This window comes from Pecten maximus, chromosome 8 (genome assembly GCF_902652985.1).
Source record: "Pecten maximus chromosome 8, xPecMax1.1, whole genome shotgun sequence".
NCBI classification, from domain to species: Eukaryota; Metazoa; Mollusca; class Bivalvia; order Pectinida; family Pectinidae; genus Pecten; species Pecten maximus.
Genome location: NC_047022.1, coordinates 36,750,037 through 36,861,858, shown reverse-complemented (window position 1 = coordinate 36,861,858; position 111,822 = coordinate 36,750,037). Strand labels below are relative to the sequence as shown.

General features: G+C 36.8%; 1 protein-coding gene and 1 long non-coding RNA gene across 3 annotated transcripts; both read right to left on the bottom strand.

Moving 5' to 3' along the window:
• Positions 1 to 17,459: 17,459 nt before the first annotated feature.
• Positions 17,460 to 18,221, bottom strand: LOC117333391. Its single transcript, XR_004533888.1, has 2 exons — positions 17,961 to 18,221; positions 17,460 to 17,888 (listed from the first exon to the last, which is right to left on the bottom strand). It is a non-coding gene; the product is annotated as an uncharacterized LOC117333391 (long non-coding RNA).
• A 2,906-nt stretch (positions 18,222 to 21,127) lies between these two features.
• LOC117333390 (atrial natriuretic peptide receptor 2-like) lies at positions 21,128 to 73,278 on the bottom strand. 2 transcript variants are annotated; one of them, XM_033892664.1, is made up of 23 exons: positions 73,157 to 73,278; positions 70,467 to 72,236; positions 49,047 to 49,229; positions 47,697 to 47,858; positions 39,343 to 39,593; positions 38,548 to 38,683; positions 38,100 to 38,309; positions 31,217 to 31,301; positions 29,919 to 30,069; positions 29,588 to 29,668; positions 29,077 to 29,154; positions 27,935 to 28,039; positions 27,233 to 27,304; positions 26,768 to 26,933; positions 26,260 to 26,412; positions 25,788 to 25,965; positions 25,303 to 25,443; positions 24,873 to 24,996; positions 24,707 to 24,775; positions 24,254 to 24,527; positions 22,772 to 22,866; positions 22,595 to 22,671; positions 21,128 to 21,643 (listed from the first exon to the last, which is right to left on the bottom strand). In XM_033892664.1, exons 2-23 carry the CDS (start codon positions 70,741 to 70,743, stop codon positions 21,310 to 21,312), a joined length of 3,402 nt encoding a protein of 1,133 aa, XP_033748555.1. In that variant the 5' UTR covers positions 70,744 to 72,236; positions 73,157 to 73,278; the 3' UTR covers positions 21,128 to 21,309. The 2 variants fall into 2 exon arrangements, with proteins under 2 accessions (XP_033748555.1, XP_033748554.1); XM_033892663.1 differs by having other exon boundaries at positions 73,011 to 73,265.
• Between the last annotated feature and the right edge of the window lie 38,544 nt (positions 73,279 to 111,822).

Here is a 111,822-nt window from a genome sequence, read left to right as displayed (position 1 = left end):
TTGCAGCAAATGCACCTTGGTTCCTAATAAGTAAATCCGCAAACTTTTGTTTGTCTTCCTCTTTCATTAGAGTGCTACAGGTATCCGTATATACCTCCTGGAGATGTGTTGGTATATTCTCGTCATGATCTCCGCTGTGATTAACTGTGTTAACCTGTCTAAGCTTTCTGTTTCTAAGATCCGCTGACCATTCTTCAGGAATATTTGGAAGTCTGCTTCCTTTCGTCGTTTTTTCCTGGCAATGGTGTGTACTAAACACTTGAGATTCCCTGTTCATTTCGTCTTTTAACGTGTCCGGAATTTCCTCAAACTTCTCGACTGGCTGCAATTCCCCCCAGTGGATATCCCTTTTTCAATTTAATTGGAGACATCCCTGTGTTGACTACACGAACAGGTACAGTATGTTTAAATGGATCCACCATGGCTCTTGCTATGATAAAACCTCGATTGTCCTCCACTGTCGGTTCCACCAACGAAAAACGTGTGTCTATGATTTCCGGATTGACTGGTTGGCCTGACAGATATATCTCAGAATTAGCAGGTATAGTTATTGTCTCCTGTAAGGTTAGCCTAGCTATCTTATCCAAAGTTCTTGTCACATGACATTCCAACCAAGTACCCTCGATTTGTAAACCTCTTCTAGTGTTAATGGTTATATCAAGTTCATCAATAATGTCACATCCCAAAAGTAAGCAATCTCTAATAGGTGCAACGTAAACAAGCCAAGTTATGATTTTATCTGCTATCTTCATATTCAAGTCAATAACTCCCTCGGTTTTCATTTTCTTTCCAGCTTCCGCCACCACCAATCCACGATCTGCTTGTCGGAGAGCCGGACATTGTTCCACTGGAATCTGCTTATATAACTTTTCACTGATGACGGTGACCTCAGCTCCTGTATCCACCACTGCTTGTACTTCCTGACCTTCTACCATAACTGGCGCCTTGATAGTCACTGCTCTTACCCGGTTGATCTCAATCTCAATCATTGATGATTCTTCTTCCGGTTTAGCATCCGATATCCCAGCCGTTTGCTCAAGATCATCATGGTCCATGGTCCTCATAAGTTCTACAGTCTCCGTAGAATACTCCATTCCTGAGTTCATACGTTCTCCCGAATCAGCGCAACAATAAACATTTTCCACACCAGAATGACCTTCGGTTGTTGTATTTTCCTCTGATAAAACAACAGTGTTCTGTATCTCCTGGGCTGTTCCTTGGTCAACAGCTACAGCCCCTACATGTTTAAATGATTCTTGGCAAGTTGTCTAGAACCAGGTAAGTTTGAAGCTGTCTGTTGTTGACCACCGACGTTTCGATGAGAGTTTGATCCCTGTTTTCCATCACTCTTTTGCTGACGTGGAACTGGACAATCCCGGCTGAAATGACCTTCATTATTGCAGTTGAAACATTTCAGATTCCTTTTACTAGACGGTCGCTGTGCCTGTGACTGTGATGTGTACGACTGACTACTTCGATTGGGCTTCTTTTCTTCCAGTACCTCTTTGATGTCACTGACAACAGAAACTTTTAATTCTCTGCCAAATTGTTGCAGTCGTTCTTCTGTAACGAATCTTTTCTGATTAACCCGTCTAAGATCCGGTGTTTCTGTGTCCGTGTCTTGTTCAAAATCAGATACTGTAACATGTCTTACCACATTTTTCCGTTTCACCAATCCATTCTTACATGAGGTATGCCAATTTACCAAGTTTATTGCCTCTTCAATAGTTTGTGGTTTTTTCGTTAACACGTCGTAGGCGACACTCTGATCTGACAAACCATTAAGCATGTGTTCTATGCAAATGTCCCGAAATAATTGTGAGTTTTCAAGACCTGGATAAACTTGGTAAATCCCACCGCTGCCACCAGTATTATGAATGTAGTTTATACTCCGATGACTTATATAAGAAATCACGGCAGAGTTGAATAGAATGCAATTAAGATATTTATTACTTTGGCAAGCAAGTTATATCAATTACAAAGGTACAATATATACATAATGAAATATTGCGTCAAGCTTACAAGTTCCAAAACGTAGAATTAAATAGTAATGAGTCGTACTTCGTACGGATTCTAACCTATGAAAAATAGCGATGATATACCAGAAAAACCTATGAATATTAATATCCTAATAGCTGTATAATCGTTAGCTAACCTAACAATACCATTTATACAATTACTACCTAACCTACAATAATATTTAGTGCCGGTACCTCAGTAGATACCGTATGGCTAGTTGCCACTTAGGACTCACCTTCTCCAGTCTCCGTTCTAATTCCAACTGACTTTAGTCGTTCCCAAACTATGACGTCATATATCTTAAACCGGAAGTGACAAACTATCAAAACAGAACGAATAGGCTTACGATAAGCAGACAAGACGTCTTAATATAACGCGATGCTAATAGCTATAACATCTACACAAGGACTATGACTGAATACGTCTGTAAACAGAACGATAATAATGACTTTGGTACAAGATTAAATAACAACGGTCGCTTTGGGAAACTAAGTCGCGGTAAGTAACAGTATGTGGTTTCGCGGAAAAACGTAGTCAATATCAAGTTCTTCCCGCGACGGGGCTCAATATAGATTCACAACACTGAACTACTGTCACTGTCGTCAGACTCTGATGCAGATGACGAGGATTCATACCTTGTCCTATAATGATGGTAGTTCACATGTCTTCTTCCCTTACCTTCGGACATAGACCTCTTATATCTGCTCCTTGAACTATGTCCAAAAGAACTCCCCTTTTCCATCTCTTTACTTTTATTTTCACACGGCACTTTTTCATCAAACAAAGTTATTAAAGACGGCGTGGAGGTCTCAACTGGCTTGTAGAGATCTGATGCTGGTGAGGAGGGAGACTTTGGTAAGTACACACTGTCTGCTGTTACTGTACCAGGGGAAGAATCGAGAAACAAAATTATCAGCAACAAATTGACGAATTCTTTCATTCAAATAAAGTCTCAAAACTCAGTGCACGCATCCTTAATATCACCCTGTTGTTGACAAAGTTTCGTCTGCTTTGACCTAATTAACCTGGCTAAGTGCCCGGTATAAATAAACGTATATCTAGTCTACTCAGTACATGACGTATACAGCAACAATGTTAATCACAGCGTTAATAAAATACAGATGATTCGAAATGATTTTTAATTTTTGTATGCACAATGATTTGTTAATCTGGCGGTTTTCTCTCCGCGCTCCAAATGATCCTCGTCGCCAATGTAAGATTTCAACAGACTTTATTTACAATAACAGGTTAACAACAATTAAACAAGTATACACTTAACATAGAAAGGGTCACACAGATCGCTGTTGTAGCCGTCCCCGCTCACAAAGACCCGGAGAGGCCACCAAACGCTCCAATTCGACGGAAGTTTATGACGGGGGGGGAATTACCACGTCCTGCTGGTTCATAGCTTGGGTCGAAGAGAGCGAATCGCATCTCCCGCCACAGGAAAGTCCACACAGGGGGAGGTAACTCTTTCGAGATTCCCAACAACATAAACGTTTCTTAATATAAATGACCTTTACATCGGTTACATGAGTCATGTGAGAAAGAAACAAGAATATTCTTAGATGTTATAAGGGAAAATGGGCAAATAGTTAAAAAGTCTCGCACAAGTAATTCAGCCAACCAGCTGGTGTTGCACTTGAACCAAGTCCCTGAAGAAAATGTGTTTCTTGGGTTTGTAGCTATTTCTTGAGTAAATAACACATGCAATGGGTACTTTCTATATACGAGAATAAAGAGTAGGGTCTTGAGATTTTAAAAATCCAAAACCTACACTACTGGTATTCATTGGAAGATGTAGGATTCCAGGTGTAAAAAGGCGGGAATTCACCAGGTGGGGGTTACACTGTAAATATCGGGGTTACTGTCTTCCAAGTACTGGTGATCTCTTATATGCTATTAAACCTATCCAATAACATCATTTTTCTGGCAGGGAAATCTTCAAACTTTAATTTGATATACATTTCACAACATATGAACTTCAAATGAGATATTGAGGGATTGAGTCATTGGTAATACATGTAACATACAGTGAACTAATTAGTTGTGTGAATCCTAAGTTCAAAAAGACTCCTCATTTGCTTGTAGGTTCCTGCTAATTTCCTCATATAAATGACCTTGTCACGAAGACAAATAGTAAAACATTCCTTTACTAATCTTCTGATTCTCCAGAATACTTATCTTTGACCAGTACTTATCTGCTAGTTATCCTCACATCAATGACCTTGACCTGTTCTCAAAGTCACCGGGGTCAGATGTGTAAAAACGTCAACGATCTTATTTTCAAGTTCCAGAAGACCAATATGCCTGTTTTGCAAGCAGGCAACAAGGATTGCGTATTACCATACATATGACCTTGACCTATTTTCAAGGTCATCATTGAATATAAGATGTATTTGACCACGTACACTACGTATTCTCCATATATATGTACACAGGATCAACAACATGCTTTACATTGATACTTGTAATGGGTTACATGTTACCAGCAGGTTTTAGGTGCTGTGGAACACTGCAGCCTATAGCTTCGCTCCCCAACTTTCATTAGAAACTTTTGGGGAATCACAATATATCGCTTAATCCCGATGAGTTCAGGATGGGACAGGAAATAATTTTCCCCCAAAAAATGCTAACAACGCACAAGACAATCTATCTTCCTCCGCGATGTATTTGTTTGTTATTTACTATAAGTGTAACCAGGTGAACTTGTTATGCAATGTCACCAGCGCGCGCGTATTTTGCACGGGCTGTGAGAGATAAGTGTGTACAAGTGTGTATGTGAGGAACGCATGCGCGAGAACGTCGGTACCCGGTTCACAAACCCTTCCCCTTCACTCCACAGCTGACCATTGCACCGGCAACATACAGCTTAGCCCTGGTAAGTCACATATTTAAGTATATACGTACATGTATTCTTATTTATTCGTAAGTTCATTCTCATTGTAAATGTGAATCATAATAATATACTGTACGTAATACTGCATGTATATTGTTTTGCAGGCTTTATGCTTGGGCAATAAATATTCTGAACCTTAAAACGCCTGGAGTTTTACATTACACTACCCAGGGTTTACAAAATGGCGCCCATGTAGGGACCCAAGCCAGTTTGAGGAGCCAGGAGCGGCCAGTTTCTTGATGTGGACAGTTGCAAGTTGACCATGCTACCTTCCGCCGTGTGGGTGGCGCATGCTCAGATGTGACCAACCAACATTTCCGGTATTCAGGGGATTCCCCAGTATACATGAACAATTAACAGCTGTGAGCGGTTAATATACACATCGCCGTTTGCTACTGTTTAGTGTCATCGTCCAGACGTGGATGAGAGAGAGCTGCAAAACATCTTGTTAGCGTTTGTATAGGCTGGCAATGACGTGGGTTGTTGGCTCACAAACCGGAAGTGCCAGAGTTGGCTATATATAGCGACGATCGTGTTTACATTCTGCACACGTGTGTGCTAGACATTCCATATCTTTGGACAATTTACACCAAACATCTTATTATAAAAATATCTTTGGACGATTTATTGGATTTATTGGACTTTTCCATTGTGTTCTGTGGATTGATAACATTTCTTGATAATATTGGGAAAAAAAAATGAAATTCTCAAGCTATACTTTGTAACTTTATCATCTAGAAACTACTGTAGGGGCTGATTGCAATGTCTGTTAATAATTTCTGTTGTATTTGTTGTATTTTTTTTACATTTACCAGGGCTCCCAAGTCACGCCTCATGACATGATCACCATCATCATCATCTTCATCATCACCTGCAGCCTCATATGAATCACTTTATCCTTTACCCTGCACCCCAGCCTTTAGTAAGGTAAGACCTGTGTGTATATTTGCAGTGTAAGTGTGCTAGAGGATTGTATGGGTATATATCAGAACAGGTGGTGACATTGTATACCAGATTTACCTGGTCATTGGCGTCTAGGTTATTTTTGTGTCTATGTGGTTATATTGTTGTATTATACATGTAATTACATTGTCCTACATATATTTCACTCATTTTTTATGTAACCGATGAGTGTTAGCAAATTGCAGAAATTTGTAGAAAAACCCATTTCCGAGTCTCCTGTCTCTTTGTTGAGGAAACCCGTCTTGTTCACCAGTAGCAAAGGTTTTTCTCTGAGGAGAAATGTGGATCTCCTTTCCAAACTTGGTTTTGAGATAGAGTTTTATTGCAGAGCTGGTGCGAAGTTCGATTCTTCCTATCGCTATTTAGCTCAGCTGCTACCAAATTTAGTTAAATCACACGGCCAGCTGGTGCTGTACATATGGTTGGGAACCTGTGATCTCACTACCAAACTTGGTCGCTTTATATCATTAACTTATGGTTCCCAGGTAGAATGCTCCCAGTATGTGCGCAAACAAGTGGATGCGTACGTGAGCTTAGTTGGGAGATATCCAACAGTCCAGTTAATATTTCTGGAAATCCCTCCATATTCAATCCAGTTATGGAATGAATTTAAAGGACATTCCGCTCCAGCTGATTTTATACTTCAGGACCAGAATTTGATACAACATATAGACATTTTGAATAGTTATCTCCGGGAGGTCAATGCCAGGTCTGGGGTTTTATACTTGAATTTTAGAAGGGACCTTCTGTCATATAAGAGAACGGGTCGCCCCCCTACCATTAATTTTGCCCTATATAAGGATGGTATTCATCCGGATGTTCTGCTTGCCCGGGTCTGGATGAAGAGGTTGATACAGAAAATCTTGTTTGATTGTACGTTGTAGATGATATATATGCTTATTCAGTTTACACTGTACGGTAGGGCTTACCCCAACCACAGTCGCTGCTGAATTTATCTAATAATGTTTTGTGTCATATCTTCAATTGTATTTTTGATTATATATATATATCAACCTTTTCGTTCATCCCCTAGCTTGTGGTTCACATTGTTGCTATTTCTATTGTTGAAAAATGGCTGATGGTACAAAAACAGGGGCAGAGGAGACCTTAGTGAAGGCTAAGGATCAGCTTAAAGGGGAGGATGGTTCTATCATAGGTGAGGACGCCCTTATTAAGGCCTTGCATGCTCTGGGCAAATACCACATAGAGCCCATGACATCCCTCATAGATAGTAAAGACAGACTTCCAAAGTCTGAAGATAGTACCACCCCCATACCCCCTGCTAGACGTAGAGCTAGTTCAAGGGGAGACAACTCCGATGATGGAGTAGGTATGCCTGCATACTCCCCTTTACCTAAACTCCCTCAGTTCTCTGGGGATGAACTTAAGGGGGATGTCTTCTACATGGAGTGGAGACATGATATTAACTCATTGATTGGTGACCCTGAAGTGTCAGCTAGTAGATTGGTACAAGCCTTACGCCGTTCATTACGAGGTACTGCCAAAAAAAGTATTTTTTCTTTGGGAGATAGGGCTACTCCGGCAGAAATATTGAAAAAACTTGATACACTCTTTGGTGACATATCTACCCATGGTATGATTATGCAAGAATTTTTCAACTGTAGTCAAAAACCAAATGAGTCAGTTACCATGTTTGGCTGCCGTTTAGAGTCCTTGTTGTTATTAGCCATTGAGACTTTAACCGAGGAGCAACTGTTACATGTTCACCAAGTGCTCGGAAATTGGAAACATGCATTTTCCTCAGGTCCTTTTGACTTAGGACATACGGACTTAATCAAACATAGAATTGATCTCCTCGACGATAGACCATTTAAACAGCCCTATCGTAAAATACCTCCAGGTATACATGAGGAAGTCCGTCAACATGTCAAGGATATGCTTGATGCAGGTGTCATCAGAGAGTCCAATAGCCCTTATTCCTCAAATGTCGTCTTGATAAGGAAAAAGGATGGCTCTCTTAGGTTTTGCATAGATTACCGTATGCTTAACTCAAGAACCCGCAAAGATGCATACATGCTCCCGCGTTTTGATGATACTGTTGATACCTTAATTGGGTCAAGGTATTTCAGTAAACTTGATTTACGTTCTGGGTATTGGCAGGTGGAAGTTCTAGAGTCAGACCGTGAGAAAACTGCGTTTTCTGTAGGAAACCTAGGCTTCTATGAAACTAACCGCATGGGTTTTGGTTTGACCTGCGCCCCAGCTACATTTCAACGTCTCATGGAGAAATGTATGGGAGATATGCATCTCAGGGAATGTCTTATTTTTCTTGATGACATCCTCATTTTTTCCAAGACTTTTGACGAGCACATCAGTCGACTCATACATACCTGGAGGTATTTTACGATAGGGCTGTTTAAATGGTCTATCGTCGAGGAGATTAATTCTATGTTTGATTAAGTCCGTATGTCCTAAGTCAAAAGGACTTGAGGAAAATGCATGTTTCCAATTTCCGAGCACTTGGTGAACACGTAACAGTTGCTCCTCGGTTAAAGTTTCAGTGTCAATAACAACATTAAGCCACTCAGGCAGTGCTTGCTGATCAACCTGATCCGAATTTGCCTGCATGCGCGAAGCAAAATCATCGACCACTTCAGCCTGAGACGCACTACAAATAATTGATCTAGGCTCAATGGTTAAAGTTTTCCCTGTAGTGTTACAAATCTTAACAGGAACCTTAACACTAGACACTTGACCTTTGACCTTGATGACCCGAGGACATACCGTGTAAGAACGACGCGACTGATTACGGTTCTCAGTGACTAAGTCAGTAATATTAGTATCGAGACCACGGGCTATCCCGTTGACAACTACAGTGGCATATGGTGCCACCTTTACAGGTTTCTTACTAGTACAGTGTACACTGTAGACGGTACTTATACTATCTATCGCCATACTCCACTCAGGCAAGATAGGGGTATCACTGGACAGCAGCTCTTTAGCAAATCTTATAATATTTGTACCCACAATAACTGGACAAACTTCATTATGTGTAGTATCAGGCACCACTAACATCAGAACATCAATGTTTAAAGATTGTAAAAATGGTAAGTTGACTATACACTCAATGTAGCCTAGATAGGGTAATGTTGATCCATTAGCAACAGTCACCTGCAAATCCAATGTATCTAAACTATGGATTTCTGGTTTATCCTTAAGTGAGTCATAGCTTGACTTTGCTATGGTTGATATTTGTGACCCACTATCAATAAGAGCATTGAATGTTCGACCTTGGACTAATATAGTCCCGACATTTGACTGTCCCAACAATCTACTTAACACATCCGGATCATGGCCTTGAACTTCGACCCCTGTCTGGCCAATTCCAGAAGCCGTTATTAGTTTGGGGTTTTCTTGTCAGACTTATCTGAAGTAGACTTTTGACCACATTTCCCCTGACCTTTACCTCTGTAATTACCACGGCCTTGACTTCTACCACGACCTCGACCTTGACCTTGACCTTGACCGCGGGAGGAATCAAGTTTCTTTAAAATCTGTTCAAACTTATTATCGACCTTGGACGACAGTCTTTCTTCAAGAGTCTTAAGTTTCTCATCAAAAACTTTTTCCAAACTATGACTTTCTGCTACCTGCACATCACTATCACAAGTGATTGCATTGTGTTGAGCTTTCTTACCTAAGGTAGCAGTGGAAGAGCTAATATTTATCTCCTTATCAACTGCCCTTATCTTACCTAACAGCTCATCAAAGTCCAGGATGCGATCATACATGTGCCTTGTTTGACTTTTTAATTTCTCACTATGGAGCGAAGTCCAGAATTTGTGGCGAAGAAGATCATTTTTAGCTGCTGGGTCCAGTGACTTGTTCTCAATGGCTAATAACAACAAAGAAAGCGTCAACTGACAGGCGGGGGTGCCACCCAAACATTAAGTAATGGGGTGAATACCCGGTGGAATCGTTCTTGGTGGCATTATAGGCTTGGACCAGTGGTGAGACGTACGACTTCCAGTCAGCCTTCTGGTCCTCCTCAAGAGTACCAAGCATTCCCAACAGTGTACGGTTAAACCGTTCTACTTGACCATTTCCCATCGGGTGATAAGGAGTGGTACGTGATTTGGTAACTCTGGCGAGTCTACAAAGTTCTTTGATAACCTTGCTCTCAAAGTTACGACCCTGGTCACTATGCAGACGCTCAGGGAAACTGTAAAAGGCTATGAAGTGCTCATATAAAGCCTTAGCTGTGACATGTGCTGTCTGGTTCCGACAGGGCACAGCCTGAGCATATCTGGTGAAGTGATCTGTAATGACCAGAATATTCTCGTACCCACACTTAGACCTTTCTAAACCGAGAAAATCTATGCAGACTATCTCTAATGGTCGGGTACTTTGAATTGGAACTAATTTGGCTCGGGGTTTGACTGATGTTTTCCGTCTTTGACAACGACCACAGGTCTCCACTCTTTCATTTACATCCTTCTCAAGACTAGGCCAGTAAAACCGTTGCCTTACCAACCAAAGCGTTTTCTCCTTACCCTGATGACCCACATCATCATGGACCCCCTTGAGGGCCAAGGTATGGTACTTCTTTGGCAGAACAAGCTGGTTTGTCTCTTGACCTTCGAGAGAAACGGTTCGATCTAAAACACCGTTAAGTAAACGAAATCTCTTCCATGATCTCAAAAGTTTTTGTACATACGGGGATTCATCCCATTACTTAATGTTTGGGTGGCACCCCCGCCTGTCAGTTGACGCTTTCTTTGGTACAGAACCAAGGGAAGTGGGTGCAGCTGAACCAACCTCATATGTCAGCAAGCTTAAAGATAGGATGGAATATGCCTACAAAGCTGCGCAAGCGGAAGCCTCTAAAAGTGCTGACCGCAATAAGGGCCGCTATGACCGGTCCATACATGAAACTCGGCTAGAGATTGGAGACCGTGTCCTTGTGCGGAAGGTTGGTCTCCAGGGCAAACACAAACTGGCTGATAAATGGGAACAGGAACCCTATCTGGTTGTCAATATACCAAATAGTGATATTCCGGTATACGAGGTGAAGCCTGAGTCGGGAAAAGGGGCCAGACGGACCCTTCACCGGAACATGCTGCTGCCTTTTAACGCTATACCCGTAGATGTTCCCAGGAGGGTGGATCGTTGCAAAGCGAAACCATCTAAGCCATGCCCAACTCAGACATATGAGAGCGAGGTAACATCATCTGCTGAAGAAACAGACAGCAGTGATGATGTAGCACCAATTCCACCTCCGCGTCCAAAGAGGCGGTTAAGGAACCAACAGAGTCCAGAACCTGTGGACCATATCCACGAGTTTATTGACCTGGACGATACCCAGATCACGGTGAGTGATGATGCTCCAAGTGATACGGACTTGGAGGTACCTGTTGCTGATACATCTGCACAGGAAGACAACCTGCTTGATCCGGAGGGAGCAAGCAGGGATGATTTATCCTCACCCATTACCGTGAGGCGTTCCGCCAGGAGCCACAGACCTCCGACACGGTATGGCTACTGGGCTTATGCTCAACAGGCAAGGTGGTCTGGATATAAGGAAACGTCAGTATGAGACCCTTATACGTATTGGTAATAACTATTTTATCCATTGTTTTATTACATTCATTGTTTTACTCCGTTTCCTAGCCAGTGTAGCTGGTAAGGTAGGGCTCTCCTCAACCGCCAGTATGGGCTTGGGAACCGGTTTGACACAGGATCATGTGATATTTACTTTTCCCTGTGAACATTTTAATACCAACTCTTTGTTTTTTTAATTTTACACTATGTATGCGTGACCATTTGGACATTTAGACCTAGGTGTTGACCTCCAAATCCCACAGTACCTACTAACACTTGTGAAAGTGGCAGTATGATATATTGTGGTGTTGGGAGGGTGTAGCTACAGCTATAGTCTGGGGTGCTCAAGGTCAAGAGGGATTCCGAACTCCCTAAAGGTGCCTGTGGAATGATTGGTTCATTTTGTTATATGTACCGTGCTATACCAGCTATAGTCACTGGAGCTAGCCCAGTAACAGGTTTCCCACCTTTTATTGCCTTTTTCTTCATAGAAATAAAGGGATAGGAGTACCTGGGAAATGACAGGAGCCATTTCATCAAAGGGGGGGGATATGTAACCAGGTGAACTTGTTATGCAATGTCACCAGCGCGCGCGTATTTTGCACGGGCTGTGAGAGATAAGTGTGTACAAGTGTGTATGTGAGGAACGCATGCGCGAGAACGTCGGTACCCGGTTCACAAACCCTTCCCCTTCACTCCACAGCTGACCATTGCACCGGCAACATACAGCTTAGCCCTGGTAAGTCACATATTTAAGTATATACGTACATGTATTCTTATTTATTCGTAAGTTCATTCTCATTGTAAATGTGAATCATAATAATATACTGTACGTAATACTGCATGTATATTGTTTTGCAGGCTTTATGCTTGGGCAATAAATATTCTGAACCTTAAAACGCCTGGAGTTTTACATTACACTACCCAGGGTTTACATAAGTAATGTAGTTCACGCTTTTATATGTTGGAGACATCTGCTTAAGAAAAATGTTAAAATCTTACTCAATGACCTGATTATTCCGGACTCTTTTCTGTCCAAATAACATTTTATTGCGCTTGCTGCCTGGTTTGTGCGAGGGGAGGTAACTCGTATACACTCTAGTTGATGTGACATTATGATCTCGAGCTCTTGGGTTGATATAAAACGGCCCTTAACTGTCCAATCGGCAATCGATAAGTGAAATTGTTTCTGCATTTGATTCTTAAATGAAAGTAGAATTCTTCCGATTGGTTCTGACGTCATTTTCAAGAAATAGGCTTGGTTGTTAGCTTGTCTCCGTAACAGATTCCGATAACAATAGAGGTTGCATGTTTTAAATCAGTTGATAGTGAAATGCCTGTTCTATGTATATAACATGAACGTGCGATTCAACAAGTGACCGGAACAATACATCTCAGAGACAAGTTTCTTTTTAAGAAAGTTATCAAATATCTAATCATGATACAGACCAAGTAATATATGGAGAGAAGAAATCAGTAAATTGAGTACAATTTAAAAACTTAAGAACCAAAATATACTGAGAGAGTAATTCACAGGAATCTTACATAGGGAAAATTGCGATGTGGGTTATCAAGAAACATTACGGACATCACAGATTAATCGATGTAAGAATTAAAACTTAATAATCATACTATGCCAATTCAAGTGACGTTTTAAAGTAATTATTTACCGTTCAGCAGAACTTTAATGCAACCACAGCCTTTCTAAGGTAGCAGTGTACAGTAAAAATGCCCAAGTCTGAAAAATATGGCACATGTTTAGATATGTGAACATTGCCAATTAATCCCTACATATTACTCTTAATAAAGTATATATATTTGTAATCTTTACAACATTTGCAATTTTAATATACAGCTATGAAGGATAAGTAAACTTATTTTTTCTGTAATTTTTAGAGCTGTGAATACCATGGTAACAGATTAAAAAGTGCTCAAAAATTGCAAAATATTATGATATTTGACCAAAAATGACACAATTCTCTACACAATTTTTTTCCTGAAACCTATTTAAAATTGAATATCTCTATCCTAAAGACAGAATTAATCTTGTTTCGACATATGTTGTAAATTAAGTTTTCCTGCTATCTTACCTTTTCTGTGAGCTTCCATTTTTCGCTGTAGGCAAAACTAAATTTCCTGTGTAAACACACTTTCGGAAAATCCGGAAGTTTAAAATCCGGAACCAATTTATTAATTTTTGTTTTAACAAATGTGAAGCCTGTATGCACTATTTCACACTGAATATACCAATTATAGTGTACATTTATTTTTTTCATATTTGTATGCATATCATAATACAGGAGTTATTTACTTAACAAAAAAAAAATCGCCCATGGCCAGGCTGTCCTACTGTAGTGTGATACCTAAACTAATTAAAATCCCTTGAAATGACACGGATTAACCATCAATTATTTATTTTTTTTATTTCAATACCATAATCTGACTCGGACAATGCATATATATAATATATACAATAACATTATTATTCACCTCTACAAGAGTAAATATCGCCTCTTTTAGAAGTATTTTATAACAATCACTAACATGTTGCGGTAAGCATGAAAATTGTAATTTTGCAATTATTCCTTCTAACTAGCCATGTGAGCGATTCAGGCCCAATGGGCCTCCTGTCTATAGAGACTTTCTCAACCCATGTGCGACAGACATTGGAGTGGAAATTTATACTCTTGAACTCTTGGAAGTTATTATTAGTATTTGTCTTGTCTAAAATGCGGTCAACCACTATTTGACCTTGCATAATGACATTGAATAGTTTACAGTGCATAAATGTACAAACTTGCATAAAACAGGACTCTGTATGCAGGTACGCTACGAGATGTAACGACCTATCTGTGTATGTGTAATGGTTTTCATAAGGCATCGTTTAATGTGTAGACGTCATACAGGTGAGGGTCACATGGTGAGGGTCAGGGTCACATGGTGAGGGTCACAAGTCGCACTCACTGAGAGCACAATAAACAAAAGATTCAAATTAACATCGATTTCAAGATCGGGTAGGAACAGGTTTTCGTGGAAGAAAATGTGTAACCATTTCCAGCAAATTTCAATCGATTTTAATTAACATTTTACAATTCAATTTTGTACAATTAGCCTATCACAATCTAGACTGATACCTAGGAAGAAATTGCCAGGATACAGTTATTTCTGTTAAATTGCATCATAGTAGGAATTTATAGGCCTGTAAAATATCAATGTTTTGACTGGATTTGCTGTTTAGATGTCCTTTAATTTAAGTCTAGAGAATGAGGTAAATAAAAACATTTTGTCATAATTTCGGCGGTACTTAATCAGTTGATTTTTATTATAGATATGTCGTGTTTAGCTTATAACAGCTGAATGTTGGTACGGGTCTCGTCTAGGGTTAATAATTCCCTGAATCGAATTTCAGTCGGGTCATTGCATTTTCCGTCTTTTTCCACACCAGATGACAAGTTCTCTATCAGCTGTTCCATTCACTTTCCACACCAGATGACACGTTCTCTATCAGCTGTTCCATTCAAAGTATGTGCTCTCCGCTGAATCATGGTGTACAGGATTGAAGACCACAGAAGAGTTTCTGTCTATTGTCAATCGTTATATTTTCACAACAGCCATGTTTTACCTAATGAACGAATTCCCATCTGACCAATGGAAAGACGAGCAGTGCGTTATATCGAAAAGTACTCAGGGAAACCTCAATTTTTGACAAATGTTGGAAGATTCCTGAACATAAAAGTTTGGTTGTTCCAACTAGAAATTCTCCAAGAAACAGCAGATGACGAGTATATGCACTACATCAGAGCGAGCAACTTGTCAGAAACCTACCTACGGTTTGAGGTATACACGTCGGGTGATCTGTCGGATGAAGTAAGGAGCCAAGTATTTGGTGGATAACGTTCGGCAGAGGCCTTCAGTAAACAGAGAGACAAACTGAGTAGTTCGTGGACATTGTGCATGAAGGTCTACTCACACTGTCCACAGGTTTGGTTTGGTTTTTTTTTTTTTTAACGTCCTATTAACAGCCAGTGTCATTTAAGGACGTGCCAGGTTTTGGAGGTAGAGGAAAGCCGGAGTACCCGGAGAAAAACCACCGCCCTACGGTCAGTACCTGGCAACTACCCCACGTAGGTTTCGAACTCGCAACCCAGAGGTGGAGGGCTAGTGTTAAAGTGTCGGGACACCTTAACCACTCGGCCAGCGCGGCCCCTTAACTGTCCACATGTACTTGCGGACAGGAGTGCGATTTAAAATGGTAAGTAAGAAGAGAAGAAAGAAATCATTTTATAACATATAAACAATCATTAGCTTATTGTCAGGTATATAACAATAACAAATCACGTAGTGACCTTAACAAATCATTCTATGTAAAACACAGACTACTATGGCAAGCCGTTTGGGTTTTTACCTATTGAAATGAAAATATCTCTATTTAATTAAAGATATCTCTATTTAAAATGAAGATATCTCTATTTAATTAGAGATATCTGTAATTTAAATAAAGACATCTCTATTTAAATAAAGATATGTCTAAATTAAACACAGATATCTGTATTTCTACTGAAAATAGAAATATCTTCTTTTAAATTACAGATATCTCTATTTCAAATTCTTTAATTTTTGTCCAATTAAAGATATCTTTATTCAAAATAGAGATATCTCCATTTGAATTAAAGATATCCCTATTTTAAATAGAGATAGCTTTAATTTTGTTTAAATAGATATGTCTTCATTTTAAATACAGATATCTCTAATTCAAATACAGTCATCTCTATTCTAAATAAAGATATCTTTAATTGGACAAGAATTAAAGATATCTCTATTTAAAATAAAGATATCTCTATTTAAATTAAAGATATCTCTATTTGAATTAAAGATATCTTTAATTTTTATATTAATAATGATATCTTTATTTTGAATACAGATATCTGTATTTAATAGGTAAAAACCCAAACGGCTTGCCATAGACTACACGTTGATTTCGTTTAGAGAGCTCTCTAATGGAATATATCATACATCATCGCGTTGTTGTAGTTGTTGTTGTTGTTGTTGTTGTCGTCACTGCCTAGATTTGGGGAATCATGCATTTATATCCAATACATTGAATTATAGAAAATCAACATTCATGACACGATGAACATCACAACATTGTAGTTTTGTACAAATGTAACGAAAGACTATTACAAAGAGTCTTTTTCTAAATAAGTCGAGATATGACTTCCAAAATATAATGTTTGAAGGGACAGTTTAGCTAAACTATGCTTATCAAGAATAACAACCCTATTGTAATATTATAATCTTTATTATCGGTATAATAAATGATTGATGTCTATAAAAGGAATGCCAAACAATAAAAAATGAAAGACGACCTCGTGTGTAAAGGTTAAACATTTCTTTTTCACGCACATACATCCAAGATATCAGTCAGCTGCAATATTTTTGTTATAAAAAAACAAGGTATAGCACTTGTTATTCTTCCTACTGGAAGTGTTGGCACTGTTCTACTGGTGTAGATAGTCCATTATGGAAACCTATCGGAAATGTGGCCGCCATTAGAATATTTGGTGATTAGCTGGACACTATTTCAGCCTAGGGTATTTAATAAACTCAGGGCGGTTTGGTTTGTTTTTTGTTTAACGTCCTATTAACAGCCAGGGTCATTTAAGGCCCCAACTCAGGGCGGTATTCTCGTTCTAGTAATTTACATTTACAGTTTAATGCTATATTTTAAGGTAACATATTACATAGCAGTGACGATTTGATTTAAATGGAACGATCCTATTGCATAGTCTGGGGATTATTAATATATGTTTACTACTGCCAGCGTATGTAAATATGCTTACTTACCAAAATGAAAAACAGTTATACAGTATTACCACGTCTTGAATATGCGTAATAAACTTAAGCGAGGCAATGCTTATGTAGAGTAGAAGATATTTTCTTCGACTCAACACCATAAATTTTGAAAATATTAGTAAGTTTTACTGTAGCTATACATTTCGTTGAGATGTTGTTTATATATATATATAGATATATATCTTTTAGCTAATGTGTTTTACATACGTTTACGTTTTTACATTTGTAAAGGATTGGTATGGTGAGTATTTACTGGATTCTAACGAACCTTTAGTTCAGTGTTACACAGCTGACACGTTAGAAACATACGAGTATAATCGTCATTTGTTTAATAAGTCAACACACCCATGAGGTTTTAGTTGAAAGACACGCGTTTAATGTGTTAAAATTGTCGATGGCAAACATATTTTACTCCAATGAGTTATAATTACCAGTTAATACTCCCCTCCACTCTCCCCTCCACTTAGTTATAATCACCAGTTAATACTCCCCTCCACTTAGTTATAATTACCAGTTAATACTCCCCTCCACTTAGTTACAATTACCAGTTAATACTCCCCTACACTTAGTTATAATTACCAGTTAATACTCCCTCCCCCCTACTTAGTTATAATTACCAGTTAATACTCCCCTCCACTTAGTTATAATTACCAGTTAATACTACCCTACACTTAGTTATAATTACCAGTTAATACTCCCCCCTACTTAGTTATAATAACCAGTTAATACTCCCCTCCACTTAGTTATAATAACCAGTTAATACTCCCCTCCACTAAGTTATAATTACCAGTTAATACTCCCCTTCACTTAGTTATAATTACCAGTTAATACTCCCCTCCACTTAGTTATAATAACCAGTTAATACTCCCCTACACCTAGTTATAATTACCAGTTATTACTCCCCTCCACTTAGTTATGATAACCAGTTAATACTCCCCCCCCCCTACTTAGTTACAATTACCAGTTAATACTCTCCTCCACTTAGTTATAATTACCAGTTAATACTCCCCTCAACTAAGTTATAATAGCCAGTTAATACTACCCTCCACTTAGTTATAATTACCAGTTAATACTACCCTCCACTTAGTTATAATTACCAGTTAATACTACCCTCCACTTAGTTATAATTACCAGTTAATACTCCCCTGCACTTAGTTATAATAACCAGTTAATACTCCCCTCCACTAAGTTATAATTACCAGTTAATACTCCCCTCCACTTAGTTATAATTACCAGTTAATACTCCCCTCCACTAAGTTATAATAGCCAGTTAATACTACCCTCCACTTAGTTATAATTACCAGTTAATACTACCCTCCACTTAGTTATAATTACCAGTTAATACTCCCCTCCACTAAGTTATAATAGCCAGTTAATACTACCCTCCACTTAGTTATAATTACCAGTTAATACTACCCTCCACTTAGTTATAATTACCAGTTAATACTACCCTCCACTTAGTTATAATTACCAGTTAATACTCCCCTCCACTTAGTTATAATAACCAGTTAATACTCCCCTCCACTAAGTTATAATTACCAGTTAATACTCCCCTCCACTTAGTTATAATTACCAGTTAATACTCCCCTCCACTAAGTTATAATAGCCAGTTAATACTACCCTCCACTTAGTTATAATTACCAGTTAATACTCCCCTCCACTTAGTTATAATTACCAGTTAATACTCCCCTCCACTAAGTTATAATTACCAGTTAATACTCCACTCCACTAAGTTATAACTACCAGTTAATACTCCCCTCGACTTAGTTATACTTACCAGTTAATACTACCCTCCACTAAGTTATAATAGCCAGTTAATACTACCCTCCACTAAGTTATAATTACCAGTTAATACTCCCCTCCACTTAGTTTATAATTACCAGTTAATACTCCCCTCCACTAAGTTATAATAGCCAGTTAATACTACCCTCCACTTAGTTATAATTACCAGTTAATACTACCCTCCACTTAGTTATAATTACCAGTTAATACTACCCTCCACTTAGTTATAATTACCAGTTAATACTCCCCTGCACTTAGTTATAATAACCAGTTAATACTCCCCTCCACTAAGTTATAATTACCAGTTAATACTCCCCTCCACTTAGTTATAATTACCAGTTAATACTCCCCTCCACTAAGTTATAATAGCCAGTTAATACTACCCTCCACTTAGTTATAATTACCAGTTAATACTACCCTCCACTTAGTTATAATTACCAGTTAATACTCCCCTCCACTAAGTTATAATAGCCAGTTAATACTACCCTCCACTTAGTTATAATTACCAGTTAATACTACCCTCCACTTAGTTATAATTACCAGTTAATACTACCCTCCACTTAGTTATAATTACCAGTTAATACTCCCCTCCACTTAGTTATAATAACCAGTTAATACTCCCCTCCACTAAGTTATAATTACCAGTTAATACTCCCCTCCACTTAGTTATAATTACCAGTTAATACTCCCCTCCACTAAGTTATAATAGCCAGTTAATACTACCCTCCACTTAGTTATAATTACCAGTTAATACTCCCCTCCACTTAGTTATAATTACCAGTTAATACTCCCCTCCACTAAGTTATAATTACCAGTTAATACTCCACTCCACTAAGTTATAACTACCAGTTAATACTCCCCTCGACTTAGTTATACTTACCAGTTAATACTACCCTCCACTAAGTTATAATAGCCAGTTAATACTACCCTCCACTAAGTTATAATTACCAGTTAATACTCCCCTCCACTTAGTTTATAATTACCAGTTAATACTCCCCTCCACTAAGTTATAATAGCCAGTTAATACTACCCTCCACTTAGTTATAATTACCAGTTAATACTCCCCTCCACTTAGTTATAATTACCAGTTAATACTCCCCTCCACTTAGTTATAATTACCAGTTAATACTCCCCTGCACTTAGTTATAATTACCAGTTAATACTCCCCTGCACTTAGTTATAATTACCAGTTAATACTCCCCTCCACTTAGTTATAATTACCAGTTAATACTCCCCTCGACTTAGTTATAATTACCAGTTAATACTCCCCTCCACTTAGTTATAATTACCAGTTAATACTACCCTTCACTTAGTTATAATTACCAGTTAATACTCCCCCCCCCCCCCCCCTACTTAGTTATAATTACCAATTACCAGTTAATACTCCCCTCTACTGATTATCCACGAATTTGCGTGGCCTAAAGAGCTATTCGGAGAATGAAGTGACTTTTTTGTATCAACGTGAGTTCCTGTCACAATATCAGGTGTGTTGTAAGGATATGACCTAATTTATTAGAAATAATGACAAAATAGGAAGTAGGACTGACTCTCTCTCTTTCTCTCTCTCTCATTTTCGTAATGTGTTTTTATAGACATGCATACACACAAATTGAAGTTTTTTGGAAGCAGCAGATTTCCTTAAAACTATTTACACGAATCTTTCTGAATTAATCACATAATGTGTCGCGAAGCTATCCATAGGAATGACGAAGACTGTTATGATTCACAGTGTTATTGTACCATCCACAGTAAAGTAGAATCCGGACATCACTATCTGCAGTGTGTCAATATCACGACATAGAAGCTGTAGTGGGACTCACACAATCGAAGTAAAAACTCTTTGTACAGTAAACACCTTACTGAAGGATCACAACAGAAGATGTTGATCATTTTATAATATAAATTGCAAACAATGAAAAACTTAGAGTTATAAGTACCAAGATTGTCGCATTTGGTATAAAACGTGTACATGTAGCTACCGAAATAACCTTGGTAGCGGCAGGCGAATTTGATTGGTCACGTGCTATGTACAAAGGAAGACAAGGGTCGTTGTATAAAGTATATACTTTAAGTATTTACATATTTACAGTCACTATGATTGCAACAAATTGTTTTGTAAAATTTGCATAAATGATTTTGATTTTCAACCTCCTTATGAAATCTCAATTTTCGGTATATCAAACGCCATTTTCCTTGTCCTCGGAGCTTGTGCACAATCAGGAAATAATGTATCAGGGAGATTTAGGAGGCATGCTTTCCTTTTTACACGTCATTTCCGGTGAGGATGGCGACAGTGTAGAGTCTGTTGAAAGTAGAGTGTCATTGCTTGGACGGCGTTCTCGTAAACTATCGCACGACAATGCAAGGTCTCGAACTGTCACCTCTGATGGCGACCTATTTGACATTACGTCGTGACTTAGTGACGACAGAAAGCTAATCGCAATGGACGTCTTTCTGAATGCTCGTCCGTACATACTGTCGCTGTGTTCTCCAGCAGAAATATGGGATTCCGTGGGGGACACTGCCCGCCCAGTCGCCAGGGCATCCTGGTATTTACTTTGCAGTCTGTAAGTAAATTATGAAATCCGGATTAAAGTTTAAACTCTTAACAATGTGTTTGTGTATACTCATGTTAGCATTGCTTGAAAAAGTTGATTTGCAACTAATTAGATAAAACAGTTTCAGATAATTCTAATCATTGATGTTTGGGACTCGGATACAGAGTATTTTAGTCCTGGACACAGGTGTTTTCTGTGAGAGTCACTAAAATATCAACATCACCTCTTAGTTTTGGGACTCAACAAAATTTGGAAAATATGCTACAAAACTACTGTTAAGTGTTGACGGTAGGTGACATATAAAGTTCTGACGGTAGGTGACATATAAAGTGTTGACGGTAGGTGACATATAAAGTGTTGACGGTAGGTGACATATAAAGTGTTGACGGTAGGTGACATATAAAGTGTTGACAGTAGGTGACATATAAAGTACTGACGGTAGGTGACATATAAAGTGTTGACGGTAGGTGACATATAAAGTGTTGACGGTAGGTGACATATAAAGTGCTGACGGTAGGTGACATATAAAGTGCTGACGGTAGGTGACATATAAAGTGTTGACGGTAGGTGACATATAAAGTGTTGACGGTAGGTGACATATAAAGTGTTGACGGTAGGTGACATATAAAGTGTTGACGGTAGGTGACATATAAAGTGTTGACAGTAGGTGACATATAAAGTACTGACGGTAGGTGACATATAAAGTGTTGACGGTAGGTGACATATAAAGTGTTGACGGTAGGTGACATATAAAGTGCTGACGGTAGGTGACATATAAAGTTCTGACGGTAGGTGACATATAAAGTGTTGACGGTAGGTGACATATAAAGTGTTGACGGTAGGTGACATATAAAGTGTTGACGGTAGGTGACATATAAAGTGCTGACGCTAGGTGACATATAAAGTAGATACAACACCGTCACCAACCAATAGAGTATTAATGAGAGGGTGTACTCACTCCAACATTTCCTGGGGGAGGGGCCTATTGTACCGCCTTTTCCCTATCAACCAGTACGTCTTCTGTAAGCCTTTCCCCTGTAATAACAACATTACATCGCGTTATCAGTATAATTGATACAATTTAAATCGTTAATTTTAGCTGGTTAAAGTGGCTGTTGATTATTTTTACACTGACCTTGACCTCGATGATTCCACGCTCTATGGTGATGAAGCCCCACTTGAGATCTTCCAGAACTGTGTTCATGGACGAGCTTACGTGGATATGCAAGGCTGAAAGGAAATATTTAAAGGTTTGACGACTGTCTCAACGTTTACTTTAAAATACTACTACTGACAAGTAGTGACCAACTTTTATACAGGATGTACCTGATTAGCCATAGACTTCCTTACTTACAGCCCGTGCCTTATTTTTGTCTTTAAATCAATCTTGTACCGACAACTCTGTTGTCTTTAGGCTCCTCATTTTCGAACCTTTACCTTACCATTGGCTTTATTTTACTGACAAGCAGTGCCAAATATCTGTGACCATTAAACCCCGTTTCCTACTATTGTTTGTTGATAAATTACTTCCGCATGATACTATCTGCTATAAATGAACATAAAAAAATCATTATTCCTTTGTTAGCTCACCGGTTACGAGTAACCGTGAGCTAATGCTGTACCCCCGGCGTCGGCGTCCCACCCCACTTTAAAGTTTTTGGGGCAAGTTTTTGGAAAGCTTGAAAGTTCAAAAGTATACACTCCACAACCTTCTAATTTGCTTTATACAAATATGTACATTCATTACAGGTCTATGAGGGATGTTATGACAAGATCATTCAGAAATGATTTTTCAGCATTTTACCGTTGTGGACTTAACGTTTTTGGCACCATAACTCACTTTTAAGTTTTTGGGGTAAGTCCAAAAGTATACACCTCACACCCTTCTAATTTGGTTTATACATTCATTAGAGGTCTTTTTACGCATTTTACCATTTTGTGGACTTAACTTTATTTGCACCAAAACTCACTTTAAAGATTTTTGGATAAGTTTTGGAAAGCTTGTAAGTCCACACCCTTCTAATTTGGTTTATACATCCATTAGAGGTCTAGGAGCGATATTATGTGACGTACAATATCAAAATGACATGCTTATACATACATAAAAAATTAGTGTATAATATGATTGCTGCCGCCGATGGGCTTCGCAATCATTGATTGCACTTGTTTAACTTTATCATTGGGTCTCCTACTACCCCAGACATTGGCCAGTGGCATTCCCACATTGACGTTTATTACATATCATGGAAATTAAATAAGGACATCATCGTTCCAGATAACTGACACGTCACATTTGTTCGCTTTGATTAAACTGGTATGTCGTCTTAAAAGGGTTATTTTTCAGGTCATTGTTCTCACGATTTTCATGGATAGAAGAGCATGCGAAAAGTGGACACATAAAAGAGCGAAAAGTGGACATATAAAAGAAAAAACAGATATTGGAGTACATTGTATATCAAACCAGTTTTATACATCCCGCCAATAATCTATCATTTCTGAAAGTTATAATCATCATCGAAAAAACAGAGAGAAATAAGTGCAATACATAGGGATCATCTATTTTCAATCTCTCTAGGCCGAAATGAACGATTGTAGATGTTCAGAACTATTTTCCTACCTTTGCCTGTTGACTCCATCCTAGATGCCATATTCACGGTATCCCCGAAGAGACAGTACCTGGGCATGATGGAACCCACAACCCCCGCCGCACACCCGCCCGTGTGTAATCCTATCCGCAATTGTAGTTTTCCGTCCGGTATGTGCCGGATCCGGAAGTTAGTCACCGCACTCAACAAATCGAGCGCCATGTTGGCAATCTCGCCAGCGTGACGTTTGCCGTTTTTTCTAGGAAGGCCGCTTACGCACATGTACGCGTCTCCGATTGTTTCCACCTGTAAAACAAGTGTAACTAACTACAGCTTGTATTCAACAAATGTTTTTTCTTAGCATAGCAGTGATGTTTAGAATCGTGTTATTTAATTATCATCAGTTTTCTATTATAATACAAAATTAATTTGAATCAAGAAAAGAGATAAAATTGTCCAAATTGAATATTTTTTATGAAACATACCTTATAAACGTCATGCATTGCAATGATTCCATCAAACGTCGTGTACAGATCATTGAGGAGGTCGACAACCTAGAAACAATAACAGGCTCTAGATATAGGTATCCTCTGACAGGAGTGAGCAAACATCGCTTTACAACTGATATTCATGATATAATGAACATGTTACCTGTAGCGGTTCACTGGTACTTGCAATGGTGGTGAAACCGACAATGTCCGAGAAAAAGATGGACACGTCATCAAAGGTCTCCGGACGGACAGACTCTCCTCTCTTCAACTGCTCAGCTACCATTCTGTAACATGCAACACATAGACAGGATACTCTCCATATTGTTAATATTCCTACAGGATATTCATCTTTTGACTTCAAGATAACGGCCTAAAATGACGATTTCGTAAGCGTATATACTTCTAGATACTAGAACTATAACGGATATACACAATGTAATGATATCGGTGATTGAACAAAGCTTTCAGACTGCAATGACATTGAGTGATGAAATACAATATATTAGGACTGATTTCAATCCATTGATCTGACTAGTGTTTGAAAACCTTTAGTTCCAGTCCGGATCTTACTTATACCTATAAATACGTACGGCGGCAGCATGTTGTATAGAAGTTTATCCGTCTTCTGTTTCTCCTGAGCCAGTTCCTCAGTCCGACTGGTGACCAGTTCCTCCAGGTTGTTACTGTACGCCTCTAACAGGTGGATCATGTTGTCCATGATGTTCATCTTCCTGTATTTAAACCACAGCATCAATACACAGAACCGCGACTTTATGTCATTAAACACAACCTTCAGCGATAAAGACTAACGGCTAGAATCTAGACTTACCAGTAAAGTGTGTGTTTCCTACATTTATCACCACTCGTGAAATTAAAGTGTTGAATGTCCCATGTGAGTGTACTTATTAGAATTGTTTGATAAAACAAGGGTTACTGATATAAATTTTATATAGTTGTTTCTATACTTCATCCGCAATACATGCTGTTTTGATTATGATCTCATCTAAATTGGACGTAATCACGTGACATGGATATTTACTGATTATGATTACACACACGTAAGTGTGGTACATACTTCCCCCCATTTAGATCGATGAGCCTCTTTCTGACATGCTGGAAGTCCGGTCTGCTTTCCGGATGTTCATGCCAGCAGAACGTCATCAGACTCACGGCTTTGTCCGGAAGGTTGCTATCCTCGGGGATATTCGGACGATACGGAGGCGTCTCGTTATACCGAACTCGGTTTACAATCTCTGAAATAATAAAGTGTTCCAATTAATTTTCGAAATCTGTTTATTTTTCTCTTTAGACAAAGCCTTTTGGTTCCTAATATTTGAATCTATCCGACTGATAAAGTACTTATTTTTTCTACAGCTTCAATATGCATTATTGTGGAATACTGAATAAAATATTATTTAAACCAAACACGGTCAAAATCTAGACTCAATATCGGTACAGAAATTCTGCCATAAACAGAGACCCATTCTGACACCTATGTGGAAACTACATTACAACGAAGGATTAGAGAATCTTATACAATACCCCACCTTTTGTCTTGGAGGCCCGATTGTAGTAGTACGGCGCCACCCTGAGGAAAACCTCCTGTAGTATAATACCGTAGCTAAAAATATCTCCTTTCTGGGAACCTTTTGATGGTCGCTTCTGTAGCCGTAACAACTCGGGTGATGTCCACAACAATTCTGTAACAACAATACCACACACAATATACACATATTCATTCTCTAATTGGTTTCAATAACGGCAATGTGTGATAGAATTGAAAAGACAACTTCTGATATTTGCATTTGGCTCCAATCACCAACTGAACACCCCTAACAGGACGATGCAGCTTGAACAATCACTCGGCATATACGGTATCTGTTAGAAGTCCATGTTTTCATACGCTATTCATATTTTTATGCATTCCTTTTAATTATATCTTCGAACTAAATCAAGTGGCCTGCCTCAGTTTGTATATGAAAACACACTGAAAAGATGTATTCACCAATAACAGGTTTGTGTAATAATAGTTATAATGACGAGTGAAGGACTTACTACTATAGTACTCGGAATCGCCCTCCTCCTGTTCAGGTTCCTCAGGCTGGGTGGTGATGGCACCAAAGTCTGTAATCTTCAGCACCCACCGACTGTCAATCACACAGTTGGTCGACTTTAAATTGCCGTGCGACCTCAGTGGACTCTTGTGCAGAAACTCCATTCCCTTAATGTGAATAATCACATATTAGAAGAAAGACTAAATTGATCAGAATCTCTGTCTAGGACATTTCGAGACGTTGATTTGGAGTTATCAACAATCTAGCCATCAGGTTGATTGAGTTATTAGAGAGCATATTGGCGTGACGCCTTCTTCATAAACTCATATAATTGACTTCTAATTACAAAATATCTACTTAGATTGGTCGTACTACTACAGCTTATAAATGTAGACAAGTATCGTTACTTTTGTTTGTGGAGGAGTATGAATGTGTCTGTTATTTGGACTCTGAGAAAATGCATTACCTTTGCTAAATCTAAAGCAAATGACATTTTGAACATCCAGTCGACTTTAATGTCGTCGTTTTCCAAGACATCCTGGAAACACATACAGTTGAACATCATAACATAAAGCAATTTTCATAATTAACAGTTTAAAATTAGTACAAAGTATATCAAAATAAACAATGTACAAAATATATCAAAATTAAATAATGTTCAAAATATACCAAAATGAACAACGTTCAAAATATACCAAAATAAGCAATGTACAAAACATATAACTTGAACATATTAAAAAGCAAACAATATAATCTTAAACAATGTGCAATATAATATAATGTAACGGGAAAATGTAAAAGGAATATTAAACAAAATTATACAGAGTAAAACAATGTAAAAATTATGTTGATGATAATATATATAGTAAGAAATTTACCAGACTGTATCAGTATATACAGCTACATTGTATGTATTGTATGAGTAAAACACCGCACACCGTCAATGTAAAGTATCATCTAAAACTTAGTCGGCCATCATGTCGTATCAATCAATAACAGATTAAAATAAAAATGTACAAGTGAACTGATAGGGTCATACCTCAGTATAAATAAAAACATATATGTCTGACGAGATATAAATCAGATATATGAATGGTACACGTCTACTCATCATAAAGATTTAAGGCCGATGTCAACATGATGTGCGGATTGATCAGGACGACCTTACCTGGAGACTGCCCTTGGAGCAGTAACGTGTCAGTATATAGGTATTCTGTGCCTCCAGACTAGCGCCAACAAACGTGTTAAGGTTGTCGTGTTGTAACTCTCGTAACTGTTGGACATCAAAGATTTAACATTATACATATTAACATTATACATATTAACATTATACATATTATATGCATTCCATAATGATTGAAATCAGAACGGTCACCTGGTACGGTAATACAAATGTAGTTGGAAAGGAGATGCCCAGGTATTATGCCAATTGAAAGGACATGTTACTAACACAATACCCAATACAATTGTATTAAATTCTAATAGATATATGGACAATCCAGGTTTCGATATAGATTTCTAGACTGCTTTCATATACACAACTGAAATCAATTTTTTTATGATTTATTTTAACTGTTTTATAACGCCCGGATGTCTATATAATAATGTCATTGTTGTTACTTCCCAGAATTGACAGTAATTAGTATATTTACTCACTGCTTTACTGCCTGTAATTGACAGTAATTAGTATAGTACTTACCGTTTTACCCCCTGTAATTGACAGTAATTAGTATATTTACATACTGCTTTACTGCCTGTAATTGACAGTAATTAGTATAGTACTTACCGTTTTACCCCCTGTAATTGACAGTAATTAGTATAGTACTTACCGTTTTACCCCCTGTAATTGACAGTAATTAGTATAGTACTTACCGTTTTACCCCCTGGTATTGACAGTAATTAGTATAGTACTTACCGTTTTACCCCCTGGAATTGACAGTAATTAGTATAGTACTTACCGTTTTACTGCCTGGAATTGACAGTAATTAGTATATTTACTCACCGTTTTACTGCCTGTAATTGACAGTAATAAGTATATTTACTCACCGTTTTACTGCCTGGAATGGACAGTAATTAGTATATTTACTCACCGTTTTACTGCCTGTAATTGACAGTAATTAGTATATTTACTTACCGTTTTACTGCCTGTAATTGACAGTAATTAGTATATTTACTCACCGTTTTACTGCCTGTAATTGACAGTAATTAGTATATTTACTCACCGTTTTACCCCCTGTAATTGACAGTAATTAGTATATTTACTTACCGTTTTACTGCCTGGAATTGACAGTAATTAGTATATTTACTCACCGTTTTCAGATCACGTAAAACATCTCGTGTTAATCGTATAGATCTTCGTTGTATGTTTTTAACCGCTACAACTGATCCCTATAAATAGTAAATAGGACTACACGTGAATAAACATAAAACTTTAATACAGTAATGTACGTCATTATATACATAAGTATTGCTTTATTTCGATCGATATAAAACTTTAACACGTCATTATATACATAAGTATGGCTATATTCTCTTATTGTGTTCTACGTATATCATCAATAGCCAGAGTAAATAATATTTAAATGGTCACGGTTTTGATAACAAATAATACATACATGTATAGGAAACTAGATACTTTATTCTAATATTAATATGTCTACATGCAATCGTTAATTTCTAATAGCTTCTTCGTCACATTCTATTTAAATATTGAAAGTTAAATAAATCACTGCAATCAACTTTTGATAGTTACTTTATTTTGAGGATTTTGACAGTAGAGTGTAAATGACTAATGATTGTAGTGTTCCACGTGTTTACTCACCTTGTAGTTTCCTATCGGTGCATATAGAAGGTTCTTATCTAAACTACAAGACGATCCAAACCCCAAAGTGCCTCTTGTTTCCTGTAAATGTATATCCACTTCATAAAATAGAGGATACGTACAATTTAACAAATTCTTATCCAGTTTATAGAACACACGGGCAAAATATGAACTAGTATAAATAAGCATGGAGACTCTCAAAAACCTACGTGGAGAAGAAGTCAAGACGTTCCGTGAGGGTAACCGTCTTCTTATACTAAAATGGAAACAATCAAACCGTCTGATAACGTGTTATACACAAGGATGTCATTCTCAAATTATGATTTCTTACCATTCGTACGAGTTTCCTCTTTTGCTGGACTTCCGGTTCGCCATTAGACTGGGTAGTAGTTCCATTGCCAGGTCGGGCCTTGCGCATTTTCACTTCATTCTCGTTCACTTTCCATAACATTCCCATTAGTTCCTTTTCGAACCTCTTTTTCCTAACAGAGAAGACGACTATTAATCTAGTATTATTCCTTTTCGAACCTCTTTTTCCTTACAGGGAAGATGACTTTTAATTTAGTTTTATTCCTTTTCGAACCTCTTTTTCCTTACAGGGAAGATGACTTTTAATTTAGTTTTATCCCTTTTCGAACCTGTTTTTCCTTACAGAAAAAAACGACTATTAATTTAGTATTATTACCACGCTATCGCCCTATCGTTAGACGATAGGAGACATTTTGTAATGACACTGAATACACTTAATACCAAACTCTCGGAGACAATGGTGTTATCATACGGTAAACCATAATAAAGATAAGTTTCGTATTAAAAACGACAACATTTTTTTGCACTTCCCGGAATGTGTAGCTATAACCAGTATATATCCGTTGATGTCAGAATCGATTAGGATCTGGTGATGTACCGGTATAGACATATGATGCAGTAACACTGTATACATTAAGGGAAATGGAGAGGATTGAAATAATCTCATAAAGTTCGAAACCCGACACTATGTTGCTATCAAAATGTCAGTATTCCAGTTCATAGTGAGAATAACGTAACAAACTGCTGCGTGTAATAAATGTTCTTTACTGAACAACAAACGATTGTATTAATGGTATTGGCAAAACGTTAAAATTGCATATAGAAATATTAGGTTCCGTGCATCTGCAGAAAGAAAATGCAGCTCAGTAAAGTGTATTTCTGTACAGATACTTCTGTAGTCCGTGTTGCAATCTAGTTGTAGATGTATCTCTACAGGGAAGCATAATACAAAGATTTAGATAAAGGTGCCCTAACAAAACGCATTAGCAAATGTAATAAGAATGATATTCAAAACATATGTGATTGGTATTTATTGAACATGCGAGTGATATATTGTAACATAAATAATTTACTTTAATAGACATACATACTCTGTAGTTAGATAAATAAATATGAATACTTAAAACATTGCTATAAACATAAATAATCTATTGTTACAGATATAAACAATCTATTGTTCTATACAGTATATATATGATATATTGTTATATACATAAATAATCTATTGTTATTGACATACATGGTACGAATACCATCTTTTCCACGATATCATTAATACTGCGATATCCCAAAATGTCCTGGATAATTCGAAAGACATACCTATAAAGGACGAAAAGGACCAGTATCGCTCCTATAACGAGAACTGTTCCGGTACACGCACCTGCCACGATAGCTGCCGTATTATCTGATGAAAAAGTAAAATATGATAAAGTATTGTGTCATGCTTCGGTGTTGTTCATATTTTGTTTGAATGCACGTGATAGAACATTAACCGGATGTAGTCTATAACGATGTAGTTTTACTATACATCCGAAACATAGAATCGCTTAAAACAGTAAGTAGAAACAGACATCAGTAGCATACTGATTCAGGTGTAGTGCCGATGTACACATAGCATTGCTCATATCATAGTTTATATACATTGTCTCTGTAGTAAATAATGTGGGTGTGCCAATTCATCAACGTACTAATCTGGTAACATTTCATAACGCGCTAAAATAAGACCATGCCAAAATAAGTACGTTTGCAGTAACTCTATCTTCAGAACCATTCCCTTCACCAGTATAGAAGGGCTCATTTTTTGAGAAAAAAAGTCTCTGCATGGAAGTTTGAATGTGTAACTAAGGGAGTTCTATCACAGTTAACACAGAGTACAATCAACATACAATACTACACACTACTGGCACTTCATTACATATACTGTATTGTGTCGTTCGAGCACAATAAAACAATTCAGGAGAATAAATAGGAATGTAAACACTGATGGGTATTCCTATTTAAAAACTGCCTTCACCGGTAACACTGAGCTGCAGAGAAATCTCTCCGAAACACACTACACATGCTATACATTAAACAATGGTCTGCACGCTAGAAAACAATGTCTACAGGTTACGTACCTTGCATGTCGTGTGTGAATGTTTGTTTATTGCATCATGATCGACACGAGCCTGCCATCAGAATTAATTCATTAATGAATTAAATGTTTGTGACATAATATGATACATTGCAAAATCGTAACGTATCCCGGATGCTGTATGTATCTTCTATACAATGAGCCGGACTCAAATGAATCGACCAATGAAAACTATTTGACATACTGTGACCTATCATGAATATGCTAAGTTGTAAAGAGATACCGTACTTTACCTAGGGGAGTAGTCGAACTTTATAAGGACAGCCAACAACAGGACATAACTGCTAACCAATAATTAGGACGTTTTATATGACAACATCTTCTCAGATTAGGTGAAATAGAAACAAGAATACACATTGTTGTTTGGTACAGTACCAGTTATAAATAGGTCTCAGATGACTGTCAGTGTTCATGTCCTCAATGGCGATCATTAACATCTGTCTTAAAAAAGACGAGGTCATCGTGACTGGTGGACAACATTCGTCTCTGAAGTAGACGGGGCCAACCTGATACTTGGACAATATTTGTCTCCTAAATGGACGGGGTCATCTAGACAGGTGGACAACATTCGTCTCTAAAATGGACGGGTCATCCTGACAGGTGGACAACATCTGTCTCTAAAATGAACGGGTCATCCTGACAGATGGACAACATTCGTCTCTAAAATGGACGGGTCATTCTGATAGGAGGACAACATCTGTCTCTAAAATGGACGGGTCATCCTGACAGATGGACAACATTCGTCTCTAAAATGAACGGGTCATTCTGATAGGTGGACAACATCTGTTTCTAAAATGGACGGGTCATCCTGACAGATGGACAACATTCGTCTCTAAAATGGACGGGTAATCTAGACAGGTGGACAACATTCGTCTCTTAAATGGACGGGTCATCCTGACAGGTGGACAACATCTGTCTCTAAAAAAGACGGTCATCCTGACAGATGGACAACATTCGTCTCTAAAATGGACGGGTCATCCTGACAGATTGACAACATTCGTTTCTAAAATAGACGGGGTCAACCTATCAGGCGGACAACATTCGTCTCTCAAATAGGCATATTTGTCGATATCGGACAATGGTCACTTTGCTCTACACATCCTATGTTGTCACAATGATCTTTACAGTACAATAATGATCACTCTGATCTATGCGGGAAAGTGGTCACAATGATCTATGCGGGAGAGTGGTCACTCTGATCTATACGGGAAAGTGGTCACAATGATCTCAACGAGAGAGTGGTCACTCTGATCTCTACGGTAGAGTGGTCACTCTGATCTATACGGGAAAGTGGTCACTCTGATAAATACGGGAGAGTGGTCACTCTGACCTATACGGGAAAGTGGTCACTCTGATAAATACGGGAGAGTGGTCACTCTGACCTATACGGGAAAGTGGCCACAATGATATTAACGGGAGAGTGGTCACTCTGATCTATACGGTAGAGTGGTCACTCTGGTGGGTGATCGACATACATGTACTGGCTTTCACTGAATAGAGACCATTGTCACTGGAGAGAGGTCATTGTCACTGGAGAGAGGTCATTGTCACTGGAGAGAGGCCATTGTCACTGGAGAGAGGTCATTGTCACTGGAGAGGGGCCATTGTCACTGGAGAGAGACCATTGTCACTGGAGAGAGGCCATTGTCACTGGAGAGAGACCATTGTCACTGAAGAGAGGCCACTGTCACTGGAGAGAGGCCACTGTCACTGGAGAGAGGCCATTGTCACTGGTGATTCAATTACGTTACGAGGACAGACAAACTTAGTAAGTGTGCCCAATTTTGTCTGTGTTAGTGTAGTCGAGAGGTGGTCATAACGCAGTTGTACTTTTGTCGCATTTTTACAGATTTTGTATCACAACTTTGTCCTTATAATTTTTTATTTGAATGCTGATGTTGTAAAGTAATATCAAACACAGCAACACTAATTCGACTAAAATCTAAAACATGTATTTGTTACAGTTAAAACACAGCTATGCTTAATGTAAACCAAGAATCATATCTGTGTTGAATATTGATGTAGTCTTGCATTCCATACTGGGTATCCAACTCAATCTGGAACCTTCAAACTGAGAATCATATTTTACGAACTATGTAACTATTTTATACTAAACGGACAATATGAGACGGCATTGTTTCTGTGGTAGGTGTAGCCATGCTACGTTTTAGAGTGATTATTTTAGTAGGCTTGGAGTACCGTTAGTTATCGGTACAAACGACCCAGGCTACACTATAACAATGTATATCATTAACTTACACGTGCACGTGCTTTGTACAGTATTACTTCCTTTCCATTGAAGTAATTAGATCTTTGGTTTTAACAATAGAAGTAATTGGGTGCCACACCATACACTATTGACAATACAAAAAGATTAACCTTTTGCTTAGACTGAAATTAATTACCATCCATATCTCACCGGCAGGATAACAATCGTGTTGCCCTAGATGGAAATAAATCCATACACAGGATTGTGTTGTATAATCATTCCTTTGCCTCATTTGTCTGGTGCGTTTTCCAGATATCATCATCGGTTTGTAAATGTAGCTTTATGTTTTATATTAAGTTAATGTAAGGTGCTCCTTAAACAGTCTTAGTAGTTTTATCGTCGCGGCCCCGGTTCTTACTTTGAGAACTTGACATAACATTAATTTGGGAAGGATTTAATGTGCCATTAATCTAGTACTATTAAAATGCACACCTTTATGGATTACCTGGTCCTTGTTATTATCAAATGTTCCAATTGTTCTCTAACGGTCTGTGTCAGCCTTTTCTTTTCTTTGTCTCTTGATTAATCGATTTTGAGTTGGCATGGTATTTTTGTTTCTAACATCTGTATCCTAGTACCGTTTATATCAATCACAGTTTTTTTTATATACATCACGTCTCGCCAGTGTCGAGTGTAATATGACAATACATATTAAACTCGATACTGGCGAGACGTGATGTATCATCATCAACCTGTCCTGTTAGATACTCCATTACTCCTGGTCACGGACCACGAACACCGACGCGTGCAAAGACTTCTATATTAAGGGAACAAAATATCACAAATGATAGTAAAACAATCATATTACAGCTATCAATAATTAACTATTTGGTGCTAATGAGGATGACACAGTCACACCATGGAATACTTATATGGTATTGTAGATTTAAGAATGGTCAATTCTTACCCAATATGCACTAATCTAACTGATCGTTAGGAAAACAACGAAGAATACCGAAATAACAACGAAACCAGGGTTCTTACTCAAAAACAACAGAGAACACCGACATAATAACGAAACTATAATTCAACCTCAAAACAAACAGAGACTACGGGCATTATAACGAAACCATAATTCAAATTCAAAAACAGCAGAGAATGCTGACATCATAAACCGTTATTCTAACTAAATAAACAACAGGGAATTCCGACATTATCAAGAAACCGTGGTTCTTACTCAAAAGCAACAGAGAACACCGCCATAATAACAAAACTATAATTGTATTAAAAACAACAGAGAGTACCGCAATAATAACGAAACCATAATTCTAACTAAAAAAAACCCAGAGAACATCAACATAATAACAAAACTATAATTCTAAGTAAAAAAACCCAACAGAGAATAGAGACATGACATAATCATAGCTTTCCATTGAGGCTACTGAAACATGGGCAATAAGACCAGCTGTACCGGAAGTGTAAGTGTCCTCATTTTATCGACGACACCCACCATAGAAATTGATATAATGTTATTACCATTCGGAAGAAGTTATGGCTGAGAATCAAGTATATCATTGCACAGCCTGCCTCCAAACAACTTAGTTCGATGATGGTGAACAAAGAGAGCTCCTCGGACATATCGTAGGACGTCTGAATTTGGTTTGAACCACAGCGATTTGTTTTACCGGGGAATCAATATTGCAAATATGCCGGTAAATATTTAATCGGTAACATTATCATCGCCCTTTAGAAGCACTACGCTGAATTTTCATTGCAATGTTTAATTATATTATATCTATACAAACTTATTTGGGTACGCCAAACCATCATTGCGATGATCTGTTTAATGGAAATACGAAAAATATTGAAAATGCCAAGTGAGCACTTTTGTAGTGTACTTCGTGAGTCATTCCCGATTTGATGATCTGCCTCGTTTATAGCACACATAATGTCCATTGATCATGTCCGGTAAGTTGGACAATTCACCGAATAAATTCTGAATTGCTATGGAATCTTCATGCATACTATGTAGCGTGTTGACTGTACACAATGAACCTAGAGCTGGTTCTGTAGTTAGGCCCAAACCAATATCGAATTCTAACATTTGAATTAAATTGATATTGACTTCGATAAGATCTTTCCGATGCGACTAAAGCCCAAATTATATCATCACCCTGAACAGAAAAGGAATTCTATCAGTCCAAAAAGCCACCACCAGTCAAATTGTCATCAACGTCTGACGATGCACGACCTAAACTTAATTCAATTTTAAGTACCGCCATAACTAACGCTCAACGCGTACTCTGCACCAAACCTCATACATGGACGTAGTCATAATTTTTGTTTGGAGACGTCTTCCAGACATTAAGTTCATACCAGTGTCATTTTCATTTCCAAAATATGTCTATATAGGTCTTACACAAATGTGCAATAGGTAAAATCGATGTTAACGTCCTTAACATAATCAACAGTACTTACACATCTGAGAACTACATTGTCCATTAACACTTCAGAAATAATAACGGCAAATCATTAACATCTCATAATTGGCACAAGATAGCATTGTTAATCACCAATAAGCTGGTCACACTATCCACACAATGGAGATCAGCACAGGCTAGGTATCTAGCTCGCAGGGTGTCTATCCTGGAGACAGACAAGTAGACCAATACCTCTGGTATAGTTTACGGGAATGATCTAATACAGAACTACAGTATCTGTAATGAAGTTGTGAATGAATTAAGTACAGAGCTACAGTATCTGTAATGAAGTTGTGAATGAATTAAGTCCAAATTATATATATCTATGTGGTGATCTCTAGTGTATGAAAACCACCAGGAAATGATTGAATATTTAGTGGGAAATCATTACTCAGACTAAAGAGAAGTTCAGGTTGTCTTTCGATAATATAAAGATGGTAATGGAATAGAAGTGACCACGTATCTTCAGCAAATGGTCGCTTACACAGGCCGAGTTGTCATTAAGATGGAATAGGATTAATTCGACATCAACTTACTAGCTTAATCTATAAAATGATCGCAAAATGAATCAACCTTGATATCGTCGAAATACAGCAAGTAGGATGTAAGAACTGTCCCCATTGCATGTACGTAAGAAGCTTTATTCTTCTTTATGTCTCCCTTGACACTACCTCACTTTTGGCCTTTAGTTGAGCGTTCACTCCTGTGGAAAAGGCTTTAGATTCATTTACCTTGCCAAGACATACCAGAGACTACAAAACTCATGTTAAGCGCTCAGCATTTTTAGGAGTGTGATGACTGGTTTGCCCGTTGTCTGTATAATGTGACCGGGTGGAGTGTCCTGATGGGTGTCATTGATAGTGTGTTTCAATGAGGTAGCACTATAAAGTCATCATAAATTCCGCGCTATCACAAGGCGATAAACTCGAACATACCTCCCAAAACACACACATTTGTACATTGACCATATGCATGCATTTTGCTCGGGCAGGCCGTCCCTAAATGATCAAAGCTGTTGAAAGGACAATACTAAACCAAAATAAACTAATGGGCGTTATATTATATCGATGTACATGTATGTGAGGTGAACTTGCATTTTTATAAAGTCAAAGGGTTCACAGATAGCAACAACGATTCGGCATTGGTTTGAAGTGACAGGTTTGGTTGCGGAGTGACAGGTTTGGTTGCGGAGCGACAGGTTTGGTTGTAGAGTGACAGGTTGGGGGGAGAAAGTGATAAATGACGGGATTACAATGCGCTGGTGACATTGTATGCCAAGTACACCCCGTACCATTGAAGTTGTAGTGTAGAGTTTGTGTGCATTTTTACTTGAATAGTTTACTGTATTTAAAAAAATGTAATTGAATATAAAGCTTTTACCTGAATCGTCACAGCTGGACTCCGGGGTACACGTCTCTGGAAGCGTATCTTTGGGTTGGTGTCCTTTTGGCCATGTAATACTTCCGAACGATTTAAATATCCCTGCTTCCACAGACGCCACAGTTTCGTACTTTTTATTTTCATAATGGTATATCGCAAACGCTCGCACTGCCTGTCCCTTATTCAATATTTCAAAATATCCCGATTTGCCTATGTAAGAGATATTTCATAACAGCATAAAGAAGAAGAAAACACAATAATAGTTTTGATTTTATCGACATGCTATTTAATTGATAGCAACGCAATAGCTTGCTGAATTATTAAGGAAACTGAATGTTTGTGTGAAAAGAGAAGCTACTGCACACAAATTTTTTTCTTTGCCAATTAATTATTTTGTCCTTTTTGTCTTTAATATACTTTAATAGATTGTAAGTATATCTGAACTCACCAGCATAAGGGGGCATGCTTTTAATGCTATTAACAATATCTAGTCCTGTCGCGTTCGGCTTTGATTGTCTTGTTGAATTGTAATATTTAGCAAACATCACTGTGGCGTCATAAAGATACAACACGAAGTCATCTATCTGCAATAATGTTCAGTCAGAAAAAGTTAGCAAAACCAATTCAGGAGCAATTACTTTCTGCGATCGTGATAATTGCAAATTTAATTATATAAGATTAGTGTATTTCACCATCAATATGTCTTATAATTATTCTTGGTCCTTTGTTTTACGTTATTTTGTTTACAACATTTGGATTGGTAAAATTTTGAAATCAAAACAAAAAATAACATATTGTAGGTTCATATAATATTATAATCAAACAACAGAATGATACATTAACGTAATCCTTTTGATACTCAACACCATTTTCCCAAACGGAGAAATCCATAAAATTATATAGCGAAATAAAACTCAATATGACGTCACAATTCGATAAATGACGAAGCACTTTTATACTTTCAAAAGTAGAAATATCATTAATGACAGTTAGAGATAAAAACGAGCTATCGCTATCCACAAAGGAATGTATCATGATATGCTTACCAACACCTTGTCAATTTAGTCAAAAAAATAAAAATGATGAAAATACATCATTATAATTAGTAATTATATAGTAATTAGCAGTCATAGTAATTAAACAATATTGTTATTTACGTGTTAATTTAACTTGGCTTAAAATATTCTACAAATAAAATTGAAATACATGCGATACTGATGACCGGAGTGATCTGAATGCGTACCGTATGATTTGCCGTTGTTCCGAACCTGTTAACCTCTGTCGGTTTGATCATTGTGTATGGACCGAAGTGGAGGACTGATTTCATCATCTTCTCCATCTGTTCTTTATGTGTATTGTTGGTAATAGCCGGGTGATTGATCAGAGGGTTAAACTTACAGTAGATAAACATGTAATCACCACTGGTCATACCCCTCTCCTGGGCCACTAGTAGGACATCCAAAAGGAACTCACTCGGTACACACAGGATGATAACTACAACATAAATGTATACCATTGGGTTAATATAAAGTATCTATCCTACCATAAAACTAATGTAAACATAAAACAGTTCATCAGAGACACTAAAACCAAAACGTGATAAATCAACAGGATATTGAGGAGATACCAAAGTAAGCCGAAGACAATACCGCGGACCTAGTGGACAGAAACTGACAGAGAGGCAACCAAAGGAAGTAAAAAGATACCAAGGAAAATACAACAGCAGCAGAGAAGGAGACATCGACATAAGGAGAGACAACAGGAACAGAGGAGGAGACATCGACATAAGGAGAGACAAGATCAGGAACAGAGGAGGAGACATCGACATCAGGAGAGACAACAGGAACAGAGGAGGAAACATCGACATAAGGGGAGACAACAACAGGAACAGAGGAGGAGGCATCAACATAAGGAGAGACAACAACAGGAACAGAAGAGGAGATATCGACATAAGGAGAGACAACAGGACCAGAGGAGGAGACATCGACATAAGGAGAGACAACAGGAACAGAGGAGGAGGCATCAACATAAGGAGAGACAACAACAGGAACAAAGGAGGAGACATCGACATCAGGAGAGACAACAGGAACAGAAGAGGAGACATCGACATAAGGAGAGACAACAGGAACAGAGGAGGAGGCATCAACATAAGGAGAGACAAGATCAGGAACAGAGGAGGAGACATCGACATAAGGAGAGACAACAACAGGAACAGAGGAGGAGACATCGACAAAAGGAGAGACAAGATCAGGAACAGAGGAGGAGACATCGACATAAGGAGAGACAACAACAGGAACAGAGGAGGACACATCGACAAAGAGACAACAGCAGGAACAGAGGAGGAGACATCGACATAAGGAGAGACATCAACAGTAACAGAGGAGGAGACATCGACATAAGGAGAGACAACAACAGGAACAGAGGAGGAGACATCGACATAAGGAGAGACAACAACAGGAACAGAGGAGGACACATCGACATAAGGAGACACAACAGGAACAGAGGAGGACACATCGACAAAGAGACAACAGCAGGAACAGAGGAGGAGACATCGACATAAGGAGAGACAACAACAGGAACAGAGGAGGAGACATCGACATAAGGAGAGACAACAACAGGAACAGAGGAGGAGACATCGACATAAGGAGAGACAACAACAGGAACAGAGGAGGAGACATCGACATAAGGAGACACAACAGGAACAGAGGAGGACACATCGACATAAGGGGAGACAAAAACAGGAACAGAGGAGGAGACATCGACATAAGGGGAAACAAAAACAGGAACAGAGGAAGAAACATCGACATTAGGAGAGACAAGAATAGGAACAGAGGAGGAGACATCGACATAAGGAGAGACAACAACAGGAACAGAGGAGGAGACATCGACATAAGGAGAGACAAGAATAGGAACAGAGGAGGAGACATCGACAAAGGAGAGACAAGAATAGGAACAGGGGAGGAGACATCGACAAAGGAGAGACAACAACAGGAACAGAGGAGGACACATCGACATAAGGAGACACAACAGGAACAGAGGAGGAGACATCGACATAAGGAGAGACAACAGGAACAGAGGAGGGGACATCGACATAAGGAGAGACAACAGGAACAGAGGAGGACACATCGACATAAGGGGAGACAAAAACAGGAACAGAGGAGGAGACATCGACATAAGGAGAGACAAAAACAGGAACAGAGGAGGAGACATCGACATAAGGAGAGACAAAAACAGGAACAGAGGAGGAGACATCGACATAAGGGGAGACAAAAACAGGAACAGAGGAGGAGACATCGACATAAGGAGAGACAACAACAGGAACAGAGGAGGACACATCGACATAAGGAGACACAACAGGAACAGAGGAGGACACATCGATATAAGGGGAGACAAAAACAGAAACAGAGGAGGAGACATCGACATAAGGGGAGACAAAAACAGGAACAGAGGAGGAAACATCGACATTAGGAGAGACAAGAATAGGAACAGAGGAGGAGACATCGACAAAGGAGAGACAACAACAGGAACAGAGGAGGAGACATCGACATAAGGAGAGACAAGAATAGGAACAGAGGAGGAGACATCGACATAAGGAGAGACAAAAACAGGAACAGAGGAGGAGACATCGACATAAGGGGAGACAACAACGGGAACAGAGGAGGAGACATCGACATAAGGAGAGACAACAACAGGAACAGAGGAGGACACATCGACAAAGAGACAACAGCAGGAACAGAGGAGGAGACATCGACATAAGGAGAGACATCAACAGTAACAGAGGAGGAGACATCGACATAAGGAGAGACAACAACAGGAACAGAGGAGGAGACATCGACATAAGGAGAGACAACAACAGGAACAGAGGAGGACACATCGACATAAGGAGACACAACAGGAACAGAGGAGGACACATCGACAAAGAGACAACAGCAGGAACAGAGGAGGAGACATCGACATAAGGAGAGACAACAACAGGAACAGAGGAGGAGACATCGACATAAGGAGAGACAACAACAGGAACAGAGGAGGAGACATCGACATAAGGAGAGACAACAACAGGAACAGAGGAGGACACATCGACATAAGGAGACACAACAGGAACAGAGGAGGACACATCGACATAAGGGGAGACAAAAACAGGAACAGAGGAGGAGACATCGACATAAGGGGAGACAAAAACAGGAACAGAGGAGGAAACATCGACATTAGGAGAGACAAGAATAGGAACAGAGGAGGAGACATCGACATAAGGAGAGACAAGAATAGGAACAGAGGAGGAGACATCGACAAAGGAGAGACAACAACAGGAACAGAGGAGGAGACATCGACATAAGGAGAGACAAGAATAGGAACAGAGGAGGAGACATCGACATAAGGGGAGACAAAAACAGGAACAGAGGAGGAAACATCGACATTAGGAGAGACAAGAATAGGAACAGAGGAGGAGACATCGACATAAGGAGAGACAACAACAGGAACAGAGGAGGAGACATCGACATAAGGAGAGACAAGAATAGGAACAGAGGAGGAGACATCGACAAAGGAGAGACAAGAATAGGAACAGGGGAGGAGACATCGACAAAGGAGAGACAACAACAGGAACAGAGGAGGACACCTCGACATAAGGAGACACAACAGGAACAGAGGAGGAGACATCGACATAAGGAGAGACAACAGGAACAGAGGAGGGGACATCGACATAAGGAGAGACAACAGGAACAGAGGAGGACACATCGACATAAGGGGAGACAAAAACAGGAACAGAGGAGGAGACATCGACATAAGGAGAGACAAAAACAGGAACAGAGGAGGAGACATCGACATAAGGAGAGACAAAAACAGGAACAGAGGAGGAGACATCGACATAAGGGGAGACAAAAACAGGAACAGAGGAGGAGACATCGACATAAGGAGAGACAACAACAGGAACAGAGGAGGACACATCGACATAAGGAGACACAACAGGAACAGAGGAGGACACATCGACATAAGGGGAGACAAAAACAGAAACAGAGGAGGAGACATCGACATAAGGGGAGACAAAAACAGGAACAGAGGAGGAGACATCGACATAAGGAGAGACAACAACAGGAACAGAGGAGGACACATCGACATAAGGAGACACAACAGGAACAGAGGAGGACACATCGACATAAGGGGAGACAAAAACAGAAACAGAGGAGGAGACATCGACATAAGGGGAGACAAAAACAGGAACAGAGGAGGACACATCGACATAAGGGGAGACAAAAACAGGAACAGAGGAGGAAACATCGACATTAGGAGAGACAAGAATAGGAACAGAGGAGGACACATCGACATAAGGAGACACAACAGGAACAGAGGAGGAAACATCGACATTAGGAGAGACAAGAATAGGAACAGAGGAGGAGACATCGACATAAGGAGAGACAAGAATAGGAACAGAGGAGGAGACATCGACAAAGGAGAGACAACAACAGGAACAGAGGAGGAGACATCGACATAAGGAGAGACAAGAATAGGAACAGAGGAGGAGACATCGACATAAGGAGAGACAAAAACAGGAACAGAGGAGGAGACATCGACATAAGGGGAGACAACAACGGGAACAGAGGAGGAGACATCGACATAAGGAGAGACAACAACAGGAACAGAGGAGGACACATCGACAAAGAGACAACAGCAGGAACAGAGGAGGACACATCGACATAAGGAGAGACATCAACAGGAACAGAGGAGGAGACATCGACATAAGGAGAGACAACAACAGGAACAGAGGAGGAGACATCGACATAAGGAGAGACAACAACAGGAACAGAGGAGGACACATCGACATAAGGAGACACAACAGGAACAGAGGAGGACACATCGACAAAGAGACAACAGCAGGAACAGAGGAGGAGACATCGACATAAGGAGAGACATCAACAGGAACAGAGGAGGAGACATCGACATAAGGAGAGACAACAACAGGAACAGAGGAGGAGTCATCGACATAAGGAGAGACAACAACAGGAACAGAGGAGGACACATCGACATAAGGAGACACAACAGGAACAGAGGAGGACACATCGACATAAGGGGAGACAAGAATAGGAACAGAGGAGGAGACATCGACATAAGGAGAGACAAGAATAGGAACATAGGAGGAGACATCGACATAAGGAGAGACAAAAACAGGAACAGAGGAGGAGACATCGACATAAGGAGAGACAAAAACAGGAACAGAGGAGGAGACATCGACATAAGGGGAGACAAAAACAGGAACAGAGGAGGAGACATCGACATAAGGAGAGACAACAACAGGAACAGAGGAGGACACATCGACATAAGGAGACACAACAGGAACAGAGGAGGACACATCGACATAAGGGGAGACAAAAACAGAAACAGAGGAGGAGACATCGACATAAGGGGAGACAAAAACAGGAACAGAGGAGGACACATCGACATAAGGGGAGACAAAAACAGGAACAGAGGAGGAAACATCGACATTAGGAGAGACAAGAATAGGAACAGAGGAGGACACATCGACATAAGGAGACACAACAGGAACAGAGGAGGAAACATCGACATTAGGAGAGAAAAGAATAGGAACAGAGGAGGAGACATCGACATAAGGAGAGACAAGAATAGGAACAGAGGAGGAGACATCGACAAAGGAGAGACAACAACAGGAACAGAGGAGGAGACATCGACATAAGGAGAGACAAGAATAGGAACAGAGGAGGAGACATCGACATAAGGAGAGACAAAAACAGGAACAGAGGAGGAGACATCGACATAAGGGGAGACAACAACGGGAACAGAGGAGGAGACATCGACATAAGGAGAGACAACAACAGGAACAGAGGAGGACACATCGACAAAGAGACAACAGCAGGAACAGAGGAGGACACATCGCCATAAGGAGAGACATCAACAGGAACAGAGGAGGAGACATCGACATAAGGAGAGACAACAACAGGAACAGAGGAGGAGACATCGACATAAGGAGAGACAACAACAGGAACAGAGGAGGACACATCGACATAAGGAGACACAACAGGAACAGAGGAGGACACATCGACAAAGAGACAACAGCAGGAACAGAGGAGGAGACATCGACATAAGGAGAGAAATCAACAGGAACAGAGGAGGAGACATCGACATAAGGAGAGACAACAACAGGAACAGAGGAGGAGTCATCGACAGAAGGAGAGACAACAACAGGAACAGAGGAGGACACATCGACATAAGGAGACACAACAGGAACAGAGGAGGACACATCGACATAAGGGGAGACAAGAATAGGAACAGAGGAGGAGACATCGACATAAGGAGAGACAAGAATAGGAACAGAGGAGGAGACATCGACAAAGGAGAGACAACAACAGGAACAGAGGAGGAGACATCGACATAAGGAGAGACAAGAATAGGAACAGAGGAGGAGACATCGACATAAGGGGAGACAAAAACAGGAACAGAGGAGGAAACATCGACATTAGGAGAGACAAGAATAGGAACAGAGGAGGAGACATCGACATAAGGAGAGACAACAACAGGAACAGAGGAGGAGACATCGACATAAGGAGAGACAAGAATAGGAACAGAGGAGGAGACATCGACAAAGGAGAGACAAGAATAGGAACAGGGGAGGAGACATCGACAAAGGAGAGACAACAACAGGAACAGAGGAGGACACATCGACATAAGGAGACACAACAGGAACAGAGGAGGAGACATCGACATAAGGAGAGACAACAGGAACAGAGGAGGGGACATCGACATAAGGAGAGACAACAGGAACAGAGGAGGACACATCGACATAAGGGGAGACAAAAACAGGAACAGAGGAGGAGACATCGACATAAGGAGAGACAAAAACAGGAACAGAGGAGGAGACATCGACATAAGGAGAGACAAAAAACGGAACAGAGGAGGAGACATCGACATAAGGGGAGACAAAAACAGGAACAGAGGAGGGGACATCGACATAAGGAGACACAACAGGAACAGAGGAGGAGACATCGACATAAGGGGAGACAAAAACAGGAACAGAGGAGGACACATCGACATAAGGGGAGACAAAAACAGGAACAGAGGAGGAGACATCGACATAAGGAGAGACAAAAACAGGAACAGAGGAGGGGACATCGACATAAGGTGATACAAAAACAGGAACAGAGGAGGAGACATCGACATAAGGAGAGACAACAACAGGAACAGAGGAGGACACATCGACATAAGGAGACACAACAGGAACAGAGGAGGAGACATCGACATAAGGGGAGACAAAAACAGGAACAGAGGAGGAGACATCGACATAAGGGGAGACAAAAACAGGAACAGAGGAGGAAACATCGATATTAGGAGAGACAAGAATAGGAACAGAGGAGGACACATCGACATAAGGAGACACAACAGGAACAGAGGAGGACACATCGACATAAGGGGAGACAAAAACAGGAACAGAGGAGGACACATCGACATAAGGAGACACAACAGGAACAGAGGAGGACACATCGACATAAGGGGAGACAAAAACAGGAACAGAGGAGGAGACATCGACATAAGGGGAGACAAAAACAGGAACAGAGGAGGAAACATCGACATTAGGAGAGACAAGAATAGGAACAGAGGAGGAGACATCGACATAAGGAGAGACAAGAATAGGAACAGAGGAGGAGACATCGACAAAGGAGAGACAACAACAGGAACAGAGGAGGAGACATCGACATAAGGAGAGACAAGAATAGGAACAGAGGAGGAGACATCGACAAAGGAGAGACAAGAATAGGAACAGGGGAGGAGACATCGACAAAGGAGAGACAACAACAGTAACAGAGGAGGAGACATCGACAAAGGAGAGACAACAACAGGAACAGAAGAGACATCGACATAAGGAGAGACAAAAAGGGGAACAGAGATGGAGACATCGACATAAGGAGAGACAAATACAGGAACAGAGGAGGAGACATCGACATAAGGGGAGACAAAAACAGGAACAGAGTAGGAGACATCGACAAAGAGACAACAGCAGGAACAGAGGAGGAGCCATCGACATAAAGAGAGACAACAACAGCAGCAGAGGAGGAGACATCGACATAAGGAGAGACAACAACAGGAACAGAGGAGGAGACATCGACACAAGGAGAGACAACAGGAACAGAGGAGGAGGCATCAACATAAGGAGAGACAAGAATAGGAACAGAGGAGGGGACATCGACATAAGGAGAGACAAAAACAGGAACAGAGGAGGAGACATCGACACAAGGAGAGACAACAGGAACAGAGGAGGAGGCATCAACATAAGGAGAGACAAGAAAAGGAACAGGGGAGGAGATATCGACATAAGGAGAGACAACAACAGGAAAAGATAAGGCAAAGTGAAAAAAGGGAACTGAGTAAATCTTAAAACTCAAGACGACTATGTGAACTGAAGAGATATCAAAACTAAAGACGACCGCAACTGAAAGACAAGAGTGAGAGCGGCAGTTACTGAGATGAACCAACACCACAAATAAATCATTTCCATAAATTATAAGACAAGTTACACAAATTCATCAATATATCACCATTACCGGAACCATTTCTGTGCATGCCCTCACACAAAGGTACAGTCTACTGACTTACTGGCTACTTGATCCTTGACATTGTTGATGGCCTTATTCATTTCCGGTTTAGTGAAGTTGTCCAGTTTCTCCACTCGATGGATGAGTATGTCGTTGTCAGGAAACCCGGTGGAGATATAATGAGACACTTTCTCACATATCTCGTTTCCAAAGTATATCACACCTGCAAAAATAATATAGACCGGTGACAGATCAAGGATTTGGTGAAGGAGTTGGAGAAGGGCTCCGTTAATGGTTAGACTACAAGGTTTGAAAAAAAGGGGCGTGATTGGACAGATTACCAGGTAAATATATCTAAGAGGATCTCTGTTTAATTAGGCGCTGTAACTATTGTTACTCTGTTTAATTAGGCGCTGTAACTATTGTTACTCTGTTTAATTAGGAGCTGTAACTATTGTTACTCTCGTCATGGAACATTAGTATGGTGATATGATTTAAACCATGTGTAGTCTACATTTGAGTTCTTTTCAAGAGAAAATCGAATTTGACCTTTGAAATGAAGACTATGCATTTTAGAAAAGACAGCAGACCAACTTCTTTAACTAGATTATAATCCTGCATTGATGGAAAATATAAAAAACAATATTCAAAAAGTATATATTATATATGCATTAATAAAAGGATAATTGAAAAAAGCGGTATTTACATATTCACTAATCGCATTTATTCCAAGCTTTAAATCTTGCAATATAGTTTGTTAAAACGTTTGCAATACAATTTGAAAATACCTCATGTTTATCATATAGTTCTTAATACCGAAACTGATAGGTGTACCGAGCAAAGTTTATCTTTTTGTGCCGGATACGAGACAAAAATCTACCCCACATAGACGTACCAGACGAACTCCACTTTGGTGGTTTGATAATTTTTTTGTGAACTCCTCACTCTATCCAGCATATACAGGCGACTCGTTCAGTTAAATGTCATCATCCTGTCGCTTAACTTGTGACGCGTTTGACATCCGTGTGTAATTCGCTAATCAGCGTACATATATCTACCGCCAGCACTAAAAAATAACTGGTACCAACTAAGGGAAATAAGATGTCATCCACCGATTTGATTTACAAAAAAAGTAGTATGTGTTATTTTCTTCTACTTCGGAATGCTATAGGTTGATAGAAAGTTATGTATGAGATAAAATATATTTCGCAATATCACCTTCCCAAAAGAGGAGGCCATTTTGCGTGTACGAAGTATTTGTATTTTTCGCGATCAAAAGAAAAACATAATGCATTATCACTACCTGATTATCAACAATACTGTTGTAGTTTGTCGGTCTAAGCTTTGTCTGTTTTACCCCCGTTCATTGTTTTATCAGGTTATACAAGAATGGTTATTGGATTTTGCTTACCTATATTTTTCCAAGAATACTGTAATAAGACGGTTGCTAACGACCGTGTAAAATTCTGATATGTTCCAAACGTAGAGATGAGTGTGGTTATTTCGTGTGACTCGAAGTACTCCTCCCCGACTGGCGTCCATGTTATAATGGGGATTCTCCAGGCAGACACTAGTAGCGACACCACGTGGATGGCTAAAGAAAGGGAAAAAAATAACAATGTAGATTCACAATTCATGATATTGATTCCAAATGTTGTACATACAACACACAAGGTCACTCTGGTTCAAGTGTCAATGAGCTAGTGCAGCAACAATAATACCTAAAAATGTACCTAAAGGCGGGAAGTTTGAGAAGCGTTGGCAAGACACGTATTTCAATAGAGCCTTTTAGTATCATTTAGTAATATATCACGAACGGAACATAAAAAAAAACTGTACCATATAGCTATTTAAATTAAGACAATTTTGTGCTAACGTCAGAAACATTACAATCATCATATCCATCAATATGTATCATCTACTTTATGTCGGTCATTTGATGACGATAGCATCGACATATTAATCAATTACATATTAATGTATGCAAATCGCAGACCATTTGTTGAAATCTTTCTGTCATGTATATCTTGAAGATTTTCTAGAAGAAGACTGATTTAGGTTAACCCTGTTGTGTGATTCTTTTAACAATGCTGTAAGTGCGTGCATAAATATTTGTATGTATTATATATGTATTGTTAATGAAATATTATGAAATGGAAACTATAATTATATAACTGTCATCATCTTAAATATACTTAATAACATGATAACAAAGAGAATACCAAACTTATACAACAAACTTTATAACACGAAATCGAAAAACCTAGGACAAAATACGGCATCATAGATTTACGTGGCACTCCTTGACAGAAGATAAAGAGCTTTCAACAACACTCGTAACGTAAATCTAGGTCAGTACAGGTTCTGTCACAACCTTTAAATGTTACATGGTGTAATGACAACATACAGTTATCTGTTACACGGTGTAATGACAACATACAGTTATCTGTTACACGGTGTAATGACAACACACAGTTATCTGTTACACGGTGTAATGACAACATACAGTTATCTGTTACATGGTGTAATGACAACATACAGTTATCTGTTACATGGTGTAATGACAACATACAGTTATCTGTTACATGGTGTAATGACAACACACAGTTATCTGTTACATGGTGTAATGACAACATATAGTTATCTGTTACACGGTGTAATGACAACACACAGTTATCTGTTACATGGTGTAATGACAACACACAGTTATCTGTTACATGGTGTAATGACACCATACAGTTATCTGTTACATGGTGTAATGACAACACAGTTATCTGTTACATGGTGTAATGACAACATATAGTTATCTGTTACACGGTGTAATGACAACACACAGTTATCTGTTACATGGTGTAATGACAACATACAGTTATCTGTTACATGGTGTAATGACAACATACAGTTATCTGTTACACGGTGTAATGACAACACACAGTTATCTGTTACATGGTGTAATGACAACATACAGTTATCTGTTACATGGTGTAATGACAACATACAGTTATCTGTTACATGGTGTAATGACAACATACAGTTATCTGTTACACGGTGTAATGACAACATACAGTTATCTGTTACATGGTGTAATGACAACATAGTTATCTGTTACATGGTGTAATGACAACGTACAGTTATCTGTTACACGGTGTAATGACAACATACAGTTATCTGTTACACGGTGTAATGACAACATACAGTTATCTGTTACATGGTGTAATGACAACATACAGTTATCTGTTACATGGTGTAATGACAACATACAGTTATCTGTTACATGGTGTAATGACAACATACAGTTATCTGTTACACGGTGTAATGACAACACACAGTTATCTGTTACACGGTGTAATGACAACATACAGTTATCTGTTACATGGTGTAATGACAACACACAGTTATATGTTACATGGTGGAATGACAACATACAGTTATCTGTTACATGGTGTAATGACAACACACAGTTATCTGTTACATGGTGTAATGACAACATACAGTTATCTGTTACATGGTGTAATGACAACATACAGTTATCTGTTACATGGTGGAATGACAACATACAGTTATCTGTTACATGGTGTAATGACAACATACAGTTATCTGTTACATGGTGTAATGACAATATACATTTATCTGTTACATGGTGTAATGACAACACACAGTTATCTGTTACATGGTGTAATGACAACATACAGTTATCTGTTACATGGTGTAATGACAACATACAGTTATCTGTTACATGGTGTAATGACAACATACAGTTATCTGTTACATGGTGTAATGACAACACACAGTTATCTGTTACATGGTGTAATGACAATATACATTTATCTGTTACATGGTGTAATGACAACATACAGTTATCTGTTACATGGTGTAATGACAACATACAGTTATCTGTTACATGGTGTAATGACAATACACAGTTATCTGTTACATGGTGTAATGATAACACACAGTTATCTGTTACATGGTGTAATGACAACACAGTTATCTGTTACATGGTGTAATGACAACATACAGTTATATGTTACATGGTGTACTGACAACATACAGTTATCTGTAACATGGTGTAATGACAACATACAGTTATATGTTACATGGTGTAATGACAACATACAGTTATCTGTTACACGGTGTAATGACAACATACAGTTATCTGTTACATGGTGTAATGACAACACAGTTATATGTTACATGGTGTAATGACAACACAGTTATCTGTTACATGGTGTAATGACAACACACAGTTATCTGTTACATGGTGTAATGACAACGTACAGTTATCTGTTACACGGTGTAGTGACAACACAGTTATCTGTTACATGGTGTAATGACAACATACAGTTATCTGTTACATGGTGTAATGACAACACACATTTATCTGTTACACGGTGTAATGACAACACACAGTTATCTGTTACATGGTGTAATGCCAACATACAGTTATCTGTTACATGGTGTAATGCCAACATACAGTTATCTGTTACATGGTGTAATGACCACACACAGTTATCTGTTACACGGTGTAATGACAACACACAGTTATCTGTTACATGGTGTAATGACAACACACAGTTATCTGTTACATGGTGTAATGACAACACACAGTTATCTGTTACATGGTGTAATGACAACATACAGTTATCTGTTACATGGTGTAATGACAACATACAGTTATCTGTTACATGGTGTAATGACAACACACAGTTATCTGTTACATGGTGTAATGACAACATACAGTTATCTGTTACATGGTGTAATGACAACATACAGTTATCTGTTACATGGTGTAATGACAACACACAATTATCTGTTACATGGTGTAATGACAACATACAGTTATCTGTTACATGGTGTAATGACAACATACAGTTATCTGTTACATGGTGTAATGACAACATACAGTTATCTGTTACATGGTGTAATGACAACATACAGTTATCTGTTACATGGTGTAATGACAACACAGTTATCTGTTACATGGTGTAATAACAACATACAGTTATCTGTTACATGGTGTAATGACAACACAGTTATCTGTTACATGGTGTAATGACAACACACAGTTATCTGTTACATGGTGTAATGACAACACAGTTATCTGTTACATGGTGTAATGCCAACATACAGTTATCTGTTACATGGTGTAATGACAACATACAGTTATCTGTTACATGGTGTAATGGCAACATACAGTTATCTGTTACATGGTGTAATGACAACATACAGTTATCTGTTACATGGTGTAATGACAACACAGTTATCTGTTACATGGTGTAATGACAACATACAGTTATCTGTTACATGGTGTAATGACAACATACAGTTATCTGTTACATGGTGTAATGACAACATACAGTTATCTGTTACACGGTGTAATGACAACATACAGTTATCTGTTACATGGTGTAATGACAACACACAGTTATCTGTTACATGGTGTAATGACAACACACAGTTATCTGTTACATGGTGTAATGACAACACACAGTTATCTGTAACATGGTGTAATGATAACACACAGTTATCTGTTACATGGTGTAATGACAACATACAGTTATCTGTTACATGGTGTAATGATAACACACAGTTATCTGTTACATGGTGTAATGACAACATATAGTTATCTGTTACATGGTGTAATGACAATATACATCGATCTGTTACATTTTAATCACTTTCTCTAAGAGAGATGAAAGACATTGTTTAATGGAACTACACACATGGTTGTATGTTGTCCTATATTAAGATTATCAAAACTATTTTTCAATACTTTTCATTAATTTACAAACAAAAATCTAGCATATACCACAATACAAAGAAAATAAACATATTCGGTTGACTCAACCGCATTTCTTAATTTTTCTAAAAAAGTAAGTATAAATGATTGATACATTATAAATTCAAGTCAGCACATAGTCCCGTCAGATTGTTATATTTTGAAGTTATTTGTTTACAAGTATGACTTGTGAAAGTACATGTATACAATGTCTAACATCTGACTGAATTACATATGTAGAAGTTATTACAATAAAGCTGGCCTAAAAAATAATAAATAATGAAATATTGAATAAAAAAATAATAATGAAATAATAAAAAGTAATAAAATAATAAATTATAAAATTATAAAGAATAGAAGATTACTAGATGATAAACAATAAGAAATATAATGATAAAAGCCTAGTTGGGTATGGTCAAAAACAATAAAGAAGTAACATCAACATATTCAGATTTGGAGAGCTATCTGCTTTGTGGTGACATGAATAACAAGATAATTTAATCACTGGTTTCACGATAACTCAATGAAAGTCAGTATTATCAAATAAATCTCTACACCTAATGTCTGTTCTGTCCTTGCTACACGTCAACAATACCATGTTAAAACGTTTACGTAATTGGTATATCTACGTAATTATGACAGGGTCATGTTGGTCATCGCGCAATGTCAACAAAATTATACCTAGCTGGTGTAAATGCACAGATAACGTTAGTAGCGGTCGGGTCCTCGCCTCTAATTAATTGGTCCGAGTTATACAATACACCGTGTCACAAAAGTCTACGTCCCTGTGTTGTCACTAGTCCCCTAATCAGAACAGGTATACGGGCCGTCAGTGATAAGATTGTAACTCTTGGTGTTTACATTCAATCTCTACTTCATTACCAGCCCAACACAATCTTGGATAACATGCCCGCTAGTGTAACACGAACCTGGCCATCAATCTCGAGGCCTAATCATTCCCCTTTGTCTACTGTTTATATAGAGTTTAACCTTTCTCCGATCAGGCTTTAGAAGTTAAATTAATTGTGATATAAGCGATTGGGGTCCATAGGTTCGTCGTAGTACATAGCCAAGTCCTTGAAGTGGTTACACGACTTGTAAATCCGAAACCTACCTACCCTCACAATAAAAGTCTAGTTCTTTATATATACTAAATATTGTTAGCGAAATAAGCGTCCCCTAATGTATCAAACTACAAAAAAAATGTATGTAAAATTATAGATAAACAGGAAAGGAAGAGCTCCCTGACCTTGAACACCACTGCAGACTAAATTATGCTGCTAGAGCATTAAATATATAACATTTTAATAAACTTATCAGATAAGTTGGCAGACATATGAAAAACGCCTTCGAGAAGAATGGTTTGTGTGCGATGTGGTCTAGCCTCTGGGTAAGTATAACAGACACACGATCAACTACGTCAAACAAAGGCTGATTCATAGAACAATGGGGAAGAATCAACTATCACGCATGACCATAAAATACAGAGGGAAACGAATGTAATGTGGGATATAAATTCCAGGACTTTAAAATCATGGTCTGCGGTACCTAATGGCCATGGAATACCCGCAGCTATTACAGTATGTCGTCGTCCTCTCTTCAAACATGCAGGTTTGGAATCTGTATTGGGGAACAGTCTGATAATCTTGACATGCTGATAGTGACAAATCGTTTTTAGCTCTCTGGACGGAGTCCAGGAGAGCTTACGCAGTCATTCTCATGTTTTTGCCGGAAGTAGAATTATTAAAAGTTTGTGGACAGAGGATATCAGAAACAGTGGGACTGTCAGAATGGATTTCAAGACACATGATTGGGGTCGACACGAACTAGATTTGACAAGAAATTTGAGTTGTTAAATGATTTCATTTTTGAGTAATCGTCAATTAACGGTGTCATTTTGGACATTCTCGGTGTCACAGGGACATGCCGAACGTTATTCTGAGGAGTTATGAGGCAAAGTTCCTATATCAACCCACTGTAATGTGTATATAACAATGTGCTGCAACACACGTATCCCTGTGACGCTGCAAAAATTTGCTGCTATGCGTGTTACATTATATACATTATGTCGTCTGCTACAGTGTACAGGGTGTCTCGCGAAGTATATGTGTATACGTCCCTGGCAAACACTGATATGGAATATTACTATGTATTCTTAGTAGTTCCAATTGTTTATCTTCTCTCATAATAATAACTTAATTTCTTGAAAGCATGGGAATGGAGCCCTATCTTTAAATCGGCAAAAGTTCCGGCCTATCACAAGGAGACTTGACACGAACACACCGCAGCCTCCCAAAACACACATATGCACTCACCACACTCATACATGTCGCACGCACGGGAGGCCGTCCTTAAATGACCTTAGATGTTAATAGGACGTTAAACAAAATAAACCAAACCAAACCAAACCAGAGCTATTACTTAGTATTTGAAATATGTCCTGTTACCCAGTGTATAGCTTTAAATCACTAATACATGTAACTGTTGACAAATGTGTTTTGGGTATAAAATGTACCATGTGTAAATATGGTAAATATCAGAAAACTTGTGATAATTTAAATCAAATTTGGAGAGAATATAGGTTTCTAATTGATTATAGTCATATGCATATATATTGATGATTTGTATTATGTAGTGATAATGTGCAAGCTGAAAGTATGTCGCATTGGTACTATATTGATGACCAATTTGACATGTGACCTTTGGTGACTAATAAATGAATAACATTTCTCTAGTCATATACATCGGAAAACAGTGAAAATATTATGAGATGAAACAGGAAACAATTCTCAAAATTTCATTTGAAACGATCAATACACAAAGTCAGGAAAATTCATTGAAAAAGTTGAAAATACAGAGAATATATAGCAAAATAAAAAAAAAATAAGACTGAAATTCGCAAGGAACTGTATATACAAACAAGCTGGATTTCTAATCAACGTCCAGAGAGCTACGAGGCCCTTGGCCTCTTGTTTGTTTTTGTTTTTAGCTCCTTAATCGAAACATACAGTAAATTATATTCTTCATAGGAGACACAGTACAGTTGCTACTTTATATTTATATTTCAACTTTTCTGTCCCCATTACTTAATCAGAACAGATTTGTTGATTGTTGCGTGTCCTAATTGATTCCTTGACACGGTCATAGACAATGAAGACTGTACTTTGTACTAACATTACTTATATGGATGATGTACTTACTGCTGTTACGGTGATCGTAACTAAAGTTTCAATCCTTCATCATGTTTCAACGTTAAAATGAAAAAAAGCCTATCAATACACCAACAATAAAGTAAATCTCGAATCGGCAACATTTAAGACGAGTCGACGGATACCAAAAACAATAGGACTCGGTGAGATACACCATCGTGGTATTTCCCGACCCATTGTTACAAATGATAAAACAATGGAATTTTGATGAAAGTATACCATCCGGAAGAGTTTCATTGTAAAATTCTCCTTTATCTTACAGTACAGGTATACACATTTCAGGAATCATTACAATCATTACAAAATATATTTCTGATACATATCCTATTTGTTTGACTCGAATCCATAGATCTACACATGCGTAAGCTATTGAGCTAGAAAGGTATCATTATATACTCCGAGAACCTAGAAAGTCAATAGGGGAATTCTCTGAAGTAGAGGACAAAGATTCCAAAACAAAAGATGCAGTTTCATCATAAACTATTAATGAAAATGAATGCGTTTGAATTCGTTCAGCTTTTGATTGACGATACTGTTGAAGACTTCTGTCTTCTAAAAATATCATCTATGAATCAACATGACAATAAAGCACACGAGACAGGTGTTTCAGGAGAGAAGGCGTCTTCTCATTCAATCACCATACAAATCTACGTAAACTCCGGTTTGAGTCACATTCTCTAATGAGAATTAGGGTGGTAATGGAACTAAGCATATCAAGAAGCTATAAACAAACCTAACTTCATATCGAAGAAGAGCCTGAAACTTGAAACGCAGACACAAATATGAAATTTGAAACTTGAAAACAACGCAGATACACAAATCTGAAACTTGAAACTTGAAAACAACGCAGAGACACAAAATTAAGTATTATTTACGCAATATTCCATATATTGTCCCAGTTTAACCGTTTATATCTCCTTTCCTGCGTTATCATTTTCTGTTTTGTATGGTCTCCTTTCTATTGTTATAGTCAAGATCTTATCTGACTCGGACTCCTATTTGATACGTATGTGATATTTTGTAATATTCTGTTTTTATATCTATATTCACATTCCTTCTGATGTTATCGTTCATGAGGCTGGGCACTTCTGCTACAGCCATCGTTTGTAACCACTAACACGTATTTAATAATGCATGCCGTGTGATATTGAAATGCTATTGTATTAGGATCGATTGTTACATCCAAGCCATGACTTATGGTCACGAAAAATACATGGATACTAAAATAAGGATAATCGCGACATCATGGAGCTAAGGTTTCGTTTGACTGTACCAACCACCAAAGCATATCGCCATGTTTATGAAATAATTATGTAAATGTGATTTTCCCAATAACCATAAGACATGAAACAATGGACTCCCCTATACCTTTGAGATTTACAGGAGATCTGTGTCTATATCATACATGTACGCCATATTCTCTTTTTATACGGAACTTATTACAAACCCATCAGTTGCCATTGTGATCCTATCGTAGTCCGCTATTTTAATATAACATGTATCTTTTGTGTAGTGTACTAAATATGTATTGTACACAGCGTCTTTGTGACTTGGTAAGTACAATCAAATAATCTATGTAATTGATAGTTTTTGCTGTTTCTCCAAATACATGTATTTATAAAAGATTTATTCTACGAGCAAACCATCTTCGCTAACCAAGGGTTGCTCTACGCTAAGCTCCATGTGAAATGGAGCTTAACGTAGAGTAACCCTTGATTAGCGAAGATGCGAGCAAACTAGATCATTGTCATATTTAATACCAAGGTTTGTTTGCTTGGTGACTACATCTCTGAACAACAAACGGGAGGTTCGTCGCCTACAATCGAGAGACATTAGGGTACAGATTCTTACCTAAGGACACAACTAGAACCAGCACAGATCTGCCCTTTTCTCAGTTTCCCGAGAAACACTAACCGACACGGGTAGGGAGCGTCGAACTACGCACATCGATTTTCACCTGAGGTTACGTGGCCGGCGTTCTAACCGACTGAACTGCGCAACCAAACTACTCAAGGACAAGATAATAAGGCCCATTTCTCTCCAAACTGACGACTTACTGCTCTCAGCGATACTTCAAACTCTCGTTTGGCACACCTTTCTGTGACCGTAATACTTCAGCTATACCTGTACAACCACGACTTAATCATTGTTGATACTACTTCAACAAGCGTAAACAATGTTTTCATCAAACGACCCTTCTTTATCTTCCTCATATCGTGTAGTTGTTTATCTCCATTTGATAATGACCACATACGTACCTAGGGATAGCGTTACTGGCTAGTTCAGCTATTATAATACGATTACTGTCGTTGCAACCGCAGCATTTCCCAAATCGACACCGATCTTCTAATTTCGAAGACAACTCGTACACGTTTTACACCTCTGTGTGTCCACGTGCTGTTCTGGTCGTTTGTCGGATGAAGGTGACAATGTACATACCGTACTAGTCATTGGTCTGATGAAGGTGACAGTGTACACACCGTACTAGTCATTGGTCTGATGAAGGTGACAGTGTACACACCGTACTAGTCATTTGTCTGATGAAAGTGACAGTGTACATACCGTACTAGTCATTTGTCTGATGAAGGTGACAGTGTACACACCGTACTAGTCATTTGTCTGATGACGGTGACAGTGTACATACCGTACTAGTCATTTGTCTGATGAAAGTGACAGTGTACATACCGTACTAGTCATTGGTCTGATGAAGGTGACAGTGTACACACCGTACTAGTCATTTGTCTGACGAAGGTGACAGTGTACATACCGTACTAGTCATTTGTCTGACGAAGGTGACAGTGTACATACCGTACTAGTAATTGGTCTGATGAAGGTGACAGTGTACATACCGTACTAGTCATTTGTCTGATGAAGGTGACAGTGTACACACCGTACTAGTCATTTGTCTGATGACGGTGACAGTGTACATACCGTACTAGTCATTTGTCTGATGAAGGTGACAGTGTACATACCGTACTAGTCATTGGTCTGATGAAGATGACAGTGTACATACCGTACTAGTAATTGGTCTGATGAAGGTGACAGTGTACATACCGTACTTGTCATTGGTCTGATGAAGGTGACAGTGTACATACCGTACTAGTCATTGGTCTGATGAAGGTGACCGTGTACAAACCGTACTAGTCATTTGTCTGATGAAGGTGACAGTGTACATACCGTACTAGTCATTGGTCTGATGAAGGTGACAGTGTACATACCGTACTAGTCATTTGTCTGATGAAGGTGACAGTGTACATACCGTACTAGTCATTGGTCTGATGAAGGTGACAGTGTACACACCGTACTAGTCATTGGTCTGACGAAGGTGACATTGTACACACCGTACTAGTCATTGGTTTGACGAAGGTGACAGTGTACATACCGTACTCGTCATTGGTCTGACGAAGGTGACAGTGTACATACCGTACTAGTCATTGGTCTGATAAAGGTGACAGTGTACATACCGTACTAGTCATTGGTCTGATGAAAGTGACAGTGTACATACCGTACTAGTCATTTGTCTGACGAAGGTGACAATGTACACACCGTACTAGTCATTGGTCTGATGAAGGTGACAGTGTACACACCGTACTTGTCGTTTGTCTGATGAAGGTGACAGTGTACATACCGTTCTAGTCATTGGTCTGATGAAGGTGACAGTGTACACACCGTACTAGTCATTTGTCTGATGAAGGTGACAGTGTATACACCGTACTAGTCATTTGTCTGACGAAGGTGACAGTGTACACACCGTACTAGTAATTGGTCTGATGAAGGTGACAGTGTACACACCGTACTAGTCATTGGTCTGATGAAGGTGACAGTGTATACACCGTACTAGTCATTTGTCTGACGAAGGTGACAATGTACATACCGTACTAGTAATTGGTCTGATGAAGATGACAGTGTACATACCGTACTAGTCATTGGTCTGATGAAGGTGACAGTGTACATACCGTACTAGTCATTGGTCTGATGAAGGTGACAGTGTACACACCGTACTAGTCATTGGTCTGATGAAGGTGACAGTGTACACACCGTACTAGTCATTTGTCTGATGAAGGTGACAGTGTACACACCGTACTAGTCATTTGTCTGACGAAGGTGACAGTGTGCATACCGTACTAGTCATTGAACTGACGAAGGTGACAGTGTACATACCGTACTAGTCATTGGTCTGATGAAGGTGACAGTGTACATACCGTACTAGTCATTGGTCTGATGAAGGTGACAGTGTACATACCGTACTAGTCATTGGTCTGATGAAGGTGACAGTGTACATACCGTACTAGTCATTTATCTCACGAAGGTGACAATGTACACACCGTACTAGTCATTTGTCTGATAAGGTGACAGTGTACATACCGTACTAGTCATTGGTCTGATGAAGGTGACAGTGTACATACCGTACTTGTCATTGGTCTGATGAAGGTGACAGTGTACATACCGTACTAGTCATTGGTCTGATGAAGGTGACAGTGTACAAACCGTACTAGTCATTGGTCTGATGAAGGTGACAGTGTACATACCGTACTAGTCATTGGTCTGATGAAGGTGACAGTGTACATACCGTACTAGTCATTGTCTTGATGAAGGTGACAGTGTACATACCGTACTAGTCATTGGTCTGATGAAGGTGACAGTGTACATACCGTACTAGTCATTGGTCTGATGAAGGTGACAGTGTACATACCGTACTAGTCATTGGTCTGATGAAGGTGACAGTGTACATACCGTACTAGTCATTTATCTCGACTGAAGGTGACAGTGTACACACCGTACTAGTCATTTGTCTGATGAAGGTGACAGTGTACATACCGTACTAGTCATTGGTCTGATGAAGGTGACAGTGTACATACCGTACTTAGTCATTGGTCTGATGAAGGTGACAGTGTACATACCGTACTAGTCATTGGTCTGATGAAGGTGACAGTGTACATACCGTACTAGTCATTTGTCTGATGAAGGTGACAGTGTACATACCGTACTAGTCATTGGTCTGATGAAGGTGACAGTGTACACACCGTACTAGTCATTGGTCTGATGAAGGTGACAATGTACACACCGTACTAGTCATTGGTCTGATGAAGGTGACAGTGTACATACCGTACTAGTCATTGGTCTGATGAAGGTGACAGTGTACACACCGTACTAGTCATCGCAATGTCACGTATACAGATTCACTGGCAGTGTAACGAAACCCCTACAAAAGTAACAAGTATTTTTCTAAAAGAATATAATGTGCAGTCATATAAAAATATTTATTCGCTGTAACTTATATATATATTGTTTCAGTATGTGTTAAGATATTCTAGCTCATTGACAAGTAATCTTAACAGGCAATTATTCCATAACTGTAACAGGAGCTGCAGATTTGGCAGCTGCAGTCAGTAGCAACATTTTTTCTTTATCTAAAACATTTAATGTAACATTATCCCTTTATCTAGTCATGCAATGTGTACAGTTAAAACATATTAATGAAAGCTTGGGGAAATACAGTAGAAATGGAAAAACCGTGTGCCACTGTGAAACGGAGGCTTAAAACATACGGAATAGTTACCTTCTCTTTACATATTATTGGAACAATAAATGTCTTACTAAAGATATTCTAAATGTCATATACATCTTTGCAATAACATTAATGACATTTCCGAAAATAAAGAAAACATTTTAAAGAGAAAAAGATGGATGTGACTTGCGGTTCAGAGATGTCAGCGATCAAATAGTTCCATATTTATAAGAATTGGATTTAGTCGCGACAAATCAGCTTCTCAAAGACGTTTTATTCAGAAGAGTAATAACATCGACAAAATAAGCGTCTCGGTCACATATAAAGACCTTCCGTCAAACAAAAGAATCCCTGGTTAACCACTCCTATTTAATGTGAAAGAGTTTGGGGAATTTGACATTCTTACCGACAATGTCAGACACGGAAAGTATTTTGTTTTGTCCAATGTCTGATTATAAATTGTGGTGTGGTAGAGGATTTAGACAAGGTCAAAGACCACTTGGCAAAGCTATTTGTATCTCAATGTCGTTTAGAAATTCTATGGAGGTGCCGTAATAAAGATATATTTGACTTTCGGTTTTATAAGTAACAAACTCGCACTGATAAACTACTAGGTACTGACTTTGGTTAACAATACAAATGGGAATTCAGGATAAAATAGTGTTCGTTTAAAGCTGTTTCTAACTTGACAGAAACGTGAAAGTCTCGGAAGCTCTCTACACGATGTCATGTACGGTTGATTACCAAGTCTGCAATACTCACGTCCTGTGTTCAGAATCTAATGTTAAGATCATTCAAAAAGTTAATTAAATGATTGGGTCTTAATTAATACATGTACAATATTTTACTTCATATCAATACGATAAAGATTTTTCCAAGTAAGAAAGCATTCACGCAATAGTTGGGGATGAATTCAGACCAAACCTTCCAGCGTCCCATGCTCTTTAAAGCTAGACGTCATAATAACCCAGACCACTAACGAATGACTAGTATGAGACGAGGAGAGAGAATCGATAACGTTCATCAAATTTATAATAACACTAGCAGACATGCCTTTTTTCAGCATCAGTAGAGTGATCCCCCAGTCAAGGGAATATTTAAAATTAATCCCCGCCTGCCAGGTACAATCATAAAGGACATCACCATACATCATACTTATGACCTTTCCCTGAATAGAGATAGAGGAAAAACAAACATAAAGCAGATGTTGGAATTATTTATCATTAACTGCAGAAACATATCCTCAATGTTGTCGTAGGAGTTACAAAGTATTAAAGACATTGAGTTACCGGGTACTACAGACACTGAGTTACCAGGTACTACAGACACTGAGTTACCCGGTACTACAGACACTGAGTTACCAGGTACTATAGACACTGAGTTACCTGGTACTACAGACACTGAGTTACCAGGTACTACAGACACTGAGTTACCAGGTACTATAGACACTGAGTTACCAGGTACTACAGACACTGAGTTACCAGGTACTACAGACACTATCAGGTACTACATACACTGAGTTACCAGGGTACTACATACACTGAGTTACCAGGTACTACAGACACTGAGTTACCAGGTACTACAGACACTGAGTTACCAGGTACTACAGACACTGAGTTACCAGGTACTACAGACACTGAGTTACCAGGTACTACAGACACTGAGTTACCAGGTACTACAGACACTGAGTTACCAGGTACTACAGACACTGAGTTACCAGGTACTACAGACACTGAGTTACCAGGTACTACAGACACTGAGTTACCAGGTACTACAGACACTGAGTTACCAGGTACTACAGACACTGAGTTACCAGGTACTACAGACACTGAGTTACCAGGTACTACAGACACTGAGTTACCAGGTACTACAGACACTGAGTTACCAGGTACTACAGACACTATCAGGTACTACAGACACTGAGTAACCAGGTACTACAGACACTGAGTTACCAGGTACTATAGACACTGAGTTACCAGGTACTACAGACACTGAGTTACCAGGTACTACAGACACTGAGTAACCAGGTACTACAGACACTGAGTTACCAGGTACTACATACACTGAGTTACCAGGTACTACAGACACTGAGTTACCAGGTACTACAGACACTATCAGGTACTACAGACACTGAGATACCAGGTACTACAGACACTGAGTTACCAGGTACAGTACTACAGACACTGAGTACCAGGTACTACAGACACTGAGTTACCAGGTACTACAGACACTGAGTACCAGGTACTACAGACACTGAGTACCAGGTACTACAGACACTGAGTTACCAGGTACTACAGACACTGAGTTACCGGGTACTACAGAAACTGAGTTACCGGGTACTACAGACACTGAGTTACCAGGTACTACAGACACTGGGTTACCAGGTACTGCAGACACTGAGTTACCAGGTACTACAGACACTGAGTTACCATGTACTACAGACACTGGGTTACCAGGTACTGCAGACACTGAGTTACCAGGTACTACAGACACTGAGTTACGAGGTATTACAGACACTGGTTACCAGGTACTACAGACAGTACCAGGTACTACAGACACTGAGAAACCAGGTACTACAGACACGGAGTTACCAGGTACTACAGACACTGAGTTACGAGGTATTACAGACACTGGGTTACCAGGTACTACAGACACTGAGTTAACAGGTACTACATACACTGAGTTACCTGGTACTACAGACACTGAGTTACCAGGTACTACAGACACTTAGTTACCAGGTACTACAGACACTGAGTTACCCGGTACTACAGACACTGAGTTACCAGGTACTACAAACACTGAGTTACCTGGTACTACAGACACTGAGATACCAGGTACTACAGACACTGAGTTACCAGGTACTACAGACACTGAGATACCAGGTACTACAGACACTGAGTTACCAGGTACTACAGACACTGAGTTACCTGGTACTACAGACACTGAGATACCAGGTACTACAGACACTGAGTTACCAGGTACTACAGACACTGAGATACCAGGTACTACAGACACTGAGTTACCAGGTACTATAGACACTGAGTTACCAGGTACTACAGACACTGAGTTACCAGGTACTACAGACACTGAGTTACCAGGTACTACAGACACTGAGTTACCAGGTACTACAGACACTGAGTTACCAGGTACTATAGACACTGAGTTACCTGGTACTACAGACACTGAGTTACCAGGTACTACATACACTGAGTTACCGGGTACAACAAACACTGAGTTACCAGGTACTATAGACACTTTGTTACCAGGTACTACAGACACTGAGTTACCAGGTACTATAGACACTTTGTTACCAGGTACTACAGACACTGAGTAACCAGGTACTACAGACACTGAGTTACCGGGTACTACAGACACTGAGTTACCAGGTACTACAGACACTTTGTTACCAGGTACTACAGACACAGTTTTTCTAATAGAAATTCCTTCAAGTGAACGGACTTTTATATGTGTAAGACAGTTGTATGACATGACATTTCCATGATAACGGTGGTATGATTTTTTTGAATTTGTGTCATAACACTTACTTCTTCTATTGTGCTGTGAACTTACATGTAGTTACACCTAGTAATTGTCTACAAGCTCCGAAAGGCTTTGTTGTTTTAAGTAACCACTTCATTGCTTTAAATACATTTTGACGTTTACTAAAAAACCAAATTGAAATTAAAATATCTCTATTACATAATCCATATCTGTCTGACAAAATGCTGTGTTCTAAAAAATTAAAATCTTAAATCAGTTTCCATTTCATCTGAGTTATTTATGAAACACACAAGAGGTTCAATTAAATTACAAAAATCGTCGACTTGTTAAATAAACTTGATATGCCATGAAAACTCGTGTAACATCATCTTCTTAACACTCAGAATGGATTGCATGTATTGGTTTACGAGAAATTTCTATCATCAAGGAGTTGAAACGTAAGGTTTAACCATTGATTCTGTGGCACTACTATAAGGTAACGTCACCAAAATAACATTGTCATGATAATTGTGTGTATATTAGTAATTAATATCTGACATTGACATGATAACAGGGTAATAGTGTGTATATAAGTAATTAATATCTGACATTGACATGATAACAGGGTAATCGTGTGTACATAAGTAATTAATATCTGACATTGACATGATAACAGGGTAATAGTGTGTATATAAGTAATTAATATCTGACATTGACATGGTAACAGGGTAATAGTGTGTATATAAGTAATTAATATCTGACATTGACATGATAACAGGGTAATCGTGTGTACATAAGTAATTAATATCTGACATTGACATGATAACAGGGTAATAGTGTGTATATAAGTAATAAATATCTGACATTGACATGATAACAGGGTAATAGTGTGTATATAAGTAATTAATATCTGACATTGACATGATAACAGGGTAATAGTGTATATATAAGTATTTAATATCTGACATTGACATGATAACATGGTATAGGTGTATTTAGTATTTATATCTGACATTGACATGATAACAGGGTCTGACATTTGACATTGATGATAACAGGGTTATTGTGTGTATATAAGTAATTAATATCTGACATTGACACGATAACAGGGTAATCGTGTGTATATCAGTAATTAATATCTGACATTAAAATGATAACAGGATTATCGTGTGTATATAAGTAATTGATATCTGACATTGATATGATAACAGGGTAATAGTGTGTATATAAGTAATAAATATCTGACATTGACATGATAACAGGGTAATAGTGTGTATATAAGTAATTAATATCTGACATTGACATGATAACAGGGTAATAGTGTATATATAAGTATTTAATATCTGACATTGACATGATAACATGGTAATAGTGTGTATATATTAGTAATTTATATCTGACATTGACATGATAACAGGGTAATCGTGTGTATATAAGTAATTAATATCTGACATTGACATGATAACAGGTTTATCGTGTGTATATTAGTAATTAATATCTGACATTGACATGATAACAGGGTAATCGTGTGTATATTAGTAATTAATATCTGACATTGACATGATAACAGGGTTATTGTGTGTATATAAGTAATTAATATCTGACATTGACACGATAACAGGGTAATCGTGTGTATATCAGTAATTAATATCTGACATTAAAATGATAACAGGATTATCGTGTGTATATAAGTAATTGATATCTGACATTGATATGATAACAGGGTAATAGTGTGTATATATAAGTAATTAATATCTGACATTGACATGATAACAGGGTAATAGTGTGTATATATAAGTAATTAATATCTGACATTGACATGATTACAGGGTCATAGTGTATATATTAGTAATTGATATCTGACATTGACATGATAACAGGGTTATCGTGTGTATATTAGTAATTAATATCTGACATTGACATGATAACAGGGTAATAGTATGTATATTATAGAGTTATCAAATGGGTACGAGGGCAATAATAATTTTGTCAGCCCCGAAGCAACAACTGTTGCACGAGGGCTTTAGCCCGAGGGCAACCGTTGTTGATGAGGGGCTGACAAAATTACTATTGCCCGAATTACCCCATTTGATAACTGTTTTATTATACCTTTACGTTTTTTTCTCTATATAGATGTTTGTGCTGGTATGAGAATCTGCTATATAGCCCTCCATTAACTTGACAGAAGTTTGTATGACTCTTTTACTGTTTTGGCTATCTCTGTCCGTTAATAATGACTCGATCTCTACGTCTGTGGCATTTTGAAAACGCGTGTGTTGATCCATGTTTGATCGTTTCGCGAGAGAAAACAAAATGTTAGGCTACCGTCTGCAACAACAAACAATCTGTGTCAATTAAGCGCTTGCATGTCGGTCTGTCTTTCAAACGTTCTGACGACGTTACAGCAGGGGTGTGACAGTTCGCCGTGTGACAGTTTTTTCGAACTGTCACACGGTGTGATAGTCCTGGAAACACATGCGCAATCCTCTCGAGGCTGATAGTCAAATTATCACATTACTTTTATATAGAGAAAAAAACGTAAAGGTATAATAAAAGTAATTAATATCTGACATTGACATGATAACAGGGTAATAGTGTGTATATAAGTAATTAATATCTGACATTGACATGATAACAGGGTAATCGTGTGTATATAAGTAATTAATATCTGACATTGACATGATAACAGGGTAATAGTGTATATATAAGTAATTAATATCTGACATTGACATGATAACAGGGTAATAGTGTGTATATAAGTAATTAATATCTGACATTGACATGATAACAGTGTAATAGTGTGTATATAAGTAATTAATATCTGACATTGACATGATAACAGTGTAATAGTGTGTATATAAGTAATTAATATCTGACATTGACATGATAACAGGGTAATAGTGTGTATATTAGTAATTAATATATGACATTGACATGATAACAGGGTAATGGTGTGTATATAAGTAATTAATATCTGACATTGACATGATAACAGTGTAATAGTGTGTATATAAGTAATTAATATCTGACATTGACATGATAACAGGGTAATAGTGTGTATATTAGTAATTAATATCTGACATTGACATGATAATAGGGTAATCTTGTGTATATAAGTAATTAATATCTGACATTGACATGATAACAGGGTAATCGTGTATATATAAGTCATTAATATCTGACATTGACATGATAACATGGTAATCGTGTGTATATAAGTAATTAATATCTGACATTGACATGATAACAGGGTAATACTGTGTATATAAGTAATTAATATCTTACATTGACGTGATAACAGGGTAATCGTGTGTATATTAGTAATTAATATCTGACATTGACATGATAACATGGTAATAGTGTGTATATATTAGTAATTAATATCTGACATTGACATGATAACAGGGTAATAGTGTGTATATAAGTAATTAATATCTGACATTGACGTGATAACAGGGTAATCGTGTGTATATTAGTAATTAATATCTGACATTGACATGATAACAGGTTTATCGTGTGTATATAAGTAATTTATATCTGACATTGACATGATAACAGGGTAATCGTGTGTACATAAGTAATTAATATCTGACATTGACGTGATAACAGGGTAATCGTGTGTATATTAGTAATTAATATCTGACATTGACATGATAACAGGTTTATCGTGTGTATATAAGTAATTAATATCTGACATTGACATGATAACATGGTAATCGTGTGTATAGTATTACTTTTAAGATATCTTTAGTTTTTCTTGATTCAGATGTACAATATGTTTTAATTGAGCGTTAGATTTACAATAGAAAAGATTTTGCCATTACCAGAATATTCTCTTACATTGTCACTAGTAACTAGGAAATGTTTTTCCTATAGCGTTACTAACTAGAATACAAATATTATTTAAGTGAGAAACGGCAAACTGTACGATCAGAGGCGCCATGCATGGTTTGGGTACATGGGACTGTAATTCATAAGAGGTATGAAATACAGAGCCTTACAGATTGTTGATATTAAGCCCCTGAGGTTTGCCGTTCACATTTATACCACGACTTAGGAGTATACCCACACATTTGTTGTTGCCAAAGGGATGAAATCATGGGTTAACTGCCCCTTCTATATCATAACTTGTGTTTAGCCCCATTTAGAGTCCCCCACACTGTTGGCCCCTATAATCATCGACTTTGATGACCAAGCCGCGTTTTAGATTCATTATTCGACATATACTCTTTTTTACCAGAACGATATTAAATATGATTTCCGTTTGTATCTACAATCCAATGTAACCAAGACGTAGAAATGTGACATGCTGACATGTGTAGGAGTATAGAGCTATTTCGGAAACAATGACGACGAACCATTACAGGTAGATAGGATTTCTGGTGGACCTAGACAATAATCTCTACACTTATCCACTGTTTCAGAACGTCATCAAGTTCTTTGATTGTACGACAAGTTTTATCAATAGATTCACCATCGATAGTCTAAATGTCATTATTAAATCCAGGCAATAGATTCCATATCTTAGTTTTAAGTCATTATATTGATCTGGGATTATACGAGAATTCCCTGCTGATCCACATAGCATATTTACCTGAACACAGAAAAATTACTTAGCCAATGTATCTTGATTATCTATTGTATATTCATAGCTTTGAAAATTTGATGTTAGACATACAATTCAGTATTAATATTACTATAACGTTAACCTATGGGAGAAACGTTAAACATTTATCACATTTAGACTTGGGGAAGAGTTACGTAAAGTAGTAAATACTGAGTGAGGTAACTTTTTAGAACTTTTAATGTATTTAAAAAAAAAATGAGTATGGTCAATTTAATACAAAACGTTACCTTCCTCTCCACAAGCGGGACCTATGATGACGTCAACATCTTTGCTGATCTTCGCTGTACCGGCCAGAGCGAGGCTGTTTAGACAAAACGTGTCGATGAACGTGTAGTTCACATCACCAGCGATGTCGTGAAGAGCGGCCAGGAATGCTCCAGAGGACGTCTGGTAGCTTGGAATCCCATAGTTATAAACATCCTTCGGCATTAACAAACCAATCCTCAGCGAAGACAATACTCCAATATGGCACAGAACAATAAGAAAACAATGAAGAAAAATCATTTTAACACCAACAGTCCTACAACAAAGTTGAAAACGCGTACCGTGTTCCGACGTAGAATCCTTAGTAGCGGAGCCATCGACAGATACACAGGAGGTATTGGTTCTTAAGGTATTCCAGGGATAAGTCAGCGTTAGAGGAAGAACGGACGACTCGTTAGCACCTTCGAAACAAAACACTTCTAAATAGTCGTCTTATGGTAATCCTTGGTGTATAATTTGAACATGACATTTCAAAAGTGTCACATAATCGTCCTACCTACTGAATCAGTAATTCCGTGTCATCCCTTCCGTATTACAATATATTCCAGTTGACATTTATTGAAAAGAACATATTTACTTCGTCTATCATAAATGTTTATATAGCATGCATCCATTCACAATTATCAGCAGAGAGTTAAGCTACAAACACAGTACATATTAGAAGACAAATCTGTACCCCAGAGGGATTGCGCATTGGTCTTTTTGTAAACAACCTTGGCCCCCGTTCTGGAGGAGTCTGGTGAATTATCCACGGGTTGGTCCGTGTCGTGTCTTCCTGTTGTCTTACCACCAGAACTTGAGAGGGTACACAGATAGCCCCAGCTGTCAATCACACTTAGAGCGCCTGTATAGATAAATCCCTCACGTACACGCATGACGATGGTCTCCCGCCGTCCACACCTGGAATCGCCAGTAAAGTTCACGGAATATTACAAGCCATCTACAGTCAAACCACCACGAGGTATTAAATCTTACAGAGTAGTGGATGATACCGGTTTCACTTTAAACATTATTTTAAACACCCTCATATCAACCCATTTTAATTACTGATATTTGTTGTAAAGTACAAAAGACTAACCTATCCCTAAAGCACTTTAAATCAGAACGTTGAATGATAGTGCGAGAATATCCTGTAATCAACGACGGCAATACTGTAAAATCAGAAAATTTCGGTTGAAACTGATTGCTGATTTCGTCTAACTCGAATTGATCTCAGAAATAAAGAAAGCACTTTGCAATCAAGCCTCATTCACATTAGCTTCTGATGCAAAAACTCTATGTGTTAACATGTGTTACATCGCCAAGCTCCTCTGAATAGTATTTGATATCAAATGACATCATTACTATTTCCATAGTCAGTATTCACTAACCTTTCTGTCACTTATATTTCTCATGATAAAGGATTACGTTATCTCTTTAATACATCATATCCACAAATGCCTGATGGAGATTCCGGACACACGATACTTCAGGGCTGAATCACTCCGCTTAGTCAGATAGGCAGTCAACAAATCTGGAGTGACCTTCTGACCTCACAGCACTCAGTCCTATCCTGTAATGGTACTGCCCTCATCTCCTGTCTCGATACGCTGCTAACTCCATATATTCCGGGAACGAATCACATACTTGTCCTTTATTCTACTCCTGTATGTATACCTGACGTCCAATTTTACAGAGTGCTAGGCAGGTTATGGCTGTATCCTACTGGAACACCTCTCCTCAAAATCAGACAACTGGAAGACAGAAACATCGATGAACCCTGAGTTGGTTTGTGATTAGTTGTTGGGTTTACTGATGATTAAGATGTATTTAAGACAATGAACGGATGAAGAAAAAGTCATGTAAAGTGTAATATAATGAGTTTATACATATGATGGTATTGCACTGTTAGGACGGGATGTGAAATAAAGATTAAACTTAACGATCGTATTTCGATCATGAAAATTAGGTCTATTATTGAAAAACTGTACATAATTTAAACGTTTTCGTTATGTCTGTGGAGCCCACACACAGCACGTATTACAACTTTTATTTCAAATGTCACGGAGAAGAAAAAACATCTCCACTAATCGTCTTTGCAGTATGACAATTATAAATCGCCTACACGGTAAACATTGTCGTACAAGTTGACTCCCACTAACTTCGTTACGGTAACCTACGATAATAAACTGGATATCGCCCTCTGAGCATCAAGTTGGGGAAGAACATCGATATTTCTATTACGAGTTCAAACAATTCAATTAAACGTTCAAAATACAAGATCGTAAGTATCATTCTAGACTAGTAATGCACGTCTAAAGTTCCGACTGTGTTAACTTCTCTCCGAGCAAAAAATGCATTGCCAGTTTGCTGTGTGGGTGTCTGAAAAATGATTTTAGATGTTGGATTTTCTCGTTAATGTTATATATAGTTCCTGAGTTTATTAAGTTAATTGCATACTATATCATTACCTACGGGGGTCTCATTTAGTACTGTCAAATGTGTACATAGACACAACGATCACTTACATAGAATCCCAGTGGTCCCATCTATCCGTGACAGGGTACACATTTTAAAGTCCTACGTAATCCATTACTTGGTCTCCTCCTAATCCAGTACTGAAGTTAAGTTTGTTCCCAAAAAGACACGGCGTAGTGCTGGTCCAGATACTAACCTTACGTTGACCGTTTGACTACCGGTGTTCAGTAGTAGGTGTCTCTCGAGAATAATTTGTCAGTGACTGCTGGTCGAGGTGTAGGCTATACGGCTCTGTGAACAAGTCTGTATACCTGTTATATAGGTTGTCTTATAAACAAAACAGCCTTTTCATAACCTGGCGTGTTTCTACTCAGTCAACAATCAGCTGTTTTATCGCCGCTAATCTCGTTTCATTTCCCCTTTTAACTTTGTGTTCAGTATTAAAGAGCCCGATAACTGTTTTCTATTACGAGTGTATATATAGTGCAATAGGCGCTTAGTGTATGGTGGACGAGGCTGAAATTCTGAAGGGAAATCTGGACATTTAAATCAATCTTATCGCATCATTGTGTTCGGTCAGTCTGTGGCTACTGTACAATCTCTCGTCTACTGGGTGTTCACCAATCTCCTGTAATTACCGCGTACATCATGACGTTTACACAAGTCTGCTTTTAAAAAATCATTAATTCAAGTCTAATTTAGGTCTATATATTGTTCAAAAGCATCCTCTGTTTATAACGTTTAAATATTTTGAACATTTAAAGGGGTAATTGGTATCTGCCTTGTTATTAGTCTGGTTGGTAACCAGAGTTAAACCAGAAGCCATGTACACGAAGGGACATGATACTGTAGAGTAAAGGTCACAGCACACCGGCATCGTGAAAAAGACAGCATCAACCACTTTGACGCCGTGTTCCTGACAACAGCCGTCCAATCTGGTGTCGTCCTGTACAGTGACAATCCACTTTGACGTCGTGTTCCTGACAACAGCCGTCCAATCTGGTGTCGTAATGTACAGTAACAATCCACTTTGACGTCGTGTTCCTGACAACAGCCGTCCAATCTGGTGTCGTCATGTACGGTAACAATCCACTTGTATGATGTGCATGTTCAGTAACAATCCACTGGTGTGGTGTACATGTTCTGTAACAATCCACTGATGTGGTGTACATGTTCTGTAACAATCCACTGGTGTGGTGTACATGTTCTGTAACAATCCACTGGTGTGGTGTACATGTTCTGTAACAATCCACTGGTGTGGTGTACATGTTCTGTAACAATCCACTGGTGTGATGTACATGTTCTGTAACAATCCACTGGTGTTGTGTACATGTTCTGTAACAATCCACTGGTGTGGTGTACATGTTCTGTAACAACACACTGGTGTGGTGTACATGTTCTGTAACAATCCACTGGTGTGGTGTACATGTTCTGTAACAATCCACTGGTGTGGTGTACATGTTCTGTAACAATCCACTGTGTGGTGTACATGTTCTGTAACAATCCACTGGTGTGTGTACATGTTCTGTAACAATCCACTGGTGTGGTGTACATGTTCTGTAACAATCCACTGGTGTGGTGTACATGTTCTGTAACAATCCACTGGTGTGGTGTACATGTTCTGTAACAATCCACTGGTGTGGTGTACATGTTTATGTAACAATCCACTGGATGTGGTGTACATGTTCTGTAACAATCCACTGGTGTGGTGTACATGTTCTGTAACAATCCACTGGTGTGGTGTACATGTTCTGTAACAATCCACTGGTGTGGTGTACATGTTCTGTAACAATCCACTGGTGTGGTGTACATGTTCTGTAACAATCCACTGGTGTGGTGTACATGTTCTGTAACAATCCACTGATGTGGTGTACATGTTCTGTAACAATCCACTGGTGTGGTGTACATGTTCTGTAACAATCCACTGGTGTGGTGTACATGTTCTGTAACAATCCACTGGTGTGTGTACATGTTCTGTAACAATCCACTGGTGTGGTGTACATGTTCTGTAACAATCCACTGGTGTGGTGTACATGTTCTGTAACAATCCACTGGTGTTGTGTACATGTTCTGTAACAATCCACTGGTGTTGTGTACATGTTCTGTAACAATCCACTGGTGTGGTGTACATGTTCTGTAACAATCCACTGGTGTGGTGTACATGTTCTGTAACAATCCACTGGTGTGGTGTACATGTTCTGTAACAATCCACTGGTGTGGTGTACATGTTCTGTAACAATCCACTGGTGTGGTGTACATGTTCTGTAACAATCCACTGGTGTGGTGTACATGTTCATGTAACAATCCACTGGTGTGGTGTACATGTTCTGTAACAATCCACTGGTGTGGTGTACATGTTCTGTAACAATCCACTGGTGTGGTGTACATGTTCTGTAACAATCCACTGGTGTGGTGTACATGTTCTGTAACAATCCATTGGTGTGGTGTACATGTTCTGTAACAATCCACTGGTGTGATGTACATGTTCAGTAACAATCCACTGGTGTGATGTACATGTTCATTAACAATCGTCTTGTATCGTGAAATGAGGTTCACTAAAGTTAATCGCGAAATGTTTAATAATCATTTAATTAAGCTTCATTGTTAATCCGGAAATGGCATGCCATTGTATAATACAAATACTACTACATCATGTGTCCTGCCCTCGTGATCATAGTGGGGGCATTTACGACCAAGGAACAGGCTGAGTGTTTGTGATGTTTCCTGTGTTGATCTCTCCCTGTTGTCCTGCCCTCCAGCCTAATCATTACTGATAATGTCAAGCTTTTACGTTCGCTTTGTCCTCCTGGACCAGATCGTTCTCCCCTACAAGCTGTAGTAAAAGTCCTATCGAAGGACACACTTTAAAAACGTTGAATGTCTGAGTAACACATTATCAGGGACATTGTTTTGTACTGTTATTGTTTACAAAATCATAATTCTGATTTATTGTCATATTCTTATGGGGCGCCGTTTCACTATTTATTCCCATTTGGTGATATCACCTATTCAATCAGTGATATCACCTATTCGAATAGGTGATATCACTCATTCGAATAGGTGATATCACCAATTGGAATAGGTGATATCACTTTAAAATATTCTTAAGTTATATCACCTATTCGAATGAGTGATATCACCTATTCGTTTCATTAAGTGATATTCGAATTGGTGATATCACCTATTCGAATTGTTGATATCACCTATTCGTTTCATTAAGTGATATCACCAAATGGGAATAAATAGTAAAACGGCGCCCCATATATTGTACACTGTATACGTACTTTATTTATTCTATTTATAAACTCGTCTTTAAGGAGGAAACAAAGAAAATAATACCGATTTGTTTGGCGCAGTAAAGTGAACAAGATTGTCTGCCTTTAGTAGATATTAGCATGTCATATCTCCATAGTAAAACAGACCTTGGTTATAATTATAACTCACATGCAGTCCTGGTGAGTGGACATCTACAACACTGGCTATGACTTACATTCACCTCCGTAAAGTTTATCTACATTCTTTAGCAATTTGAATGAGTTCTGTATTATTATACCCACACGTTCACAATTCTTACCTCCCTGTCAGATTAAATCGAGCCTGGTATATATGTAGTATTAAGATATATTTATGATTTATAACATATAATGCCGGCCCGTAATTTGTCCGTGGCACGCGTCTTCACAAACGGGCTCTAATAACGTTGCATGTTAAAGTAGGATAGTAGTGGCGATATGCCAGACATAATCAAATAGTTTTCGATTCAACATATCATATCGTGACCTTAATATTAAACATACACAATTATCTATCTGAAGTCCATATTTCGTGTTAAAAGTTATTTAATGACGGATTGTCGCATAGCAACCGATGTCCTCGAAAACTGGCTGCAAATTTACGTTATGATACCAAGAAAAGTTTGTCAGTGCAACAGTTGCCATGTAAATATAAACTGACAGTTGGTGTCTGTGGACGTGAAAACGATGTTATTTTGAATCCCTCCTACAATTCATATATAGATATATATAACAAACGGATTGTCCATGACCATTCATTCATTCATTCATTCATTCATTCATTCATTCATTCATTCATTCATTCATTCATTCATTCATTCATTTAATCATAAATTCATTTAATGAAATTCATTTAATGAAATTCATTCATTTATTTATTTATTCATATATCTTTTTATCTATTTATTAATTTATTTTCTATTTTTCTGTAGGTTTACTTGGATTTAATATTGTTGAATTACAGTCTAATGCAGATCGTTCTGTGCCCATTCACCTTAAAACCTATATCAAACCAGAGGTCTGAGATGCTGCCTAATGGAGTGAAGGCAAATGCTGTTTTAGACCTAACATTATCACTAGCGGTTATGGTGTTATACCAACCAGGAGTTGGACGAAGCTGAAGCTGTGTTGTCAGGTAATGAACATTCTGTAGGTTCCTGTTAAGTAAGGACAAGACGAAGGTTGTAGGGATAGAGCATTATGTTGGTCTAGACATTACACATACCACTGTATTTAAAAAGTATAGTCATAAGACTGCAAAACCACTATGAGATAGAATGAATATTGGTTGTATGACAACCCTCTCGCCGTGTGAGGATAGTAAACCATTCAGGGGATTGGAGCCAAGGCTCGACAACCCTGGCGCTTTAAGACAAAACTGTTGTTTGGGGATAAAACACTTAAAACTAATAAAAAATACACAATATAAAACATCAAGCTCTGTCGAAATGACAATTCAAATAGTTCTAGGGTAAAACTAGGGTAGGCGTTCACTAAATGAAGGCCGAATCAGGTAATATGAAATGTATTCTGGTGCGAGACAGTCTACACTGCATCATGATAATGATTGCCTTCTAATAGTCTAGGAAAGTGGGCATATCAAGAGATTCCAATAAATATGTCATAATGGAAAATTTGATGCCAATTAGTAGGTTCTTGTGCAAAATAGATAGAAGTTTGTAACTCTCTATGAAGTGTTGTGCTATACTGTCTATGACGTGTTGTCCTATACTGTCTATGACGTGTTGTCCTATACTGTCTATGACGTGTTGTCCTATACTCTCTATGACGTGTTGTCCTATACTGTCTATGACGTGTTGTCCTATACTGTCTATGACGTGTTGTCCTATACTGTCTATGACGTGTTGTCCTATACTGTCTATGACGTGTTGTCCTATACTGTCTATGACGTGTTGTCCTATACTGTCTATGACGTGTTGTCCTATACTGTCTATGACGTGTTGTCCTATAATGTCTATGACGTGTTGTCCTATACTGTCTATGACGTGTTGTCCTATACTGTCTATGAGGTGTTGTCCTATACTGTCTATGACGTGTTGTCCTATACTGTCTATGACGTGTTGTCCTATACTGTCTATGACGTGTTGTCCTATACTGTCTATGACGTGTTGTCCTATACTGTCTATGACGTGTTGTCCTATACTGTCTATGACGTGTTGTCCTATACTTACTTAATGACGTTGTTGTCCTATACTCCTCTATGGACGTGTTTCCTATACTCCTATGACGTGTTGTCCTATACTCTATGACGTGTTTGTCCTATACTGTCTATACCGTGTTGTCCTGTACTATCTATGACGTGTTGTCCTATACTCTCTATGACGTGTTGTCCTATACTCTCTATGACGTGTTGTCCTATACTGTCTATGACGTGTTGTCCTATACTCTCTATGACGTGTTGTCCTATACTGTCTATGACGTGTTGTCCTATACTGTCTATGACTTTGTCATATATCTCTATGGTGTTGTCCTATACTGTCTATAACGTGTTGTCCTGTACTATCTATGACGTGTTGTCCTATACTCTCTATGACGTGTTGTCCTATACTACTCATAACGTGTTTGTCCTATACTGTCTATGACGTGTTGTCCTATACTCTCTATGACGTGTTGTCCTATACTGTCTATGACGTGTTGTCCTATACTGTCTATGACGTGTTGTCCTATACTGTCTATGACGTGTTGTCCTATACTGTCTATGACGTGTTGTCCTATACTCTCTATGACGTGTTGTCCTATACTCTCCATAACGTGTTGTCCTATACTGTCTATGACGTGTTGTCCTATACTGTTTATGACGTGTTGTCCTATACTGTCTATGACGTGTTGTCCTATACTGTCTATGACGTGTTGTCCTATACTCACTATGACGTGTTGTCCTATACTGTCTATGACGTGTTGTCCTATACTCTCTATGACGTGTTGTCCTATACTGTCTATGACGTGTTGTCCTATACTGTCTATGACGTGTTGTCCTATACTGTCTATGACGTGTTGTCCTATACTCTCTATAACGTGTTGTCCTATACTGTCTATGACGTGTTGTCCTATACTGTCTATGACGTGTTGTCCTATACTGTCTATGACGTGTTGTCTTATACTGTCTATGACATGTTGTCCTATACTGTCTATTACGTGTTGTCCTATACTCTCTATGACGTGTTGTCCTATACTCTCTATGACGTGTTGTCCTATACTCTCTATGACGTGTTGTCCTATACTCTCCATAACGTGTTGTCCTATACTGTCTATGACGTGTTGTCCTATACTGTCTATGACGTGTTGTCCTATATTCTCTATGAAGTGTTGTCCTATACTGTCTATGACGTGTTATCCTATACTGTCTATGACGTGTTGTCCTATATTCTCTATGACGTGTTGTCCTATACTCTCCATAACGTGTTGTCCTATACTGTCTATGACGTGTTGTCCTATACTGTCTATGACGTGTTGTCCTATATTCTCTATGAAGTGTTGTCCTATACTGTCTATGACGTGTTGTCCTATACTGTCTATGACGTGTTGTCCTATATTCTCTATGAAGTGTTGTCCTATATGTCTATGAAGTGTTGTCCTATACTGTCTATGACGTGATGTCCTATACTGTCTATGACGTGTTGTCCTATACTGTCTATGACGTGATGTCCTATACTGTCTACGAAGTGATGTCCTATACTGTCTATGACGTGTTGTCCTATACTGTCTATGACGTGTTGTCCTATACTGTCTATGACGTGTTGTCCTATACTGTCTATGACGTGTTTTCCTTTACTGTCTATGACGTGTTGTCCTATACTGTCTATGACGTGTTGTCCTATACTGTCTATGAAGTGGTGTCCTATACTCTCTATGACGTGTTTTCCTATACTCTCTATGACGTGTTGTCCTATACTCTCTATGACGTGTTGTCCTATACTGTCTATGACGTGTTGTCCTATACGGTCTATAACGTGTTGTCCTATACTGTCTATGACGTGTTGTCCTATACTGTCTATGCCGTGTTGTCCCATACTCACTATGACGTGTTGTCCTATACTCTCTATGACGTGTTGTCCTATACTGTCTATGACGTGTTGTCCTATAGCTGGTCTCTATGACGTGTTGTCCTATACGGTCTTATGACGGGTTGTCCTATACTGTCTATGACGTGTTGTCCTATACTGTCTATGACGTGTTGTCCTATACTCTCTATGACGTGTTGTCCTGTACTCTCTATGACGTGTTGTCCTATATTATCTATGACGTGTTGTCCTATACTGTCTATGACGTGTTGTCCTATACTGTCTATGAAATGTTGTCCTATACTGTCTATGACGGGTTGTCCTATACTGTCTATAACGTGTTGTCCTATACTGTCTATAACGTGTTGTCCTATACTGTCTATGACGTGTTGTCCTATACTTTCTATGACGTGTTGTCCTATACTGTCTATGACGTGTTGTCGTATACTGTCTATGACGTGTTGTCCTATACTGTCTATGACGTGTTGTCCTATACGGTCTATGAGGTGTTGTCCTATACTGTCTATGACGTGTTGTCCTTTTACCTCTATGACGCGTTGTCCTATACTGTCTATGACGTGTTGTCCTATACTGTCTATGACGTGTTGTCCTATACTGTCTATGACGTGTTGTCCTATACTCTCTATGACGTATTGTCCTATACTCTCTATAACGTGTTGTCCTATACTGTCTATGACGTGTCGTCCTATACTGTCTATGACGTGTTGCCCTATACTGTCTATAACGTGTTGTCCTATACTCTCTATGACATGTTGTCCTATACTCTCTATGACGTGTTGTCCTATACTGTCTATAACGTGTTGTCCTATACTCTCTATGACGTGTCGTCCTATACTGTCTATGAGGTGTTGTCCTATACTGTCTATAACGTGTTGTCCTATACCCTCTATAACGTGTTGTCCTATACTGTCTATAACGTGTTGTCCTATACTCTCTATGACGTGTTGTCCTATACTGTCTATAACGTGTTGTCCTATACTCTCTATGACATGTTGTCCTATACTGTCTATAACGTGTTGTCCTATACTGTCTATAACGTGTTGTCCTATACTCTCTATGACATGTTGTCCTATACTGTCTATGACGTGTTGTCCTATACTGTCTATGACGTGTTGTCCTATACTGTCTATGACGTATTGTCCTATACTCTCTATAACGTGTTGTCCTATACTGTCTATGACGTGTCGTCCAATACTGTTTATGACGTGTTGTCCTATACTGTCTATGACGTGTTGTCCTATACTGTCTATAACGTGTTGTCCTATACTGTCTATAACGTGTTGTCCTATACTCTCTATGACGTGTTGTCCTATACTGTCTATGACGTATTGTCCTATACTCTCTATAACGTGTTGTCCTATACTGTCTATGACGTGTCGTCCTATACTGTTTATGACGTGTTGTCCTATACTGTCTATGACGTGTTGTCCTATACTGTCTATAACGTGTTGTCCTATACTCTCTATGACATGTTGTCCTATACTGTCTATAACGTGTTGTCCTATACTGTCTATAACGTGTTGTCCTATACTCTCTATGACATGTTGTCCTATACTGTCTATGACGTGTTGTCCTATACTGTCTATGACGTGTTGTCCTATACTGTCTATGACGTATTGTCCTATACTCTCTATAACGTGTTGTCCTATACTGTCTATGACGTGTCGTCCTATACTGTTTATGACGTGTTGTCCTATACTGTCTATGACGTGTTGTCCTATACTGTCTATAACGTGTTGTCCTATACTGTCTATAACGTGTTGTCCTATACTCTCTATGACGTGTTGTCCTATACTGTCTATAACGTGTTGTCCTATACTCTCTATGACGTGTTGTCCTATACTGTCTATGACGTGTTGTCCTATAATGTCTATGACGTATTGTCCTATACTCTCTATAACGTGTTGTCCTATACTGTCTATGACGTGTCGTCCTATACTGTTTATGACGTGTTGTCCTATACTGTCTATGACGTGTTGTCCTATACTGTCTATAACGTGTTGTCCTATACTGTCTATAACGTGTTGTCCTATACTCTCTATGACATGTTGTCCTATACTGTCTATGACGTGTTGTCCTATACTGTCTATGACGTATTGTCCTATACTCTCTATAACGTGTTGTCCTATACTGTCTATAACGTGTTGCCCTATACTGTCTATGACGTGTTGTCCTATACTGTCTATGACGTGTTGTCCTATACTGTCTATGACGTGTAGTCCTATACTCTCTATGACGTGTTGTCCTATACTGTCTATGAAGTGTTGTCCTATACTGTCTATAACGTGTTGTCCTATACTCTCTATGACGTGTTGTCCTATACTGTCTATAACGTGTTGTCCTATACTCTGTATAACGTGTTGTCCTATACTCTCTATAACGTGTTGTCCTATACTGTCTAGAACGTGTTGTCCTATACTCTCTATTATTGTCTCTATCTCTTACCGAAACGTCTATCTAATACAATTGCTAATTTTGTTGTCTATTTACAATTAGCTTCAGCGAAAAATGTATTACCAGCTTCGCCGACATCACACTCGTCATTGTCTTAAAGTGACTAAATATGATCAGGTATAACACTCTTTTTTTATTTATCATAAAACTACGACTATCCCTAACTTACGGAAGCCTTATCCAATACAAAACGATGACATTACACAATAACGTATATATTACATAGGTACCGCTCGTAAGCAGAATGCTGGGCGGATTCCTCACTCGCACCATGCTTTCTAAACAATGGTGAAGAACCCGTTAAGATATATCTGTTTATTATGTTTTACAGTATACACTATTGCTATATCTTAAACTATTTCACAACTTATACGAAGAAGACATCTTTTGATGAGATTGAAGTCTACAGTTATAGTCGCTTTAATGAGTATGAAGTCTACAGTTATAGTCGCTTTAATGAGTATGAAGTCTACAGTTATAGTCGCTTTAATGAGTATGAAGTCTACAGTTATAGTCGCTTTAATGATTATGAAGTCTACAGTTATAGTCGCTTTAATGAGTATGAAGTTTACAGTTATGGTCGCTTTAATGAGTATGAAGTCTACAGTTATAGTCGCTTTAATGATTATGAAGTATACAGTTATAGTCGCTTAAATGAGTATGAAGTCTACAGTTATAGTCGCTTTAATGAGTATGACGTCTACAGTTATAGTCGCTTTAATGAGTATGAAGTCTACAGTTATAGTCGCTTTAATGAGTATGAAGTCTACAGTTATAGTCGCTTTAATGAGTATGAAGTCTACAGTTATAGTCGCCTTTAATGAGTATGAATTCTACAGTTATAGTCGCTTTAAGGACGTGTTTGTGTAATGTAATACGTTTGACTTGAAATAGAACTGCTCTATGACGCACTTATTGAATTTCCATTCCATTTTTTGAGAACTACCTCTTGAGAAGTTTTATAAGATGACATATCATATTTTGTCATATTCATTTACAAAAGTTTCATTTTGAAATTATGCCTCTGTTTATCGACCTTCGAAATTATGCCCCAAGGAAAGTTGAAAAACGTGATTTTTTTAGTCTCTGCAATGCCAGGCGACTAGATATTAAAGCAATCAGGGATTGCTGATATGATGTTTACCAGATACAATGTATTGTAATAAAGGGTTACGTAACAGGCTAATTGCCTCTTTGTCTGCCTTTAAAGAGGGTCAAGTCGTTTTCGCGCGAGTTTGCACTTATCAGCACTGGGTGCCATATCTGACTCGTTTCCCGCCAAAATCTACATTAAGACAGGGGATTCCGGAAGATTAAGACCAGGGGTTCAGGAAGATTAAGACCAGGGGTTTCAGAGGATTAAGACAGGGGGTTCCGGAAGATTAAGACCAGGGGTTTCGGAAGATTAAGTCAGGGGGCACCGGAAGATAAAGACCAGGGGTTTCGGAAGATTAAGACAGAGGGTTTCGGAAGATTAAGACTAGTTGTTCTTGAAGATCAAGACCAGTTCTTCCGGAAGATTAAGACCAGTTGTTCCGGAAGATTAAGACCTGTTGTTTCGGAAGCTTAAGACCATTTTTTCCGGAAGCTTAAGACCAGTTCTCCCGGAAGCTTAAGACCAGTTCTACAGGAAGATTAAGACAAGTTCTCCCGATTAGTCAGGAAGATTAAGACCAGTTCTACAGGAAGATTAAGACCAGTTCTACAGGAAGATTAAGACCAGTTCTACATGAAGATTAAGACCAGTTCTCCCGGAAGCTTTAGACCAGTTCTACAGGAATATTAAGACCAGTTCTCCCGGAAGCTTAAGACCAGTTCTCCTGGAAGCTTAAGACCAGTTCTACAGGAAGCTTAAGACCAGTTCTACAGGAAGATTAAGACCAGTTCTACTAGAAGATTAAGACTAGTTCTCCCGGAAGCTTAAGACCAGTTCTACAGGAAGATTAGGACCAGTTCTCCCGGAAGCTTAAGACCAGTTCTACAGGAAGATTAAGACCAGTTCTACAGGAAGATTAGGACCAGTTCTCCCGGAAGCTTAAGACCAGTTCTACAGGAAGATTAAGACCAGTTCTCCCGGAAGATTAAGACCAGTTCTCCCGGAAGCTTAAGACCAGTTCTACAGGAAGATTAAGACCAGTTCTACAGGAAGATTAAGACCAGTTCTCCCGGAAGCTTAAGACAAGTTCTCCCGGAAGCTTAAGACCAGTTGTTCCGGAAGATTAAGACCTGTTGTTTCGGAAGATTAAGACCAGTTCTACATGAAGATTAAGACCAGTTCTACAGGAAGCTTAAGACAAGTTCTACATGCAGATTAAGACCTGTTCTCCCGGAAGCTTAAGACCAGTTCTACAGGAATATTAAGACCAGTTCTCCCGGAAGATTAAGACCAGTTCTACAGGAAGATTAAGACCAGTTCTACAGGAAGATTAAGACCAGTTCTACAGGAAGATGAAGACGATTTGTTTTTGAAGACCGGAAGAGTAAGCGTCTTCTGTATCATTGACGACACCCGCGCAAATCTAGGTCAAATCGGGATTAAGTTAAATGGAGTGTTGTGTTTATCATTTTACATTATAGTGTTCTATTACATTTAAGATATATAAAGTCCAAACGTTACATTGGTATATTCTGTAGATCTTAAAAGTAGTGAATTAAATGTTTAAATGATGAATCGATTTAATGTGGCATTGGATTTTCGTTATACACCGTACGTTTGTCTTTCACATCACATTTAAGTTTCAAGTTACTCATCGGTTCTAATCCTTTATAATATGTATAAATTACCCAATATCAAGGAACCTGAAATGTGTCGGCCTAAGGTATCTCTAAAGATAAATCATTTTCTTACCTCAGCTGAAAGGTTTTATTATGCCAAACCGGATCAAAAGCGCTGGAAGATATTGCGTGAGCACTATCTTACACGTTTAATGTATGCATCGTGATAAGTTTTAGTAAATTGATATGCAGTAAAATGACCAATTATAAACAAAAACAACCGAATTGCTGCTTATAAATCTGGGAGCTTTTTTGTAAAATATTTTGTGTCAGACAACTATTTCTTTACAAATTTCTAAATTATAATAAAGAACAGGGCTCGTACTTAGAAGGAAGCTTGTCTGTAATCAGTGACATGCGTTTGGCAAATTTCCAGGAAGGTACATTGCTTTTTACCTGGTGTAAATAACTTGTATCTGGAAAAGTTCTCCTTGATAATTTTCTTACGCAGCTAATATATCTGATTAGTTCATTGTGGACTGTAAAATTACACGAATTACAGAAAACGAATCTACAATAGAACAATAGTACAATAGTACAATAGTACAATACGAGTGTGAAGTACCTGGCGATATTATTAATGGTACAACGGGTTTATAAGTACACTAGGTATAGAATCTTCTTTTAAAAGAAAACATTTCGTGGTAGTTATGTCATTTATATAAGACTTGAATTAATTTTGAGATATGGACTGAGACTGTATACGTCTCTGGCTGGGACCCGGGCGATCTCGATCTTTTAATGATTTGTCAAAAGACCGTTGCTGTTGGATGCAAAGGTTGTGATTTATATAGTGCATGTGGTTCATAAGATATCATTTGATATATGTGTGTGTGTGTGTGTGTGTGTGGGGGGGGGGGGGGGGGGGGGGGGGGGGGGGGGGGGGGGGGGGGGGGGGGTGTGAGTGAGTGTGTAAAACACCCCCTGCGCTGGAGATCGAACCCGTGACCTCTGGGTTAACAATCTTGTACGCTCAATTACATATTCAGATCTATTATTCGTCTGTGGTATGCGGACGGATTTTTTAAAAACGTGTAGATATGCACTCTCACCAAGTACCATCTACCCTGTAGTGACTGCTTCGTTAACTTTACAGTATATCTCAAGTGAGAAAACACCTCATCTCACTTAAAGGATGTGTTATGATTAGAGAACGTCTGATGTTCACAGACGTCGTTAGAAGGAGCACAATTTATAACATAATTATAGAACACAATTTATAACGTAATTATAGAACACAATTTATAACATAATTATAGAACACAATTTAGAATATAATTATAGACTAGAACACAATTTATAACATAATTATAGAACACAATTTATAACCTAATTATAGAACACAATTTATAACATAAGAAAACACCTCATCTCACTTAAAGGATGTGTTATGATTAGAGAACGTCTGATGTTCACAGACGTCGTTAGAAGGAGCACAATTTATAACATAATTATAGAACACAATTTATAACGTAATTATAGAACACAATTTATAACATAATTATAGAACACAATTTAGAATATAATTATAGACTAGAACACAATTTATAACATAATTATAGAACACAATTTATAACCTAATTATAGAACACAATTTATAACATAATTATAGAACACAATTTATAATATAATTATAGAACATAATTTATAACATTATTATAGACTAGAACACAATTTATAACATAATTATAGAACACAATTTATAACATAATTATAGAACACAATTTATAACATAATTATAGAACACAATTTATAACATAATTATAGAACACAATTTATAACATTATTATAGAACACAATTTATAACATTATTATAGAACACAATTTATAACATAATTATAGAACACAATTTATAACATAATTATAGAACACAATTTATAACCTAATTATAGAACACAATTTATAACATTATTATAGAACACAATTTATAACATTATTATAGACTAGAACACAATTTATAACATAATTATAGAACACAATTTATAACATAATTATAGAACACAATTTATCACATAATTATAGAACACAATTTATAACATAATTATAGAACACAATTTATAACATAATTATAGAACACAATTTATAACATAATTATAGAACACAATTTATAACATTATTATAGAACACAATTTATAACATAATTATAGAACACAATTTATAACATAATTATAGAACACAATTTATAACTTTATTATAGAACACAATTTATAACATAATTATAGAACACAATTTATAACATTATTATAGACTAGAACACAATTTATAACATTATTATAGAACACAATTTGTAACATAATTATAGAACATAATTTGTAACATAATTATAGAACACAATTTATAACATTATTATAGAACACAATTTATAACATTATTATAGACTAGAACACAATTTATAACATAATTATAGAACACAATTTATAACATAATTATAGAACACAATTTATCACATAATTATAGAACACAATTTATAACATAATTATAGAACACAATTTATAACATAATTATAGAACACAATTTATAACATTATTATAGAACACAATTTATAATATAAGTATAGAACACAATTTGTAACATAATTATAGAACACAATTTATAACATTATTATAGAACACAATTTATAACATAATTATAGAACACAATTTGTAACATAATTATAGAACACAATTTATAATATAAGTATAGAACACAATTTGTAACATAATTATAGAACACAATTTATAACATAATTATAGAACACAATTTATAACATTATTATAGAACACAATTTGTAACATAATTATAGAACACAATTTATAACATAATTATAGAACACAATTTATAACATTATTATAGAACACAATTTATAACATAATTATAGAACACAATTTATAACATTATTATAGACTAGAACACAATTTATAACATAATTATAGAACACAATTGTAACATAATTATAGAACACAATTTGTAACATTATTATAGAACATAATTTATAACATTATTATAGAACACAATTTATAACATAATTATAGAACACAATTTATAACATAATTATAGAACACAATTTATAACATAATTATAGAACACAATTTATAATATAATTATAGAACACAATTTATAACATAATTATAGAACACAATTTATAACATAATTATAGAACACAATTTATAACATAATTATAGACTAGAACACAATTTATAACATATTATAGAACACAATTTATAACATTATTATAGAACACAATTTATAACATTATTATAGACTAGAACACAATTATAACATTATTATAGAACACAATTGTAACATAATTATAGAACACAATTTATAACATAATTATAGAACACAATTTATAACATTATTATAGAACACAATTTATAACATTATTATAGAACACAATTTATAACATTATTATAGACTAGAACACAATTTATAACATTATTATAGAACACAATTGTAACATAATTATAGAACACAATTTATAACATAATTATAGAACACAATTTATAACATTATTATAGAACACAATTTATAACATAATTATAGAACACAATTTATAACATAATTATAGAACACAATTTATAACATTATTATAGACTAGAACACAATTTATAACATAATTATAGAACACAATTTATAACATTATTATAGAACACAATTTATAACATTATTATAGACTAGAACACAATTTATAACATTATTATAGAACACAATTGTAACATAATTATAGAACACAATTTATAACATAATTATAGAACACAATTTATAACATTATTATAGAACACAATTTATAACATTATTATAGACTAGAACACAATTTATAACATAATTATAGAACACAATTTATAACATTATTATAGAACACAATTTATAACATTATTATAGACTAGAACACAATTTATAACATTATTATAGAACACAATTGTAACATAATTATAGAACACAATTTATAACATTATTATAGAACACAATTTATAACATTATTATAGACTAGAACACAATTTATAACATTATTATAGAACACAATTGTAACATAATTATAGAACACAATTTATAATATAAGTATAGAACACAATTTGTAACATAATTATAGAACACAATTTATAACATAATTATAGAACACAATTTATCACATAATTATAGAACACAATTTATAACATTATTATAGAACACAATTTATAACATAATTATAGAACACAATTTGTAACATAATTATAGAACACAATTTATAATATAAGTATAGAACACAATTTGTAACATAATTATAGAACACAATTTATAACATAATTATAGAACACAATTTATCACATAATTATAGAACACAATTTATAACATTATTATAGAACACAATTTATAACATAATTATAGAACACAATTTGTAACATAATTATAGAACACAATTTATAATATAAGTATAGAACACAATTTGTAACATAATTATAGAACACAATTTATAACATAATTATAGAACACAATTTATCACATAATTATAGAACACAATTTATAACATTATTATAGAACACAATTTATAACATAATTATAGAACACAATTTGTAACATAATTATAGAACACAATTTATAATATAAGTATAGAACACAATTTGTAACATAATTATAGAACACAATTTATAACATAATTATAGAACACAATTTATAACATTATTATAGAACACAATTTATAACATAATTATAGAACACAATTTATAACATTATTATAGAACACAATTTATAACATAATTATAGAACACAATTTATCACATAATTATAGAACACAATTTATAACATTATTATAGAACACAATTTATAACCTAATTATAGAACACAATTTATAACATTATTATAGAACACAATTTATAACATAATTATAGAACACAATTTATCACATAATTATAGAACACAATTTATAACATTATTATAGAACACAATTTATAACATAATTATAGAACACAATTTATCACATAATTATAGAACACAATTTATAACATTATTATAGAACACAATTTGTAACATAATTATAGAACACAATTTATAACATAATTATAGAACACAATTTATAACATTATTATAGAACACAATTTATAACATTATTATAGAACACAATTTATAATATAATTATAGAACACAATTTATAACATTATTATAGAACACAATTTATAACATTATTATAGAACACAATTTGTAACATAATTATAGAACACAATTTATAACATTATTATAGAACACAATTTATAACATTATTATAGACTAGAACACAATTTATAACATTATTATAGAACACAATTGTAACATAATTATAGAACACAATTTATAACATAATTATAGAACACAATTTATCACATAATTATAGAACACAATTGTAACATAATTATAGAACACAATTTATAACATTATTATAGAACACAATTTATAATATAATTATAGAACACAATTTATAACATTATTATAGAACACAATTTGTAACATAATTATAGAACACAATTTATAACTTTATTATAGAACACAATTTATAACATAATTATAGAACACAATTTATAACATAATTATAGAACACAATTTATCACATAATTATAGAACACAATTGTAACATAATTATAGAACACAATTTATAACATTATTATAGAACACAATTTATAATATAATTATAGAACACAATTTATAACATTATTATAGAACACAATTTGTAACATAATTATAGAACACAATTTATAACTTTATTATAGAACACAATTTATAACATAATTATAGAACACAATTTATAACATAATTATAGAACACAATTTATAATATAATTATAGAACATAATTTGTAACATAATTATAGAACACAATTTATAACATAATTATAGAACACAATTTATAACATTATTATAGAACACAATTTGTAACATAATTATAGAACACAATTTATAACATTATTATAGACTAGAACACAATTTATAACATTATTATAGAACACAATTGTAACATAATTATAGAACACAATTTATAACATAATTATAGAACACAATTTATAACCTAATTATAGAACACAATTTGTAACATTATTATAGAACACAATTTATAACATAATTATAGAACACAATTTATAACATAATTATAGAACACAATTTATAACCTAATTATAGAACACAATTTATAACATTATTATAGAACACAATTTATAACATAATTATAGAACACAATTTATAATATAATTATAGAACACAATTTATAACATAATTATAGAACACAATTTATAACATTATTATAGACTAGAACACAATTTATAACATTATTATAGACTAGAACACAATTTATAACATTATTATAGACTAGAACACAATTTATAACATAATTATAGAACACAATTTATAACATAATTATAGAACACAATTTATAACATAATTATAGAACACAATTTATAATATAATTATAGAACACAATTTATAACATAATTATAGAACATAATTTATAACATAATTATAGAACACAATTTATAACATTATTATAGAACGCAATTTATAATATAATTATAGAACACAATTTATAACATAATTATAGAACATAATTTATAACATAATTATAGAACATAATTTGTAACATAACATACAATGTAACCATTCGATCAGACCACAGGGGCATGTCTAAATTTATATAAAAAAAATAGTCAGAAATACCTATATATATTGACAACTAGACATGCCCCTGTGATCAGACCAAAGTCACTTTGAGAAGGAATAAATATTGGAGCGGAACCAGACTGTTCACACCTTGAGTATAGATGGAGAACAATTGAAGACATGATAATTTGCTTGTGTAGAGGTTTACATTTTGTAAGTCCTCGGAACAGACGAAAACACATCACAGAGAGAAAGAAATGAAAATATTATTATTTATATGACGGCAACAAGTTGATTTGAGATCCTGGTGGAAATCCTCGATTTCGCAAAAGGCCCACTTTTAGTTTCCTTTAATTGCTATCAACTTAGAGTCTGACAGAATCTTTCTGACGGGTTAATGTTAGAGATTGGTAGGGAAGCACTTCCATAAGTGACTAGCCCTTAACTTTTGATAGACGTAAACAGTCATGCCTATAAAAAGACGGGGTTATAATTTATGCTTGGTAATCATAGCTTTTTTTGAGATAACGTTCATTAACCGATCTGAGGATTTTAGACGCCCATTTACTATTGATATTTTAGACGTCCAGCTACTGACGTCCATCTACTGTTGAGATTTAGACGTCCATCTACTGTTGAGATTTTAGACGTCCATCTACTGTTGAGATTTTAGACGTCCATCTACTGACGTCCATCTACTGACGTCCATCTACTGACGTCCATCCACTGACGTTCATCTACTGACGTCCATCTTCTTTTGATATTTAAGACGGCCATCTACTGACGTCCATCCACTGACGTCCATCTACTGACGTCCATCCACTGACGTCCATCTACTGACGTCCATCTACTGACGTCCATCTTCTTTTGATATTTAAGATGGCCATCTACTGACGTCCACCTACTGCTGAGATTTTAGACGTCCATCTACTGACGTCCATCCACTGACGTCCATCTTCTTTTGATATTTTAGACGTCCATCCACTGACGTCCATCCGTGTTGAGATTTTAGACGTCCATCTACTGACGTCCATCCATGTTGAGATTTTAAACGTCCATCTACTGTTGATATTTCAGACGTCCATCTACTGTTGAGATTTTAGACGTCCATCCACTGACGTTCCTCCACTGACGTCCATCTACTGACGTCCATCTTCTTTTGATATTTAAGACGGCCATCTACTGACGTCCATCCACTGACGTCCATCTACTGACGTCCATCTACTGACGTCCATCCACTGACGTCCATCTTCTTTTGATATTTAAGACGGCCATCTACTGACGTCCATCTACTGTTGAGATTTTAGACGTCCATCCACTGACGTCCATCTTCTTTTGATATTTAGACGTCCATCTACTGACGTCCATCTTCTTTTGATATTTTAGACGTCCATCCACTGACGTCCATCTACTGACGTCCATCTACTGACGTCCATCCACTGACGTCCATCCACTGACGTCCATCTACTGTTGAGCTTTTAGACGTCCATCTACTGTTGAGATTTTAGACGTCCATCTACTGACGTCCATCTACTGTTGAGATTTTAGACGTCCATCTACTGACGTCCATCTACTGTTGAGATTTTAGATGTCCATCTACTGACGTCCATTTACTGTTGGGATTTTAGACGTCTTTCTACTGTTAAAATACATGGTTAAGGATATAAGTCGTTCTAACTTTGAGAACACAAAAGAAGCCGTCGTGTGTTTGACTTGTGATGAGCGGCACTGCGTAGGAAGATATCGGTCAATTAGACTCGCGCTGTTCATCTAAACGGCGTGTGAACTTGGATGGATCTTCGAATTAGCGAGTAGATAACAGACGTATTGGACGGTACAGATAAAAAGCAGCATGTTGTTTTTTGTGTGTTGTTCCTTACAACAGAGACTTATTCCTTGATGGAGGTAAAAAAAAACGGTAGTTAAACCTCGTTAAGCGATTATAACGAATCATACACAATGTAGTTAAGGAAAACCTGAGTAAACCTAAATTAGCCGGCTAATTATATTCATACTCCAGTAATATTTCTACTGTCTTTACATCTGCAGCTCAAACGGGCAGACAGAATCGCCTATCATGTTACCCTCGGAGTCAGTAGCCGGTACAGACAATGCATCCAGAAATAGACAATTACCGCCGACTTCAGAGAACCATTAAAGTTGGTAAGGCTTTCTCTGTATAAACATCGATCTCCGACCTTTCCTGCCAAGTTTTGTTAACTTAAGTTTATTTAAAAGGAAACGTGTATGGATTTCCGTGACGTTTGTTGACATATACATTCAATTTTCTTCAGGTTTTAATTCACCAGATCCCTAATATATCACTTCCGCATCAGTTCAGCACTCATTTGAGTATGTTTTGGTGAGGGTTCGATATAAATACCTCTTACTTGGAAGTCCAGAGCCCTAGTACTGGGTTTTACTCTGACCCTCTGGGGTACTAACATTTTGTCTCTTTGATCAATGCCAGCCTATTCGGGCTTCCAAAACACGTGAACCATATAAATATGCTCTGCGTGTCCACGGAGCTAGCTGAGACATACCAATGCCAGATCGATGATGTAACAGACATCCTTTATCGCTGTAACCAATTACTGCGAGTATATATTTATCAAATAACCCATGTAAGTATGTACATGTGGTATTTACACCAGGTCTATCGTGACGTGTCAATCAAGTATCGATCAGGCCGACTTACAGAAACCTGCTGTTAGTAGAGGTGAACCTGAGGTTGGTTCCGATTTTGATTTGTTTTTGTTTAACGTCCTATTAACAGCCAGGGTCATTTAAGGGCGTGCCAGGTTTTTAAGGTGGAGGAAAGCCGGGGTACCCGGAGAAAAACCACCTACGGTCAGTACCTGGCAACTGCCCCACATAGGTTTCGAACTCGCAACCCAGAGGTGGAGGGCTAGTGTTAAAGTGTCGGGACACCTTACCCACTCGGCCACCGCGGACCCACCAGTTGGTTCCGAGTTCCGAATTCGGTTTAAGTAAAACGGAACTAGGAACCATGCATGCAGTTCCGAGTTCCGTTTAAAGGACTCACACAACTAAATGATTTATTATATGTTATTAACTAATTCAGGCTCAATAGGCGGTCAATCAGAAATGGTTTGTCTTTCCGGGTTGTCTCAAATATATCAAGTTCTTGTGCGTTACTCTTTAAAACGTTTTTCATTGGCATGTAGACCGATTTGTATTTCTGGGTTTGCGTTTGTCCATGGCTTTATATACAGTTGTTAACTCTTCTAAGGTCTCTAATATTACATTAATATATAAATAGTAATGCCGAGATTATTATACTGATAATGATGACACTGTGCTATAGTTCTTCACCGTGTGTTGTTTTGTGAGTGTGTGTTGTGTGAGATATGTTTTGTGAGTGTGTGTTGTCACTGTGATATGTTTTGTGAGTGTGTGGTGTGTGAATTATGTTTTGTGAGTGTGTGTTGTGTGAAATATGTTTTGTGAGTGTACGTTGTCACTGAGATATGTTTTGTGAGTGTGTGTTGTCACTGAGATATGTTTTGTGAGTATGTGTTGTGTGAGATATGTTTTGTGAGTGTGTGTTGTGTGAGATATGTTTGTGAGTGTGTGTTGTGTGAGATATGTTTGTGAGTGTGTGTTGTGTGAGATATGTTTTGTGAGTGTGTGTTGTGTGAGATATGTTTTGTGAGTGTGTGTTGTGTGAGATATGTTTTGTGAGTGTATGTTGTCACTGAGATATGTTTTGTGAGTGTGTGTTGTGTGAGATATGTTTTGTGAGTGTGTGTTGTCAATGTGATATGTTTTGTGAGTATGTGTTGTGTGAGATATGTTTTGTGAGTGTGTGTTGTCACTGTGATATGTTTTGTGAGTGTGTGTTGTGTGAGATATGTTTTGTGAGTGTGTGTTGTCTCTGTGATATGTTTTGTGAGGGTGTGTTGTCACTGTGATATGTTTTGTGAGTGTATGTTGTGTGAGATATGTTTTGTGAGTGTGTGTTGTCACTGAGATATGTTTTGTGAGTGTGTGTTCTGTGAGATATGTTTTGTGTGTGTGTGTGTTGTGTGAGATATGTTTTGTGAGTGTATGTTGTGTGAGATATGTTTTGTGAGTGTGTGTTTGTCACTGAGATATGTTTTGTGAGTGTGTATTGTGTGAGATATGTTCTGTGTGTGTGTGGTGTCATTGTGATATGTTGTCTTATTATGTTGTTTGGTTTGTCGTTATGTGTTGATCCTGTTTAGTTTGTCGTTATGTGTTGATCCTGTTGTTTGGTTTGTCGTTATGTGTTGATCCTGTTGTTTGGTTTGTCGTTATGCGTTGATCCTGTTGTTTGGTTTGTCGTTATGTGTTGCTCCTGTTTGGTTTGCCGTTATGTGTTGATCCTGTTTGGTTTGTCGTTATGTGTTGATCCTGTTGTTTGGTTTGTCGTTATGTGTTGATCCTGTTTAGTTTGTCGTTATGTGTTGATCCTGTTGTTTGGTTTGTCGTTATGTGATGATCCTGTTTGGTTTGTCGTTATGTGATGATTCTGTTGTTTGGTTTGTCGTTACGTGTTAATCCTGTTGTTTGGTTTGTCGTTATGTGTTAATCCTGTTGTTTGGTTTGTAATTATGTGTTGATCCTGTTGTTTGGTTTGTAATTACGTGTTAATCCTGTTGTTTGGTTTGTCGTTATGTGTTTATCCTGTTGTTTGGTTTGTCGTTATGTGTTGATCCTATTGTTTGGTTTGTCGTTATGTGTTGATGCTGTTGTTTGGTTTGTCGTTATTTGATGATCCTGTTGTTTGGTTTGTCGTTATGTGTTGATCCTGTTGTTTGGTTTGTAGTTTTGTGTTTGTGTTTATCTTGTGAACTGCTTTGTTGCCATGCATTGATTGATGATGGTGAGGGTGAATATTTCCTACCGATATCATTTTCTTATTTACTCTACTTTTTAAATAAAACACTAGAGTCTTCCTTCCTTGGGCTCCTTAAATATATCAGTTTGGTGACTCGATATACTGCAGTGATTTTCAATAACTCAAGTTTAACAAAGACACAGCAGTACAGTCGACACATCAATAAACTCTGATCAGGATAGATTTCGACCTTCAGTAAAACATATTAGGCCATGGATATGTTTATTATTCAGCCAAAGTACCACAGCCGTCTATTTGCTGTAAATCGTAAAAACTGATTGAAGGCAATTTAACGGTTTGGGGGGGGCAAGTGTGTGGCAAGTGCATATTAAATGGGCGCAGAACGAGAAAATATATAAACAGGTTATCTGACATCTCTGGTGGAAATCTCGACAATGAACCTGAATCTAAAAAATCAGCTTTGATAGTAGTTAGCGAGTATTCCAAAGCTAAATATGGGAAAACTTTCAAACCAGGAACTTTGTAGAATAACTTTCTCAAGTTGCACAAGCATGTTCAAGTCTGGTGGAAAGTTGGGTATTCGTTCAAACGTCTTTGTTAACTGAACTTTGGAGGAAGAAACCATTTTCAATTACAAAAAATCAGAAAAATTTGAATAGACATCAATATCGAGGAAACACAAGCTCCATTGACGACGTGAATGACTGGTGTGGCAGTGAGGTATTTTCTCAACATGTGTTGATTTCCTGGCATATCCTTTTGAGTGTCTCTGTTTGATTGGAGCCGATTCCGAGAGATACGTTAAAATGGTGAAAAGGTAGAAGACTTCGACCCATAAAGGTAATAATCTGTCAGACGACCTGTCAGACGACCTGTCCGGGGTTTTGTTTAAAGGTAGCTCATACAAAATATTGCTGGGGCATATCGGACCATTTGTGGAGTATAACTTTAATTATTTCTGACATTCTTTGACTTTTTCTGTAGCAACATGGGTAAGAAAATGATGTAGAATATGTCATCATTGTCATAAACTTCCGCATCCAAAATTTAAATTTTCTTAGTCATATGCATGGTGAAATAAAATATGAATTGAAAACTGTCATTAAAACCAAGAATAGTGCCTCTCTTTCATGTAGAAATGTAATATGAATTTTAAATCCAGCTGATTTGTTTTGACTCATTGTTAACATCAATAAGACCATCCAGTTATCCCAGAGTCTATCATCCTTGTAGTGTTCACCTGCCGTGGAAGAAACATCGGGGCTGTGTTGTGTATTCACAATAAATACAGCAAAGTATAACACCAGTCCTGACATCTTTTCTGAGAAGAATTATGGCGAACTTGAGTACTTAAAGGTTTAGTAAGCTGGAAAAGGTTCCGTTGACTTATCCTTACCAGTACCTAGAAAAAGTCCCATTGTCTTAACCTTACCAGTACCTAAAAAAGGTCCCATTGTCTTAACCTTACCAGTACCTAGAAAAGGTCCCATTGTCTTAACCTACCAGTATCTAGAAAAGGTCCCATTGTCTTAACCTTACCAGTACCTAGAAAAGGTCCCATTGTCTTAACCTTACCAGTACCTAGAAAAGGTCCCATTGTCTTAACCTTACCAGTACCTAGAAAAAGTCCCATTGTCTTAACCTTACCAGTACCTAGAAAAGGTCCCATTGTCTTAACCTACCAGTACCTAGAAAAGGTCCCATTGTCTTAACCTTACCAGTACCTAGAAAAGGTCCCATTGTCTTAACCTTACCAGTACCTAGAAAAGGTCCCATTGTCTTAACCTTACCAGTACCTAGAAAAGGTCCCATTGTCTTATCCTTACCAGTACCTAGAAAAGGTCCCATTGTCTTAACCTTACCAGTACCTAGAAAAGGTCCCATTGTCTTAACCTTACCAGTACCTATAAAAGGTCCCATTGTCTTAACCTTACCAGTACCTAGAAAAGGTCCCATTGTCTTAACCTTACCAGTACCTAAGAAAGGTCCCATTGTCTTAACCTTACCAGTACCTAGAAAAGGTCCCATTGTCTTAACCTTACCAGTACCTAGAAAAGGTCCCATTGTCTTATCCTTACCAGTACCTAGAAAAGTCCCATTGTCTTAACCTTACCAGTACCTAGAAAAGGTCCCATTGTCTTAACCTTACCAGTACCTAGAAAAGGTCCCATTATCTTAACCTCGCCAGTACCTAGAAAAGGTCCCATTGTCTTAACCTTACCAGTACCTATAAAAGGTCCCATTGTCTTAAACTTACCAGTACCTAGAAAAGGTGACATTGCCTTAACCTTCCCAGTAACTAGTAAAGGTCCCATTGTCTTAACCTTACCAGTACCTAGAAAAGGTCCCATTGTCTTAACCTTACCAGTACCTAGAAAAGGTGACATTGCCTTAACCTTCCCAGTAACTAGTAAAGGTCCCATTGTCTTAAGCTTACCAGTACCTAGAAAAGGTCCCATTGTCTTAACCTTACCAGTACCTAGAAAAGGTGACATTGCCTTAACCTTCCCAGTACCTAGAAAAGGTCCCATTGTCTTAACCTACCAGTACCTAGAAAAGGTCCCATTGTCTTAACCTTGCCAGTACCTAGAAAAGGTCCCATTGTCTTAAACTTACCAGTACCTAGAAAAGGTGACATTGCCTTAACCTTCCCAGTAACTAGTAAAGGTCCCATTGTATTAACCTTACCAGTACCTAGTAAAGGTCCCATTGTCTTAACCTTCCCAGTAACTAGAAAAGGTCCCATTGTCTTAAACTTACCAGTACCTAGAAAAGGTGACATTGCCTTAACCTTGCCAGCACCTAGAAAAGGTTACTTAAGCATTGAACTGTCTTTGTATGGTATTTATGATCTACTTGAATGCCAGAGTTTTGCAAGCAAACAATACGCACATTATGTTGTTTGCTTGCAAAGCTCTGGCATTCAAATAGTCGCGTGCTTTTTGGCAAACAAAATAGTACATGGAAAATTTAAAAAGAAAGTCAATTTTGTTAATCATTTTATTATCAACGTAATGCGCAAATGTCATATTTGTTACAACAAATAATGTAGACAAAATAATTGGTCGTTAAACTTAATTATCCTGGATATTGTAGTTCCGGTTTGTGTTGTATTAATACGCTGAAAAGTGTAGCGCGTGATGGATGGCATTTAAACGTACATCAATGCCAGAGCTCTCAAACAGACTATATAGTGACAATGCCAGACAGATGTAAATATATTGTCTTAACCTTGCCAGTACCGTATTTATCATGACGGTAGTGTTTTTACATCTGTGTCTTCCGATATTAATGACATGCCGCCGTATGACACGGCACAGCGGGTAAGTTCTGTGATTAAGAATTTGATAAAAGAGAAAAACTGTCATACAACAGAGGATGTAATCTTTATGATAACCCATGCCAGGGTAATATATAATGGTAACAACGAAGATCGAGGGTAAGCCAGCTTGACGTAGTATTTTTAATTTAATTTTTTTGTTTTTTGAAATTTCTACAAAGTCATGTAACGTTCGCTTGGTGGAACCAATATGTTCTGTATGATGATCCGAGTCTAAATTGTAGACATCGCCCACAGAATGTTCATTAGTCGAGAAGGCTAGAAATCTACATGTGTATATTGTAGACATCACACACAGAATGTCAAGAAGGTTGAAAATTTACATTGTTGACATCCCACACATGATGTTCATAAACCAAGAAGACTAGAAATCTACATTGTAGACTTAACACATAGAATTTTCATAAGTCATGAAGGGTAGAAATCTACATTAAAGACATCACACACAGGATGTTCATAGGTTAAGAAGGCTAGAAATCTACATTGTAGACTTAACACATAGAATGTTCATAGGTTAAGAAGGCTAGAAATCTACATTGTAGACCTCACACACAGAATGTTCATAGGTTAAGAAGGCTAGAAATCTACATTGTAGACCTCACACACAGAATGTTCATAGGTTAAGAAGGCTAGAAATCTACATTGTAGACCTCAAACACAGAATGTTCATAGGTTAAGAAGGCTAGAAATCTACATTGTAGACATCACACATAGAATGTTCATAGGTTAAGAAGGCTAGAAATCTACATTGTAGACCTCACACGCAGGATGTTCATAGGTTAAGAAGGCTAGAAATCTACATTGTAGACCTCAAACACAGAATGTTCATAGGTTAAGAAGGCTAGAAATCTACATTGTAGACCTCACACACAGAATGTTCATAGGTTAAGAAGGCTAGAAAAACATGGTAGACCTCACACACAGGATGTTCATAGGTTAAGAAGGCTAGAAAAACATGGTAGACCTCACACACAGGATGTTCATAGGTTAAGAAGGCTAGAAAAACATGGTAGACATCATAGAATGCAATTGTGATTAACATTCTAAAGAAATACAAAGCATCTGTAGGACAGATGAGTCGTTGATGCACTGATTCGTTGATGATCTCGAAGACAATCGCTAACAATAGGTGATCTTATATCCTAATTAAAAGTCGCCCGTTCACAGAAAACCACCCATGGACTGATTATTTTCTAGGGACTAGGGATTGTCCAGAGGTTTTATAGACGCCCTTCATCAAACATGACTGGTTTATGGTGTTATTATTTCTATATGTGTATTGTGGATCAGACTATAATGTTATTATTTCTATATGTGTATTGTGGATCAGACTTTAGTGTTATTATTTCTATATGTGTATTGTGGATCAGACTATAGTGTTATTATTTCTATATGTGTATTGTGGATCAGACTAGTGTTATAATTTCTATATGTGTATTGTGGATCAGACTATAGTGTTATTATTTCTATATGTGTATTGTGGATCAGACTATAGTGTTATTATTTCTATATGTGTATTGTGGATCAGATTGTAGTGTTATTATTTCTATATGTGTATTGTGGATCAGACTAGTGTTATTATTTCTATATGTGTATTGTGGATCAGACTATAGTGTTATTATTTCTATATGTGTATTGTGGATCAGACTGTAGTGTTATTATTTCTATATGTGTATTGTGGATCAGACTATAGTGTTATTATTTCTATATGTGTATTGTGGATCAGACTATGGTGTTATTATTTCTATATGTGTATTGTGGATCAGACTAGTGTTATTATTTCTATATGTGTATTGTGGATCAGACTAGTGTTATTATTTCTATATGTGTATTGTGGATCAGAATTTAGTGTTATTATTTCTATATGTGTATTGTGGATCAGACTATAGTGTTATTATTTCTATATGTGTATTGTGGATCAGACTAGTGTTATTATTTCTATATGTGTATTGTGGATCAGACTATAGTGTTATTATTTCTATATGTGTATTGTGGATCAGATTATAGTGTTATTATTTCTATATGTGTATTGTGGATCAGATTGTAGTGTTATTATTTCTATATGTGTATTGTGGATCAGACTATAGTGTTATTATTTCTATATGTGTATTGTGGATCAGACTATAATGTTATTATTTCTATATGTGTATTGTGGATCAGACTATAGTGTTATTATTTCTATATGTGTATTGTGGATCAGATTATAGTGTTATTATTTCTATATGTGTATTGTGGATCAGATAATGGTGTTATTATTTCTATATGTGTATTGTGGATCAGACTAGTGTTATTATTTCTATATGTGTATTGTGGATCAGACTAGTGTTATTATTTCTATATGTGTATTGTGGATCAGACTATAGTGTTATTATTTCTATATGTGTATTGTGGATCAGACTATAGTGTTATTATTTCTATATGTGTATTGTGGATCAGACTATGGTGTTATTATTTCTATATGTGTATTGTGGATCAGACTATAGTGTTATTATTTCTATATGTGTATTGTGGATCAGACTATAATGTTATTATTTCTATATGTGTATTGTGGATTCAGACTATAGTGTTATTATTTCTATATGTGTATTGTGGATCAGACTATATGTTATTATTTCTATATGTGTATTGTGGATCAGACTATAATGTTATTATTTCTATATGTGTATTGTGGATCAGACTAGTGTTATTATTTCTATATGTGTATTGTGGATCAGACTATAGTGTTATTATTTCTATATGTGTATTGTGGATCAGACTATAATGTTATTATTTCTATATGTGTATTGTGGATCAGACTATAGTGTTATTATTTCTATATGTGTATTGTGGATCAGACTAGTGTTATTATTTCTATATGTGTATTGTGGATCAGACTATAGTGTTATTATTTCTATATGTGTATTGTGGATCAGATTATAGTGTTATTATTTCTATATGTGTATTGTGGATCAGACTAGTGTTATCATTTCTATATGTGTATTGTGGATCAGACTATAGTGTTATTATTTCTATATGTGTATGGTGGATCAGACTATAGTGTTATTATTTCTATATGTGTATTGTGGATCAGACTATAATGTTATTATTTCTATATGTGTATTGTGGATCAGACTATAGTGTTATTATTTCTATATGTGTATTGTGGATCAGATAATGGTGTTATTATTTCTATATGTGTATTGTGGATCAGATAATGGTGTTATTATTTCTATATGTGTATTGTGGATCAGATAATGGTGTTATTATTTCTATATGTGTATTGTGGATCAGATAATGGTGTTATTATTTCTATATGTGTATTGTGGATCAGACTATAGTGTTATTATTTATATATGTGTATTGTGGATCAGACTATAGTGTTATTATTTCTATATGTGTATTGTGGATCAGACTAAGTGTTATTATTTCTATATGTGTATTGTGGATCAGATTATAGTGTTATTATTTCTATATGTGTATTGTGGATCAGACTATAGTGTTATTATTTCTATATGTGTATTGTGGATCAGACTAGTGTTATTATTTCTATATGTGTATTGTGGATCAGATTATGGTGTTATTATTTCTATATGTGTATTGTGGATCAGACTGTAGTGTTATTATTTCTATATGTGTATTGTGGATCAGACTATAGTGTTATTATTTCTATATGTGTATTGTGGATCAGACTATAATATTATTATTATTTCTATATGTGTATTGTGGATCAGACTATAGTGTTATTATTTCTATATGTGTATTGTGGATCAGACTAGTGTTATTATTTCTATATGTGTATTGTGGATCAGACTATAGTGTTATTATTTCTATATGTGTATTGTGGATCAGACTAGTGTTATTATTTCTATATGTGTATTGTGGATCAGACTATAGTGTTATTATTTCTATATGTGTATTGTGGATCAGACTATAGTGTTATTATTTCTATATGTGTATTGTGGATCAGACTAGTGTTATTATTTCTATATGTGTATTGTGGATCAGACTATAGTGTTATTATTTCTATATGTGTATTGTGGATCAGACTATAGTGTTATTATTTCTATATGTGTATTGTGGATCAGATTATAGTGTTATTATTTCTATATGTGTATTGTGGATCAGACTATAGTGTTATTATTTCTATATGTGTATTGTGGATCAGACTAGTGTTATTATTTCTATATGTGTATTGTGGATCAGACTATAGTGTTATTATTTCTATATGTGTATTGTGGATCAGACTATAGTGTTATTATTTCTATATGTGTATTGTGGATCAGACTATAGTGTTATTATTTCTATATGTGTATTGTGGATCAGACTATAGTGTTATTATTTCTATATGTGTATTGTGGATCAGACTAGTGTTATTATTTTCTATATGTGTATTGTGGATCAGACTATAATGTTATTATTTCTATATGTGTATTGTGGATCAGACTTAGTGTATTATTTCTATATGTGTATTGTGGATCAGACTTAGTGTTATTATTTCTATATGTGTATTGTGGATCAGACTATAGTGTTATTTTTCTATATGTGTATTGTGGATCAGACTATTAATGTTAGTATTTCTATATGTGTATTGTGGATCAGACTATAGTGTTCATTATTTCTATATGTGTATTGTGGATCAGACTAGTGTTATTTATTTCTATATGTGTATTGGTGGATCAGACTATAGTGTTATTATTTCTATATGTGTATTGTGGATCAGACTAATGTGGTTATTATTTCTATATGTGTATTGTGGATCAGACTATAAGTGTTATTATTTCTATATGTGTATTGTGGATCAGACTATAGTGTTATTATTTCTATATGTGTATTGTGGATCAGGACTAGTGTTATTATTTCTATATGTGTATTGTGGATCAGACTATAGTGTTATTATTTCTATATGTGTATTGTGGATCAGACTATAGTGTTATTATTTCTATATGTGTATTGTGGATCAGACTATAGTGTTATTATTTCTATATGTGTATTGTGGATCAGACTTATAGTGTTATTATTTCTATATGTGTATTGTGGATCAGACTATAGTGTTATTATTTCTATATGTGTATTGTGGATCAGACTATAGTGTTATTATTTCTATATGTGTATTGTGGATCAGACTATAGTGTTATTATTTCTATATGTGTATTGTGGATCAGACTATAGTGTTATTATTTCTATATGTGTATTGTGGATCAGACTATAGTGTTATTATTTCTATATGTGTATTGTGGATCAGACTATAGTGTTATTATTTCTATATGTGTATTGTGGATCAGACTATAGTGTTATTATTTCTATATGTGTATTGTGGATCAGACTATAGTGTTATTATTTCTATATGTGTATTGTGGATCAGACTTATAGTGTTATTATTCTATATGTGTATTGTGGATCAGACTATAGTGTTATTATTTCTATATGTGTATTGTGGATCAGACTATAGTGTTATTATTTCTATATGTGTATTGTGGATCAGACTATAATGTTATTATTTCTATATGTGTATTGTGGATCAGACTATAGTGTTATTATTTCTATATGTGTATTGTGGATCAGACTAGTGTTATTATTTCTATATGTGTATTGTGGATCAGACTATAATGTTATTATTTCTATATGTGTATTGTGGATCAGACTATAATGTTATTATTTCTATATGTGTATTGTGGATCAGACTAGTGTTATTATTTCTATATGTGTATTGTGGATCAGACTATAATGTTATTATTTCTATATGTGTATTGTGGATCAGACTATAATGTTATTATTTCTATATGTGTATTGTGGATCAGACTAGTGTTATTATTTCTATATGTGTATTGTGGATCAGACTATAATGTTATTATTTCTATATGTGTATTGTGGATCAGACTATAATGTTATTATTTCTATATGTGTATTGTGGATCAGACTATAATGTTATTATTTCTATATGTGTATTGTGGATCAGATTATAGTGTTATTATTTCTATATGTGTATTGTGGATCAGACTATAGTGTTATTATTTCTATATGTGTATTGTGGATCAGACTATAATGTTATTATTTCTATATGTGTATTGTGGATCAGACTATAATGTTATTATTTCTATATGTGTATTGTGGATCAGACTATAGTGTTATTATTTCTATATGTGTATTGTGGATCAGACTATAGTGTTATTATTTCTATATGTGTATTGTGGATCAGACTATAGTGTTATTATTTCTATATGTGTATTGTGGATCAGACTTATAGTGTTATTATTTCTATATGTGTATTGTGGATCAGACTTATAGTGTTATTATTTCTATATGTGTATTGTGGATCAGACTATAGTGTTATTATTTCTATATGTGTATTGTGGATCAGACTATAGTGTATTATTTCTATATGTGTATTGTGGATCAGACTATAATGTTATTATTTCTATATGTGTATTGTGGATCAGACTTAGTGTTATTATTTCTATATGTGTATTGTGGATCAGACTATAGTGTTATTATTTCTATATGTGTATTGTGGATCAGACTTAGTGTTATTATTTCTATATGTGTATTGTGGATCAGACTAGTGTTATTATTTCTATATGTGTATTGTGGATCAGACTAGTGTTATTATTTCTATATGTGTATTGTGGATCAGACTATAGTGTTATTATTTCTATATGTGTATTGTGGATCAGACTAGTGTTATTATTTCTATATGTGTATTGTGGATCAGACTATAGTGTTATTATTTCTATATGTGTATTGTGGATCAGATTATGATGTTATTATTTCTATATGTGTATTGTGGATCAGACTAGTGTTATTATTTCTATATGTGTATTGTGGATCAGACTATGGTGTTATTATTTCTATATGTGTATTGTGGATCAGATTATAGTGTTATTATTTCTATATGTGTATTGTGGATCAGACTATAGTGTTATTATTTCTATATGTGTATTGTGGATCAGACTTATGGTTATTATTTCTATATGTGTATTGTGGATCAGACTATAGTGTTATTATTTCTATATGTGTATTGTGGATCAGACTATAGTGTTATTATTTCTATATGTGTATTGTGGATCAGACTATAGTGTTATTATTTCTATATGTGTATTGTGGATCAGACTATAGTGTTATTATTTCTATATGTGTATTGTGGATCAGACTATAGTGTTATTATTTCTATATGTGTATTGTGGATCAGACTAGTGTTATTATTTCTATATGTGTATTGTGGATCAGACTATAGTGTTATTATTTCTATATGTGTATTGTGGATCAGACTAGTGTTATTATTTCTATATGTATTGTGGATCAGACTATAGTGTTATTATTTCTATATGTGTATTGTGGATCAGACTATAGTGTTATTATTTCTATATGTGTATTGTGGATCAGACTATAGTGTTATTATTTCTATATGTGTATTGTGGATCAGATTATAGTGTTATTATTTCTATATGTGTATTGTGGATCAGACTATAGTGTTATTATTTCTATATGTGTATTGTGGATCAGACTGTAGTGTTATTATTTCTATATGTGTATTGTGGATCAGACTATAGTGTTATTATTTCTATATGTGTATTGTGGATCAGACTATAGTGTTATTATTTCATATGTGTATTGTGGATCAGACTTAGTGTTATTATTTCTATATGTGTATTGTGGATCAGACCTATAGTGTTATTATTTTCTATATGTGTATTGTGGATCAGACTATAGTGTTATTATTTCTATATGTGTATTGTAGATCAGACTATAGTGTTATTATTTCTATATGTATATTGTGGATCAGACTACAGTGTTATTATTTCTTTATGTGTATTTGGGATCAGACTATAGTGTATATTTCTAATGTGTATTGTGGATCAGACTTTAGTGTTATTATTTCTATATGTGTATTGTGGATCAGACTTTAGTGTTATTATTCTATATCTGTATTGTGGATCAGACTTTAGTGTTATTATTTTCTATATGTCTATTGTGGATCAGACTATAGTGTTATTATTTCTATATGTGTATTGTGGATCAGACTAAGTGTTATTATTTCTATAGTGTATTGTGGATCAGACTAGTGTTATTATTTCTATATGTGTATTGTGGATCAGACTATAGTGTTATTATTTCTATATGTGTATTGTGGATCAGACTAGTGTTATTATTTCTATATGTGTATTGTGGATCAGACTAGTGTTATTATTTCTATATGTGTATTGTGGATCAGACTATTAGTGTTATTATTTCTATATGTGTATTGTGGATCAGACTATAGTGTTATTATTTCTATATGTGTATTGTGGATCAGATTATAGTGTATTATTTCTATATGTGTATTGTGGATCAGACTATAGTGTTATTATTTCTATATGTGTATTGTGGATCAGACTATAGTGTTATTATTTCTATATGTGTATTGTGGATCAGACTATAGTGTTATTATTTCTATATGTGTATTGTGGATCAGACTATAGTGTTATTATTTCTATATGTGTATTGTGGATCAGACTATGGTGTTATTATTTCTATATGTGTATTGTGGATCAGACTAGTGTTATTATTTCTATATGTGTATTGTGGATCAGACTATAGTGTTATTATTTCTATATGTGTATTGTGGATCAGACTAGTGTTATTATTTCTATATGTGTATTGTGGATCAGACTATAGTGTTATTATTTCTATATGTGTATTGTGGATCAGACTATGGTGTTATTATTTCTATATGTGTATTGTGGATCAGACTAGTGTTATTATTTCTATATGTGTATTGTGGATCAGACTAGTGTTATTATTTCTATATGTGTATTGTGGATCAGACTATAGTGTTATTATTTCTATATGTGTATTGTGGATCAGACTAGTGTTATTATTTCTATATGTGTATTGTGGATCAGACTTTAGTGTTATTATTTCTATATGTGTATTGTGGATCAGACTATAGTGTTATTATTTCTATATGTGTATTGTGGATCAGACTTTAGTGTTATTATTTCTATATGTGTATTGTGGATCAGACTTTAGTGTTATTATTTCTATATGTGTATTGTGGATCAGACTTAGTGTTATTATTTCTATATGTGTATTGTGGATCAGACTTAGTGTTATTATTTCTATATGTGTATTGTGGATCAGACTTTAGTGTTATTATTTCTATATGTGTATTGTGGATCAGACTATAGTGTTATTATTTCTATATGTGTATTGTGGATCAGACTTTAGTGTTATTATTTCTATATGTGTATTGTGGATCAGACTATGGTGTTATTATTTCTATATGTGTATTGTGGATCAGACTATAGTGTTATTATTTCTATATGTGTATTGTGGATCAGACTTTAGTGTTATTATTTCTATATGTGTATTGTGGATCAGACTTTAGTGTTATTATTTCTATATGTGTATTGTGGATCAGACTTTAGTGTTATTATTTCTATATGTGTATTGTGGATCAGACTTTAGTGTTATTATTTCTATATGTGTATTGTGGATCAGACTAGTGTTATTATTTCTATATGTGTATTGTGGATCAGACTATAGTGTTATTATTTCTATATGTGTATTGTAGATCAGACTATAGTGTTATTATTTCTATATGTGTATTGTGGATCAGACTTTAGTGTTATTATTTCTATATGTGTATTGTGGATCAGACTTTAGTGTTATTATTTCTATATGTGTATTGTGGATCAGACTTTAGTGTTATTATTTCTATATGTGTATTGTGGATCAGATTATAGTGTTATTATTTCTATATGTGTATTGTGGATCAGACTTTAGTGTTATTATTTCTATATGTGTATTGTGGATCAGACTTTAGTGTTATTATTTTTATATGTGTATTGTGGATCAGACTAGTGTTATTATTTCTATATGTGTATTGTGGATCAGACTATGGTGTTATTATTTCTATATGTGTATTGTGGATCAGACTTTAGTGTTATTATTTCTATATGTGTATTGTAGATCAGACTATAGTGTTATTATTTCTATATGTGTATTGTAGATCAGACTATAGTGTTATTATTTCTATATGTGTATTGTGGATCAGACTAGTGTTATTATTTCTATATGTGTATTGTGGATCAGACTATAGTGTTATTATTTCTATATGTGTATTGTGGATCAGACTATAGTGTTATTATTTCTATATGTGTATTGTGGATCAGACTAGTGTTATTATTTCTATATGTGTATTGTAGATCAGACTATAGTGTTATTATTTCTATATGTGTATTGTGGGTCAGACTATAGTGTTTATTGTCCCCATCTCTACAGGAACATTTGTGACCATCTCTTTTCTAGTTGCAATCTAAAACACATTAGAATTCCAATGTTGTCGGAAGAACCGTTAGCCTTTCCTGTATTAAGAGTTATGTCGCTCTCTAGGTTACAACAATTGAAGGTCACAGCTTTGTGTCTGGCTCAAACCACAGGTTTGGCCCAGGATTCGACCCCAATACATCTGTATCTAAATAGCCACCATCAGACTGTGATTAAGTTACATAAAACGTTCTCGTGGTATATTAGAAAGATATGCCATCCGAAAAGTAAATATATATAAAGCGATCAACAATATATGACTTTGCATATGTTTGACACTGAAACAGCATGTTCATTTAGTAGCATGACTGTTAATGTACAAATATCATCGAAACGGGGACGCGATATTGAACAGTTGTTAATTCACGGGAGTAATGTTTCGCTGTTGTTAGTTCACGGGGATACTATTTCGCTGTTGTTCCAGTTGGCACTAGTTCGCGGGTATCAAATTTCGCGCAACACCACCTTCCAAATATTCTTCCAAATATTCTTCAGTGAACGCTAATACAACATTTGAATACATAAATGTTCGCTTGGTATTTATTTTCGTGTTATGATTAATGACCGTGAATATTACCAACTATATACATGTACTGTTCAGTCGGTCAGAGCGTCGGCAACGTAATCTCAGATGAGGAGCCGCGATAGCTCAGTCGGTCAGAGCGTCGGCCAAGTAACCTTCCGTGAGGGGGCCGCGAGCTCAGTCGGTCAGAACTTCGGCAACGTAACCTCCCGTGAGGGGGCCGCGATAGTTCAGTCGGTCAGAACGTCGGCCATGTAACCTCCCGTGAGGGGGACGCGATAGCTCAGTCGGTCAGAACGTCGGCCACGTAACCTCCCGTGAGGGGGCCGCGATAGCTCAGTCGGTGAGAGCGTCGGCCACGTAACTTCCGATGAGGGGGCCGCGATAGCTAAGTCGGTCAGAACGTCGGTCACGTAACCTCCCGTGAAGATCCAAGGTGTGTGGTTCGACGATCCCTACCCATGTCGATTTTTATTTCTGGGAAAGCTGAGAATCGGGCCGGTCTGTGCTGTCGCGTCCTCGGGCAAGACACTTTACCCTAATTGCTTTGGATGTAATGCGACGATGTTTTTCATTGAGGTAGTCACCAACTACTACTAGGGGAGACCCCCGCCTCAAAATGATACTGGCTGTTCACGGGTCGATTAACACAATCAATCGCGAAAAGACAGTGCCGAAATCAGATGCAGAAACATACGGATAGTCATTGGAGGGAGTATGCATACGTCTG

Coding starts and splice junctions, on each gene's coding strand:
- LOC117333390 (XM_033892664.1), bottom strand. CDS start 70,743: ATGATTTTTCTTCATTGTTTTCTTATTGTTCTGTGCCATATTGGAGTA. Junction 39,594..47,696: donor TGTCAAGGATCAAGTAGCCA/GTAAGTCAGTAG, acceptor TTTATGTTGTAG/TTATCATCCTGTGTGTACCG. Junction 25,966..26,259: donor TCGGGCCTCCAAGACAAAAG/GTGGGGTATTGT, acceptor TTATTATTTCAG/AGATTGTAAACCGAGTTCGG.